This window comes from Malaclemys terrapin, chromosome 6 (genome assembly GCF_027887155.1).
Source record: "Malaclemys terrapin pileata isolate rMalTer1 chromosome 6, rMalTer1.hap1, whole genome shotgun sequence".
Taxonomy (NCBI): domain Eukaryota; kingdom Metazoa; phylum Chordata; order Testudines; family Emydidae; genus Malaclemys; species Malaclemys terrapin.
In genome coordinates, this window is record NC_071510.1 from 132583179 (window position 1) to 132708016 (window position 124838).

At 56.6% G+C, this 124838-nt stretch overlaps 2 protein-coding genes across 2 annotated transcripts; both read left to right on the forward strand.

The window, feature by feature from the left end:
• Nucleotides 1-16532: 16532 nt before the first annotated feature.
• On the forward strand, nucleotides 16533-55671 carry LOC128838816 (uncharacterized). Its single transcript, XM_054031241.1, has 8 exons — nucleotides 16533-16691; nucleotides 38985-39173; nucleotides 39849-40028; nucleotides 40707-40886; nucleotides 52860-53048; nucleotides 54146-54325; nucleotides 54731-54913; nucleotides 55334-55671. The coding sequence occupies exons 1-8, from the start codon at nucleotides 16589-16591 to the stop codon at nucleotides 55669-55671; spliced, it is 1542 nt and encodes a 513-aa protein (XP_053887216.1). The 5' UTR covers nucleotides 16533-16588.
• Nucleotides 55672-71655: 15984 nt separating this feature from the next.
• LOC128838883 (receptor-type tyrosine-protein phosphatase epsilon-like) lies at nucleotides 71656-121255 on the forward strand. The gene is made up of 26 exons (XM_054031342.1): nucleotides 71656-71816; nucleotides 80955-81137; nucleotides 86112-86429; nucleotides 87390-87487; nucleotides 90522-90714; nucleotides 92198-92309; nucleotides 93773-94028; nucleotides 96660-96699; nucleotides 97632-97740; nucleotides 99421-99488; nucleotides 100026-100174; nucleotides 101975-102062; nucleotides 103301-103371; nucleotides 104065-104101; nucleotides 105410-105507; nucleotides 106249-106365; nucleotides 107503-107660; nucleotides 107743-107878; nucleotides 108654-108803; nucleotides 110287-110386; nucleotides 110892-110971; nucleotides 112360-112494; nucleotides 114554-114679; nucleotides 115951-116108; nucleotides 119469-119604; nucleotides 120388-121255. The coding sequence occupies exons 1-26, from the start codon at nucleotides 71756-71758 to the stop codon at nucleotides 120460-120462; spliced, it is 3252 nt and encodes a 1083-aa protein (XP_053887317.1). The 5' UTR covers nucleotides 71656-71755; the 3' UTR covers nucleotides 120463-121255.
• The last annotated feature ends 3583 nt before the right edge of the window (nucleotides 121256-124838 follow it).

The following is a 124838-nucleotide window of genomic DNA, read 5'->3' on the forward strand; positions in this document are numbered from 1 at the left end:
CGGCTGACAGCTGAGCTCCTCAGGCACCAGGGTAAAGCTCATCTGCGCACAGCGGGTCAGCCCCAGGATGTGGAACGAACTTTCACAGGAACTAAGGGCCACCACAGACATCACCACCTTCCACTGCACGTGCCATGTTCACGCCTGCCTCTGGTCTGCTCTGTAAACACACAGCAAAACCCCAAACCACCCCAGTGCACACACTCTCCCCAGGGGAGAGGCTGAGCGGCAGAACAAACCACACATAGCAGCTGTTTAACGCCCTCCTGGAAGGCGCTCGGCTACCTCAGTGACCGGGGTAGGGCAAGGCCCTTTCTAGGCCAGAATGCGCATGCAGCGCCGAGCACAATAGGGCCCTGAACTCAGCTGGCCTCAGGTGCTGCTTGTTGTTCAAAGGAGATCTGTGTGATGGGGAATATTGTACTGCTCACTCGAGTCCTTCCCGCGACCCCACCAGGCTGGCTCCAGTCTCCACTTCCATGGTGTGGAGTACTCTGTGAGGTACTAGCGCCCCTCCTTCCCCATCTGTACTGTGCCTCTGGATCAGCCCTGCCATGGGGGCAGCACTTCGGGGCCCGGGTTAGGAGGGGAAGGGAGTTTTAGCTGCACAGCCTTATCCGCAGAGAGCTGCCGGACACCGTGGGCAGCGTGCCAAGGCAAAGCATTTCAGGAGGGTGCGACCCAGACCCAGAGAGAACATATCCACCCCCCCAAAGACGAGCCCTCGGAGCTGGAGGTGTCCCCTCCCCCACCCCCTCCACCCACCTGTACGCTCTCGTCTCCGGGGTGATAGCCTGGGCCCTGGTGTGGAAGAGATTGTGGGGGTTCCCTCAGAGTCAGGGTTTCTCACATTGCAACACTGGTGCTGCCCTCAGCCACGTGCCACCTCTGTCTTGAGGGGATGAGGGGAGTCCCGTGGCTTGCTGGCATCCCACTTGGTTTTCAGTTTGAAGTTTAAGTTAAGTTTACAACTAGCAAAAGACTCAAAAACTAATAGCAAAAAAAAAATTAAGTACCTGTGACCGGTTTGCTCTACTCACCGGTGGATGGCGCTGCCTCCTGGCGGTTCCAGGCATTCGCTTGATCAGACCAGTGCCCCTTCCAGTGGTTACACCCCGTCAGTTTCTCCCCTGCAGCCCCTCAGGAGCCGCAGTGTCCTCTTCGGGACGCAGCCCTCCAGCCAGGTCACTCCTGTGATTTCCCCTTCTGGGGGAGCGTAACAAGGTTCCCGCTCTCCGGCGGTATCGGGCAGTCGTCTGCTTCACTGCCTCACGGTGCCGCTCCCACAGGGGAGCCTGGGCCACCCTCTACTCCGGGTTCCGGCTCAGGGACCCTCAACACAGCAGCCAAAGTCCTTTCCCTGAGCTGCTTCCTGTCACGGAATATTGGGGGACTCAGGGCCCTGCACCCCCGGCTTCCTGCGATTCACCATGACTCTCAGCCAGCCAGTAAAGCAGAAGGTTTATTTGGATGACAGGAACACAGTCCAAGACAGGTCTTGCAGGCACAGACAACAGGGCCCCCCTCAGTTAGGTCCAGCTTGGGGTCCCAGGGCATCCCAGCCCACCCCCCTTTGGGGGGTCAGAGCCATCTCTGCCTCCCAGCCATCTCTCCAGCCTGCTTCCAGCACTCTCCCTTCAGCGACCCCTCCCACAGCCTTTGTTCAGTTTCCCCGGGCCCCGGAGTCACCTGGCCTCCAACCCCTCTGGGTTCTCATGTTACAAGCTCAGGTATGTTCCCTCGGGCAGATTCCCATCCCCCGATGCAGACCATCCTAGTCACACTCCCGTCAGCATTCACACACCCCAGCAAGAACAGTCCCAGTTCGTCACACTTCCGTACCTCCTGGCCTTCCCCGCCTCTTCCCTCCGTCCTCCCAGGGACTAACTTTAGGGAACTCATCTTTGCAGCCTCCAAACACTCCTCTCTTCCCAGGGAGTGACTGCAGCCTTTCCCACTGCCCCTTCCGCTGCCAGCCTCCTGGCTTGTGTAGAAGCCCCGCCCGTCCCTCGCAGGTGAGCCTCTATCTGATTAGCTGCCTCCAGCCTAAAGCTCCCCTGCTTGCAGCCAATTAGCTGATTGGGGCCCCCTGGCCTAATCCCGCTCTTGCAGGGCCAGTGTGGAGAGCACACCCCATCACAGGACAGCAGAAGCAGGAAGCTGCCAAACAATCTGTGAGGCCACTGGATGATCGAGATGCTAAAGGAGCACTCAAGGACAATAAGGCCATTGCAGAGCAGCTAAATCAATTCTTTGCATCGGTCGTCACGGCTGAGGATGGGAGGGAGATTTCCACACCTGAGCCCTTCCTTTTAGGTGACAGATCTGAGGAACTGTCCCAGATTGTCTCCAAAATCATGTCAATCAGTCCAGATGGTATCACCCAAGAGTTCTGAAGGAACTTATATGAAACTGGAGAACTACTAGGTGTGATGTGTAAACCGCCTCTGTACCAAATGACGAGGATAGCTAATGGGACACCAATTTTTAAAAAAGGTTCCAGAGGCGATCCCAGCAAATACAAGCCAGGAAGCCTAACTTCAGTATCAGGCAAATTGGTTGAAATTATGGTAAACAACAGAATTATCCAACACATAGATGAACACGATATATTGGGGAAGAGTCAACCCAGCTTTTGTAAAGGGAAATCATGCCTCACCAATCTACTAGAATTCTTTGATGGTGTCAGCAGACATATGGACACTGGGGATCCAGTGGATATAGGGTACTTAGATTTTCAGAAAGACTTTGACAAGGTCCCTCACCAAAGGCTCTTAAGCAAAGTAAGCGGTCATGGGAGAAGAGGGAAGGTCTTCTCAGGAATCAGTAACTGGTTAAAAAAGACAGGAAACAAAGGGTAGGAATAAATGGTCAGTTTTCATAATGGAGAGACGTAAATAGTGGTGTCTCACAGATATCTGTTCTGGGACCAGTCCTATTCAACATATTCATCAATGAGCTGAAAAGGGGGTAAACAGTCAGATGGCAAAATTTTCAGACAATACAAAATTACTCAGGGTAGTTAAGTCCAAAGGAGACTGCAGTGAGTTACAAAGGAATTTCACAAAACTGGGTGACTGGGCAACAAACTGGCAGATGAATTTCAATGCCAATAAATGCAAAGTAATGCACATTGGAAAACATAATCCCAACTATACATATAAAATGATGGGGTCTAAATTAGCTGTTACCACTCAAGAGAGAGATCTTGGAGTCATTGTGGATAGTTCTCTGAAAACATCCACTCAATGTGCAGCAGCCATTAAAAAAGTGAACAGAATGTTAGGAACCATTAGGAAAAGGAGAGCTAAGAAGACAGTAAATATCCTAATGACACTATATGAATCCATGGTCACCGACATCTTGAACACTGTGTGCAGAGATGGTCGCCCCATCTCAGAAAAGATATATTGGAATTGGCAAAGGTTCAGAATAGGGCAAAAAAAATTAGGGGGATGGAACAGCTTCTGTATGAGGAGAGATTAATAAGATTGGGACTTTTCAGCTTGGAAAAGAGATGGCTAAGGGATACGATAGAGATCTATAAAATCATGACTGGTGTGGAGAAAGTAAATAAGGAAATGTTATTTACTCCTCATAACACAAGAACTAGGGGTCACCCAATGAAGTTAACAGGCAGCAGGTATAAAACAAACAAAAGGAAGTCTTTCTTCACACAGCGCACAGTGAACCTGAGGAAATCGTTGCCAGGGGATACTGTGAAGTCCACAAGTATAACAGGGTTCAAAAAAGAACTAGATACGTTCATGGAGGATAAGTCCATCAATGGCTATTAGCCAGGATGGTCAGGGATGCACCCCATGCTCTGGGTGTCACTAGCTTCTGACTGCCAGAAGCTGGGAATGGGCAACAGGGGATGGATCACTCGATAATTGCCCTGTTCTGTTCATTCCCTCTGGGGCACCTGGCATTGGCCACTGTCGGAAGACAGGACACTGGGCTAGATGGACCTTTGGTCTGACCCAGCATGGCCGTTTTTATGTTCTTAATTAACAGCCCAAACATCTATGCATCATTATATGTGTAGGGACAAAGAATGGAGGCCACACTTCCAGGGTGGGGGACTGTATCCTGGAAAGCAGGGACTGAACAGACTGAGGGATCATAGAATATCAGGGTTGGAAGGGACCTCAAGAGGTCATCTAGTCCAACCCCCTGCTCAAAGCAGGACCAATCCCCAACTAAATCATCCCAGCCAGGGCTTTGTCAAGCCGGGCCTTAAAAACCTCCAAGGAAGGAGACTCCACCACCTCCCTAGGTAACGCATTCCAGTGTTTCACCACCCTCCTAGTGAAATAGTTTTTCCTGATATCCAACCTGGACCTCCCCCACTGCAACTTGAGACCATTGCTCCTTGTTCTGTCATCTGCTCCACTGAGAACAGCCGAGCTCCATCCTCTTTGGAACCCCCCTTCAGGTAGTTGAAGGCGGCTATCAAGTCCCCCCTCATTCTTCTCTTCTGGAGACTAAACAATCCCAGTTCCCTCAGCCTCTCCTCATAAGTCATGTGCTCCAGACCCCTAATCATTTTTGTTGCCCTCCGTTGGACTCTTTCCAATTTTTCCACATCCTTCTTGTAGTGTGGGGCCCAAAACTGGACACACTACTCCAGATGAGGCCTCACCAATGTCGAATAATCATGGTGGAACCCAAATGAACATGAGCTGCCAGTGGGCTGGTGCCCAAGAGAGCTAATGTGATCATTGGGTGTGTAAACGAAGGAACATTAAGCAGGAGTAGGGAGGTGACATCACCTCTCTACGTGGCAGTAGTGAGACTGCTCCTGGAATAGAGTGTCTCCTTCTGGCGTCCACACTTCAAAAGGACGTTGACAAATTGAAAAGGGTTCAGAAGAGAGTGACACAAAGGTCTGGAAACCTGCCTTCCAGTGATAGGCCTAGGAAGTTCCATCGATTTGGCTTCTCCAAGAGAAGGTTCTCGGTGGGTTTCCAGCCCAGTGCTGAGCAGAGACTGTGGGAATGAGTTGTTGGAGAGTGAGCCTACCCCACAGCGGCAGCTCTTGGACTGAGGCCAGGCCCCGTTCCCTGCTCCAGACATGGTGAGCTGGCGCATGGGGTTGCAGCACTGCTCAGGTTTGGTCTGGCTACTCCTCTGCCATGACAGGAGGCGGCTGAGCCAAATTTGAGGGAGTGGCGTTGGAACCTGGTGCATGGGTGGCAGTGCCACTCACTCAAGTTTGGCCTGGCCATCCCCTTTTCTCCACACCCATCCAGACAGAGGAGCGGCCGGGTCAAACCGTGCCGTGACCCCCAGCATCAAGTCACAATGCCGGAACGGGGAGCCAGGCCCAGCCCCACGGACAGGGGCCCCCGCTGTGGAGTGAGCTCGCTCTCCAGCACTTGTCCTTCTTGAACCTCATCAGATTTCTTTTGGCCCAATCCTCCAATTTGTCTAGGTCACTCTGGAACCCTATTCCTACCCTCCAGCGTGTCTACCTCTCCCGCCAGTTTAGTGTCATCCACAAACTTGCTGAGGGTGCAATCCATCCCATCATCCAGATCATTAATGAAGATGTAGAACAAAACCAGCCCCAGGACCAACCCCTGGGGCACTCTGCTTGTTACCAGCTGCCAACTAGACATCGAGCCTTTGATCACTACCTGTTGAGCCCAACGATCTAACCAGCTTTCTATCTACCTTATAGTCCATTCATCCAGCCCATACTTCTTTAACTTGCCGGCAAGAATACTGCAGGAGACCGTATCAAAAGTTTTGCTAATGTCAAGGAATAACACATCCACTGCTTTCCCCGCATCCACAGAGCCAGTTATCTCATCATAGAAGGCAATTAGGTTAGTCAGGCACGACTTCCCCTTCGTGAATCCATGCTGACTGTTCCGGATCACCTTCCTCTCCTCCAGGTGCTTCAAAATGGATTCCTTGAGGACCTGCTCCATGATTTTTCCAGGGACTGAGGTGAGGCTGACCAGTCTGTAGTTCCCCAGAATCTCCTTCTTCTCTTTTATAAAGATGGGCACTATATTCAGTACCGGGTTTACCATGGCGCCGGGCCCAGACTCAGAAAGCTGACCCCACCCCTGCTCTGCCCCTGCCCCACCTCTTCCCCAAAACCCCCACCCGTGCTCCACCCCAGCTCCACCCCTGCTCACCAGGAACCGCCCTGCACCTCATAGGCTGGTGGCCATGGCATCCACCTGTAGGTTTCAGGCTCCACTCCGGCCACAGCAGCCATCAGGTGACGCAAGTGAGCCCAGCTAGCCTAGGGCTGGTGGGTGCAGTGGCGGTTTAGGGGGAGGAGAAGCCCTGACCTGGCAGCAGCTGCGCTGGGGGTGGACAGGAGGAGGAGGAGGAGGAGGAGGAGAAGCCCTGACCCAGCAGGAGATGCAGCGCTGAAGCCCCCAGCTGCCCTAGTGGCAGAAGCTGCAGGACTGAAGCCCTGACCCCCCTCTGTGCAGAGCTGGCCTGAGCCCCTCTCTCCCATTCCCCCCCATGGGGAGCTGGCCTGAGCCCCTCTCTCCCATTCCCCCCATGGGGAGCTGGCCTGAGCCCCTCTCTCCCATTCCCCCCCACGGGGAGCTGGCTCATTCTCAGGCTGTGGAGAAATTCAGCCCAAATCTACCAACCTGGGTATGTTCATTTCCCCCATCATGACACAGCCATGAATGGATTTAGCCTAGGGGGCAGGGTCAGTATTAGCCCCATTTGGCATCTAGAGCACACAGAGGTGAAGTGATTTTCCCAAGGCTAAGCAGGGAGTCTGTGGCAGAGCAGAGAACCAAACCCAGAACACCTGGCCCCCAGGCCTGTGCCTAACCACTAGGCCACCCTTCCTACCCCAAGGAGGGGGTGCCTCCTCTGCGCTCTGAGTGCATGGGTGGGCCAGCCCCTAGCCTGAGTCACCCGGAGGGGAGAGTAGAGAGAGATGGGAAAAGGGACATGAGTGGGAAGAAGAAGGTGACCCACCCCGAGGCAGGTCCTAAACAACCACTGGCCAGCAGGGGAACTATAAACACGAGATCTGCAATTCCATAAGAGACAGTGGCTCTGATTACTCAACTCTGACTCAGCAGGGCCCACCAGGACATGCCTGGGCCAGGATCTCTCCAGGAGCCGGGACACTGGCATCCCGAGAACATTGTCCTCCTCTCCCACCTCTGCTGAAGGCAACAAGAACGCTGCAAGACAGACTCGAACTGAGGAGGAAATTCAGCCTGCGCATTAAGAGCGGTCACCTACCTGTAACGTCCAGTGGGGTGAGAAAAACTGTTTGATTCAACACTTGCCTGTCTAAAAGTTTAGGATTTAGCGTATGTGTTTACGTTTTACTTTAAGGTAACGATCTCTGACCCTTATGCCTACCACATACAATCACTTAAAATCCATCCTTCTGCAGTTAAACTTATTTGAATGTTTTATCTTTACCAGTGAGTTTGTCCTAAGTGCGTGGGGAATCTGCTCCGGTTACAAAGGCTGGTGCTCGTCCGCTGTCCTTTGATGAAGTGGGGAGCCACTTACTAAGCTCGCACTGTTCACCAGAAGGTTTTGAGCCGTGTAAGACAGTATATTACTGGGGTGCAAGGCTGGGGCTTGGGAGATTTGCTGGGGTTCACCTGTGTATAGTTCACAGAATCATAGGAGTGGAAGGGACCATCTAGTCCAGTCCCATGGGTTGCTCGGAGAGTATTCATACAACTTAGCTGGGTGTGCTTCTGCCTGCTGGTGGCGGAGTGATCACAGCGCCTGCAGCGGTTTGCTGCTTATTGCTGGCCTAGCTTTCTGAGAGTTAGGGGCACAGGTTGTACCCCAGGGATCCCATCAGAGTGGCCCAGCGAGCAGGGTTGCACAGCTGTTGTACTGAGTGAGATTTACACTTTATGCACTGGTGTAATGATTTTAAGTGTGGTGGCTGAGAATAGTCAAAGAGAAGGTGTCATGGAGTCCCCGGGCAATGCTCTGGGTACAGTACATCCCACCACTACCACCAGTTGTCACGGAGTCCCCGGGCGATGCTCTGGAACTGCTCCCCACAAAGCCAGTCAGGACTCTGGGGAGTCTCCTCTCCCTTGGAGCAGACTGTCTCCAGGGCAAGAAGCTCACACGGCTTCACCTCCTGGGTCTGACCTTGGAGCATTCAGGATATGCCCCTCCGTGTGCTTCCCACAGCAAGTCCGCCTTGGCGGGGTCCTGGGGAAGCCAGAGGGTCCTGCACCCCCCACTTCACAGTCAGACGTGACTCTCAGCCAGCCAGTAAAACAGAGGTTTTATTGGATGACAGGGACACGGTCTAAAACAGAGCTTGTAGGTACCGAGAACAGGACCCCTAGGCCGGGTCCATTCTGGGGTCCTGTGAGCCAGACATCCACGTCTGCACTCATTTCCCATCCCCAGCCAGCTCCAAACTGAACTTCTCCAGCCCCTCCTCTCTGGCCTTTGTCTCTTTCCCGGGCCAGGAGGTCACCTGATCTCTTTGTTCACCTTTAGCTATTCCCTTGTAGGAGGGGAAGGGCGCTGGCCATTTGTTGCCACGGAGACAGAGTGTCAGTGATTTATGCACACTGATCTTTATCCCACCACCTAGAGACTTAAGAAATGCATACGGGAAACTGAGGCACCCCTACAGTATTCAGAGGAAACATTAAGAACAGTCCCATTTCGTCACATCTCTCCCCCCTTTGAGACTGAACTGAGCGACGTCACTTTAGCCAGTGACCTGGGGAAGTTCGAACCCACCAACGTTCCCATGGATGCCCCCGCATCCCTCCCATTCCTTGGTGGGAGTTACACCAGGACATTCCAGTTTCACACCCTCGCATGGGTCTGTTGTGCTTGATGGTGCTTGCAGGCTGTGTGTAGGAAGGTTTATGTGGCCTGTGCCCTTTTTCCATCCCAATACCCCTGGGGTTTAAACTGGGATTAGGTCTTTTCCCAGCGCTCCAGTTTGGAGGGCTGCAATTTGGGCTCTCTGGGTTAAGAGCCCCCATCTGGACCTTGGCCATCCTCTGAACAGGTGTCTCTGTCCCCAGCAGCTCGGCCTCAGCCCCTTGCATGTGACGCCGCCACGTTGGAGGAGAGTGGTCAGTATACACAGTAAAGATACAGCTGCAGCTTTCTAAGGGCCTGCACCATGGCCAGGCATTTCTTCTCTGAGGCCGCATAGTTCTGCTCCCGGGGCAGCAGTTTTTTGCTCCAGTACCCGATGGGGTGTTCCCCCCCCTCAACATCGGTTTGCATCAGCACCATGCCCAGCCCTGTGTCTGAGGCATCGGTGAACACTGCAAAAGGCTTGGCAAAGTCTGGGTTTACCAGATTTACCGGGCCCTGGATTAGAATCTCCTTCAGTCTACAGAGAGCCCTCTGGCCCTCCTCGGTCCAGACCACCTCGTCTGGCTTACCCCTCTCACATTGCTCAGGGATGGGGCAGCTCGGGGGCTAACCTGGGGTACAAACCTCCAGTAGCACCCCACCATCCTGATAAAGGCCTGGACTTGTTTCTTGGTCTGGGGAATGGGCCAATCTCTGATCATCTCCACCTTGCACTTTTCGGCTTTTACCGTCAGTCCTGCCTCCTTCAGGCAGCCGAGCCCCCTCTTCACCTGGGACACGTGTTCCTCCCAGGTCTGGCTAAAGACACATGTCATTGATGTACGCCAGGGCCAAGTTCTCCACCCCCCTCAGCTTGTCTAGAATCTCCCCAGGCCTAGGCATGGGGTAGGCATCGGACACGGTGACGGCTTTAAGCTTCCAATAGGGTTACCATATTTTGAGTGTCCAAAAAGGACACTCCACAGGGCCCCAGCCCCGCCCCTATGCGGAACTGGCAGCCCGGGGTCTATCCCCACTCACCCCTGGGGAGCCCCCTATGCCTCTCCGCTCCACCAGCGCCAGTCCATGCTGCCGCTGCTTCTCCTGCAGCTTTTCCTCGGGCTCTTGCTCTCTCTCACGGTCCTCTCGCTTTCGTACTCAGCTCCAATCCCATCCATCTCCGATCCCCTGATGGGGAACCCAATCATGAAGACCCTTGTCCGGTCGGGGACCAGACTCTTGGGGATGCCTGGCTACTGCTCCAGCTGGTCCCAGATCCTCTTATAGCCCCGTCTGGGTCAGGAATCTGCTCCTTAGAGTGGTCCTCGTCCTCCAGCTGCTCGATTCACTGGGCCTTGGTGAACTTCCCAATGCGTAACCCTCTCTTTTTGCACAGGATTACAATGTCCTTCTTATGGAGATGGTGATGGGCCATCACTCCACTGTTCCCAAGTTGCTTTGGACTCACAAGTCCGTGTGCTCTCAGCTCCCCCACGGTTTCCAGGAAGAACCCCTAGTGTGCCAGCCCTTCTCGTGGTCACCACCTCTTTACCAGGGTTGAGCCACACTGGCCTTTATCCCACCACCTAGAGACTTAAGAAATGCATAGGGGAAACTGAGGCACCCACGCAGTATTCAGAGGAAACATTAAGAACAGTCCCACTTTGTCACAGAAGGTTACGAGTTTGTTATTTTCTATTTGCTTATTTCGGGGAAAGGCAATAGGAATAGAAAGGCATAAAGATGAGCCAGAGTGAAACCGCTGCAAAGTTAGAGATGTGCCGATTACAGGCAGCAGAAAAAGAGAGACCCCATGAGTGTCAGCTGGACATTAAAGTACTGGAGCTAAAGGCTGAAGAGGCCGAGGCCGCAGATCAGAGGGTCCTAGAGGTGAAAGCCAGAGAAGCTGAGAGAGAGCAAAACCACCAACTGGCCGTGCTAGAGAAGGAGAACCAGAAACCACCGAGCCCAGCGGTTCCCATCCACACTTGGGGCCAGTTACATACAAGGAAACAGACCAGATCACAGAATATTTTACTGCTGTCATGTACGGCACACACAGCTTCTTGAAATTCCTGCTAACAGGAGAGTCCCTGGTTGCAAAGTAAAACTCTAAATTTATTCAGTGAAATGGCAATTCAGGCTGCTTTAAACCACGGTACATTTAAAATACTGTTTTTGCAAAGATTTCAAATTACCTCTGAGACATAGAGGGTGAAATTTAGAAATCTTAAGCGGGGTGCTGGTCTGAGTAATGGGACTATGTAAACAGACTGAATGACCGGATAAGAAAGTGGGTGAGGGGAAAAGACATTGAAAATCTTGAGCCCCTGACTGATCTCATTGGTCAAGTACGTTTCTTAAGCACATGTAAAGATGATGTAAAACAGTGTTGGTGGGATAAAAATGTGAAGACTGGAGGAGATGACATCTCTAGCTGGTGGCTTTGAGCAGACCCTGGCATCTATTGAAAGTAAACCACAGACAGGAGTTTAAGCCTGGGGGAAGGGAGGTTCCCGTTTTACTCCTGGGAGAAAGGAGGGTGGGTGGGAAACTCACCTCCACAGAGCCATTCGTCCAATTCCCATCCGGTGCTATCGCTAATTCCTCTGATCACCTGGGGGAATAAATGCTCTGTGCAGAAAGGAAGCAGGCAACAAGTAACCCATGTTAATGCTGCTGCCCTCAGCACAGAAGCCCCTGAGGCCCCTGAAATGTACATTGGTTTTTGTAGGATTGGATTCCACAGAACCAAACATGGAGCAAATAAAGGTTGTCAAATTAATGGCTGGGAATACTTCGGATGGCAAGATAAAGGTGCAGGGATCTCTGTGGTTAAGCAGAGTGTAATTCAAGAAGGTGACATATTGCCAGGACAAAGGGCAGAGCTTTTATTAGTAGGTGGGTGTAACGATCCTGCCTTTGGTGGGACACTTCTGAGAGTGCCAGTTCAGGACAAATTGCTCAGAGCAGGGCAGTTACAGCGCAAGGCTGAGGTTTCTCCACTTCTAAGGCACCAAACAAGCCAGACAGGACTTTGGTCTCACCCCACTGGCTAACCACAAGTCACACAAGCAATTCCCTTAGACACTCCAGTTTCCCAGTATCACCACCAGCACCACTCCTTATGGGGACAAATGGTTATGAAACCAATACCCCAGTCAAAGAAAAAAGGTTCTTCCGATCCCAAAGGACCAAGCCCCAGGCCAATATACAAGTCAGATCTTACCCACAAATCACGCTGTTGACAATCCTTTAGAATCTAAAGGTTTATTCATAAAAAGAAATATAGATGAGAGCTAGAATTGGTTAAATGGAATCAATTACATACAGTAATGGCAAAGTTCTTGGTTCAGGCTTGTAGCAGCGATGGAATAAACTGCAGGTTCAAATCAAGTCTCTGGAACATCCCCAGCTGGGATGGGTCATCAGTCCTTTGTTCAGAGCTTCAGTTTGTAGCAAAGTCCCTCCAGAAGTAAGAAGCAGGATTGAAGAGCTGCAGCTGCCTTTCATAGTCTCTTGCCATGTGGCCTCTGCTCTCTTTGTTCCAACTACAAGCTGCCCAGCACATGGCCTGGAAAACCGCAGAGTTCTGTCCATAGGCCTGTCCCTGCCTTGCTGAGTCACAAGGTGTATCTGCCGTCTCTCAATGGGTCAATTGTATTAGCTGATGGTCCTTAATGGGCCATCAAGCAGGCCAGGCAGAGCTGATGCCAAATTGTCTGGGGTGTCACCCAGAAGCACAGCGCAAGTTTGAAATACAGACAGTATAGAGTCAATACTTATAACTTTAAATACAAAAATGATACATGCACCCAGACAGCATCATCATAACCAGCAAACCAGAACCTTGTCATAACGCTGGTCCTGTCTCTTTAAGTCAAGATGCAGGAAGTTGAGTCCCAGAGGCTTCCAGGAAGCAGTTGTCTGTCAGCATGCAAATAACCCAGCTGGCAGAGGGGAAGGGGACTTCCCCCAGGCTGGTACGACACAGAAAGCTGCTGGGAACAGAAGCTTCCCGGAACAGAGCGAGCACTCAACCCAGAGACCACCGATCCCAACGCTCTAGGAAAAGGGGCAGGGAAGGACCCAGTGCTGGGAGTGGGGAACACAGGGTAACCCCGGGAGAGGAGATGGAGTTATTGCATATGTACAGTCCTGGCGTTGGGAGACAGCTCCACAAAGTGCCAGCCAATATGCAGGATCCCCTTTATCTCACCAGACCCTGAGGGACCAGAATCCCAGAGACAGGAATAGATTAGGAACCCACACAGAAGGGGACACTAGTGAAAGGGAAGCCAATAAGGTATTACATGCAAAGGTTCAAGAAGAAGGAAGAGACACAATGGGTATTGACCTGTAGCAAAGCAAGGCTTACCGGTACTCCTGCTGGCGGTCTTGGAATTAGCTCTTTTCCAGCATACGGACCGCCCTCTGCAGGCTGGGGTCTCACCTGCCGCTGGCCCATGCCCCTCCTGGACCCCGGTGCCCTTTTACCTCAGGGTTCTGCCCCAGCAGTACCCCCACCCTCTGGGTCTCCTCTCCCAGGGGAACCCCCAACCCTCTAAATCCACCTTGCCTCAGTGGCTACTGCCAGTCACCATCTAGTCCCTGTGCCCTGGGGCAGACGGCAGTGTAAAGGCCACTCATCATGGGCAATGGGATAGGACCTGCTGCCTTTGCCTATCCCCTCTGTAGCCCCAGTATCTCTGTAGGCCTTCAACAAGGCCTACAGCCTGGGGGTTTACCAGGCTGGAGCTCTCCAGCACTGCTCCGCTTCAGGTATCTTCCGCGCAGGCCGGCCAGCTGGCCTTCTTCTTCCAGGCCTGGAGAGAGACTCTTCCAGCTTCTGGCCCACAGCCCTCTTACCAGGGCCAGCTGGGCCCAAATTGAGCTGGCCACAGCTGTGGCTGCTTCCCCAATCAGCCTGGCTTGGCTGCTTTTAACCCCTGCCTCTCGGAGTGGGGCAGTTGCCCCACTACGTGACCAAAGCGACCTCAAAACCAAACTGCCTGAACAGAAGGTGTGGGATGATAAAGATACTTGTAAAATGCCAATCTGTTATAAAACATTGGTATTAATGTTAAACCTTGTGAGAAGACACATTATGTACAATTTCTGGAAAAAGTCTGTGGACATGCTCTGAAGGTAACTGGAAACACATGTCAAGAAGCCTTATGGTAATACTGCTTCTCAGCTATCACCTGTAAACAGACTTAAAGCTTGTCACAGCCGAGCAATCATAATAAATGTGATATGCTGTGTGGAAGGAGAAACTGAGGCACGCCACCTCATTGCTTGATAGCTGGATGCCAAGATACTGGAAAACATTACTATCTACGTTGAGTTTATACCAGTAGGGAGAGCAGAAGTGTTAACCGTAATGCAGAGGTACAGAGAGATGCTTTCTAGGAACCCAGATAAAACACACTTTTTAACTGATAAGAGTGATGGGATCCCCAGGGGGCAGCCTGGGACTGTGGAATCACTGTGCCCCCTTAACTCTCCAGCCTGGGCTCTCTCACACAAAGCTATGCCAGCGACAAGCAGCAAACCCCTCCAGGTGCTGTGATCACTCAGCCACCAGCATGCAGAGGCTGCTGGCGGAGCTGGCATGCAGGTGGAGGCAGCCTGTGCAGCTGGGAGGGGAGTTCCTGTCGCCCTTCCAGGGAGCCCTCCTGCAGGTAAGCACTGCCCCCCAGTCCTGAGTCCCCCCACACCCAAACTCCTGCTGCTGGGGGGTGGGGGGCCCGAGTCTGCCCCAGCAGCTGCCGGTGCGATGGCCCAGGGGCTGCCCAAGCTGCTCAGGTGGCTCCCAGGCCAGCCGCATGGGCTGCTGCAGAAGTCCGTGACCTCCGTGACAAACACGGAGCCTTAATCATGGGACACGTAATATGACTAGGGAGCCCAGCCTATGGAGAAGCATGTGCTATGCAGGAGGTCAGACTAGATGATCACAATGGTCCTTTCGGGCCTTGGAATCCATGAATCTATGAGAACAACTCCCATGAGGCATTGTGGCAGCATGTCCCAATAAAACGATTTTTGTTCAATTTTTTTATGGAGAAGTTGAGTGTGTCCCGTCCCGTGTCTCCCCCCCTCGCCCCCCGGTCTGGATCATACGGAGGCAGGTGCAGGTCAGGAAATGCACAGTGGAGAGGACTGGCTGAATCAGCAGAAAGCGAGCTCAGGCTCCAGGCTGGGGAGTCCCAGGCCAGTCCCCAATGGCACCGAAAAGAGGAAGCTGAGCGCAAGGCGCAGGGAATGGCAGGGAGACAATTCAGGGCTCCAGATGCTGAAGAGTTTCACTTCCTCCCCGAGCCCAGCTGCACATTGCAGCGCCACGTGAGCGGGAGGGAGTGCACGACAGGCTCGGACCCCCGCCCGGAGTCAGACACAGGACGAGTTACTCCACCTCTGCCATAGGTGGGCTCTGAGGGGTCAGCTTTGCCAGTGCTTCCAGACCTCACCTGCCTGAGAGAGAAAAGGGTTGGGGGAATCCCACATTCCCCTCTGCTCCGCAGCCACTCTGCGGCCTTCATCCTGAGGCCTTCTCCTCCTGGGCACGCTGGGCTTGTGCCTCCTTTCTTGAGCGCTTCCTCAAGCCTCTGGACACTGGGCATGGCAGGGGGCGCTGAGGAGTCCCCCCGAGGCCTCCACATGACCCCATAGACCCCTTGGTAGCAGGTGCTTGGCAAAGCTCTCTCTCCAAAGCCCCGTGCGTTAAGCACACCCCTTGTTCATCCCCACGCCCGGGAAATCGCTGGGGCCGATCCAATTCAGTAGAACTGTGCTCCAGGGACTCCTGCTCCCCACAACTCTCTGGCCAGTTTTTTCCTGGTTCTTGCCAATTGCTCTCAGAAGTCTCAGCCAATGATGGCGTTCAGCATCAGATGTCCTGTGACTGTCCTCTCGGTCATGCCAATATCTGCTTGTACTTTAACTTTTCCTAGCCCGGTCCGGTGGGGGACAGGCTCTGACTTCACTGGCTGATGAAGACCATCATCCATACAAGGGGGAAGGAGTATCTTCGGCCCAGCATTTCGTGGCAGTAAAAAGGTGGGGAACTTTGTTCCTGAGTTTGGAGGGCCTTACGCCCCTAAATCATGGGGTTCTCTCTGTGAACTCTAGGGCAGGAGGGAGACACTTTACTCCGGGGGCACCACAACATCCGAGCAGCAACTCCATGGGGCTCTCCAGAGCACCCATCCTAAACCAACACCCTAGCACAACCCTAGCACAACCTAGCCATCTTGTCTGATGAGGGGAGGGTTCATAAACCCTTGTCAGTCCTGCCCTAGGGACCCCAGGATTCACGAGCTGTACCATGACCTGGCAGCCGCTGGCACCCTGGAAGCCCACATCCTTCCTGGAACTCTGGTCCATGGCTTGAGTTATAACACTAAGGCCCAGCTGCTCTCAAGTTCCCTGACTGCCTGCCTCCGCGAGCTGGGCATGGGCCAAAGGGACCCAGGAGTCCTGGCCCAGTGATGAGGGGAAGCAGCAGATTGTGTGTTCCCCTCAGAAGTCTGACAGCTCCCAGAGCAGCGAGGTTACAGGACAGGTCTGGAGGCACGCGGTGCCCCAGCACACCCGGAGAGGAACAAGAGCAGCTCTGACAGGAGTTTCTGTCTCCAAGGAGGAAGCTCTTGCACCACATGCAATTTCTGTGTGTTTGGCTGTTTCCTTTCTTCGCTGGTCTCTGTCGCGCTGAGCTCACACAGGAGCTGAGCTGAGAGGCAGAGCGCGTGGGGCTGAGCTCTGCCCTGGGACTGTCTGGAACATGGCCCCGCAGGTGTCGGCTCTGGCCCTTCTCCTGGCCCTTCCGCCCCTGCTGTCTGCCCAGAGAGCGACACCGGCCAGGCCCAGCAGCCCCAAGACATCAGGTAGGAGCCGCCTCAGGCTTTGCTGCTCCCCTGTCTGCAGGTGGCTGCTGCGCTTTGCCCCGTCAGTCTTGCTGCAGTTGCCCCGGGAGGGGGCTGCCCTCCGCGTCCGTGCCAGAGCCTGCGGGGCTCCGCACCAAGCGCCGCTCAGAGAGCTGGGGTGAAAGGCAGCTGGGGGTGACGCCGGGGCAGGAAACGTTCTTCCCCTGGGGGGGCCCAAGAGAGAGCTGCAGCCATGTGCCCCTCTGGGAAGCAGGTCCCTCCCCTGCAGGGTTGGCACTTCCACTAGGCGACCCTAGGCGGTCGCCTAGGGCGGCAGGATTTGGGGGGCGGCATTTTGCCGTCCTTGGCAGAAATTCGGCGGCGGGGGTCCTTCTGCTCCTGATCTTCGGCGGAAATTCAGCGGCGGGTCCTTCACTCGCTCCGGGACCCGCTGCCAAAGTGCCCCGAAGACGTGGAGCAGAAGGACCCCCCCCCCGCCGAATGCTCACAGGAGGAGCGCTGCTGCCTAGGGCGGCAAAAACCCTGGCGCCAGCAGACAGGTTAGCGTCTGGCTCTGGACTGGGGAGAAGAAGCCCGGGGAATTGGCCTTTATGCTACCCTACAAATAGTATCACCCGTTCCCTGGGGGGGGGCAGGTGTGAGTCCCACATGTGGGGGTGGGAACCTGTGGGGTTCTGTTTCTATTCCGCGAACAACTCTGGTACCAGGAGCAGGAGTCCAGCCAGCCCCCCTGCGCTCCCTGCTCCCTCTGAGCCATGCAGACTCCCGTGGAGCCCCCAGCACCGTGGGCTCATTCCTGTAACGAGTTCATTGCGTTCTCAGTGCCCACTGGGGGGGGGAGGGGTACCGGGTATGAGCGATGGGACCATGCAGCAGGGATTCGTTTCCATGGCAGAGGCACGTTGGCTGTACTGTGGGGCTGGCAGCTTTCTGCACAGAGCGCCAGTAACCCCCCCTCTCTGCCGGGGGAGCCTGAGCTCCGAGTCACTGTCTGTGGTGGGAAATGTGGTACAGAAGTGTCTTGCCATAACAATTCCCCTGCGTCACATGGCCTGCGATACCCATCTCTGTTCACGGCGGGGACCCTCCCCTTCTGCCGAGGTGCAGATTTCATCCTCCCCTCCGCAGGGCAGAGCGACTGCAGGCATGAACCCGGGCAGGGAGCGTGGCTCACGCCAGCCTGGGCAGGAGCCCGGCTTGTGTCCTGCATTGTTGTGCCAGCCCAGTCACTGGTCAGTGGAAACATGGCTCTGAGAGGGCGTTTGGGTTGGAGCAGAGTGGGACTGCCTCAACCTCTGTTTGTTAGCTGCTGCGGTTTGTTTCCATGGAGGCTGTAGCACCCGACCCTGCAGATCAACGGCTTTTGACAAGATCTTTCTTAAATCAGTTGTTTCTTGAAATGGGTCTGTCTGGAAAGAGTGAGAAGCATGGTAAATTAGGAGCAGTTTGCATGGTAGTCACGGCTAGCAGAGCTGGCTCTGGGCTGGGCCCGTTTAAAAGCGCTGGTGCTTTAAGGGCCCGGAAGGTTGGCTCAAGAGAATGGAGACGGGCCTGTGGCCCGCACGCAGGCTGCTGGCTTTCATTCAGCCCAGGAGGAGGCACAGTCCTGACCTGACAGCTGTCCGGGCTCGTGTGAAACGTCTCAGTCGGGTTCGTAGTGCACAGGTGTCCACACTACAGCACACAGCCATGGAGGCTCAGCTCCCCTCCCCCACTGTAGCTTCCTCTAGCTCAGGGCAGGCCAGGCAGCGTTCGTTCGGGGAAGCTGGCGCTGCCTGGGTTCGAGCTGCCCCGAGGAGAAACGGAGGCTTCCTGTCCCTGGGGCCTCAGGCTGGCAGCGCTGTATTGAGTAAAACCACTTGCGCAGCCTGTGAGACGGCTCCCGGTCGGGGCATGGTACCCACGGTGGCACCAACTCCCTCACACAGGGCAGCAGACGCATGCCAGTGAGCGGAAAAGGAGCCCGGCACCCCAGCAGTCAGGACCATCTCCCCTTGGGTGTGGCATGAGGGACTGCTGGCATGAACGGTGCCCAGGTAGAAGCGGGAGGGGTCGCCCTGCTCGCTCTCGCTGAGGCTGAGCTGAAAGTTGTGCTGTGTGTGAAAAGAGGAACCGTGCAGAAACAACCCCAGCCCCACCCAGCAACGCGACAGGGCCAAGCTAGGCCGAGGGGAGTGGCCAGCCCCAGGCGGAGATGTGAACTAGGGTTACCATACGTCTGGTTTTTCACGGACATGTCTGGCTTTTCGGCAATCAAACCCCCGTCCGGGGGGAATTGCCAAAAAGCCGAACATGTCCGGGAAAATGCCGGCCGGGCACTTCCCCTCCCGCGGCGGCTCTGCTCCTCCCCGACTCTTCGGCTCTGTTTAAGAGCCGAGCTGCCCGAGCGCTATGGGCTTCAGGCAGCCCCCTTGCCTCCGGACCCCAGTCGCCGGCCGGGCACTTCCCCTCCTGGGCTCCGGTGGCGCAGGGTCCGGAGGCATGGGGACTGCCCGAAGCCGGTAGCACTCGGGCAGCCCGGCTCTTAAACAGAGCTGAAGAGTCAGGGGAGGAGCAGAGCCTCCGGCTGCGGCAGCTCTGCTCCTCCCCGACTCTTCGGCTCTGTTTAAGAGCCAAGCGCTACGGGCTTTGGGCAGCCCCCATACCTCCGGACCCTGTGCCGCCGGAGCCCAGGAGGGGAAGTGCCCGGCTGGGGGCGCAGGGTCCGGAGGCATAGGGGCTGCCCAAAGCCCGAGCGCTTCCGGCTTCACGGTTTGCCGGGCAGCCTCCAGACCCTGCGTCCCCGGCTGGGCACTTCCCCTCCCGGGCTCCAGCTGCGCTGGGGAAGCGCCGGCCGGGGGCACAGGGTCTGGGGGCTGCCCGGCAAACCCTGAAGCCCGTAGGGCTCGGGAAGCCCTTTCCGCGTGGCTGGGAGTGGGAGGGAGGAGGGGGCGGAGTTAGGGCGGGGAAGGGGCGGAGTTGGGGCGGGGCTGGGGGTGGGGAAATGGACGGGGGCCAGGGCCCCGTGGAGGGTTCTCTTTTTTTATTTGTTAAATATGGTAACCCTATGTGAACCGTCTCCCCCAGGGCCCAGCTGAGAGACGTGGCCGGCCCAGCCCTCCTCGGAGACACGAACCATCTCCCCCAAGGGCCTAGTCAAGAGATGTGGTCAGCCCCCCTCAGAGATACGAACCATCTCCCCAAACCCGGCCGAGGGACGTGGCCCAGCCCAGCCCCCTTAGAGACATGTACCATCTCCCCCAAGCCCGGCCGAGGGACGTGGCCCAGCCCAGCCCCCTTAGAGACATGTACCATCTCCCCCAAGCCCGGCCGAGGGACGTGGCCCAGCCCAGCCCCCTTAGAGACATGTACCATCTCCCCCAAGCCCGGCCGAGGGACGTGGCCCAGCCCAGCCCCCTTAGAGACATGTACCATCTCCCCCAAGCCCGGCCGAGGGACGTGGCCCAGCCCAGCCCCCTTAGAGACATGTACCATCTCCCCAAGCCCGGCCGAGGGACGTGGCCGGGCCCCCCTCGGAAACATGAACCATCTCCCCAGGGCCCGGCCAAGCCCACAACAGGAGCTGCCCAGGGCAGCCCCACTCCGGAGCCAGTGGGGCAGGGGGATTCTGGGGTCAGAAGGCTCCATGGCAGTTGGGCTCCAACTGTCACCCCATAGAATGCTGGGCCCTGTAAGTCCCGCCCCCTTGGTGCAGGAGGAATCTAATTGGTGGCGAGGCCAACGCAGGATCCTGCTCCTCCAATAGGGCCTCAAGGAGGGAAGGCTCTACGCTGAGGGCAATTTTAAATGGGGTTTCTCCTGAGGAGAAACGGGGACCCCCCAGAAGGATGGGAGAGCAGACAGGGTCCCCCTGCTCAGAGGGGTGGGAGAATGGACAGGGAGATCCCCCACCCAGAGGGGCGAGAGAGCGGACAGGGCCCCGTTGCCCACACACACTTGCAGCACCGCCAACCTCAAAGGTTAAAAAATCACAAGCCAGACCCCAAAATCATGAGACATTTTAAGGATGAAGTGGTTGTTTTGTTCGGACTCGTGACTCCCCGTTCCCCAGTGTGTGGGTGGCAAGTAGTGTCACCAGCGCTCCCAAGTGTATAGAGTGAGGCTTTCCTCTCCCAGCGGCTTGATCCCAAACCGTTGTTACACCCATGTACTTGTTATTCGAGGAAGCTCACTCCTGCAGAACTAGACTGGGACTCCTGGCGACACAAACCGCCTTTGCAGAATGGCAGCAGTACCTGGAAGGAGCTCGCGACCCAGTCCAGGTATTCGCTGATCATAAAAACCTGGAATACCGATGTAGGGAAAAAGCCTTCGATCAACGGCAGCTTCAGTGGGCCCTGTTCTTCTGATGATTCGATTTCATTATCACATACCCCCCTGGATCCAAAAATGGCAAGGCCAACGCCCTGCCCCAAAGCCACAATATCAACTCTTGAGGCCTCAGCCAGGAACAACCCGCATTCTCCAATCCCATAACTTTCTCAGTGCCATTCATCACCAGGATTTTCTTAGATTGATACACTCAGCCTCAGGAATTCCACCTGATGAGCAAGCTATTATCCACAAGCAACCGCATGACTCCCAGGAAGGGATCACATACGTGATCTCTGTTCCCCCTGGACCCACAAGAGTTGCAGTCTTGCATCTATGCCATGATTTTCCCCTAGCAGGACACTTGGAGTGCTTCAAGACCCAATGAATAATATCCTGCTCCTTTTGGTGGCCCGGGATGTGACCAATGATGCAGTCATTCATTGTCTCCTGTGATGTTTGTGCCTGTACCAAGACACCACGCCACAAGTCCTGCGGTCTCCTCCAGCCCTTGGACACCCCATCTTGACCCGGGGGGCCATCACATAGACCTTAGTGTAGAATTACCAGCGTCCAACAAATTTACAACAGTTTTGACGGTAGCAGACCACTGAATAAAATGGCCTACTTCATCCCTTGCACAGGCCTCCCCTCAGCTGAAGAGACAGCCCTGCTATGGATTAGCCATACAGACCAGCTCCATGGCCTTCCGGAATGCATCACCTCCAAGCGAGGGTTTCAGTTCACGGCCTGGTTCTGCTGGGGGTCCGCACATGTCTTTCCTCTGCTGGCCATCCCCAGTCCAAAAGCCAGACGGAGAGGGCCAACCAAATTCTTGAGCAGTATCTGCAATGCTACATCAGTCATCACCAGGATGATTTCCCTTTTACACACAGTTTGCCTACCCATCATCACAGACCATACATCTACAGGTCAAAGCCCCTTTTTTACCACCTATGGGCACCACCCCTGACTCACCTGCAATTACCCACGTCCTTTCCCAATCTGGCCGCCTCAGACCCAGTGCAGCAGGTTTGTCTGGCCCAGGAAGAAGTGAATAAGCGCCAGGGAAAAGCAAGAGCAGACTATAAGTGGCATGCAGCCAAGCATCAACAGCGAGGTCCCACCTACTCTGTGGGACAAAAGGTATGACTCTCTACGGAGCATCTCCATACCAACAGACCCACTCACAAGCTGGACCTTCAGTTCTTGGCTCTTTGAAGATCCTGCGACAGGTTAATCCAGTCAGGTTTGAACTTCAGCGATCCCGCTCTCTGAAGATACACCCAGTATTTCACATATCGCTTTTGAAGCCCTACACAAAAAACCTTTTCCCTCACGTGACCCAACCGCCTCTTCCTCCAGTACAGGGACAGGGCCATGAGGGGTACGTGGTTTGCAATAAACATAACTGTGGCAGGCTTTGGTATCTTATTGACTGGGAGGGGTACGGTCCTACGGAGCACACCTGGGAGCCTGCAGAAAATATACACCTGCCCACACTTGTGCAAGCACTCAGCCGAACAGCCTGGCCCCCCATCACCCTGAGGGACGGGGAGGTGATATCAGGGACTCTGGGTCTTGAGTCCTAGTCTATGTAGCTCTTAAGAGCTAAGCAGCCCAGCCTGCCGCCGCTGATCTGCTAACACATGCTAGAATAGCAGCTGAACTCTAACAGAGGACGCCGGTCTGGGACCTGATTGGTGAAACCCTGCGGGTCGGGGCTGGTCCCCAGCCTCGATTTAAAGCAAGCACAGGACCAGGAAGTTGATGATGCAACTGAGTTCTCCCTGCTCAGGCCTGCTTCCCCTGCACTAGGTGTGCCTGCTCTCCTTGTAACCTGACCCTGCCTGACACCTGACTCTCCGTTTGCCCTCTGGCCTGTCTTGGGCTCTGCTCTCCTGGTATCTGACCTGGCCTGGCTCTTGCTCTGTCCACTAGGTCAGACTGCTCAAGACCCAGTTGTGACAGTGGGGAGGGGAGGAACAGAGGAGCTGTCCCTAGTGCTCATGGGGCAGAGGGGGTAGTGGAGCCATCCTGAGCTGCTGGGCTCTTTCTGCTCCTCCCACCGCTCCTATGAGAACAGTGCTGCCTCCTAGGGGAAGTGTGGGCAGCTCTGCCTGCCTCCTGCAGCAGCCCTGATTGGCTGCCCTTCCTCGGGAGGCGGGGCAGTGACGTATCTCCCAACATTTCAGGTGGCCACCGCGGGATGCAGTGCAATCAACTCCATACAGTGATGACATTCCTGGGGAAGGTTTGGTGTAACAATGACAGGTTCAAAATAATGAAAGAAACTAAGACAGGCAAACGTTTCTCTATCTGTCTTCACGACTGACAGACAAATTTTGAAAAGACTGTGAGCTATCGAATTTTTTTTCATTTTTACTGCTGGTTTTGGCTAGAACAAAAGTAAGTATTTATGTACATAAAAGAGCCTGCTTCCGTTACTCTGCAGAGTGTTTCCTTTTGTCTGAACAAACTGGTACACGTGGCAGACTTTGCCTTTTCGCACAGTTCAGGTGAAGGCTGCCACTGGTGACATCTCATGTGGGAAAAGAGATTGATTTTTGCTGCCAGCATAATATGTAGTGTGTCCCACCCTTGCCTCTTCCTACACATTGGGCCCAGGTTGCTGGGTGAGTTGTGTTTCTCCCCTCCCGCCCCCAAGGAACTTCTCATGCTGGTTAGTGTTGCTGAACTATGCTGAATAGTCTTTCCATGAAGTGCTGCGGTGGGAGATTAAACATTTGATGTTACAAGTTTTCCAAGCACAGAGACTCTTGCCTCTCCACTTGTATGCCAAAACCCATCAGTTCTCATAGGGCTGTCATTTCAGGAAGTGCCTCGCAGACTTGATAATCCCTACATTTGGAAAGCAGAGGATCCATTTCTTGCATGCTGATCACATCAGGTCCAGGAAATCAATCGGCAACTCCATATCTCAGAAAGATACTGATAAACAACTGGTTGGGTTAACAAAATCAGACTCTTAAGTACAGGGTCTTCTAGATGCAGTGCCTTCTTCATGTAACCAGTGCTTTTTGCAAAAAAAAGAGAAAAAAAGAACAAACCCCACAGCTTCAGCCAAGACTGTTGTTACATGACTTTGTATTAATCATGTTTTCCTTTCTTGCACAGTTACGTATCTCAAAGCCTACAAATAGTTCAGGTGCTAGTAACCGCACAGAAGAGTCTTTGACATTTAGTTCCATAACATTTTCACTTGTGGCTAGCACAGAGGACAGCACAAATCTCAAAATAATAACTCTGTGTAGCGTCATCACTGCTGAGTTCAAAAGGAGAATCACTGGTGCTTCGGTTTGGAGAACGTTTAACTTGTTAAATGTGGGCAGCACTGCATGCAAAAGCCCTAAATACACCTTTATCAAAGTATTCTTAGTTCCTGTGGTCCAACAGCAGCTCTTTGCTCTTCCTTGTCCAAAGCACTGACAAAGTAGGAGTAGAGCCCATCGCGAGTAGCCAAGGTGTGTTCAGTAGATCCCTCCAAAGACAGCCAGCACTTTTTCATATGCTTCAATTTTCTTCACACTAGTATTGCAAAATGCCCCGTGTTCAGTCAGTGAGGCCGCTCTTTTGACACGTCTCTGAAAGTGGTAGTAAATGTCAGTATCAAATGCTCACCATTCATCTGCAGTGATGTTGAGGCATGCTTGGCCATTAGGTGCACAGGGTGGCAGAGGCACCCCCCTGCATACACACTCCCTCGTTCGTTGTTTGCTTGGCTTTAATTTGAGACAATATACTGGTGTGCTTACCCTGCATGCTTGCAGCATTATCCGCTGAATATGTAGCACATTTAATCCAGTCAGCGTTGTGTTTTGGTAGCACATTGGTTGCATCAAACAATTCCTGAGAGTTATTCAGTGTGCAATAAAGGATTGGGCCAAAAGAAATCTGGTGAGATGTGTGACGAAGTGGGGCTGTTCTTAATGTTTCCTCTGAATACTGTGTGGGTGCCTCAGTTTTCCCTATGCATCTCTTAAGTCTCTAGAGGGTGAGATTGTTGCAGAGCAAAGGGCCAGTGCACATAAATGGCCGACACTCTGTCTCCTGGCAACTAATGGATGGGAACTTTTCCCACTGCAAGGGGATGCTAAAGGTGTTGGAGAACAAAGAGATCAGGTGACCTCCTGGCCCGGGAAAGGAACAAAGCACAGAGGAAGAGGGGCTGGAGGGGGAGTTAGTTTTGGAGCTAGCTGGGGACCAGGAGTGAGTGCAGACGTGGGTGTCTGGCTCGCTGCCCCCCAGGATGGATCCGGCTGAGGGGTCCTGTTCTCTGTACCTACAAGCTCTGTTTTAGTCCCTGTTCCTGTCATCTAATAAACCTCTGATGAGAGTCATATCTGACTGCGAAGTGGGGGTGCAGGACCCCGCCAGGGCGGACTCGCTGTGGGAAGTGCACAGAGGGGCATATGCTGAATGCTCCAAGGTCAGACCCAGGATGGTGGAAGCCATGTGAACTCCTTGCCCTGAAGACAGTCTGCTCACAGAGAGGAGACTTCATCTGAGTCCTGACTGGCTTTGTAGGGAGCAGCTCCAGAGCATCGCCCAGGGACTCTGTGACAAAATTCAACAAGGACAAGTGAATTGGGCCAAAAGAAACCTGATGAGGTTCAACAAAGACAAGTGCAGAGTCCTGCACTTAGGAAGGAAGAATCCCATGCACCACTACAGGCTGGGGACTGATTGGCTAAGCAGCAGGTCTGCAGAAAAGGACCTGGGGATTACAGTGGACGAGAAGCTGGATATGAGTCAGCAGTGTGCCCTCGTTGCCAAGAAGGCTAATGGCATATTGGGCTGTATTAGTAGGAACATTGCCAGCAGATCGAGGGAAGTGATTATTCCCCTCTATTCTGCACTGGTAGGGCCACATCTGGACTATTTCATCCAGTTTTGGGCCCCACACTACAAGAAGGATGTGGACAGATTGGAGAGAGTCCACCGGAGGGCAATAAAAATGATTAGTGGGCTGGGGCACATGACTTACGAGGAGGGGCTGAGGGAACTAGGGTTATTTAGTCTGAAGAAAAGAAGAGTGAGGGGGGATTTGATAGTTGCTTTCAACTACCTGAAGGGGGGGTTTCAAAGAGGATGGAGCTCAGCTGTTCTCAGTGGTACCAGATGACAGAACAAGGAGTAATGGTCTCAAGTTGCAGTGGGGGAGGTCTAGGTTGGATATTAGGAAACACTATTTCACTAGGAGGGTGGTGAAGCACTGCAATGGGTTCCCTAGGGAGGTGGTGGAATCTCCATCCTTAGAAGTTTTTAAGGCCTGGCTTGACAAAACCGTGGCTGGGATGATTTAGTTGGTGTTGGTCCTGCTTTGAACAGAGGGTTGGACTAGATACCTCCTGAGGTCTTTTCCAACCCTGATATTCTATGATTCTAAGAAACCATAGCTAAAAACTCTGTCACTGTACAGCTGATTTCTGGGTGTTCATATGTAACCAAGACTGGAAAATGCTTCTCAGACTCGTCTAAACTAGCATCCTGTGCCAAACCGTCGTTCATGGCCTTCAGTCCCACATTGTCCATTTTCAGGTGTTAGGTGCGATTTCCCCTTGTGTAACATGGGTTGCTTTGGGGGACGCATGCTCATAGCTCTTCGCAATTTGGAGTCTGGGAACATTTTCTTGACTGCTAGCACAAGGGATGTTATACTCCCGAAGAAACCTCTCAAACTTCAGCTTTGGTTTCACCATCACGCAGGTTTGACCCGGCAGGTGGGGGAAAAGCTGCTGCTGATTTTGACTGTGGGAGCCGTGGCACAGCTTGCACGTTTCTCCGTAGGAATATGGTGTGAAATATCCTCGTATCCACCAGGACTGCCAGTGTTAGCCCTCGCCTTGATTTCTGTAGGAAACGGTCTTGTGCCTGCCACGAGTCTTTAAACTGATAAAGTATCAGGGGGTAGCCGTGTTAGTCTGTATCCACAAAAACAACAAGGAGTCCGGTGTCACCTTAAAGACTAACAGATTTATTTGAGTATAAGCTGCAGATGCTGAAGAAGTGGGTTTTTTACCCACGAAAGCTTATGCCCAAATAAATCTGTTAGTCTTTAAGGTGCCACCGACTCCTTGTTGTTAAACTGATAAAGACTTTTCATGTTTTTCTTTGGTGGAGCCTGGGTGTCGTCATCCACCATTACTGCCGTTGAGTCTTTGCTTTTCTTTGTAATCTTTCAATTTCTCAACTATCTGCAACTTGAATGTTTAGTTATTGGAGACTGCACTACCACTACGATAGGCCTGTCCCTACTGTTCCTTGTTTAACACTCGGGTGTTGTGGCTTTCTGAACTACTTCTTGGGTTACAACTCTCACACAATTACTGCTGGACATGATGTTCAAGCTGGGTGTGGGGTTTTTAATAACACTGAGGGTGAGAGTCATTTAAACAAACAGTGAGAGTAATCACCCGAGAGAGAGAAATACAGAGTTGTGACTCTGCACAAGAAATGAAATACAATTTTGTGGCTATATGTGCACACTCAGTTGTAACGGTATTTGCGTTCACCCATGGTAATTGATTCGCCTTTAAGGTAGCAAGGTTAATGTGGGAAATGTTCTACTTCAACCAAGCCAGGAGGTTTGGGGGCCAAGCAGGACAGTCCCACAAAACTCGGGCCTGTTGTGAGGTATGCAGTGGGGCAGGCAGCTGGGGCAGGCAGAGAGGGTTTTCCCCCAGGCCAGACTGACGTTGGCAAGAGGGCTGGACCCATGTAGGGCAGTGGGAGAGCAGATGAGCACCATCCGCACCCACCCAGGCATGATGGGTCCCATGTGGGACATGGCTTCAGAGGGCATTGGGCAGGACCTCTGGCAGCGTGATGGTGGAATGAGAGTCTCGCAGCCTTTCTGTAATGGGTGTTGGGCAGCCTGGGGCCAGGCCCTTTTCAGCACTGGTGAAGCAGGGGCTGGCCAAGGTCAGCCATAGATTCATAGATTCTAGGGCTGGAAGGGACCTCGAGAGGTCATCGAGTCCAGTCCCCTGCCCTCATGGCAGGACCAAATACTGTCTAGACCATCCCTGACAGACATTTATTTAACCTACTCTTAAAATCTCCAGAGATGGAGATTCCACAACCTCCCTAGCAGGGCCGGCTCTAACTTTTTTGCCGCCCCAGGCAAAAAAGAAGAGCACCGCCCCGCCGTAACACCCCCCCACACAGCGCCGCACCGCCCAACCCCCCGAGCGCCGAGCGCCGGGCCGGGCCGCCAACCCCTCCCCCCCCGAAGCGGTGCGCCGGGCCGCTGAAACCCCCTTCCCCCGAGCGCCTCACCGGGCCGGCCAAACCCCTGGAGCGCCGCGCTGGGCCGCCACCCCCACCCCCCGAGCACCGCGCCGCCAAAACCCCCGGAGCGCCAGGCCGCGCTGCCGAAGACCCGCCCCAAATAACGCAGTTCCCTTAAAGTACCCAGCCTTAGGCCTCCATTCAGACACACCTGTCAGATATGATGATGATTACTGAAAATCTTATCTCATCATATAAAAGAAAAGGTTCTTCCAACCCCAAAGGGTCAGCCACACACCCAGGTTCAATTATAACTTAGATCTTACCCAGAATACATGCTTATAGCCAACTCTTTTTAACTAAGCTAAAATTTATTAAAAAAGAAAAGAGAGAGAGTGTTGGTTAAAAGATCAATTTACAGACAGACTGGAATTCAATTCTTGAGGTCCAGATACATAGCAGAGATGGTGAGTTTGTAGTTGCCAAAAGTCCTTTTAGAAATAGTCCATAGGTTATAGTCCAATGTCCATATTCAGGGTCACTCCAGTCAGTGATTGGAGATCTCAATCCTTATGGCTTAAGGTTTCCTCCACTTGAAACCCAAAGCAGATCTGAGATGAAGTAGGATCGTGTCCCAGGGTTCTTATACATTTCCAGCAGCCTTTCGGCCTGAGAAAACAATAGGCTTAACTCTCCTTCTCCCAAACATCCTGGCAATTAGCACAGGGTAATTTATCCATTAAACAGTTCAGATACAGGTTACCACAACCTTCAAAGAGACATAGAGACAATAATACTATTTCCCTCAAGTGTCTTCCTAAATGTTAATATTCCTTTTTTTGATCTTTGAATCAAAGCCATAGTAATAGACAAGACTTGTTTGCTGACATCACAAGCCCTGAGCAAACACCTCCCCTTCTACCTCTAACAATGCAGACTTGCATTTCAAAGCTGTATTCATTTACAGATCTTTCTAACCAGTTTCTAAAGTTCGGCCATGGGTCAGGTCAGTCTGTGAGTTAATTAACTCTTTCTGGCCCTGTCATCTTTCAATGAGATATTATATTACTCTCATAACGTCACACCAGCACAGAGTAGAGCAGAAGAATGACTTCTCGTGTCTTGCTCACAACACACCTGTTAATACATCCCAGAATCACGTTTGCTTTTTTTGCAACAGCATCACACTGTTGACTCATATTTAGCTTGTGGTCCACTATAACCCCTAGATCCCTTTCTGCCGTACTCCTTCCTAGACAGTCTCTTCCCATTCTGTATGTGTGAAACTGATTGTTCCTTCCTGAGTGGAGCACTTTGCATTTGTCTTTGTTAAACTTCATCCTGTTTAACTCAGACCATTTCTCCAAATCATTTTGAATTATGACCCTGTCCTCCAAAGCAGTTGCAATCCCTCCCAGTTTGGTATCATCCGCAAACGTAATAAGCGTACTTTCTATGCCAATATCTGCCATGGCAGATGCCGTTTCTCAATCAAGGGGCATTTCCTGAGTGTGGCTGCTGCCTTAGTCTTTCTTAAAGCAAACTGTGCCTGGGATCCCTTGGGGGAAACCCTCCCCTGGCTTTGGGAGGGGAGTGGGGGGGCTTGTATTCACACAGGTCTTTCATCTCAGTCCTGGTTGTTATCAATATTGATTCTTGAAAAGCAATTCAGGTCACTGTGTCCCCTGGGGGTGAGGCTCTGGGGCAGCGTAGCTGGGGCCAGAGGAGCTCTGCTCTCCCTGAAAAGCACAAGGTGCAGCACAGTGTGACATCTGCACAGCGCTGGGGGCACCGTGTGCTGCATATGCCAAGGGCGGGGAGGGGTTTTGCTCCGCGGGTGAGGTCGCCAGAGAGTGAAGAGCAGCTGCAGGGACAGGATGTGGTCTCTGTGCATGATGCATTTGTGAACTGCAGCAGCACTTCTCTCTTCACACTGCCCGGGGTGAGTGCATGTGCTCCAGGGGAGGGAAGTACAGGGCACTGCACTTTAGCGACAGGGATTGTGCCATGCCTGAAGGGAGCGCAGCGCTTACCTCGACCTGATCCCTTGGGTTAAAGCTACAAATTGCCTTGTCTTCACTAGCATTTTCCCTCATGTCAGTTACCATGTGTCAGCTAACACCAGGTAAGAACACGCCTCTTTTCCTCTTGAGGACAGGGCCCAAGACACTCAGGCACCTAAGATGAGTAGCAGGACATATGATTTCTGTTACTCTTCCTTGCCTCCAGGTCCTAGGCTAGGTTAGAGACTGACTAAGCCCATCATTTAGACTGTAAGTTCTTGGGGGCAGGGCCCAAAGCTCCATACGTTTTCTGTAGAATTCTTAGCCCAGCTGAGAGTGCCACAAAATAATAATAATAAAATAATAAGGGAAAGTATAACGATCTCTGATTGCATCTGGCAAATGGATGAATCTCTTATCAATACGTTTTACAATAATCCCTGGCTAGGAATATGTAGCATTCAGCCTTTTCCGTTTACCTCCCCTACTTACATGTTATAAAATCTGCCTGTTTCATCATAGCTAAAACCTGTTTTCAGTGCTGAAACGCCCTGGGGTCTGACAACCACTCTCCACAGCTGGTTGTGGGGGGCTTGGCACGTGCTGCTGAGGATGGGAGGGGCTTCTGCTGTGGTGCAGGGGTAACCGAAAGAGAGCTGGGGGCAGTTTTCTCCCTCCCCAGCTCCTGTTAGTCACTGCTGTGCCCAGCCCTGCTGAATGCCTCCTTGTGACTTGCCCCGTTCTGACTGAGCACAGTTCCTGCTCCAGTTACAACGACACTTGGAGACTCAGGGGAGTCCATCTCCTTTTGCATGACTGGTGAATTCCAGACGGCTGACACTGAGTGTGACGAAGTGGGACTGTTCTTAATGTTTTCCTCAGTTTCCCCTATGCAGTTCTTAAGTATCTAGGTGGTGGGATAAGGGTGTCTGGTTGCTGCAGAGCAAAGGGCCAGGGTACATAAATGCCGGACACTCTGTCTCCTAGCAACTGATGGCCTGGGCCCCTCTGCAAAGGTGCCAACTGAAGGTGTTGGAGACAAAGGGATCAGGTGACCTCCTGGCCTGGGAAAGAGACAAAGCCCAGAGAAGGAGGGGCTGGACCGGAGTTTGAAGCTAGCTGGGGACTGGAAGGGAGGGCAGACAGGGATCTGCCTCGCTGGGCCCCAGAATGGACCCGGCGGAGGGGTCCCGTTCGCTGGACCTGCAAGTTCTGTTTTAGACCATGTTCCTGTCATCTAATAAACCTCTGTGTTACTGGCTGGCTGAGAGTCACGTCTGACTGCGAAGTGGGGGTGCAGGACCCTCTGGCTTCCCCAGGACCCGCCGGGGCGGACTCGCTGTGGGAAGCGCACGGAGGGGCATATGCTGAATGCTCCCAGGAGAGACCCAGGAGGTGAAGCCGTGTGAGCTTCCTGCCCTGGAGACGGTCTGCTCCGAGGGAGAGGAGGCTCCCCAGAGTCCTGACTGGCTTTGTGGGGAGCAGTTCCAGAGCATCGCCCGGGGACTCCGTGACACTGAGATGACTCTGCCAGTTACAGTCTAACTAACGTAGACCCAGTGTGCACATTTCCCGGCAGTTTACATTGAGTAATCTCATCTGCAAACACAGATTCAGCTACCATCTCTATGCTGACAACTCACAGATCTACCTCTGTGCTCCAGACCTGTCTCCTTCTCTCCAACCTAGAACCTCAACCTGTCCCTCTGGCATCTCCTCCTGGAGGTCTAGCCAGTAGTCTGACCTCAGCATGGCTAAAACCCAGCTCCTAATCTGCCCTCCCTGCTGCCTCTCTTTTCTATCATTGTGGAAAACACCACCATCATGCCTCTCACTCAGGCCTATAACCGGGACGTCATCATTGACTCAGCCTGGATGTGAGGATCTAGGGCCCAGGGCAAAAACTTGCCAATTCTTTCTGAATAGCATCTCTAAGATACGTCTTTGCTATCCATCCACACTTCTACAGCTCTCGTCCGGGCCTTTGCTATCCATCCACACTGCTACCGCTCTCCTCCGGGCCTTTGCTATCCATCCACACTGCTACCGCTCTCCTCCGGGCCTTTGCTATCCATCCACACTGCTACCGCTCTCCTCCGGGCCTTTGCTATCCATCCACACTGCTACCGCTCTCCTCCGGGCCTTTGCTATCCATGTCATTGTATATCAACAACCCATTAGCAATTATCAAAAGAACATTTAACACATTTAACATTCCACATCTACTTCTTAATACCATACATAACAATAGTCATTAAAACACTACATAGAACCAATAACATACTTATCTCTAAGTCTAACAGGAAGTACACCCTTATTAGCCCTCTGGGACCTTCTTAAGACTGGCGGTTCGTTACCCATATTTTCTATTTTCCTGTCCTCGGGTAATACTGGGTCAGTTTGAAGGATCTGGCCATTCTCGTTAGGGTTTGGGTTTGCCCCACTCTGTCCCCCTCTGTATTCGGTTTGTGGGACTAGAACCATTTCCCAATTGGTTTCAGCCTCCTCAGGGCGTACTGATCTACGCCTCCTATGGTCCCTGTCTGGACTAAGAGTGCAATGTTTCAACTGGTCCCTATGTACTACTATCCCAGGACCTCCTCGTTCTGGCTGGTTAGCATACACTGGCAGTTTGGGATTGTTGTGGGTGATCGCAGTGGGGGGATTTGGCTTCCATTTGTCCTGTATTTTATTACATCTCCGGCGTCTACGGCTACGAACTGGTACACAGTCACCAGATCTGATGAGAGCCCCACTGGACTTGCTATCATAAGTCCTTTTCCTACTTTGGGCTCTGTCTTTAGTTGTACTGAGAGCAACTTTCCAGGCTGTCTTCAGCCTGTCATGGTGACCTTTGACCTGGTCATTATAATTGGTCACCTCATCCTTAGAAAAGATTTTTTGATGCTTTTTTGGCACGCCCTTATGTTAGCCACATGTGCAGGAATCAGCCCTTGACGTGCCGCTTGAACTGGAACTGGCAGTCTCCCATCACATCTTTCTTGAAGAAAGGTAACTCGTCCTCCCATCTCTCTCGTCACCTGCAGCTCATTTCCTGGGACACAGCTGTGTTCGTCAAGGATCTTCCCTCCCCAAGGAGGAATAATGGTCTTCCGTTTTCTGCCCACTTTAACATTTCCAATATGCCGTGTGGGGCCCAGGGAAAGACTCTGCCTCTCCTCTCGAGCCAGTACTGTACTCAGCACAGCATTCTTCGTAGAGTGCTCGTAACAGTTCATCCTCCTGGTTCCTTCTCCTGGTAAGAGTAGCTCCTTCAGCTCACTAATGATGTTCATTCCTAGAATCCCTGGGACTCCTTCTCCAATATGGCTCCCTTTTGAGGCTTTGTCTTTCAGGATGAAGATGCATTTTCCTGGCAGAGTCTGGCCCATATACTCTATGTCTGCTTCAAGGCACCCCACCACTGGGATTGCCAGTCCATTAACAGCTGTTAGACGTACAAATCATGTGCTGTGCATGGTCAGGACCTTGTCCTTCAAATATTTTTGAAAATGCGACTCAGTAATGGTGGTGACTTCTGAGCCAGTATCTAACAAACATCTGGTCTTCACCCCTCCTATACATACTTCAGCTGTTAGACAGTCTCCAAATGCTCGCTGTGACGAACTGGGACCGTTCTTACTGTGGTCTGTGAATGCTGACAGGGGAGTGTGGCTAGGATAGTCTGCAATGGGGGATGGGAGACTGCCCGAAGGAGAATACCTGAGCATGTAACATGAGAACGCAGGAAGGGGTTGGAGGCCAGGTGACACCTTGGCCTCGGGATACTGAACAAAGGCTGTGGGAGGGGTCGCTGAAGGCAGAGTGCTGGAAGCAGGCTGGAGAGATGGCTGGGAGGCAGAGATGGCTCTGACCTCCCAGGGGGGCTGGGCTAGGGTGCCTGGGGACCCCAAGATGGACCTAACTGAGGGGTATCCTGTTGTCTGTGCCTGCAAGACCTGTCTTGGACTGTATTCCTGTCATCTAAATAAACCTTCTGCTTTACTGGCTGGCTGAGAGTCATGGTGGATCGCAGGAAGCCGGGGGTGCAGGGCCCTGAGTCCCCCAATACTCTGTGACACTCGCTTACAGAAGTTGCTAGATATGCTGGCACTGCCCACGTTCCCCTCAACACTGTATGCAGAGGGATTTTCCACAAAGGACAGGCCTAGGAATCCTTCTGCCACCGCTTGGCCTTCTACTGTACATGGACCACTTGCTCCTGGTGCCCCATTGGTTTCGAGTGCCTGGGACTCTGTTCTCCTTCTCAGTGGACATTTTCGGCTAGTATGTCCTGGCCTTTCACAAGTGTAACAAACGTATCTTCCCAGCTCGTCCTTCAGTGGGGCTCTTCGGGATCCCGGTGCCCTTGGATACTTTGGCATACTAATGGGATTCTTTTCTTTCATCAGCTCGGTCATCACTTTCAGCATCTCCCCCCGTTGGACCGCCAGTTTTTGGACAGCTTCACTTAAGCTTTCCAATGTTAGCTCTGTTTGGGGCAGGACCTTTTCCCCAGCAGCTGCATTCACTAGGCCTCCACTTCGTGTATGGGGATTAGGCTTGGCCGCCTCTGCCACAGGAACTTCCTCTTCTTCTGACCACATAATGGCAGCCTGCATGAGTTCATGGAACCTCTTACTGGGCTCTTCTTTAAACCTCCTTTTCATTTCACGTCGGAGGGAGTCATCACGGAGCCCCAGCACCAACTGCTCTTTCAGAACCGTATCTGGGTCTGGAACTCGCTGAGGGTCCCCTTTGCTCATTCTCTCCTGGAGGTCATATGCGTATGCCCGGACAGTTTCACCAGGCTCCTGCTTTCTCTCAAAAAACTCCTTTAGTCGGGTTCCAATAGGTACCTTGTCTCCATACACTTTTAGGAGGAGTTCAAATACCTTTTCCACATCTTTCTTGTCTGCCACTGCCATGAACTTTACTGTGGCCTTGGCCTGGCCCTTGAGGTGCTCCTCTATGAAGTCCACATGATCTTCTTCAGGTACTCTTAGCACATGCAGAACCGCCTTCACAGACTTGACCCACTCCTCTACTGTAATGTCTCCTGGTCTAGTCGGGAAGCCACCAAACTCCGTGACCTTCCGCTCCCGTGGGACATAAATAGTGGGGGGGTTCTTAGCTTCTGCTGTCTGTTGGTCTATTACTGCCTGGGCCAGCGATAAGGCTTCTCTCTGTTCAGTTCTAGCTTGTTGTAATGCCTCCGCTTGGTCTGATAATCTGCGCTGAAGTTCAGCAAACTGGGTTCGTAGTTCTTCAATTCCAGCCATGGTAGGGTGCTCAACCAGGCTCGGACCGTGCTACTAGAACTTAACCAGAAAACCAATGGGGTGGACCCTGTGGATAGGATCCTGTTCGTGACGCCAATTATGTAAGCAGGGGAATGGTCCTGCTATTGTGAGGAACTTTCCTGGCTTCTGCACGACCCCGGTGAAGTGGGCTAGCGAAAGGATCTGAGTCCTCGCTCCCACTTCCTTTACCCAGAGGCCTCCCTGCCCTTGAGGACTCCCCTTCCACTCTCCTGTCTGGCAGAATCCTTGTAACCCCGACAAGGCTGGGCCCAGGATTCCTGGGGGGGCTCAACCCCCAACCCTGCTGTGGTCACCTAGGACAGGGGCTAGGGTGTCCCCACTCTGGGGTACTCTCTCTGCACTGGGCACCTCCCTGACCCACTGATCATTTCATACAATTTAAAGCAAATACAAGTTGTTTAATTAACAATTAATTTTAAAAAAGAATAAGAAAAAATGGGAAAGGTTAAAGGAAACACATCACCCCGCTCTGTGGCCGGGAACATCACAACCAGTGTCTCTGGGACGTCAGGGCAGGTCACAGTCTGTTCCTTGTAGGTCCCAGGCTCCTTCTCAGGCCCTGTCTGTGCTGCAGAGACGCTGCGGGTTGGACACTTGCTCGGGCCACACGCTCTCAGGCTCTAGGTGGCAGGACCCGTCTTCCCAGCGTCGCCCCTGCCCGGTCGGGGTTATGATCCCCCTCCAAGTCTGGCCTGCAAGGCCTCTTGGCTGAGGCGTCTCCCTGCGCTGGGCCCACTGCCCAGGGTCCCCCTCGCTCTCCCCAGCTACTCACCACACCCAGCTCCGGACGGCTCCAGCCCCAGCCCCAGCTCCAGCTCCGGCTCCAGCTCCACTCTGCCTCAGCCCCACTCGGCCTCAGCACGGCTGATGCTGCTGCTCTGCCTCCAGCTCCCTGGGCTGCTTGTCTGGCCCCTCTGGCTCTGGTTGCTGCAGCTCTGCCCCCAGGGCAGCTCTGCTCTCTCTGGGCCGTGATCTGGCTCTGGGGCTGCAGCTCTGCCCCCAGCTCAGCTCAGCTCGGGCCCCTGCTCTCTCCTTAGCTCTGCCCCACTCTGTCTGACTCAGGCCATTCCAGCTCCCACAGAAGGTGGGACCCCTCTGGCCTCCTGACTCCCTGATTAGCTGCCCGCCCTGTCAATCAGACTGATCTGGAGCATTGGCCTCTCCCCATTGCCCCTGGGGACTGTCAGTCTCAGGCTCCTGATTTGCCACCGACCCCGCCCCTTTCAGTGCTGGGAGCAGCCAACCAAACCCCCCCACTGAGTGTTAGTACGGGGGCAACAGTCCCCTTACACATGGCAGACTTGCCTTGTGTAACCCACACACCTCCTGGGGGTGGTGTCTGTCCCAGCTAGTGGCACTGAGACCACTTAGAGAGCGAGAGATTAATGAGTTTGCTCCACAGCCAGTTGGCTTTTAGCTCACGCAGTAGAGGCTCATGCACTAAGCTTTAAAGGTCCCCGGTTCGATCCTGCCGACTGGGGTTTGTCGGCATTACACTTGGACTCTGCCATGTTATTTTTGTGTGTGAAGTTTTAGGATCACTTGTTGCTGCCAATTTTCCCCAGCTCTGGGGCCCACCACACCTCTCCTGCCACTGCCACCCCCACTGGTTTGCTCAGTGTGCGCGCGGCGTTAGGAGAGAAAGCCCTGCCCCCTGGCCTAGTGTGACTGACAGCAGGCCCTGAGCCAGCCCTGGGGCTCCCTTCTCCTGCCTGGCAGCACAGCTCCAAGGACCCACACGACTCGGACCTCCCTTGGGCACGGCAGCCCCCAGCTCCTCCTAGCACAGCTGGCAACGCAGCTAGTGATACACTCCTCAGGGCTGGTGGGGGGTACTGTGCACCCACCCTGCCCCTGGGCTGTCCCCACCCAGGACAGGCCCAGCCACTCTCTGCTCCCTGCCCACCCAGATCTCACACCTCCTCCCAGGGACCCTTCTGCATGGTCCAGGGCGGGGAGGGTCCCTCCTCTCCTGTGCAGGGCAGGGAGCTCTGTGCATGGAGACCTCTGAGACAGAGAGATGCAGAAAGGGCTGAATCCCGTCTGATTTACCCCCTGCAGCCTTGAGAAGGCAATGAGGGTGCTCTGGGTTTGCCCCTGGCAGCTAACGGAGGGGGGCCCTTGATAGGAACAAAGTCCCACTGAACTGGGTGCTGTTGTCTGCTCTACGCACTCACCTGGCTTGGGTGGATTCCCATCCTCTCCCCTCCCTGTCTGGGTGGCAGCTCGTGGGGCAGGGACCTGTGGGTGCAGCGCCTCTCCCTGCTGGAGCCGGGCGGGTCGACGAGAGGGAGGAATCCAGCCCTGTTCAGGACCAATCTGGGGCCAGGGAACAACCTGCCCCCAGAGCTCCCATAGGGAACTGCTGAGGATGCCCCCCGTTGGGCTTTGTCGCCTCTGGGTGCAGGGGCCTTTCTCTAGGGTTACCATATCTAATAAATAAAAAAAGAGGACCCTCCACGGGCCCTGGCCCCGCCCATTTCCCCACCCTTAGCCCCACCCCAACTCCGCCCCTTCCCCGACCCAACTCCGCCCCCTCCTCCCTTCCACTCCCAGCCACGGAGAAAGGGCTGACCCAGAGCTACTGGCTTCACGGTTTGCCGGGCAGCCCCCAGACCCTGCGCCCCTGGCCGGCACTTCCCCAGCGCAGCTGGAGCCCGGGAGGGGAAGCGCCCAGCCAGGGGCGCAGGGTCTGGAGGCTGCCCGGCAAACCGTGAAGCCGGTAGCGCTTGGGCTTCGGGCAGCCCCCATGCCTCCGGACCCTGCGCCCCCAGCTGGGCACTTCCCCTCCTGGGCTCCGGCGGCGCAGGGTCCGGAGGCACGGGGGCTGCCCGAAGCCGGTAGCGCTTGGCTCTTAAACAGAGCCGAGCTGCCCGAGCCAGCGCTACCGGCTTCGGGCAGCACACCCTGCTGCCTCCGGACCCCGAGCCGCCGGCCAGGCACTTCCCTTCCCTGGCTCCAGCTGCTCTGCTCCGGCGGCTCGGGGTCTGGAGGCAAGGGGGGCTGCCCGAAGCCAGTAGCGCTGGCTCGGGCAGCTCGGCTCTTAAAGTCTGAGAGGGGAGGAGTGGAGCAGAGCAGCCGCAGGAGGGGAAGTGCCTGGCCGGCATTTTCCCGGACATGTTTGGCTTTTCGGCAATTCCCCCCGGACGGGGGTTTGATTGCCGAAAAGCAGGACATGTCCGGGAAAAAACGGACGTATGGTAACCCTACTTTCTCTGACCTGACTGGTGCCCCTAACCTGCCCCATCTGCCACTCTGGGGGCACTGGGAGCAGGTGCTGCTGCTTGGGCCCTTCCCAGGACGGTTCCTAGGGCTCCGGGCAGGCCGGCCACGGCGGCACTAAGGTGGTGACCAGGCTCCATCTCCAGCCAGGCCTCAGCCTCTCGTTCCCCCTGTCACAGACACGTGCAGGAAGGAGGGAGCCTGGACCACAAAGGTGACGTTTCCCTCTGAGACGACGGTGGTTCGCATGAATGACACGGTGCTGGTGACGTGCCCCGAGGAGCCTGAATCCGGCCCGTTCCCTGCAAAGTGCACAGAGCTGAAGGACCGCAGGGCAGTCTGGGATATCAGTGGAGTCAAGTGTCTCAGTGAGTGTGCGGAGACTGATACAACCCCCGCGCCCACCCCCCGGCATGGGGCCAAACCTCCCCAGCCAGCCCAGGCATGGGGCTGCAGCCAGTAACGGGCAGGAAATGGCCAGGGAAACCGGGCCGGTGATAACCAGCCACTGGAGCCAGTGACGTGATGCCGGGGGTGGGAGACCTGGGGATGGGAGTTCTGGGAGGCCGTGACAATGGGCAGAAAAAGGGGGACCCCCCTCCCTGAGCCTGCCGAGAATCCCTCACAGGGCTGTCACCGAGGGTCCTCCCCACAAACATAGCCCCCCCCCCAGGGCACACGGCTCCTCACCAGGCTCTGAGGCGGCTGCTGGCGGCTGTGGCCGCGGCCTGGCAGGAGTCTCAGCCGGGCACTGCTGGGCAGCTCGCGAGGAGCGAAGCTCTGAGGCCTGGGAACTGATCCAGCATTTCTCAGGGTGCTTCTTCCAGCACCACTTCTGAGAGCGGCCAGGCACGGGCCTCCCGGACACGCGGTCCCCTCCCTGCCCCAGACTCACTCCCCGAGCCTTCCCCGTGGTCACAGGGCCGTTCATGCCGGGCCGGCCCCAGCACCTGTGCGACCCTGGGGCCGGCTCCCCAGAGCCAGGGGCTGTCAGACCGCAGGGCAGACGCGCCCCCACGGCCGCTCTCCTGTTCCTTTCGCAGGGATGTGCAATGACTGGGTGAGGCAGGTGGATTTTGACCCTGCACAGATGGAGTTCGGCGTCGGGGCCGAGGGTCGGGTGACCTGTCGTCAGCAGTTCCAGCAGAACTCGTTCAATGTGACGTGCAGAGAGATGGAGTCGGGACGCTTTGAGTGGGATTTGGGTGCACACAAGTGTGTCAGTGAGTGTGGGGAGCCGGCCCTGGGGCTGGCCGGGCGCCGTCTGGCTGGGGAGGGCTCCAGCCAGGCTGCTGAGAGGCCGTGGGGAAAGTCCTGCTGCAATGAACAGCTTCCCACCCACGGTGTCCCCGGGGGGGCAGGCGAGTGGCTCTGATCCCGGCTCCTGGCCCTGCTCCCCGTGCAGGAGCAGCAGAGACCAGGAACACCGTTCTCCCCACGGCCCAGTGGGGCTGACTGGTCTGCACTCGCCCTCCCCACAGCGGCCCTGAGCGTGTGAGTGGAGTAAATGTACCTGAGCTGGAAGGGACCCTGAAAGGTCATTGAGTCCAGCCCCCTGCCTTCACTAGCAGGACCAAGTACTGATTTTGCCCCAAAATCCCAAAGTGGCCCCCTCAAGGATTGAACTCACAATCCTGGGTTTAGCAGGCCAATGCTCAAACCACTGAGCTATCCCTCCCAGTGTGTATCAGTGTGTGGGTTCATGGGTAAGGCCTGTTGTGATTATTTATTTGTATCACCGATAGCCCTTAGGAACCCCAGCCATGGCCCCTGACCCCCTGGCGCTAGGCACCGTACAAATGCTGGACAGACAGACAGCTCCTGGGGGCAGGGACTGACAGTCTAATGGGGGGAATCTCGCCCTTTTCTAATGGCCCCAAACGTGATTGTTCTCCCAACAGAAAAGTGCCGCAAACCCAGCTGGGCCTCAGCTCTGCAGTTCGAACCGGACAAGACGTATTATAGCAGGGAGGAGCCAGTGACCCTGAGCTGCCCGGAGGGGTTCGAACCCTCGCAGCCTGTGATCAGATGTACCGGACAGGGGAACCAGAGTGTCTGGAATCAGACTGCTACCTGCCTGGGTAAGTGTGAGCTCCCCACGTGGGTCACTGTGATCCCAGGGGCCTGGCCTGGTGCCGGATGCTCCGTGACCCTTCGATACTGTAGGGAGGAAGGAATTGCCGTCACAGATCTGAGCAATGGTCCAGCTCAGGCACTGGGGGACGTGCCGTGCAGGGCCCTAGGCAGAGAGACAGAGCTCGGGGGCTGGGGGACGTCCCGTCCAGGGCCCTAGGCAGAGAGACAGAGCTCGGGCGCTGGGGGACGTGCCGTGCAGGGCCCTAGGCAGAGAGACAGAGCTCGGGGGCTGGGGGACGTCCCGTCCAGGGCCCTAGGCAGAGAGACAGAGCTCGGGCACTGGGGGACGTGCCGTGCAGGGCCCTAGGCAGAGAGACAGAGCTCGGGGGCTGGGGGAGCTGAGGCTCTGTTCTACTGCCTAGCTCCGGCTAGCAGGATGCAAGCCCCGCACAGTCCCTGCTGGGTGTATATAACCTGTACAGCAGCCCCTTCTCCTGGACTCAGCCCCAGACTGAGCACGCCGCCCCTTCCCAGGCTCATCTCCCGTGTCTGGGGCACCGTAGCCGCAATAGCCGTCCGCAGGCTCCTGCCCCTTAGGCTGCCAGCTGGCTGTGTCCAGAGAATTCCTCTGGGCCTGTCAGGGTTCCCTCCTCCAGGGCCGGCTCCAGGCACCAACTTGGCAAGCAGGTGCTTGGGGCGGCCACTCCGGAGAGGGGCGGCAGATCCAACTATTCGGCGGCAATTCGGCGGAGGGTCCCTCACTCCCGCTCGGAGCGAAGGACCTTCCACCGAATTGCTGCCGCAGATCGCAATCGCGGCTTTTGGGGGGGCTGCTTGGGGCGGCAAAAACCCTGGAGCTGGCCCTGCCCTCCTCACTCTGAACTCTGGGGTACAGATGTGGGGACCTGCATGAAAGACCCCCTCAGCTTATTTCTACCAGCTTAGGTTAAAAACTTCCCCAAGGCACAAATCCTTCCTTGTCCTTGGATGCGTACTGCTGCCACCACCAAGTGAGTTAGACAAAGATTCAGGAAAAGAAACACTTGGAGTTCCTGTTTCCCCAAAATATCCCCCAAGTCCCTTCACCCCCTTTCCTGGGAAGGCTTGAGAGTGACCAAGGTGAGCACAGACCAGACCCTTGGATTTTTAGGACACTAAAAACCCAATCAGATTCTTAAAAAATAGAACTTTATTATAAAGAAAAAGTAAAAGAAACACCTCATAGAATCATAGAATCATAGAATATCAGAGTTGGAAGGGACCTCAAGAGGTCATCTAGTCCAACCCCCTGCTCAAAGCAGGACCAATTCCCAACTAAATCATCCCAGCCAGGGCTTTGTCAAGCCGGGCCTTAAAAACCTCCAAGGAAGGAGACTCCACCACCTCCCTAGGTAACGCATTCCAGTGCTTCACCACCCTCCTAGTGAAATAGTTTTTCCTGATATCCAACCTGGACCTCCCCCACTGCAACTTGAGACCATTACTGCTTGTTCTGTCATCTGCTCCACTGAGAACAGCCGAGCTCCATCCTCTTTGGAACCCCCCTTCAGGTAGTTGAAGGCTGCTATCAAATCCCCCCTCATTCTTCTCTTCTGGAGACTAAACAATCCCAGTTCCCTCAGCCTCTCCTCATAAGTCATGTGCTCCAGACCCCTAATCATTTTTGTTGCCCTCCGCTGGACTCTTTCCAATTTTTCCACATCCTTCTTGTAGTGTGGGGCCCAAAACTGGACACAGTATTCCAGATGAGGCCTCACCAGTGTCGAATAAAGGGGAACGATCACGTCCCTCGATCTGCTGGCAATGCCCCTACTTATACAGCCCAAAATGCCGTTAGCCTTCTTGGCAACAAGAGCACACTGTTGACTCATATCCAGCTTCTCGTCCACTGTGACCCCTAGGTCCTTTTCTGCAGAACTGCTACCTAGCCATTCGGTCCCTAGTCTGTAGCAGTGCATGGGATTCTTCCGTCCTAAGTGCAGGACTCTGCACTTGTCCTTGTTGAACCTCATCAGGTTTTTTTCGTCCCAATCTTCTAATTTGTCTAGGTCCCTCTGTATCCGATCCCTACCCTCTAGTGTATCTACCACGCCTCCTAGTTTAGTGTCATCTGCAAACTTGCTGAGAGTGCAGTCCACACCATCCTCCAGATCATTAATAAAGATATTAAACAAAACCGGCCCCAGGACCAACCCTTGGGGCACTCCGCTTGAAACCGGCTGCCAACTAGACATGGAGCCATTGATCACTACCCGTTGAGCCCGACGATCTAGCCAGCTTTCTATCCACCTTACAGTCCATTCATCCAGCCCATACTTCTTTAACTTGGCGGCAAGAATACTGTGGGAGACCGTATCAAAAGCTTTGCTAAAGTCAAGGAATAACACATCCACTGCTTTCCCCTCATCCACAGACCCAGTTATCTCATCATAGAAGGCAATTAGGTTAGTCAGGCACGACTTCCCCTTCGTGAATCCATGCTGACTGTTCCTGATCACTTTTCTCTCCTCTAAATGTTTCATAATTGATTCCTTGAGGACCTGCTCCATGATTTTTCCAGGGACTGAGGTGAGGCTGACTGGCCTGTAGTTCCCCGGATCCTCCTTCTTCCCTTTTTTAAAGATGGGCACTACATTAGCCTTTTTCCAGTCATCCGGGACCTCCCCCAATCGCCATGAGTTTTCAAAAATAATGGCTAATGGCTCTGCAATCTCACCCGCCAACTCCTTTAGCACCCTCGGATGCAGCGCATCCGGCCCCATGGACTTGTGCACGTCCAGTTTTTCTAAATAGTCCCGAACCACTTCTTTCTCCACAGAGGGCTGGTCACCTTCTCCCCATGCTGTACTGCCCAGTGCAGCAGTCTGGGAGCTGACCTTGTTCGTGAAGACAGAGGCAAAAAAATCATTGAGTACATTAGCTTTTTCCACATCCTCGGTCACTAGGTTGCCTCCCTCATTCAGTAAGGGGCCCACACTTTCCTTGATTTTCTTCTTGTTGCTAACATACCTGAAGAAACCCTTCTTGTTACTCTTAACATCTCTTGCTAACTGCAACTCCAAGTGTGATTTGGCCTTCCTGATTTCACTCCTGCATGCCTGAGCAATATTTTTATACTCCTCCCTGGTCATTTGTCCAATCTTCCACTTCTTGTAAGCTTCTTTTTTGCGTTTAAGATCAGCAAGGATTTCACTGTTTAGCCAAGCTGGTCGCCTGCCATATTTACTATTCTTTCTACACATCGGGATGGTTTGTTCCTGCAACCTCAATAAGGATTCTTTAAAATACAGCCAGCTCTTCTGGACCCCTTTGCTCTTCATGTTATTCTCCCAGGGGATCCTGCCCATCTGTTCCCTGAGGGAGTCAAAGTCTGCTTTTCTGAAGTCCAGGGTCCGTATTCTGCTGCTCTCCTTTCTTCCTTGTGTCAGGATCCTGAACTTGACCATCTCATGGTCACTGCCTCCCAGGTTCCCATCCACTTTTGCTTCCCCTACTAGTTCTTCTCTGTTTGTGAGTAGCAGGTCAAGAAAAGCTTTGCCCCTAGTTGGTTCCTCCAGCACTTGCACCAGGAAATTGTCCCCTACACTATCCAAAAATTTCCTGGATTGCCTGTGCACCGCTGTATTGCTCTCCCAGCAGATATCAGGGTGATTAAAGTCTCCCATGAGAACCAGGGCCTGCGATCTAGCAACTTCTGCTAGTTGCCAGAAGAAAGCCTCGTCCACCTCATCCCCCTGGTCTGGTGGTCTATAGCAGACTCCAACCACGACATCACCCTTGTTGCTCACACTTCTCAACTTTATCCAGAGACTCTCAGGTTTTTCTGCAGTTTCATACCGGAGCTCTGAGCAGTCATACTCCTCTCTTACATACAACGCAACTCCCCCACCTTTTCTGCCCTGCCTGTCCTTCCTGAACAGTTTATATCCATCCATGACAGTACTCCAGTCATGTGAGTTATCCCACCAAGTCTCTGTTATTCCAATCACATCATAGTTCCCTGACTGTGCCAGGACTTCCAGTTCTCCCTGCTTGTTTCCCAGGCTTCTTGCATTTGTGTATAGGCACTTAAGATAACTCATCGATCGTCCCTCTTTCTCAGCATGAGACAGGAGTCCTCCCCTCTTGCACTCTCCTGCTTGTGCTTCCTCCCAGGATCCCATTTCCCCACTTACCTCAGGGCTTTGGTCTCCTTCCCCCGGTGAACCTAGTTTAAAGCCCTCCTCACTAGGTTAGCCAGCCTGCTGGCGAAGATGCTCTTCCCTCTCTTCGTTAGGTGGAGCCCGTCTCTGCCTAGCACTCCTTCTTCTTGGAACACCATCCCATGGTCGAAGAATCCAAAGCCACCTCTGTAAAATCAGGATGGAAGGTAATTTACAGGGTAATCAGATTCAAAACACAGAGGATTTCCCCTCTAGGCAAAACTTTAAAGTTACAAAAACAGGGATAAACCGCCCTCTTAGCACAGGGAAAATTCACAAGCTACAACAAAAGATAACCTAACGCAATTCTTTGCTATTACTTACTATTTCTGTAATATTAGATGCTTAGTTCAGATATGGCTTAGGGAGATGTATTTTCCCTGCCCTGGTTCCTCCCTGACCTGGAGAATGTTGTGTATTTGGTTGTCGTGGTAATAGAATCCACCTTGTTATATCCTTGGGGGCAACAGTTTTAGGAAGAAATCACTGGAGACACAGAGAGCTGTAAACCTTGAAGCAGCCATTTATTGCCACACACAGAACTAACCAACAACCAGCCAAAACTGGCTGGGCTATCCCCTAATAATCTAACTCAGTTGCCATAGCAACACAAGATTCTATTACCACAACAACCAAATACACAACAGAGAGAACAAAGGAACACAAAACAAAAACCTTCTCCCACAGATTTGAAAGTATCTTCTCCCTTTATTGGTCCTTCCAGCTGAGGTCACTCAATCAGGGTGAACTGCAAACAAAACGGGGCAGACAAACCCCAAACGCTGGTGGATATTCCAATACTTAGATTTACCAACCAGCCCAAAACAGCTTCTATAGAACCTCACTGGTTACTCAGAAGTCCAAACAACGCAGTTCCCTTAAAGTGCCCAGCCTCAGGCCTCCATCCAGACACACCTGTCAGATATGATGATGATTACTGAAAATCTTATCTCATCATATAAAAGAAAAGGTTCTTCCAACCCCAAAGGGTCAGCCACACACCCAGGTTCAATTATAACTTAGATCTTACCCAAAATACACGCTATAGCCAATTCTTATTAACTAAGCTAAAATGTATTAAAAAAGAAAAGAGAGAGAGTGTTGGTTAAAAGATCAATATACAGACAGACTTGAATTCAATTCTTGAGGTTCAGATACATAGCAGAGATGAGCTTGTAGTTGCCAAAAGTCCTTTTAGAAAAAGTCCAGAGGTTATAGTCCAATGTCCATATTCAGGGTGACTCCAGTCAGTGACTGGGGATCTCAATCCTTGTGGCTTAAGGTTTCCCCCTCTTGAAACCCAAAGCAGATCTGAGATGAAGTAGGATCATGTCCCAGGGTTCTTATACATTTCCAGCAGCCTTTTGGCCTGAGAAAACAATAGGCCTAACTCTCCTTCTCCCAAACATCCTGGCAATTAGCACAGGGTAATTTATCCATTAAACAGTTCAGATACAGGTTACCACAACCTTCAAAGAGACATAGAGACAATAATACTATTTCCCTCAAGTGTCTTCCTAAATGTTAATATTCCTTTTTTGATCTTTGAATGAAAGCTATAGCAATAGACAAGACTTGTTTGCTTACATCACAAGCCCTGAGCAAACATCTACCCTTGAGATGACTGGAAAAAGGCTAATGTAGTGCCCATCTTTAAAAAAGGGAAGAAGGAGGATCCGGGGAACTACAGGCCAGTCAGCCTCACCTCAGTCCCTGGAAAAATCATGGAGCAGGTCCTCAAGGAATCAATTCTGAAACATTTAGAGGAGAGGAAAGTGATCAGGAACAGTCAGCATGGATTCACGAAGGGGAAGTCGTGCCTGACTAACCTAATTGCCTTCTATGATGAGATAACTGGCTCTGTGGATGAGGGGAAAGCAGTGGATGTGTTATTCCTTGACTTTAGCAAAGCTTTTGATACGGTCTCCCACAGTATTCTTGCCGCCAAGTTAAAGAAGTATGGGCTGGATGAATGGACTGTAAGGTGGATAGAAAGCTGGCTAGATCATCGGGCTCAACGGGTAGTGATCAATGGCTCCATGTCTAGTTGGCAGCCGGTTTCAAGCGGAGTGCCCCAAGGGTCGGTCCTGGGGCCGGTTTTGTTTAATATCTTTATTAATGATCTGGAGGATGGTGTGGACTGCACTCTCAGCAAGTTTGCAGATGACACTAAACTAGGAGGCGTGGTAGATACACTGGAGGGTAGGGATCGGATACAGAGGGACCTAGACAAATTAGAAGATTGGGCTGAAAAAAACCTGATGAGGTTCAACAAGGACAAGTGCAGAGTCCTGCACTTAGGACGGAAGAATCCCATGCACTGCTACAGACTAGGGACCGAATGGCTAGGTAGCAGTTCTGCAGAAAAGGACCTAGGGGTCACAGTGGACGAGAAGCTGGATATGAGTCAACAGTGTGCTCTTGTTGCCAAGAAGGCTAACGGCATTTTGGGCTGTATAAGTAGGGGCATTGCCAGCAGATTGAGGGACGTGATCGTTCCCCTTTATTCAACATTGGTGAGGCTTCATCTGGAATACTGTGTCCAGTTTTGGGCCCCACACTACAAGAAGGATGTGGAAAAATTGGAAAGAGTCCAGCGGAGGGCAACAAAAATGATTAGGGGTCTGGAGCACATGACTTATGAGGAGAGGCTGAGGGAACTGGGATTGTTTAGTCTCCAGAAGAGAAGAATGAGGGGGGATTTGATAGCAGCCTTCAACTACCTGAAGGGGGGTTCCAAAGAGGATGGAGCTCGGCTGTTCTCAGTGGTGGCAGATGACAGAACAAGGAGCAATGGTCTCAAGTTGCAGTGGGGGAGGTCCAGGTTGGATATCAGGAAAAACTATTTCACTAGGAGGGTGGTGAAACACTGGAATGCGTTACCTAGGGAGGTGGTGGAGTCTCCTTCCTTGGAGGTTTTTAAGGCCCGGCTTGACAAAGCCCTGGCTGGGATGATTTAGCTGGGAATTGGTCCTGCTTTGAGCAGGGGGTTGGACTAGATGACCTCTTGAGGTCCCTTCCAACTCTGATATTCTATGATTCTATGATTCTATGATTCTGTGATCTCTAACAATGCAGACTTGCATTTCAAAGCTCTATGCATTTACAGATCTTCCTAACCAGTCTCTAAAGTTGGGCCATGGGTCAGGTCAGTCTGGGAGTTAATTAACTCTTTCTGGCCCTGTCATCTTCCAATGAGATATTATATCACACTCATAACGTCACAAAGGGATTAACCCTTAACAGGGTAAGGAGAGATTTTATGCTCCCCTTAGCTGTATGTTTATGACAGGGCCCCTCTCTGTTCAGTCCCCTGCTGGGTCTCTTCAGCATCCCACCAGCTCTGCACAGCCCTAAAGAGCACCGGTTCAACACCCCAATGAACCACATGGCTCAGAGAAATGAGAAAGCCGAGGGCTGAGATCTGAACACACCTGCATTACCGTAGCAGTGGTGTCAGAAGAGATTCTCTCTGCCTTTTTTCTATAGCACCCATCACTATACTAGCTCCTGCTGGCAGACCTCCCCAAAGTCCTAGGGCCGTAATATCACCCCCCAAAGCCCTGTTCAAATATCAGAAAACAGAGACCCTGCACTCCGGGCACCACTAGCCGAGGCAAGGACAGCGCCAGTCCTGCTAGCTTCATTAGCGAAGGCAGTTGCAGATTCCTCGGGGGCTGGCACAGAGCAGGCTGGAGAAGAAGGAAGATGAAGCCAGTAGAAATGAAGGCGCCATTTCAAAAATTCCATAAAGTTACACGACCACGTTCAGAACAGCCTGTGCCCAGCAGTGTATGAAAATAGACGTGTGCATGATTTGTAACATGCTTGTTACAACTGCCCGCACCATTCAGTCACTGTGCCCCCAGCTGACAGCTCACGGGACCTGGACCTGGACACCTCTGTCTGTGAGGGGGTGGGGCTTAGCACCCCCTCCTCCCTCGCTGTTTGGCTTCGCCACTGGCTGGCTTTAGCGGCTCACTGCGGCTCGTGCTAGCTTTGTGGCTCGCAGTCGCGGGCGCCCGTCTCTGCCCAGTCCCTGTACAGGGAGTCCAGGTGCTGAACTGTGCTCTGTGGATCCCAGGGTGTTCCTGTGATTTTCTAGGCACCGAAAAGTTAAGTGCGGTGACGCTCAGCGTTGCAATGCCTACGTCCCCTCGTGATTCCCCGCGCTCAGCAGAGCAGAGGCGAGGGTCAGAAAGAGGCAGGGGATCTGCTAACATGGCCGACTTGCTTTGTGTAACCCACACACCTCCTGGGTGTGGTGTCTGTCCCATCTAGTGGCACCGAGATCACTTAGTGACAGAGAGATTAATGAGTTTGCTCCACAGCCAGTTGGCTTTTAGCTCACGCAGTGGAGGCTCATACACTAAGCTTTAGAGGTCCCCGGTTCCATCCTGCCGGCTGGCGACTGGGGTTTGTCGGCATTACACTTGGACACTGCCACGTTATTTTTTTGTGTGAAGTTTTAGGATCTCTTGTTGCTGCCAATTTTCCCCAGCTCTGGGGCCCCCCACACCCCTCCTGTTACTGCCACCTTCACTGGTTTGCTCAGTGTGCACCGTGGTGGTAGGAGAGAAAGCCCTGCCCCCTGGCCTAGTGTGACTGACAGCAGGTCCTGTGCCAGCCCTGGGGCTCCCTTCTCCTGCCTGGCAGCACAGCTCCAAGGACCCACTTGTGACGAAATGGGACTGTTCTTAATGTTTCCTCTGAAGAGTGTGTGTGCCTCAGTTTCCCCTATGCATTTCTTAAGTCTCCAGTGTGCATAAATGGCCGACACTCTGTATCCTGGCAACAAATGGCCGGGGCCCTTTCCCCCTGCCAGGGCATGCTAAAGGTGTTGGAGAACAAAGAGATCAGGTGACCTCCTGGCCCGGGAAAGGAACAAAGGCCAGAAAGGAGGGGCTGGAGGGGGTTTCAGTTGGAGCTGGCTGGGGACAGGAAGTGAGGGCAGACGGGGTTCCTGTCATCTAATAAACCTCTGTTTTACTGGCTGGCTGAGAGTCATGTATGACTGGGAAGTGGGGGTGCGTGCAGGTCCTCTGGCTTCCCCAGGACCCTGCCTGGGCGGACTCACTGTGGGAAGCGCACGGAGGGGCATATGCTGAATGCTCCCAGGAGAGACCCAGGAGGTGAAGCCGTGTGAGCTTCTTGCCCTGGAGACAGTCTGCTCCAAGGGAGAGGAGGCTCCCCGAAGTCCTGACTGGCTTTGTGGGGAGCAGTTCCAGAGCATCGGCCGGGGACTCCGTGACACCACGTGACTCAGACCTCCCTTGGGCACAGCAGCCCCCAGCTCCTTCTGAAAGGAGGTCAATGGTAATTGGGACAAAATACAACATGGTTTTACAAAAGGTAGATCATGCCAAACCAACCTGATCTTCTTTGAGAAGGTAACAGATTTTTTAGACAAAGGAAATGCAGTGGATCTAATTTACTTCAATTTCAGTAAGGCATTTGATACGGTTCCACATGGGGAATTATTAGCTAAATTGGAAAAGATGGGGATCAGTATGAAAATTGAAAGATGGACAAGGAACCGGTTAAAGGGGAGACTACAACTGGTCGTACTGAAAGGTGAATTGTCAGGCTGGAGGGAGGTTACTAGTGGAGTTCCTCAGGGATTGGTTTTGGGACCAATCTTATTTAATCTTTTTATTACTGACCTTGGCACAAAAAGTGGGAATGTGCTAATAAAGTTTGCAGATGACACAAAGCTGGGAGGTATTGCTAATACAGAGAAGGACCGGGATATCGTACAGGAAGATCTGGATGATCTCGTAAACTGGAGTAATAGTAATAGGATGAAATTTAATAGTGAAAAGTGCAAGGTCATGCATTTAGGGATTATTAACAAGAACTATTGTTATAAGCTGGGGAGGCATCAGTTGGAAGTAACAGAGGAGGAGGAGAAGGACCTCAGAGTATTCGTTGATCACAGGATGACTATGAGCCGCCAATGGGATATGGCCGTGAAAAAATCTAATGCGGTTTTGGGATGCATCAGGCGAGGTATTTCCAGTAAAGATAAGGAGGTGTTAGTATCGTTATACAAGGCACTGGTGAGACCTCATCTGGAATACTGTGTGCAGTTCTGGTCTCCCATGTTTAAGAAGGATGAATTCATACCGGAATAGGTACAGAGAAGGGCTACTAGGATGATCCGAGGAATGGAAAACCTGTCTTATGAAAGGAGACTCAAAGAGCTTGGCTTGTTTAGCCTAACCAAAAGAAGGCTGAGGGGAGATATGATTGCTCTCTATAAATATATCAGAGGGATAAATACCAGGGAGGGAGAGGAATTATTTAAGCTTAGTACCAATGTGGACACAAGAACAAATGGATATAAACTGGACATTAGGAAGTTTAGACTTGAAATTAGACAAAGGTTTCTAACCATCAGAGGAGTGAAGTTCTGGAACAGCCTTCCAAGGGGAGTCGTGGGGGCAAAAGACGTATCTGGCTTCAAGACTAAGCTTGATAACTTTATGGAGGGGATGATATGATGTGATAGCCTCATTTTGGCAATTAATTGATCTTTGACTACTAGCGGTAAATATGCCCAATGGCTTGTGATGGGATGTTAGATGGGATGGGATCTGAGTTACTACAGCGAATTCTTTCCTGGGTATCTGGCTGGTGAGTCTTGCCCACATGCTCAGGGTTTAACCGATCGCCATATTTGGGGTCGGGAAGGAATTTTCCTCCAGGGCAGATTGGCAGAGGCCCTGGAGGTTTTTCACCTTCCTCTGCAGCGTGGGGCACGGGCCACTTGCTGGAAGATTCTCTGCACCTTGAAGTCTTTAAACCATGATTTGAGGACTTCAATGGCTCAGACACAGGTTTGTTACAGGAGTGGGTGGGTGAGATTCTGTGGCCTGTGTTGTGCAGGAGGTCAGACTAGATGATCATAATGGTCCCAGACTAGATGGTCCTAGCACAGCTGGCAACGCAGCTAGTGATACACTCCTCAGGGCTGGTGTGGAGTGCTGTGCACCCACCCTGCCCCTGGGCTGTCCCCACCCAGGGCAGGCCCAGCCACTCTCTGCCCACCCAGATCTCACTCCTCCTCCCAGGGACCTTCTGTATGGTCCAGGGCGGGGAGGGTCCCTCCTCTCCTGTGCAGGGCAGGGAGCTCTGTGCACAGAGACCCCCCTGCATACACACGTCCAGGGGGTGCTCTGGGCCAGAGAGCTGCAGTTAGAGAGGGCTGAATCCTGTTCTGATTTACCCCCCGCAGCCTCGAGAAGGCAATGGGGGTGCTCTGGGTTTGCCCCTGGCAGCTAACGGAGGGGGGCCCTTGATAGGAACAAGGTCCCACTGAACTGGGTGCTGCTGTCTGCTCCATGCACTCACCTGGCTTGGGTGGATTCCCATCCTCTCCCCTCTCTGTCTGGGTGGCAGCTCGTGGGGCAGGGACCTGCGGGTGCAGCGCCTCTCCCTGCTGGAGCCGGGCGGGTCGACGAGAGGGAGGAATCCAGCCCTGTTCAGGACCAATCTGGGGCCAGGGAACAACCTGCCCCCAGAGCTCCCACCGGGAACTGCTGAGGACACCCCCTGCTGGGCTCTGTCGCCACTGGGTGCTGGGGCCATTCTCTGACCTGACCGGTGCCCCTAACATGCCACCCTCTGCACCCCTGGGGGCACTGGGAGCAGGTGCTGCTGCTTGGGCCCTTCCCGGGACGGTTCCTCGGGCTCCGGGCAGGCCGCGGAGGTGCTAAGGTGGTGACCAGGCTCCGTCTCCAGCCAGGCCTCAGCCTCTCGTTCCCCCCGTCACAGACACGTGCAGGAAGGAGGGAGCCTGGACCACGAAGGTGACGTTTCCCTCTGAGCAGACAGTGTTTCGGGTGAATGACACGGTGCTGGTGACGTGCGCCGCGGAGCCCGAATCTGGCCCGTTCTCTGCAAACTGCACAGAGCTGAAGGACCGCGGGGCAGTCTGGGATATCAGTGGAGTCAAGTGTCTCAGTGAGTGTGCGGAGACTGATACAACCCCCGCGCCCACCCCCCTGGGCATGGGGCCAAACCTCCCCAGGCAGCCCAGGCATGGGGCTGCAGCCAGTTACGGGCAGGAAATGGCCAGGGAAACCGGGCCGGTGATAACTGGGACATTGGAGACCAGTGACATGATGCCGGGGGTGGGAGACCTGGGGGTGGGAGTTCTGGGAGGCCGTGACAATGGGCAGAGAAAGGGGGACCCCCCTCCCTGAGCCTGCCGAGAAACCCCTCACAGGGCTGTCACCGTGGGCCCTCCCCACAAACACAGCCCCCCCCCCCCCCCCCCCCCGGGCACACGGCTCCGCACCAGGCCCTGAGGCGGCTGCTGGCATCAGGGCTGGCTCCAGCTTTTTTGCCGCCCCAAGCGGCAGAAAAAAAAAAAGAAAGAAAAAGCCGATCGGCGGTACTTCGGTGGTGGGTCCTTCACTCCCTCTCTTCGGTGGCAGCTCAAAGATAAGGAGAGGGACTGAGGAATCCACCGCCAAATTGCTGCCGAATACCTGTACGTGCCGCTCCAATAACAGACAGAGTGCCGCCCTTTTCTATTGGCCGTCCCAAGCACCTGCTTCCTTAGCTGGTGCCTGGAGCCGGCACTTGCTGGCGGCTGTGGCCGCGGCCTGGCAGGAGTCTCAGCCGGGCACTGCTGGGCAGCTCGCGAGGAGCAAAGCTCTGAGGCCTGGGAACTGATCCAGCATTTCTCAGGGTGCTTCTTCCAGCACCGCTTCTGAGAGCGGCCAGGCACGGGCCTCCTGGACACGCGGTCCCCTCCCTGCCCCACACTCGCTCCCTGGGAACTTCTCCGTATTCATGAGAATGGCCATCCTGGGTCAGACCAATGCTCCGTCCAGCCCAGTATCCTGTCTGCCAACAGTGGCCAATGCCAGCTGCCCCAGAGGTCCCCTCCCTGCCCCAGACTCGCTCCCCGAGCCTTCCCCGTGGTCACAGGGCCGTTCATGCCGGGCCGGCCCCAGAACCTGTGCAACCCTGGGGCCGGCTCCCCAGAGCCAGGGGCTGTCAGACCGCAGGGCAGACGCGCCCCCATGGCCGCTCTCCTGTTCCTTTTGCAGGGATGTGCAATGACTGGGTGAGGCAGGTGGATTTTGACCCTGCACAGATGGAGTTCGGCGTCGGGGCCGAGAGTCGGGTGACCTGTCGTCACCAGTTCCAGCAGAACTCGTTCAGTGTGACGTGCAGAGAGACGGAGCCGGGACGCTTCGAGTGGGATTTGGGTGCACACAAGTGTGTCAGTGAGTGTGGGGAGCCGGCCCTGGGGCTGGCCGGGCGCCGTCTGGCTGGGGAGGGCTCCAGCCAGGCTGCTGAGAGGCCGTGGGGAGAGTCCTGCTGCAATGAACAGCTTCCCACCCACGGTGTCCCTGGGGGGGCAGGCGAGTGGCTCTGATCCCGGCTCCTGGCCCTGCTCCCTGTGCAGGAACAGCAGAGACCAGGAACACCGTCCAGTAGGTCTGACTGGTCTGCACTCGCCCTCCCCACGGCGGCCCTGAGCGTGTGAACGGAGTAAATGTACCTGAGCACGTGGGGCCTGATCCTGAGAGGGGCTGATCCTTGCAGCCCCTCCCCCCCCCGCCCATAATACTCAGTGGCGTCTGCCTGGTTCCAGTGACCCCCAATACTCTGCTCTCCTTTATCCACAGGAAAATGTAAAATACCCAGAACCTGGGACCCCAAATTGCAGTTTGCCTCCAAGGGGCCGTTCTACGCCCCGGGTGACTCGGTGACACTGAACTGCCCTGAGGGGTATCAGCCATCACCGCCTGTGATCGAATGTGTCAGAAATGGGAGCCAGCCTGTCTGGAGTGAGACACCCACCTGCCAGGGTAAGTGTGAGCCCCCCCAAGTCACCACGGGCACAGGGGCCGGGCCGGCAGCCAGACTCCGTGACACTTTGGTATCTCCGGAGCCAGGTGGATTCTCGCCCCATAAACCCTCTGGTTCGTTTTGGCTGAGGCCTCTCGTATGTGGACCTAAACCCTGCTTCAGTTGCAGGGGCCCTGAGCCAGACCCCAACTCCCCCTCCCAGGCCTTGGGCCCAGGGGCCAATAAGGAAGGGCAGGACCAGCCCAGAGTCTCCCTGTCACCAGCGTGTCCGTGTTCCTCGCCTTTCCCCAGCCCTTTGCTGTGCTGGTTTCTCCCGCGCTCCCTTTGGCTCAGCTCTGCCCCAGGATCACCCGGGGGCGGCCAGCGGCACCTTTCACCAGAACAGGATTTGCAGAGACTGGACATTTCTTTCCCTCCAGGGGTTTGTACGACGGCAGGAAACTGGCCCCCGTCGGTCTCTGCTGCCTCCACACAGACAGAGTTTGCCGTTGGCGAGTGGGTTGAGGTGACCTGTCGCCCAGAGCAGTACGAGGGGCGCCCGGCTTGGATGCGATGTACGGAGATGGCTGGGCGCGTGGAGTGGGACACGAGCCGTGTGAGCTGTGTGGGTGAGTTCTGCACAGACGGGCGGCCGGACGGGCTGGGGGCGGGATCCAAACCCTGGGACACCGAGAGCCTCCAAGGGGCCCCACGACTTCCTGGGGGCGTCTTTATGTCTTGCGTGTTCAGCTCGGACTTGCTGAAGGGCGTGAAGTGACAGCGACAGCGAGTGTGTGGGGCAAAGCAGCCTGTGTGGGGGGGAGGGTGGTGAGGTTCTAGGCTGTGGTGGAGGGGTGTGAGGGGATGTCGGCGCCTGTACATAACGGGGTGTATCAGTGTGTGGGTTCATGGGTAAGGCCTGTTGTGATTATTTATTTGTATCACCGATAGATCTTAGGAACCCCAGCCATGGCCCCCGACCCCCTGGCGCTAGGCGCTGTACAAATGCTGGACAGACAGACAGCTCCTGGGGGCAGGGACTGACAGTCTAATGTGGGGACTGGAATCTCGCCCTTTTCTAATGGCCCCAAACCTGATTGTTCTCCCAACAGAAAAGTGCCACAAACCCAGCTGGGCCTCAGCTCTGCGGTTCGAACCGGACAAGAAATATTATAGCAGGGAGGAGCCAGTGACCCTGAGCTGCCCGGAGGGGTTCGAACCCTCGCAGCCTGTGATCAGATGTACCGGACAGGGGAACCAGAGTGACTGGAATCAGACTGCTGCCTGCCTGGGTAAGTGTGAGCCCCCTACGTGGGTCACTGTGATCCCAGGGGCCTGGCCTGGTACCAGATGCTCCGTGACCCTTCGATACTGTAGGGAGGAAGGAATTGCTGTCCCAGATCAGAGCAATGGCCCAGCTCAGGCGCTGGGGGACGTGCCGTCCAGGGCCCTAGGCAGAGAGACAGAGCTCGGGGGCAGGGGGAGCTGAGGCTCTGTTCTACTGAGACTCCCAGAGCCGCCCCTGGAGCCGAAGTTGCAGCCGCTGTCGCTGTGCCAGTCCCTCGGACACTGTGGGGGTGGGGCCATTTATGGTGCAACTTTTTAACAGTGGGGGTCATTCCCCAGGGGAACAGCCCCCCCGGGACAGGGTAGGGTCTCTGACACATGGAGCGTTTACATTGAGAGTGGCTGCTGCCTTTCCAAAGATTCGCTCTAAGGGCCTGGCTACACTGGCAGATGTAGAGCGCTGTGAGTTAAACCAGCCCTCGGAGAGCGCAGCAGGGAAAGCGCTGCCGTGTGTTCACACTGACAGCTGCAAGCGCGCTGGCGCGGCCACATTTGTGGCACTGGAGCATTATGGGCAGCTATCCCACAGAGCACCTCTTCCCAGTCTGGCGCTGTGGCTTGTGGGAAGGGGGCGGGAAGGTGCAGGGCATTCTGGGTCCTGTCCCAATGCCCTATGATGCATCGCTTCACATCCCAGCAATCTCTGTGCTTCCATCCACACTTGGCACCATCTTGCAACGTTTTTTGTACTGCGCGCTCTGTCTGCCCTTTCGGTCTGCGGGAATGGATCCTGAACTTGTGAGGAATATGCTGATGGGTCTTGCCAGCATGTCACAAATTGCAGTCGAGTTACTCCTTAAGCTACAAACTGACAGTGAAGAGTCTGACGATGATGTCGACTTGCATAACGCTTATGATACGAAATTGCTTGTGGCATTCACTGACATGCTCAGAACCGTGGAACGCCGCTTTTGGGCTCAGGAAACAAGCACCGAGTCGTGGGGTCACATCGTCATGCAAGTCTGGGATGACGAGCAGCGGCTGCAGAACTTTCGGATGAGAAAAGCCACTTTCATGGGACTTTGTGAGGAGCTCGCCCCCACCCTGCGGCGCAAAGACACGAGATTGAGAGCTGCCCTGCCGGTGGAGAAGCGGATGCCTATTGCAGCCTGGAAGCTGGCAACTCCAGACAGATACTGATCGGTCGCTAACCAGTTTGGAGTGGGAAAGTCAACCATTGGAATCGTGTTGATGCAAGTTTGCAGGGCCATTAATCGCATCCTGCTCAGAAGAACCGTGACTCTGGGTAACGTGCAGGACATTGTGGATGGCTTTGCACAAATGGGTTTCTCTAATGGCGGAGGGGTGATAGATGGGACGCATATTCCAATTCTGGCACCAGCTCACCTAGCCTCCGAGTACATTAACTGGAAGGGGTATTTCTCTATGGTTCTCCAGGCGCTTGTGGATCACCGTGGGCGTTTCATTGACATTAACGCAGGCTGGCCCGGAAAGGTGCATGGCACATGCATTTTTCGGAACACAGGCCTGTTCAGGAAGCTGCAGGCCGGGACTTTTTTCCCAGACCAGAAGATCATGGTAGGGAAAGTTGAAAATGCCCATTGTGATCCTTGGAAACCCTGCTTACCCGTTAATGCCGTGGCTCATGAAACCCTACACAGGGAGCCTTGACAGCAGCAAGGAGCGGTTCAACAACAGGCTGAGCCGGTGCACAATGACTGTGGAGTGTGCTTTTGGCTGTTTAAAGGGCTGCTGGTGCTATCTGTATGGGAAGCTGGACCTGGCCGATGACAGAATCCCCAGGGTTATAGCCGCGTGCTGTACCCTTGTCACAGAGTAGGGGGGAGTCAGGGCCCTGCACCCCTCTTCCTGAGATTCACCGTGACTCTCAGTCAGCCAGTAAAGCAGAAGGTTTATTAGATGACAGGGACACAGTCTAAACCAGAGCTTGTAGGTACAACCAGGACCCGTCAGCCAGGTCCCTCTGGGGGAGCAAGGATCTTAGACTTGGGGTTCCCTGTGTCTTCCCAGCCAGCCCAAAACTGAAACCAAAACCCCCTCCTGCAGGCTCTCTCCCCTCCTTTCCTCCCCCTCTCCCTTTGTCCAGTTTCCCAGACAAAGGTGTCACCTGGCCCCACCCCTTTCCTGGCTCAGGTTACAGGCTCAGGTTCCCATCCCTCAATTAAAGTCATCCCCTGCTCTCCCATCCCCCATGCAGACAGTCCCAGTAAAACTAGACGACATTCCCAGGTCAATCCGTCCCGCTCCCTAGTGTGTCACATCTCTCCCCCCTTGGAGACTGAACTGAGCGGGGTCACTCTGACCAGTGACCGGGGGAAGTTCAGGGCCCCCTCTCTGGGACAATGCGTCCGCTATCAGGTTGTCACTTCCCTTCCCATGGACCACGTCCATGTCATAATCCTGCAGGAGCAGGCTCCATCTCAGAAGCTTGGCGTTGGCTCCTTTCATCTGGTGCAGCCAGGTCAGGGGAGAGTGGTCGGTGTGCACGGTGAAGTGTCGCCCAAAGAGATATGGCTCTAGTTTCTTGAGGGCCCACACCATGGCCAGGCATTCCTTCTCGATGGCCGCGTAGTTCTGCTCCCGGGGTAGCAACTTCTTACTCAGGTACACGATGGGGTGTCTCTCCCCTTTTCATCCTCCTGCATTAACACTGCCCCCAGTCCTGTGTCTGAGGCGTCGGTGAACACCATAAAGGGCTTGTCAAAGTCTGGGTTTGCCAGAACTGGGCCACTGACCAGAGCCTCCTTCAGCGCCCGGAGAGCCTCCTGGCACTCCTCGGTCCAGACCACCTTGTCTGGCTTCCCCTTCTTGCACAGCTCAGTGATGGGGGCGGCTATGGAGCTAAAGCGGGGCACAAACCTTCGATAGTACCCTGCCATCCCAATAAAGGCTTGGACCTGCTTTTTGGTTTGCGGAGCAGGCCAGTCTCTGATCACCTCCACTTTGGCTGGTTCCGGCTTTAGGCAGCCGCTTCCCACCCGGTGGCCTAGGTAGGATACTTCAGCCATCCCCACCTTGCACTTCTCCGGTTTTACGGTCAGCCCAGCCTCCTGGAGTCGGTCCAGCACTTGTCTAACCTGGGACATGTGGTCCTCCCAGGTCTGGCTAAAGACACAGATGTCATCAATGTGCGGCACGGCAAAACTCTCCATCCCCCTCAGTAGCTGATCCACGAGGCGCTGGGAGGTGGCCGGCGCTCCCTTGAGGCCGAAGGGCAGGGTCAGGAACTCATAGAGCCCCAGCGGGGTGATAAAGGCCGATTTCAGCCTGCCATCTGCATCCACCTCTGCCGAATCCCACATTTCTTCCACAAGCACCGGAGCAGGGCTGACATGAAGTTGGACCTTGGTCTGTCAGGACTTCCTTGGGGAACCCCACTCGGCTGAAAATGGTCAGCAGCGCATCTGCCACAGTGTCTACTTCGATGGACGATAAGGGCACTTGTCACAGAGTATTGGGGGACTCAGGGCACTGCACCCCCAGCTTCCTGCGATTCACCATGACTCTCAGCCAGCCAGTAAAGCAGAAGGTTTATTTGGATGACAGGAATACAGTCCAAGGCAGGTCTTGCAGGCACAGACAACAGGGCCCCCCTCAGTTAGGTCCAGCTTGGGGTCCCAGGGCATGCCAGCCCACCCCCCTTTGGGGGGGGGGGTGTCAGAGCCATCTCTGCCTCCCAGCCATCTCTCCAGCCTGCTTCCAGCACTCTGCTTTCAGCGACCCCTCCCACAGCCTTTGTCCAGTTTCCCGGGCCCCGGAGTCACCTGACCTCCAACCCCCTCCTGGGTTCTCATGTTACAAGCTCAGGTATGTTCCCTCGGGCCGACTCCCATCCTCCGATGCAGACCATCCTAGTCACACTCCCCTGTCAGCATTCCCACACCCCAGCAAGAACAGTCCCAGTTCGTCACATCTCTCCCCCCTTCGAGACCGAACTGAGCGGGGTCACTTTAGCCAGTGACCTGGGGAAGTTCGAACCTACCCCCGTTCCCATGGATGCCCCCGCATCCCTCCAGTTCCTTGGTGAGAATTACACCAGGCCCCTTCAGTTTCATGCCCCCCCTTAGGTCGGGGTGCTTGATGGCACTCGCAGTTTGCATGTGGGAAGGTTTATGCGGCCTGTGCCCTTTTCCCACCCCCATACCTCTGGGGTTCCAACTGGGCTGTGGTCTTCTCCCAGCGCTCCAGTCTGGAGGTCTGTGCTTTGGGCTCTCTTGGTTTAGAGACGCCCTTTTAACCTTGGCCACCCTCTGGAAAGGATCCTTTATGCTGGGCAAGGGTCCTAAAGCTGTTTTCCCCTTGTCCCAGGCCTTCCTCCCCCTCTGACAGGGGTCACAGGATCCGCAGTACTGTCGGACAGTAACAAAGACCCCCCGCCAGTAAAAGCTCCGTAGCAGCCTCTGCTGGGTACGCCAGGTTCCCTGGTGCCCTGAGAGGGGAATGTCATGGGCCTGGTACAGCAGCTGGCGGCGATACTTCTGGGGTACCACCAGCTGCCTCCTGATCCCCCCGACTCCATTTTCCCTGGGGGAGCCCATTCTCGGTACAGGAACCCCTTCTCCCACAGGAACCTTTTCCGGCCACCTCGTCCCATGGTCTGTACCGCATTGAGGTCGGCCAGGTCCCTTATCTTCCGCAAGGAGGGATCTCTCTGCAACTCGGCCTGGAACTCAGCAGCTGGGACAGGGATGGCCGCCTGCTCTTTCCCGCCCGCTGGGTCTGAAGCTGCAGCCTCCCTGAGCCGTGTCTCTGGGCGTTCCCTCCCCACCAGGTTAGGGTCCTGCGTAGGGTTACCATATTTCAGCAAGCAAAAAAGAGGACGGGAGGAGCCCCGCCCTAGCCCCGCCCACTTCCCGCCCCCCCAGAACCCCCAACCCTCCCCCCGTTCCTTGTCCCCTGACTGCCCCCTCCTGGGACCCCTGCCCCTAACTGCCCCCCAGGACTCCACTCCCTATCTAAGCCTCCCTGCCTCTTGTCCCCTGACTGCCCCAACCCTTATCCACACCCCCACCCCCAGACAGACCCCTGGGACTCCCACGCCCCATCCAACCACTCCCCACCCCCTGACAGCCCCCCCCCGAACTCCCAACCCATCTAAACCCCTCTGCTCCCTGTCCCCTGACTGCTCCGATCCCTCTCCCCACTCCTGCCCCCAGAACTCCCAGCCCATCTAAACCCCTCTGCTCCCTGTCCCCTGACTGCTCCGATCCCTCTCCGCACTCCTGCCCCCTGACAGCCCCCCCCCAGAACTCCCAACCCATCTAAACCCCTCTGCTCCCTGTCCCCTGACTGCTCCGATCCCTCTCCCCACTCCTGCCCCCTGACAGCCCCCCCCCAGAACTCCCAACCCATCTAAACCCCTCTGCTCCCTGTCCCCTGACTGCTCCGATCCCTCTCCGCACTCCTGCCCCCTGACAGCCCCCCCCCAGAACTCCCAACCCATCTAAACCCCTCTGCTCCCTGTCCCCTGACTGCTCCGATCCCTCTCCCCACCCCTGCCCCCTGACAGCTCCCCCCAGAACTCCCAACCCATCTAAACCCCTCTGCTCCCTGTCCCCTGACTGCTCCGATCCCTCTCCCCACTCCTGCCCCCTGACAGCCCCCCCCAGAACTCCCAACCCATCTAAACCCCTCTGCTCCCTGTCCCCTGACTGCTCCGATCCCTCTCCCCACTCCTGCCCCCTGACAGCCCCCCCCAGAACTCCCAGCTCCCCACCCCCCTGCTCCTTGTCCCCTGACTGCCCCTTCCTGGGACCCCTGCTCCTAACTGCCCTCCAGAACCCCACCCCTAAGCCTCCCTGTTCCTTGTCCCCTAACTGCCCCCTCCTAAGACCCCCCCCAACTGCCCCCCAGGACCCTACCCCCTACCTGTACCCTGACTGCCCAAAACTTTCTCCACCCCCCCCAAAAGCCCCCCCGTTTCTTGACTGCCCCCTCCAGAAACTTCCTGCCCCTTCTCCTGCCCCCCCTTACCCTGCTGCTCAGAACAGGGTGTTGGGCTCTGTGCGAGCCGGACACGTGGCTGAGCTCCCCAGCACAACAAAACCCGGTCCCTGGCCCTGCACAACAAAACCCGGTCTGGCCCTGCACAGTGCTGCCGGACCGGGTTGCAGGAGAGGCCAACTCAGAATGCAGGGCGGCTCCGGCTCCTCTACAGCTGCTCAGGAGTCCAGCCCGGGATTTTTCTGCAGCCCTCCCAGCCGCTCGCTCTGCTAATCCCGGACATTGTGAGTGCTTTACAAATTCCCCCCGGACGCTATTTTTAGCGCAAAAAGGAGGACATGTCCGGGTAAATCCGGACGAATGGTAACCCTAGTCCTGCGCCTCAGGCAAGGCGCCCCCCCCCCCAAGGCCAGGGCGCAGGGCCCCTCGCCGGCTCTGACTGCGGGTCACAACCAGTGCCTTTTGGGGGTTGCTTGGCCAGTTCTCCAGGTCCCCCCCCATCAATACCTCAGTGGGCAAATACGGGTGTATCCCCACATCCTTGGGGCCCTCCTTGGCCCCCCACTTCAGGTGTACCCTTGCCACGGGCACTTTGACTGGTGTTCCGCCCACCCCCGTCAGGGTCAGGTAGGAGTTGGGCACCACCTGTTCTGGGGCCACCACCTCGGGCCGGGCCAGCGTCACCTCTGCGCCCGTATCCCAGTATCCACTGACCTTCCTCCCATCCACCTCCAGGGGAACAAGGTACTCTCTCCGGAGGGACAGCCCCGCGCCCACCGTATAAACCAAAAACCCTGAGTCTGGGGCATCCAGCCCCCTAGAGGAGCTGGCCTGGGGCCCTTCTCTCTCTTGAGCAGTTGATAAGCTGCCAGCCCCTCTTGCGTGGGAAGCCTGCCCCTCGTCCGTCTGGGCCTCTACCAAGTTAACCCAGTGCGGGTTCGGTCTGCTCAGTCTGTCCTTGAGCTTGGGGTACTGGGCCCGAACGTGGCCTCTTCGGCCGCAGTAATAGCAGCTCAGGTCCCGTGGGTCCCCTCGAGCCGGTCGGTTGTCCCTGATGCTGGGCATTCCCCGTGGGAGGGGATTCCCCATATTCCCCCTTTGGGAGGTCCCAGGGTGACTCTCTCTCTGCATCGCGGCGGGCCTGTTCCTTTGGGGCTCCTCCCTGCCACCCCCTGACCGGCTCTTTACAAACTCATCAGCCAGCTGCCCTGCGTGTCGCGGGTTCTCTGGCTTTCTGTCCACCAACCACAGCCTCAGGTCGGATGGGCACCGCTCATACAGTTGCTCCAGTACCAGCAGTTTAATCAGGTCCTCCTTCGTCTGGGCCCCACCAGCCCACTTGCTGGCGTATCTTTCCATGCGGACGGCTAGTTGCAGATATGAGATCTCAGGGGTTTTATCTTGACTCCGGAACCTTTCCCGGTACATCTCAGGAGTCAGCCCAAACTCACGTAGCAGGGCCTTTTTGAATAGTTCGTAGTCCCCTTTCTCTGCCTCTCCCAGTTGGCGGTACAATGCCACGGCTTTGGGGTCCAGTAAGGGGGTAAGGACCCGGAGTCTGTCCGCGGGATCAACCCGGTGCAGCTCGCAGGCCGTCTCAAAGGCCTCCAGGAAGTCATCCATGTCCTCCCCCTCCTTGTATGGGGCCATGATGCACTTATCAAAGCTCCGTGCAGTCCTGGGTCCCCCCTCACTCACCGCAGCCGGGGGTTCGCTGCCCTTCAATCTCGCCAGTTCCAGGTCATGCTGACGCTGTCGCTCATTCTCCTGTCTCTGTCTCTCTTCATGCTGTCTCTGTCTCTCTTTCTCCTCCCGTTCACGCTGATGCTGTCTCTCTTTCTCCTCCCGTTCATGCTGTCTCTGTCGTTCACGATCCTCCAGCTCTCTCAGTTTTAGCTCTTTCTCCCATTCCAGCCAATTCCGCTCTACGGATGCCGAACGTCGCCGGGAGGATCCTCTGCTGGCCGGGGGGGTCACGGCGCCTTCGGTATTTGCTGGGCTCCTCCCCACCCTTCCCCTAGGCATAGGAAGGAGGGGTCTCGGGAAGCCCTCAGCAGCCGGCTGACCACTCCCAGCTGGGACAGACACTGGTGCCTGCGCTGCATTTGCCAGGCTGCTTCCCTGAGACACAGGGATCAGTTCATTCACGCGATCTTCCGCCTCCAGCTGGGCAATGAGCTGTTCTTTGGTGAGCCTCCCAATGCGCAGCCGCCTCTGCTTGCACAGCTCCACCAGGTCGCTCTTAAGCCGCTTGGCATACATCTTCCTGCTGGCCACTCACCGGCCTGTGTGCTCACAGCTCCTCACAGTTCCCAGGGGGACCCCTAGTGTGCCAGCCCTTCTCGAGGTCACCGCCTCTCTGCCAGGGTCGAGCTGCAGACTCCTCCGCCCCTGGGACCACTCACTGCGATCCCCCCGGGGGACCCTGTTACTGCAAAAGTCCTTCTCGCTGGTCACACACTCCCAGGGGTAATAACCGTCTCTCTCCCACTCTTCAGCAGGCCTGGTCCCCGTCAATCCCCCTTCGTTTTACTGCTCCCCAGTCACTTACTGCAGGAAGCGCCGTCCACGGGGTGCAGTAGATCCCGCCGCTGCCACCAGTTGTCACAGAGTATTGGGGGACTCAGGGCCCTGCACCCCCAGCTTCCTGCGATTCACCATGACTCTCAGCCAGCCAGTAAAGCAGAAGGTTTATTTGGATGACAGGAATACAGTCCAAGGCAAGTCTTGCAGGCACAGACAACAGGGCCCCCCTCAGTTAGGTCCAGCTTGGGGTCCCAGGGCATGCCAGCCCACCCCCCTTTTGGGGGGGGGGGTCAGAGCCATCTCTGCCTCCCAGCCATCTCTCCAGCCTGCTTCCAGCACTCTGCTTTCAGCGACCCCTCCCACAGCCTTTGTCCAGTTTCCCGGGCCCCGGAGTCACCTGACCTCCAACCCCCTCCTGGGTTCTCATGTTACAAGCTCAGGTATGTTCCCTCGGGCCGACTCCCATCCTCCGATGCAGACCATCCTAGTCACACTCCCCTGTCAGCATTCCCACACCCCAGCAAGAACAGTCCCAGTTCGTCACAGCACTGCCTCGGGGTAGCGGGTGGCGAAATCTACCACCACCAAAATGTATTTCTTCCCCGACCGGGTCGTCTTGCTGAGAGGCCCCACTATGTCCATGGCCACCTTCTGGAAAGGCTCCTCTATGATGGGCAAAGGTCTCAAAGCCGCTTTCCCCTTGTCCCAGGCCTTCCCCACCCTCTGACAGGGGTCACAGGATCGGCAGTACTGCCGGACATTGGTAAAGACCCCAGGCCAGTAAAAGCTCCGTAGCAGCCTCTGCTGGGTACGCCAGGTTCCCTGGTGCCCTGAGAGAGGAATGTCATGGGCCCGGCACAGCAGCTGGCGGCGATACTTCTGGGGTATCACCAGCTGCCTCCTGATCCCCCCTGACTCCATTTTCCCTGGGGGGGCCCATTCTCGGTACAGGAACCCCTTCTCCCACAGGAACCTTTTCCGGCCACCTCTCCCCATGGTCTGTACCGCATTGAGGTCGGCCAGGTCCCTTATCTTCCGCAAGGAGGGATCTTTCTGCACCTCGGCCTGGAACTCAGCAGCTGGGACAGGGATGGCCACCTGCTCTTTCTCGCCGGCTGGGTCTGAAGCCGCAGCCTCCTTGAGCCGTGCCCCTGGGCGTTCCCTCCCCACCAGGTTAGGGTCCTGCACCTCGGGCAAGGTACCCTCCCCGAGGTCAAGGCGCAGTGTCCCTTGCAGTCTTGGGCTACGAGTCACGACTAGGGCACCCTGGGGATTGCTTGGCCAGTCCTCCAGGTCCCCCCCCCCATTAACACCTCAGTGGGCAAATGATGATGCACCCCCACTTCCTTGGGGCCCTCCTTGGCCCCCCATTTCAGGTGTACCCTCGCCATGGGCACCTTAAATGGGGTCCCGCCTACCCCCGTCAGGGTTAGATAGGTGTTTGGCATCACCTGATCTGGAGCTACCACCTCGGGCCGGGCCAGTGTCACCTCAGCACCCGTGTCCCAGTATCCATAGACTTTCCTCCCATCCATCTCCAGGGGAACAAGGCACTCGCTCCACAGGGACAGCCCCACGCCCACCCTGTAAACCAAGAACCTTGAGTCCAGGGCATCCAGCCCTCCAGCGGAGCTGGCCTGGAGCCCTCCTCACTCCTGAGCAGTTGGTAAGCTGCCAGTCCCCCTTGCCTGGGAAGCCTGCCCCTCGTCCGGCTGGGTCTCTACCCAGTTAACCCTGTGTAATTGCCCCCTGAAACTGTCCCTCGCTGACTCTTCAGCACGCCTGGTCCCCATCAATCCCCCTTCGTTTTACTGCTCCCTAGTCACTTACTGCAGGAAGCGCCGTCCACGGGGTGCAGTAGATCCCACTTCTGCCACCAGTTGTCATTGAGTGTGCAGGAGTCAGCGCCCTGCACCCTCACTTCCTGTGATTCACCGTGACTCTCAGCCAGACAGTACAACAGAAGGTTTATTAGGTGACAGGAACACAGTCCCAAGCAGGGCTTGTAGGTACAACCAGGACCCCTCAGCCAGGTCCTTCCGGGGGGGCAAAGATCTTAGACCCCAGACTTGGGGTTCCCTGCGTCTTCGCTGCCAGCCCAAAACTGAAACCAAAACCCCTCCCGCAGGCTCTCTCCCCCTCCTTCTATCCCCCTCTCCCTTGTCCAGTTTCCCAGGCAAAGGTATCACCTGGCCCCACTCCCCTTCCTGGCTCAGGTTACAGGCTCAGGTTCTGTCCCTCACCTAAAGTCAGCCCTGCTCTCCCATCCCCTATGCAGACAGTCCCAGTAAAACTAGACGACATTCCCAGGTCAATCCGCCCCGCTCCCTACTGTGTCACAACCCTCCATAACATTTGTGAAGGGAAGGGTGAAAGCTTCACTCAGGCATGGACCACGGAGGTTTAACACCTGGAGGCTGAATTTGAACGGCCAGAGACCAGGGTTATTAGAGGGGCCCAGCGCAGGGCTGCAAGGATTAGGGATGCCTTGAGGGAGCAATTTGAGGCTGAAAGCCACCAGTAATGTTTGGTGCCCTGCACGGGAGCGAAGTGCAGTGGTTCCAATGCTACTAGGCATCTGTGTTTGCTACGTATGATGCACTGACTTGCAGTGCCTGTTGTTTTCCTGGGCTACGGGATCTTTTACGTTATGCAATAATAAAGAATGTTTTCAAAGCAAAAAAATCCATTTAATGAAAAGAAACACAACTGCTGGGGAAACAGAAAGGGCAGGACACATCTGTGTTGTGTGGGAGGAGGGAAGGGGGTGGGTAGGGAACGGGACAATCACAGATTTGCGTGTGTCCTGTTATCATACTCAGCCTTTCTGTCTGGAGTACCGTGCAATGAGTGCTGCACTTCAGGCTGGCGAAAATGCATGGTGATGGGGGTTGAGTCAGTGGGTAAGGGTTGTAGTTTGCAGGGCTGGGTGGTGAAGCTACAGGTGTTGGAGGCAGCTGGTGTCGGTAAGAAACCGGATGTTGGAGGAAGTGAGTTGGTGGTGACATGGGGACACAAGGGAAAGAGTTTTGGGACAAGGGCTGCGGGGGGGGGGCAGATCTGCTCCGTCTGCAGTGCCATGAGCACCTGTATCAAGTCTGCTTGGCGCTCCATAATGCTTACGAGCCGCTCCGTGGCTTGTTGCTGGTGATCCGCATTCTGCCGGAGGAGCCTCCTTTCAGTCTCCCGCCACTCCTGCACTTTTTGATTTTCTCTTTGGTTCTTCGCGGACGCTTCCTGATTCTTTGGAGTCTTTCAGCCATTGATAACAAGGACAGCTGGGATCTCAAGGTTGCATCTGTAAAGCCAAAATGCAACACTTAACAGAGGCAGCATTGTTCACACCAGACAGAGCAATGATTCGCCCGTACGTAAAGACAAGTACAGTGTACACAATAGCAGAATTTGCCCATCCCAAGCGAGCGCACATAACCCACGGGAGCCCCAAAATGGTGAGTAAGCACAGGGGCAAGGGGGACTGATTGTTTCAGGGCCATAGTGTCCTCTGGGGTTGGTTCTGTGCCTTGGGGAGAGCCAACAGCTGCAGGGGGCCCCTATACTGAGCACTGTCCCCACATTTTCCACAGGATGAGTGTGACAATGCCGTTCTGGCGGGACCCAACTGAGAGTGCCAGTTCAGGACAAATTACTAAAACCGGGCAGTTACAGCCCAAGGCTGGGGTTTTTCCACCTCTAAGGCACCAAACCAGCCAATCTAAGAGGACTTTGGTCTCACCCCACTGGCTAACCACAAGTCACACAAGCAATTCCCTTAGACACTCCAGTTTCCCAGTATCACCACCCGTGCCACTCGTTATGGGGACAAATGGTTATGAAAACCAATGCCCCAGTAAAAGAAAAAAGGTTCTCTCGATCCCAAAGGACCAAGCCCCATACCCAGGTCAATATACAACTCAGATCTTTCCCACAAATCACGCTGTTGCCAATCCTTTAGAATCTAAAATCTAAAGATTTATGCATAAAAGGAAAAAGATAGAGATGAGAGCTAGAATTGGTTAAATGGAATCAATTACATACAGTAACGGCAAAGTTCTTGGTTCAGGCTTGCAGCAGCGATAGATAAAACTGCAGGTTCAAATCAAGTCTCTGGAACATCCCCAGCTGGGATGGCTCATCAGTCCTTTGTGTAGAGCTTCAGTTTGTAGCAAAGTCCCTCCAGAGGTAAGAAGCAGGATTGAAGACCAGATGGAGATGAGGCATCAGCCTTTTATAGTCTTTTCCAGGTGTAAGAACCCCTCTTTGTTCTTACTGTGTAAAATTACAGCCAAATGGAGTCTGGAGTCACATGGGCCAGTCCCTGCATACTTTGCTGAGTTACAAGGCGTATTTGCCTTCTCTCAATGGGTCCATTGTATAGCTGATGGTCCTTAATGGGCCATCAAGCAGGCTGACACCAACTTGTCTGGGATGTCACCCAGCAGCGTAGCATAAGTTTGAAATACAGACAGTCTAGAGCCAATATTCATAACTTCAACTACAAAACTGATACACACATATAGACAGCATAATCATAACCAGCAAACCATAACCTTGTCTTAGACACCTCATTTGACCCCCTTTATACAAGATTTGGTGCCACTACAGGACTTTGGTTGCAACAATGTTCTATATGGTTCCAGTTCAAGTCAATAACGTGACATCCACACCGAACAATTTCCTTCCCAAAATAAAAGCCGCTTACCAGGCACCTCCTCCGCTGTTTGTTCTTCCCCAAGCACCATCCGCTGCGACTAGCTACCTTCCTCCTGGCTTGAGAACAGCTTCTGGCTGCATGCATCTATGGATGCTGGGCTGTCCTCTGGGTCTCCCTCCTCCTCAGCACGCTCACTCCTGCTTTCCTCCTCCCGCCTTGTGGAACTCTGTACTGCTTACGGCCCCTGAAGTGTCCATGGTGGTCTTCGGAGTGGAGGAGGGGTTGCCCCCAAGTATCGCGTCCAGCTCTTTGTAGAAATGGCAGGTTGCGGGGGCAGCACTGGAGTGGCGGTTTGCCTCGTGGGCTTTGTGGTAGGCACTCCGCAGCTCCTTCACTTTAACCCTGCACTGCTGTGCATCCCGGTCATGGCCCCTTTCCATCATGGCCCTTGATATCTGCCTGAAGGTATCTTAATTCCTGCAGCTGGAGCGCAGCTGGGACTGGACAGCTTCCTCCCCCCAAACATTGATGAGGTCCAGCACCTCGCCATTGCTCCATACTGGGGATCACCTGGCGCGTGGAGGCATGGTCACCTGGAAAGATGCGCTGAGAGCACTCCACACCTGGCTGAGCAAACAGGAAGGGGATTTTCAAAATTCCCAGAGAATTTAAAGGGCAGGTCTGACGGTTGGTCACCTGAGGGCAGGGCAGTAGAGTTCCAAGTGATGACCAGAGTGGCTAGAACAGGCGTTGTGGGACACTCCTGGAGGCCAATCAGAGCACATTAACAGACCAGGGCGTTCACACTGACGCTGGGACGTTTCAGCCAAGGCGCAGCAAGTGTTACGCTTCTCGTGGAGGTGGCTTACCAGGAGCGCTCCAGCCGGGGAGTCCGGGTGCTCTACGTGCCTTGCCAGTGTGGACACGTCGTGAGTTAGGGCGCCCGGGGCTGATTTAATGCGCTCTAACTTGCAAGTTTAGACAAGACCTAATTCAACCACCAGTTACTGAGGGCTAGTCTACACTACCCACCGGATCGGCGGGTAGTGATCTATCTATCGGGGATCGATTTATCGCGTGTAGTGTAGATGCGATAAATTGATCCCCGATCGCTCTCCCATCGACTGCTGAACTCCAGCTCGGCGAGAGGCAGAAGCAAAGTCGACGGGGGAGCCGCGGCCGTCGATCCCGCGCCGCGAGGACGCGAAGTTAGTAATTCTAAGTCGATCTAAGATACGTCGACTTCAGCTATGCTATTCTCGTTGCTGATGTTGGATATCTTAGATTGATCCCCCCCTAGTGTAGACCAGGCGTGAGAGCAACAGAGTCGCTGGCAGACGGGGAGAAGGTCCCCCCTGCAGGTGGGTCTCTGGCCTGGGCTAGGCAATAGGTCAGACTGGATGGTCAGAATGGGCCCTTCTGGCCTGGACACTCAGGGAAATACGTCCTCCCCTTGCGACTCAGTGGGGCTGACTCGCCTGCCCTCACCCCACCCTCTGAGGCCCTGAGCACGTGTGAATCCTGTAGAGAGAAACGGGGGAGATAGACCTGATCACGGCAACCCCTACTGTAGTGTGGGTGCCCAGCGTGGCTCGGGATCGGGCCCATACTGGCTGGGGGAAGCCGCAGGATTCAATAACCCTCAAGAGTCTCCCCTTATTTCTTTGATACACAGAAAAATGTGAAATACCAAAACCCTGGGACACCAGATTGCAGTTTGCCCCCAAGAGGCAGTTCTACGCCCCGGGTGACTCGGTGACACTGAGCTGCTCTGAGGGGTATCGGCCGTCACCGCCTGTGATCAAATGTGTCAGAAATGGGAACCAGTCTGTCTGGAGTAAGACACCCACCTGCCGGGGTAAGTGTAAGACCCCCGAGTCACCGCGGGCACAGGGACTGGGCCGACAGCCAGACCCCGTGACACTTTGGTATCTCCGGAGCCAGGTGGATTCTCGCCCCGTAAACCCTCTGGTTCGTTTTGGCCTCTCAGCCTCTCGTATGGGGACCTAAACCCTGCTGGAATTGCAGGGGCCCTGAGCCAGACCCCAACTCCCCACCCCTCCCAGGCCCTGGCCCAGGGGCCAATAAGGAAGGGCAGGACCAGCCCAGAGACTCCCTGTCACCAGCGTGTCCGTGTTCCTCGCCTTTCCCCAGCTCTTTGCAGTGCCGGTTTCTCCCGCGCTCCCTTTGGCTCAGCTCTGCCCCAGGATCACCCGGGGGCTGCCAGCAGCACCTTTCACCAGAACAGGATTTGCAGAGACTGGACATTTCTGTCCCTCCAGGGGTTTGTACGACGGCAGGAAACTGGCCCCCGTCGGTCTCTGCTGCCTCCACACGGACAGAGTTTGCCATTGGCGAGTGGGTTTGGGTGACCTGTCGCCCAGAGCAGTACGAGGGGCGCCCGGCTTGGATGCGATGTACGGAGACAGCTGGGCGCGTGGAGTGGGACACGAGCCGTGTGAGCTGTGTGGGTGAGTTCTGCACAGACGGGCGGCCGGACGGGCTGGGGGCAGGATCCAAACCCTGGGACACCGAGAGCCGCCAAGGGGCCCCACGACTTCCTGGGGGCGTCTTTATGTCTTGAGTGTTCAGCTCGGACCTGCTGAAGGGCGTGAAGTGACAGCGACAGCGAGTGTGTGGGGCAAAGCAGCCTGCGTGGGGGGGAGTGTGGTGAGGTTCTAGGCTGTGTTGGAGGGGTGTGAGGGGATGTCTGTGGGGTGTGTGTGTGTGTGTGTGTGTAGGGGGTTATGTGGCTAAGTATTATAGGGGTGTGTACATGGGGTTGTGTGTAGGGTATCGGGGGGTGTTCTTGTGTGACTAGGGGCTTGAGGATATACCAGGTGTCTGTAAGGGGGTGGGAGATGTGTGTTAGCTTGTAATGGTGTGTATTGCTGTGCGTGTGCGATGTAGGAGGTGTTAGGGTGTGTCATTGTGTAGCAGGGCATAGGCTCCAACTTCCTCAGTTCTGGGGGGGTGCGCAACCCCCACTCCTCCCCAGGCCCCACCCCTGCCCCACCCTTTTCCCCATGCCCCCACCCCTGCCCCACCCTTTTCCCCCATGCCCCCATCCCTGCCCCACCTCTTCCCAACCTCTTCCTGCCCCACTCCACCCGTCCCCCGCAGCGCGTCCTGCACACGCTGAACAGCTGATAGCGGCGGGGGGGAGGTGCTGTGGGGGAGGGAGAGGCGCTGATCCGTGGGGCTTTCAGTGGGTGCTGAGCAGCCCCAGAGCACCCACGGAGTCGGCGCCTGTACATGAGGGTGTGTGTCAGTGTGTGGGGATGTCGGCGCTTGTACATAATAATAAATAAAACATGGAGATATATCTATCTCATAGAGCTGGAAGGGACCCTGAAAGGTCATTGAGTCCAACCCCCTGCCTTCACTAGCAGGACCAAGTACTGATTTTGTCCCAGATCCCTAAGTGGCCCCCTCAAGTATTGAACTCATATCCCTGGGTTTAGCAGGCCAATGCTCAAACCACTGAGCTATCCCTCCCAGCGTGGATCAGTGTGTGAGTTCATGGGTAAGGCCTGTTGTGATTATTTATTTTTATCACCGATAGCCGTTAGGAACCCCAGCCATGGCCCCCGATTCCCTGGCGCCAGGCGCTGTACAAACACTGGACAGACAGACAGCTCCTGGGGGCAGGGACTGACAGTCTAATGTGGGGACTGGAATCTCGCCCTTTTCTAATGGCCCCAAACCTGATTGTTCTCCCAACAGAAAAGTGCCGCAAACCCAGCTGGGCCTCAGCTCTGCGGTTCGAACCGGACAAGAAATATTATAGCAGGGAGGAGCCAGTGACCCTGAGCTGCCCGGAGGGGTTCGAACCCTCGCAGCCCATGATCAGATGTACCAGGCAGGGGAACTGGAGTGTCTGGAATCAGACTGCTGCCTGCCTGGGTTAGTGGGAGCTCCCCACGTGGGTCACCGTGATCCCAGGGGCCTGGCCTGGTGCCGGATGCTCCGTGACCCTTCGATACTGTAGGGAGGAAGGAATTGCTGTCCCAGATCAGAGCAATGGTCCAGTTCAGGCACTACAGGGATGTGCTGTTGTCACAGTGTTATCCGGGGTTCTTTCCACCCAAAGCTCCTGGTAACTTTTACTCTGTGTGAGGAGGTGTCAGGAAATGAATCAGGGGAGACACGGCCGTCCGACCGATAGATGGCTGGCACAAACAGGACAACACAAGAGTGCTTTCACTTAAAGCTAAACTTTACTTAGACTCAAGCACTTACACACATCCGCAACAAGATTAGTAAAACATCCCCAACCCTTGATAATTACCAAAGCTGAATGTGGCTCTCGAGTGACACAGCGGCAGGCTTCTGGTGGCCAAATCTTCCGTCTGCCGGTGGGGACCGCAAGATGTATCCAGAGGGAGAGTCCAAAAAGAGTCCAAAAGAGTCCCCAAACGAGTCCCACTATCTCAAGCTTTTCCCCCTTATTTATACATTAGTAATAGAATTACATGTCCCTTAAAGAAACCTTGTTAAGTAAGCAGTTTCAATGATCAAGCAAGAGGTTCTTTCTGATTATTGATTAACCAAGTGTGGGTTTTTCCAGAGTTTGGAGCCTTGAGATCCCAATAGACATTCCTTGGGCACATCCTGCTCTTCTAAAACGCAGGTGTCAGCAACTTCAACTCAATTCTTATCAGGAAGGACGCAGAGTCAAGCTGCCCTTTCTGAGGCACCCAAAAACCCCCTCCCCTCCTGCCTTGATCAAGCTGAGACTTGTTTTTAACAGTTTGCTTTTAACAATAAGCCATAGTGGTTTTGGGCACTTTACTGGTTTGCCAAAGTCTCCCCATACAATGGAGTCCCTGAGCGATGCTCTGGAACTGCTCCCCTCAAAGCCAGTCAGGACTCTGGGGAGCCTCCTCTCCCTCGGAGCAGACTGTCTTCAGGGCAGGAAGCTCACACGGCTTCACCTCCTGGGTCTCTCCTGGGAGCATTCAGCATATGCCCCTCCGTGCGCTTCCCACAGCGAGTCCGCCCCGGCGGGGTCCTGGGGAAGCCAGAGGTCCTGTACGCACCCCCACTTCGCAGTCAGACGTGACTCTTAGCCAGCCAGTAACACAGAGGTTTATTAGATGACAGGAACACGGTCTAAATCAGAGCCTGTAGGTACAGAGAACAGGACCCCTCAGCCGGGTCCATTCTGGGGCCCAGCGAGCCAGACAACCCCATCTGCACTCACTCCCCGTCCTCAGCCAGCTCCAAACTGAAACCCCCTCCAGCCCGTCCTTTCTGGCTTTTGTCTCTTTCCCGGGCCAGGAGGTCACCTGATTTCTTTATTCTCCAACACCTTTAGCATTCCCTTGCAGGGGGGAAGGGCCCCAGCCATTAGTTGCCAGGAGACAGAGTGTCGGCCATTTATGTGCACTGGCCCTTTGCTCTGCAACAATCTCACCCCCTAGAGACTTAAGAAATGCATGGGGGAAACTGAGGCACCCCTACACTGTTCAGAGGAAACATTAAGAACAGTCCCACTTCGTCACAGCCGTACAGGGCCTTAGGCAGATATGCAGAGCTCGGGGGCAGGGGGAGCTGAGGCTCTGCTCTACTGAGACTCCCAGAGCCGCCCCTGGAGCCGGAGCTACAGCCTCTGTCACTGTGCCAGTCCCGCGGACACTGTGGGGTGGGGCTCCATAATGTGCAACTTTTTAACAGTGGGGGTGATTCCCCAGGGGAACAGCCGCCCCAGGGACGGGGTGGGGTCTCTGACACATGGGGCGTTTACATCGAGGGTGGCTGCTGTCTTTCTAAAGATTCGCTCTAATTCCACCACCAGTTACTGAGCGCAGCAGAGTCGCTGGCAGACGGGGAGAAGATCCTCCCTGCAGGGACCCCGGGGCGGGTCTCTGGCCTGGGCTAGGCAATAGGTCAGACTGGATGGTCTGAATGGGCCCTTCTGGCCTTGATACCTATGAATCTGTAACTACCTACAGAGAGACCCCTGCAGCCGCAGCTCAGACCAGCACTGACTTCTCTATCATGGCATCAGAGAAATGTGGGGCTGGAAGGGACCTCAAGAGGCCGCCTAGTCCAGCCCCCTGTGCTGAGGCAGGGCCAAGTAACCCTCGACCAGCCCTGACAGGGGTTTGTCCAACCTGGTCTTAAAAACCTCCAGTGACGGTGATCCCACAACCTCCCTGGGAAGCCTGTTCCAGAGCTGAACTACCCTGAGAGTTAGAACGTTTTTCCTGATAGCTAACGAAATCTTCCTTCCTGCCGATTACGTCCATCACTTCCTGTCCTACCTCCAGTGGCCATGGAGAACACTTGATCACTGTCCTCTTATAACAGCCCTTCGCATATCTGAAGACTCTTATCAGGTCCCCCTCAGTCCCCTTTTCTCAAGCGTAGCCATGCCCAGTACTTTAACCCTCCTCACCGGTCAGGTTTTCTAAACCTTTTATCGTTTGTTGCTCCCCTCTGGACTCTCTCCAACTTGCGTACATCTTTCCTGAAAAGAAACTGCAAACTTTGCCACCTCACTGTTTACTCCTTTTTCCAGATCATTTATGACTATGTTGACTAGGACGGGGCCCAGTACAGCCCCCTGGGGGACACCACTATTTACCTCTCTCCATTTTGACCATTTATTCTTACCCTTTGTTTCCTGTCTTTTAACTGGACTGCCTGGGAATGCTTTCAGGATCATCTCACAATCTTTAATTTAATTTAATTTAATTTAATTTAATTTAATGACAAGCCTTTCGTTATGTTAATCACTCTCCCTCTGTTAGGAGTTTTTAAGGCCCGGCTTGACAAAGCCCTGGCTGGGATGATTTAGTTGGGAATTGGTCCTGCTTTGAGCAGGGGCTGGGACTAGATGACCTCCTGAGGTCCCTTCCAACCCTGATATTCTATGATTCTCTGTTTATACACAAGCTCCCTGCCCCAAGGACAGAAGTTGTTAGCAGCACAGAACTCATCACATTCTACACTCGAGTTCTGGCTCTTCGGTGCTGAGCACCCCCTATATTTTTGCCCTGGGTGCTTGAGCCCTGGAGCACCCCCAGAGTCGGTGCCTATGGACACAGGGCACATTCTGCCACAAGCACGTTGTTGTCTCATATGGAATTTGTGATCCACTCTAACCCCTAGGTCCGTTTTAGCAGCACTGCCCCTAGCCAGTTATTCCCCTGTGTGTAGCTCTGCATTTGATTTTTCCTTCCTCTTTGAAATATTTTGCCTTGTCTTTACTGAATTTCATCTTGTTGGATTCAGAGCAGTTCTCCAATTTGTCAAGCTTGTTTTGAATTTTAACCCTGTCCTCCAAGTGCTTCCAACCCCTCCCGGCCTGGTGTCATTTACAAACTTTATAAATGTACTTTCCACTCCATTATCCAAGTCATTTATGAAAATATTGAGTAGTACCAGACCCAGGACCAGTGGGACCCCACTAGATACACCTTCCCAGTTTGACAGTGAACCATTCATAGAATCATAGAATATCAGGGTTGGAAGGGACCTCAGGAGGTATCTAGTCCAACCCCCTGCTCAAAGCAGGACCAACCCCAACTAAATCATCCCAGCCAGGGCTTTGTCAAGCCTGACCTTAAAAACCTCTAAGGAAGGAGATTCCGCCACCTCCCTAGGGAACCCATTCCAGTGCTTCACCACCCGCCTAGTGAAATAGTGTTTCCTAATATCCAACCTAGACCTCCCCCACTGCAACTTGAGACCATTGCTCCTTGTTCTGTCATCTGCCACCACTGAGAACAGCCGAGCTCCATCCTCTTTGGGACCCCCCCCTTCAGGTAGTTGAAGGCTGCTATCAAACCCCTCATTCTTCTCTTCTGCAGACTAAACAATCCCAGTTCCCTCAGCCTCTCCTCATAAGTCATGTGCTCCAGCCCCCTAATCATTTTGTTGCCCTCCGCTGGACTCTTTCCAATTTTTCCACATCCTTCTTGTAGTGTGGGGCCCAAAACTGGACACAGTACTCCAGATGAGGCCTCACCAATGTCGAATAGAGGGGAATGATCACATCCCTTGATTTGCTGGCAATGCCCCTATTTATACAGACTAAAATGCCGCTGGCCTTCTTGGCAACGAGGGCACACTGCTGACTCATATCCAGCTTCTCGTCCACTGTAATCCCCAGGTCCTTCTCTGCAGAATTGCCGCTTAGCCAGTAGGTCCCCAGTCTGTAACAATGCATGGGATTCTGCCGTCCTAAGTGCAGGACTCTGCACTTGTCCTTGTTGAACCTCATCAGGTTTCTTTTGGCCCAATCCTCTAATTTGTCTAGGTCCCTCTGTACCCTATCCCTACCCTCCAGCGTATCTACCACTCCTCCCAGTTTAGTGTCATCTGCAAACTTGCTGAGGGTGCAATCCACGCTATCCTCCAGATCATGAATGAAGATATTGAACAAAATCAACCCCAGGACCGACCCTGGGGGCACTCCGCTTGATAACTCCTCTTTGAGTATGCTCTTTCAACCTGTTCTGCACCCACCATGTAATAATTTCATGGAGACCACATTTCCCTAGTTTGCATATGAGAATGGCAGGTGGGACTGTATCAAAGCCTTACTAAGTCCAAGATATATCAAGTCTACTGCTTCCCCCAGCTGTAGTAGGAAGAGAGCCTTTATATCAGAGGCCTGAGCTAAAGTAGTGGCCAAGCTTTGCTGATATAAAGCAAAGTTAGCAAAAGTCAGGCTGTGAGCAAACGTCAGGCTCTGCCTGCTTGCAGGTTCACAGAATCTGGCAAGAACAGGGCTGATATTGCAGAAACACATATTCCTAAAGAGTGCTAGGCACAGAGCCCTCACGCCAACACGTTCCTGAAGAGTGGTACCAGAACATCCCAGTATCAAGGATGGTACAAAAACATTCCCCAAGGAGAACAGGAACACACTGAAGATAAGGTCAGGATGACAGGGTGATGGATAGAGATTGTGACGGGTTGGATCACAGAAACCCCCTTGGGAGCTGCCATCCGATGTGCCAAGACTACCCCTATTCCTGTTTTCCCTGCCAGCTCAGGACTCCAGCACCCTGTCTTGCTGAGCCAGACACTCCCGTCTGCCCCAACACAGACCCAGGGTCTGAATCACTTGTCCCAAAGCTGCAAGTTTACCTGAAAACAGCTCACAGAAGTGTGCTTGTCCTTAGCACTCAGCTGCCCAACTCCCAATGGGGTCTAAACCCAGATAAATCCGTTTTACCCTGCATAAAGCTTATGCAGGGCAAACTCATAAATTGTTCACCCTCTAGAACACTGATAGAGAGATATGCACAGTTGTTTGCTCCCCCAGGTATTAATACATACTCTGAGTGAATTACTAAATAAAAAGTGATTTTATTAAATACAGACAGTAGGATTTAAGTGGTTCCAAGTAGTAACAGACAGAACAAAGTAAGTCACCAAGTAAAATAAAATAAAATGCGCAAATTATACCTAATCAAACTGAATACAGATAATTTCCTCACCAGTTCCAGAATGCTCCCTTTTACAGGCTAATCTCCTTTTAGCCTGGGTCCAGCAATCACTCACACCCCTTTGTGTGTTTCACTGTCCTTTGTTACTGTCCTTTGTTTCAGTTCCCTTCAAGTATCCTGGGGGGTGGTGGAGAGGCTCCTTCTTTAGCCAGCTGAAGACCAAATGGAGGGGTCTCCCATGGGTTTAAATAGACTCTCTCTTGTGGGTGGAGACCCCCCTCCTCCCTCCTATGCAAAGTCCAGCTCCAAGATGGAGTTCTGGAGTCACCTGGGCAAGTCACATGCCCCTGCATGACTCAGTCTTTACAGGCCGAAGCCATTGTCCACATGGTATCTTGCATGTCTCCAGGAAGACTTCTCATGTGGATTGGAGCATTCCAAGATGCATTGTTCTCCAAGTGTTTCCTGATCAGGTACTTAACCTGGCGAATTCCTTCCTAAAGAAGCTGACCAAATGCCTCCCAAAGCTTACTTAGAAACCAAGCCAGCATACAGCCCATATTCTTAACCTCGAGTAGAAAATGATATATATGTACAAATAGGATGAACAGATATAGTAGACCATAACCTTTACGGAGATATGTTACATGGCACAGGCAGCACAAAACATATTCCAGGTATGTCATACATACATTTATAAGCACCCCCTCCCCATAAAGCCTTATGGGGTACACTGTCACAGAGATGTTTTAATTGAACCAACATGTACAAGGAGCTGGGTGATAACTACCCACGTCAGGGAGCAGTAATTATGTCAGAGGGGTACTACGTAACTTGTTTGTATCGGGGTATGAAGAGGTATCTCTGCGACAGTGTCTTGGTCCAGCCGAGAGGGGAACAGAAAGTCCCGCCATTCACTGAGCTGGTCCATTGTCACGGGGATACATGTATTAAGTGTACCTGTAGAGTCCTCCAGGTGCTATTACCATGCTTTGTCGACAATAAACCTGGCCGGGTGCCTTTGCCCCTTAACGGGTCTTGTGGTCATTGGGCGGTTTGCTCTAGGTCTGCTGTGCCACCTGTCTGCGCAGAGCTGGGGCAACACACAGAGGGAACACACACACAACGAAACATCTAACAACACCATCCGCTAGGCTAGTGACCCTGTTAAGGAAGGAATTTAGGTTGGTTTGGCATGATTTGTTCTTGACAAATCCATGCTGACTGTTCCTTACAACCCCATCATTCTCTAGGTGCTTTAATGGTTTAATAATTTGTTCCAGTGTCTTTCCGGGGACAAAGTCAGGCTGACCAGTCTATAATTCTCAGAGTCCTCTTTGCTCCCCCTTTTAAAGACAGGCCCTGTCTGCCCTTCTCTAGACCTCTGGGACCTCGCCCGTCCTCCTGGAGTTCTGTGAGATAATTGCTAATGGTTCTGAGACTGCTTCAGCCAGTTCCTTAGCTACCCCAGGGTGAATCATGCTGAGGTCCTAGGGGCTGTTGCCAAGAAGAAGCCCCCCCTGCTCCCCCCACGGGTAGCTGCACTTGGCTGCTGGCTGACGTGGTCCCTGTGTGTAGCTGGGGTAGAACCTGGGATCCTTGGGGTGAAGCTCTACAGAATTACAGAGACCAGGTGGGTGAGGTCCTATATTTTACTGGGCCAATAAGAGGATTGCCTCACGCACCTCGTCTCTCTAATCTCCTGGGACCAACTCGGCTACAGCAACACTGCAAACAGAACGAGAGAAATATTAACTCCGTTATTTGTCTAACTCCCTTCCTGCCTCCCAATCCTCCGCCCCCGGCCCCCAGGGTGAGGTTAGATCAGGAGCTGGAGCCACATTCAAAGTTAATGCGCGGCCAGGCCATGAAGTGTTTCCTCTGCCCAGCAGGGAAATTGTGTGTAAGGGCTGAAGACAACACAGTGGGAGCCTGTCAGCCTCCCCCCCGCACTGAGTTCCCAGCCCAGCGCCCGGCGTTGAGTCCTGGGGTGGGTGGGTGATAAACGCACTAGTCATGATAATAACGGCCCATGGGTGTGAAATCTGTCGGAGACCAGACAGCCCAGTCCAGGCCCTGCGGAGGTGACAGCCGGCAGCCTGTGGTGTGGTAACAACACACGTGGCTCCGCCAAGGTGCCCGAGAGGCCCCTGTTCAAAGCGTGTCTCAGCCCCCTCACCCCCGTCTCACTCCTGTGTACAGAAAAGTGTAAAGCTCCAGACACCCGGGACGCCAGGGTCCGGTTCGCCCTCGAGCAGCAGTTTTACAGCCCAGGGGACGTGGTGACATGGAGCTGCCCTGCGGGGCACCGGCCCTCGCAGCCTGACATCAGATGCACTAGACGGGGGAGCCAGAGTGTCTGGAGTGGGACAGCCGCCTGCATTGGTGAGTGTGAGCCCCGGAGTCACCGCGATCACAGGGCTCCGGCGTCCCCCCCCCAGCACCTCACAGCTCCCGAGTGACCGGCCTTCGCGCCCCCTGCCGCTCTCCCGGCCCAGCCCCTGGTGTCCATGTTGGGGCATCTCAGCCTGTGTCCTAGTGAGGGGTGTCCCCTTGTCTCTGGCCCTGGCAGCCTGATACGAGCCTCCCTCTGCCAACACCCTGCGGTGTAAACCCCGGGCCAGACCCAGCGAGGGGTGAGCGCAGGGGCCGGGGGAGTCAGTGGGGGAGGAGGGAGGCAGGGAGATTGGCCAGACCCAGCGAGGGTGAGTTCAGGGTGCGGCGGGGGAGAGGGTGTCACTGGTGGAGGAGGGTGTAACGGTAGGGTTACCATATTTCAGCAAGAAAAAAAGAGGACGGGAGGAGCCCCGCCCCTGCCCCTCCCACTTCCCGCCCCCCCAGAACCCCCAACCCTCCCCCCGTTCCTTGTCCCCTGACTGCCCCCTCCTGGGACCCCTGCCTCTAACTGCCCCCCAGGACTCCACTCCCTATCTAAGCCTCCCTGCCTCTTGTCCCCTGACTGCCCCAACCCTTATCCACACCCCCACCCCCAGACAGACCCCTGGGACTCCCACGCCCCATCCAACCACTCCCCACCCCCTGACAGCCCCCCCCCAGAACTCCCAACCCATCTAAACCCCTCTGCTCCCTGTCCCCTGACTGCTCCGATCCCTCTCCGCACTCCTGCCCCCTGACAGCCCCCCCCCAGAACTCGCAACCCATCTAAACCCCTCTGCTCCCTGTCCCCTGACTGCTCCGATCCATCTCCCCACCTCTTGTCCCCTGACTGCCCCAACCCTTATCCACACCCCCACCCCCAGACAGACCCCTGGGACTCCCACGCCCCATCCAACCACTCCCCACCCCCTGACAGCCCCCCCCCCAGAACTCCCAACCCATCTAAACCCCTCTGCTCCCTGTCCCCTGACTGCTCCGATCCCTCTCCGCACTCCTGCCCCCTGACAGCCCCCCGCAGAACTCCCAACCCATCTAAACCCCTCTGCTCCCTGTCCCCTGACTGCTCCGATCCCTCTCCGCACTCCTGCCCCCTGACAGCCCCCCCCCAGAACTCGCAACCCATCTAAACCCCTCTGCTCCCTGTCCCCTGACTGCTCCGATCCATCTCCCCACCTCTTGTCCCCTGACTGCCCCAACCCTTATCCACACCCCCACCCCCAGACAGACCCCTGGGACTCCCACGCCCCATCCAACCACTCCCCACCCCCTGACAGCCCCCCCCGAACTCCCAACCCATCTAAACCCCTCTGCTCCCTGTCCCCTGACTGCTCCGATCCCTCTCCCCACTCCTGCCCCCTGACAGCGCCCCCCAGAACTCCCAACCCATCTAAACCCCTCTGCTCCCTGTCCCCTGACTGCTCCGATCCCTCTCCCCACTCCTGCCCCCTGACAGCTCCCCCCCAGAACTCCCAGCTCCCCACCCCCCTGCTCCTTGTCCCCTGACTGCCCCTTCCTGGGACCCCTGCTCCTAACTGCCCTCCAGAACCCCACCCCTAAGCCTCCCTGTTCCTTGTCCCCTAACTGCCCCCTCCTAAGACCCCCCCCAACTGCCCCCCAGGACCGTACCCCCTACCTGTACCCTGACTGCCCAAAACTTTCTCCACCCCCGCCAAAAGCCCCCCCCCCCGTTTCTTGACTGCCCCCTCCAGAACCTTCCTGCCCCCGGTCCCCCTTACCCTGCTGCTCAGAACAGAGTGTTGGGCTCTGTGCAGCCGAGCCGGACACGTGGCTGCGCTCCCCAGCACAACAAAACCCGGTCCCTGGCCCTGCACAACAAAACCCGGTCTGGCCCTGCACAGTGCTGCCGGACTGGGCTGCAAGGGAGCTGCCGGCTCAGAATGCAGGGCGGATCCGGCTCCTCTACAGCTGCTCCTGAGTCCAGCCCGGGACTTCCCTGCAGCCCTCCCAGCTGCTCGCTCTGCTAATCCCGGACATTGTGAGTGCTTTACAAATTCCCCCCGGACGCTATTTTTAGCGCAAAAAGGAGGACATGTCCGGGTAAATCCGGACGAATGGTAACCCTATGTAACGGTGCAGGGAGCAGGGCAGATTTGACCTGGGAATGTTGCAGGGGGGTTGCAGTGGGGATGTGGGACTTCCCTTGAAGGAAGCTACCTGAGCTGTAACCTGAGCCAGGAACGGGGGTGGGAGAAGTGACACCTTCTGCCCGGGAGACTGGACAAAGGAGAGAAGGAACAGAGGGGAGGGGGGAGAGAGCTGCTGGAGGGTTTTGGTTTCAGTTTGGGCTGGGTGGTGCAACGCAGGGAACCCCGAGGCTGGGGTCTAAGCTCCCTGCCCCCCAGAAGGACTTGACTGAGGGGTCCTGGTTGTACTTACAAGCCATTGGCCGCGGTTCCCTGTTCCCAGCCAATGGGAGCTGCTGGGGGCGGTGCCTGAAGCAAGAGCCACACACAGATGCCAGTGCCCCGCCTCCCCCAGGTTCCGGCCGCGCCCTGCCCCCAGTGCGCGCCAGGCCAGAGCCGCCCCCCGAGCCCCTCCTGCAGCCGAACCCCCTGCCACACCCTGCACCCCGACCCCCAACTTCCTGCCCTGAGCCCCCTGCCACACCCTGCACCCCGACCCCCTGCCCTGAGCCCCCTGCCACACCCCGCACCCCTCCTGCACCCCAACCCACTGCCACACCCCGCACCCTTCCTGCACCCCGACCAACTGCTCTGAGCCCCCGCCACACCCTGCACCCCAACCCCCAACTCCCTGCCCTGAGCCCCCTGCTGCACCCTGCACCCCGACCCCCTGCCCTGAGCCCCCTGCCACACCCCGCACCCCTCCTGCACCCCAACCCACTGCCACACCCCGCACCCTTCCTGCACCCCGACCAACTGCCCTGAGCCCCCTGCCACACCCTGCACCCCGACCCCCAACTCCCTGCCCTGAGCCCCCTGCTGCACCCTGCACCCCGACCCCCTGCCCTGCAACATCCCTCCTGCACCCTGACCCCCTGCCCTAAGTCCCCTGCCGCACCCCTCCTGCACCCCACACCCCCTGCCCTGAGCCCTCTGTCGCACTCCACACCACCTCCTGCACCCCATCCCCCTGTCATGAGCCCCCTGCCACACCCCTCCTGCACCCCATCCCCCTGCCCTGAGCCCCGCCGCACTCCACACCCCCTCCTGCACCCCAACCCCGTCCTGAGCCCCCTGCCACACCCCTCCTGCACCCCAACCGCTTGCCCTGAGCCCCCTGCCGGACCCCTCCTGTGCCCCTTGGGGGCAGGGAGGGGGCAGAGTTGGGGTGGGGACTTTGGGGAAGGGGTTGGAATGGGGGCGGGGAAGGGGTGGGAAGAGGCGGGGGCAGGGGCGGTGCCTCATGGAAGGGGTGGAGAGGGGGCGGGGCTGAGGGCAGGGGGGAGGTGTCAGTGATGCGGCCCTCGGGCCAATGTACTAGTCCTCATGTGGCCCGCGTGGTCATTTGAGTTTGAGACCCCTGGTCTAGAGGCTGTCTGCAGGCTCAGGCAGACATCACCGCATCACTCACACTCAGGGCACGTTTTCAAGTTCTTCTTTGCAACCCACAGGGCTAGAAGCAGTGTTTTTAATGAGCGTTGGGATTGTCGTCACCCCGTGACAGGACCTTGGGCACATGCCTGAGGTGCCTGGGCCTTAAACCAACCCTGCCCCAGGGCATGTCTGGCCCCTCTGACAGAGACCCACGCCCTGGGAGCCTAGCAGCACCCCCTGTTTTCATCAGCCCCTCAATCCACTGTGAGTGGCTCTAGGGTAATATTTAAAACCGGACCCTCCAGCAGGAGTGCTGGAACCACCCCCGCTCTGTCCCTTCCCCCAAGACGCAGACGCCACCCCCATTCGCTCACTGCTGTTCCCCTGCCCGGGTGGGGAGGGACTCGCCAGCGGAGCCACTGCTGGGAGCTGCAGCCGCCCGACGCAGGTACGAGGCAGCCCCAGCTGAGGAGGGGCTGGCGCGGGTGCTGACTCAGAACCTCCCTGCTGCTCCCACCCACAGTCACTGGACTTTGGGTGTCCGGTCAGTGGATATGACTTTCCGGTTGAAAACCAGGTCCCTGGCCACCCTAGTGGTCTCTGAAGTGAGTGGAGCTTGGTTTGTGGGTGGAGCTTAGAGAATTTTTCACTTGACCAGAGCTCAAAGAGCCGGGAAGCGGTTCCCAGCTGCAGTCCCAACCCTCGGAGCTGAACCAGTTTGATCCCTGGACGGAATCGCCTGTGTGCGGCCAGCCAGGGGCCGGGCCCAGCGCCTGGGGTCAGTTGCACTAACAGGTCCCATGCAGCCCAGAGGGGAGTCACCGGGTCCCTAGCGGGACACACGGGGCTTAGACCCGGAACCCCTCACTGTGCGGCTGGCGCCCCGAGGGATGTTACTGTCGTGTGGGCAGCAGGGGAGCCGTGTGGTTGGCATCCTCTGTGGCCTTCACGCCAGCACCCCCTCCCCTGCACTCTCAGACCTGGCCCAGCCAGGGCACGGTGGGGGCTGGCTGGAAACCCGGGGCCTGCACCTAATTCACAGCAACTAGAGATGAAATAGAAATAAAATGCGTGAATTAAATGCGCCCTGATTATTAACAGAGAGGCACGGCCCAGGGAGACTCCAATGCTGGCACCTGTAGTCTCCATGGGCTGCGTCCCTGTCTCACTGCAGCCTGCATGTCCCCTGGGGCAGGGAGCTCCAGATCCCAGCTCCCTCAAAGGGTTGTGTCCTGCTTGGCTGCCGAGCGATGGAGGTACCCACGGGAGCACGGGGGGTGTTTGCAAAGGGGGTAAGTTTGCCTGGAAGAAAAGGGTTGATGGGTTTGGCCTCTCACCCCGCTGTGTGTGGGGAGCAGGGGCTGTTTGACTGGAAGCCTTTGCAGAGCTCTGTGCGTCCGGAAGGGGCAGGAAAGTAACCCTCATGCTGGTGCTTATTCTCTAGAGATCCCCCGGATCATCCCAGGGGCCCTGGAGGTTTCACCCACCACCATCAAACTGCGCTGGACTTGTGAGCCCCCCGAATCCTGCCAGGGCAGCTGGAAGATACGGGCCCAATGCCGGCTGGATGGACCCTGGTCGGGCCCCTGCTGGAGACAAGGGCTCACCAGCGAGCAGCCGTTACAGGGACGGGACGGAACAGTAACGTGCAACTCCCTGCACCCCTTCACCTCCTACAGAGTCACCATCTCTGGGGGCTACCCAGCGACCAGACCACCCAGCACTGTCCTTTATACCCAGCGGGTCACCACGAGTGAAACAGGTAGGGGAGGGGGGAGTCACCCCGTGGCTGTGACTCCTGGGCTCGGTGCTGAGCATGGGGGCAGACGGGCCCCTGTCGCTCTGCAACTCAACCCGCCTGTCCGAACAAGTGACCAGGCTTAGCTGGTGATCGGGGCCCTGCCTGGGGGTGGAAAGGGGGGCTCAGGAGAAAGGGGTGTGGGGCTCCCCAGAGCAAACAGAGTCCCCCAACCCATCTCCCTCCCCATCTCCCCAGACAGGCCTGTGGGGTGTGCCTGGAACCTGAGGCTCGGGGGGTGGATCCCACGGGGAGTTCGGGGCTCTGAAGGCCCAGGAATGGGACGGTTGGGAGAGGACCCACCAGCTGTCCTAGCCCAGCTAGTCGGCTGCCCACCTTCCCAGCAATCCGTCCATCCAGTCCAGTCCCGGTACAAGACTCATAGACTCATAGACTTTAAGGTCAGAAGGGACCATTATGATCATCTAGTCTGACCTCCCGCATGATGCAGGCCACAAAACCTGACCCACCCACTCCTGGAATAATTCTCTCCCTTGACTCAGCTGTTGAAGTCCCCAAATCATGATTTAAAGACTTCAAGTCGCAGAGAATCCTCCAGCAAGCGACCCCTGCCCCATGCTGCGGAGGAAGGCGAAAAACCTCCAGGGCCTCTGCCAATCTACCCTGGAGGAAAATTCCTTCCCTCATGGTGGTGTCTGAGCCCGTCGTGCAGCCGGAGCAGGGACAGGAGCTCTGTGTCTCTGCTGCCAGGGGCTGCCGGGGAGGAGCTGTAGGACGCTGCCAGCTCCTCGTGCCCAGCCAGGCAGCACCACCCAAGAGAGGTGGCAGGGCCTAGCCCTCGCCCTCCTGCTGCAGGGACCGCCCAGAGCGCTGACCCCTGTGCCGGGAGCCCCCTCCCAGTGCTCTGCACACGGGGGCTCGTCCCCGGGTCCGGTCAGTGACCTGCGATTCCTTCACTTTCAGCCCCAGACCAACCCGAGATCGAGCCGCTGGATCCCAGCACCAAAACCCTCAGGTGGAAGCCGCTGCTGCCCTGCAAAGGGGCGATCGTCGGGTACCAGGTACCGGGGCAAGCGACTCGCTGGGCAGCCTCTGGAGGGCGTCTCAGCCCGAGGCACGGTCTGAGTGGGCAGGGACAGCGAGAGAGGGAGGGAGCATCAGGGGGCATCATCCAGGTGTCATTATCCATCTCTGCTGCCCCTCCCGGAGTGCCGAGCCCTGCCCCAGAGCAAGGGGCACCTCACCCCGACTTTCCAGCTCCTCCCTGGCCCTCCCTGAGCTTTCCTTCTTTATGGCCAGTTGGGAGTTTAAAACTACCCAATCCCTCCTGTCTGCAGCATTGCATACATCTTGCTGCGTGCCCCTGTGCTGCGGGCTCTGACCCAGTTCCTGCCCGGCGCAGCATGTGGCTCCTGTCACGGAGTGTGGGGGGACACAAGGCCCTGCACCCCCGGCTTCCTGCGATTCACCAGGACTCTCAGCCAGCCAGTAAAGCAGAAGGTTTATTTAGACGACAGGAACACAGTCCAAGACAGGTCTTGCAGGCACAGACAACAGGGCCCCCCTCAGTTAGGTCCAGCTTGGGGTCCCAGGGCACCACAGCCCCCTTGGGAGGTCAGAGCCCCGTCTGCCTCCCAGCCATTCCACCAGCCAGCTCCTGCAACCCTCTCCGCAGGGTCTCCTCCCCCAGCCTTTGTTCAGTTTCCTGGGCAAAGGTGTCACCTGGCCTCTAATCCCTTCCTGGGTTCTCATGTTACACGCTCAGGTATTCTCCAGTCAGTCTCCCATCCCCCAATGCAGACCATCCTAGCCACACTCCCCTCCCTGCCTTCCCAGCCAACACTCCCCACTCAGCATTCAAAGACCACATTAAGAACAGTCCCAGTTCGTCACATCTCCGTGCCCCTGTGCTGCGGGCTCTGACCCCGTGTGACAGGTTGGGTCACAGAAACCCCTTTGGGAACTGCCGCCCGATGTGCCTAGATTACCTCTGAGCCTTGCCAGTTCGGGACTTCAGTCCCTTGCCTGGTTTGAGCCACACACGCTTGCTTGCTACAAACACAGTCCCAGGTCTGAACCACGTCCCCCACAAGTTGCAGGCTTAACTGAAAACAGCTTAAGAAGTGTTCCTGTCTCCGGCACCCAGATGCCCAACTCCCAGTGGGGTCCAAACCCCAAATAAACCCGTTTTACCCTGTATAAAACACATACAGGTAAACTCATAAATTGTTCGCCCTCTATAACACTGATAGAGAGATATGCACAGTTGTTTGCCCTCCTCCACCCCATATTAATACATACTCTGGGTTAACTGATAAGTAAAAAGTGATTTTATTAAATATAAAAAGTAGGATTTAAGTGGTTCCAAGTAATAACAGACAGAAAGAAACACAGAAGTCTAAGGCTAATACAATAAGAAAACTGAATACAGGTAAATCTCACCCTCAGAGATGTTCTAATAAGCTTCTATCACAGACTGGACGCCTTCCTAGTCTGGCCCAATCCTTTCCCCAGTACAGCCCTTGTTCCAGCTCAGGTGGTAGCTAGGAGATTTCTGATAACTGCAGCCCCCTTTGTTCTGTTCCACCCCCTTATATATCTTTTGCATAAGGTGGGAATCCTTTGTCCCACTCTGGGTTCCCACCCCTCCTTCTGAATGGAAAAGCACCAGGTTAAAGATGGATTCCAGTTCAGGTGACATGATCACATGTCACTGCAAGACTTCATTACCCACTTGCCAGCACATGCGTATACAGGAAGACTTACAGGTAAAACAGAGCCATCTACAGACAATTGTCCTGGTTGATGGAAGCCTTCAAGATTCCAAACCACCATTAATGGCCCACACTTTGCGTAAGTACAATAGGCCCTCAGAGTTATATTTCATATTTCTAGTTTCTGATACAAGAGTGGTACATTTATACAAATAGGATGATCACACTCAGTAGATTATGAGCTTTGTAATGATACCTTACAAGACACCTTTTGCATGAAGCATATTTTAGTTACATTATATTCACACTCATTAGCATATTTTTATAAAACCATATAGACTGCAACGTCACACCCGGCTCCTGCCTGGCGCAGCAATTGGCTCCGTGCCCCTGTGCTTCGGGCTCTCACCTGTTAGTCTTTGCTGCGATCCAGGGAGTTGCTTTTCACCTGTAATCCCTGTCTGGGTTAGGCCTCGGTCGCTGCCAAGGGGCCGTCTCTCCCAGGAGACCCTGGGGTAAATGGCTCGTAGCCCAGGGGCACTCGGGTGCGGTTCCCTGCCTGCCTCCCCGGGAGGCGGGTGGGGGCGAGGGAGCAGCAGCCTGCAGGTGACGCTCGGCTCTGGGTTTTCATCTCCACTGACCGGCCGAGCTAGAGCCCCTGGGGTAACAGCAGGCGGTGCTGGTAGGATGTTCTCTGGCAGGGCCCTCTGGCTCTGGGATCCCCTCCCACCTCCGGTCCGCAACAGTCCCGGCTCCTTTCTTCCCCTGGGCTGGGTACAGCCGGGGCTGGGCTGTGGGCGTTCATTACGTGCCGCTGGCTGGCCGGGCGAGCTCGGGACCTGGGTCGGGCACTGTATTCTGAATGGAAAGACAAGCACCCGTTCAGCAGCGCTTTGTTTGCACTCGGCCCCATCAGCACCTGTGGGGCTGTGGCCGGCTCCTCGGGGGCTGGGCCTGGGGTGCTGGGGGGGCCCAGCTAAACACAGCGAAAGCGATAACAGCCCCGAGCCAGTGCCGGTGCGGGAGGGTTCCGGGCCAGCGGCTCCTGGGTAACATTGACCCCGGTCCAGCCCAACACTTCCTCGGGGGACACTGACAAATGGGGGACGCCTGTGACGGGGAGAGGCCCTGGGCATTCACCCTACCTGAGCAGTGCTCGTCCTGCTGCTCAGGTGCCGTGCCGACTGCCGCAGAGGAAGGAGAAACTCCCCGGTGCTGCTGGGCTGGGCAGCTTTGCTGTGCTGGGGGAGGAGGGGAGTGAAGTCCCTGCTGGCACAGGGGGGCTCAGACAATGCCCAGCAGCGTGGGGCTTGTGCCCTGTGTATCAGGTGGGGCTGGGGGTCAGAACGGCTCCTCTCCAAAGCCGCGTTCCTTTCTCTAGCTGAACATCACGGCCAGGAGAGAGTACGACAGCGATTTCCTTGAGGTCGAGGAGCTGCGGGTGAATCAGTCGGTCACCAAGTACCTGCTGCAGCCCTGGAGACACGGGACCAACTACTCGGTGACAATCCAGGGCCTCACGGCTGCCGGCCTTGGGCAGGCGTCGCGCTGGGACTTTGAAACCAACATCTCTGGTAAGGGCCTCTGTGATGTTATTGACATGAACTGTGACCGTATAGATCACTGTTGCAACCAAGGTCATATAGTGGCACCGAATCTTGTACAAAGAAAGTCAAGTACGGTGTCTATGAGGAGGTTATGATTTGCTGGGTATGATTATGCTGTCTGGATGCATGTATCATTTTTGTAGTTGAAGTTATAAGTGTTGGCTCTATCCTGTCTGTATTTCAAACTTGTGCTGTGCTTCTGGGGGACTGTAGCAAAAGCACCTAATTACCCCTGCTCAGCCAGCTCCAGTCAAGAGAAATAGATCGGGGCTGGTGAGACAGTCCTGATGCCTGGCCTGGAGCTTGGCTTCACCTGCGGGCCTGACAAGCCAGCAGTTACAAGGGCTGGAGCCAGGAGAAAAGCCCAGCCAGGGAAAGGTCAGTCTCTGAGCTGTGGGCTGACTGCTTGGAAAGAGGGAACTAACCCTGCACGCCTTGTATATAGCTCAACGCTGGTGGTGGGAGAACCCCGGGTGTGTAAATAAAGCCACAGGTGCTGCATAGCTGGCAACCTCTCTGCACTTTATTGGGACAGCCAGCGGGCTCTGGAAGAGGGGCCGGGCAGAGAACCTGTCACAGTGACACCCCAGACAATTTGGCATCAGCACTGCTAGCCTGCTTGATGGCCCATTGGGGACCATTATCAGCTACACAACTGACCCATTGAGAGAAGGCAGATACACCTTGTGACTCAGCAAGGCAGGGACAGGCCTATGGACAGAACGGTGAGGTTTTTCCAGGCCATGTGCTGGGCAGCTTGTCTTTGGAACAGAGGAAGCACAAGCCACATGGCAAAAGGACTAGAAAAGGCAGCTGTATCTCCTTCATCTTGTCTTCACTCCTGCTTCTTACTTCTGGAGTGTCTTAGGGAATTGCTTGGGTGACTTCTGGTTAGCCAGTGGGGTGAGACCGAAGTCTTCGCTGGCTGGTTTGGTGCCTTAGAGGTGGAAAACCACCAGCCTGGGCCTGTGACTATCCTGCTCTGAGCGATTTGTCCTGAATTGATCCTCTCAGTTGTGTCCCACCAGAGGCAGCATCGTTACAACCTCCCTGCTCTAGGATGAGTCTGAGGGGGCCAAGGACCAGGGCACGGACCAAAAGCCACTCCCAGATCTCTCTGGCCTGGCTCCCGGCCCCTCTCCTTTCCCCCGGTGCTGTGTCCCAGGAGAGCACAGGCCCAGCGCGCCCAGCTGAGCCGGGTGCGGCGTGGCGCTCACCTCCATGCTGTGCACTCCCTTCACCCCAGGGCAGGCACAGCACGGCAGGAGCAGGGGGGTTTATGCCCAGACAGCCTGGCAGTGTTCCTGAGCCAGGCTTGGCAGCACCCCCAAAAGGGGCCGGTGCAGACAGGGCAGTTTTGTGCCTCTGGCTGTCAGAGGGGCCCTTCCTGTCTCCCAGACAGCGTGCGATGCTGCCCGCTGACGCTTTGCCCTTTGATTAATCCCTGCAGAGCCGGCCATCCCCGCCAACATCACCGCCCTGAGCGTCTACAGCATCTCCCTGTCGAGCGGGACGGCTCTGCTCCCCCTGCAGCCCTTCCCTGAGCTCCATGGACCCATCAGGTACGCACAGCTCAGCAGGGAGTATTGCTGCTACCCGCAGGAAAACACCCCCTAGAATCAGCCATAGGCCTCAGCCGCGCACAGCACGACACCATGCCCGGGGGTGTGCTTAGCTCACCCCGCCCCGGCCTGGGCGCCAGCCCCCCCGGCTGCGGTCACCTGGCTGGAAGGTGTCAGGAGGTGCTGCCGGTCATTATTAGTATGTGAGTATCGTATAGCTCCCAAAGGGGTGTGGGGCACTTCCCAGAGGGAATGGGACGCCCGGGCCCCTTCCCCATGGAGCTTTCACCGAAACCTCCGAGCAGCCCCCGCGGGTGGGGTGACTAGCAGTAGGGGGATGGGCTGGGGAGGTTTGTTCTCCACGGCTTTGTCCAGTCTGGTGATAAACACCAGCGATGGGCTCCCCCGTTCCCGGAGGGTTCCCCAGCCTGGCCCAGCCTGTGGCAGGAATTTTCCCTGACAGTCACCCTGCGTTTCCCCCATCACTCCTCAGCCCCCATCCGGCTAACCCCTCCCCTGTCCCATTCAGTTCCCGTCATCCCTCAGCCCCCATCCAGCTAACCTCTCCCCTGCCCCATTCAGTTCCCCCATCACCCCTCAGCCCCCATCCGGCTAACCCCTCCCCTGCCCCGTTCAGTTCCCCTGTTCCCCCTCAGTCCCCATCCGGCTAACCCCTCCCCTGTCCCGTTCAGTTCCCCTGTTCCCCGTCTGGCTAACCCCTTGTCACGGAGTCCCCGGGCGATGCTCTGGAACTGCTCCCCACAAAGCCAGTCAGGACTTTGGGGAGCCTCCTCTCCCTTGGAGCAGACTGTCTCCAGGGCAAGAAGCTCACACGGCTTCACCTCCTGGGTCTGACCTTGGAGCATTCAGCATATGCCCCTCCGTGCGCTTCCCACAGCAAGACCGCCCCGGCGGGGTCCTGGGGAAGCCAGAAGACCTGCATGCACCCCCACTTTGCAGTCAGACGTGACTCTCAGCCAGCCAGTAACACAGAGGTTTATTAGATGACAGGAACACGGTCTAAAACAGAGTTTGTAGGTACAGCGGCGAACGAGACCCCTCCGCTGGGTCCATTCTGGGGTTCAGAGAGCCAGACAACCCCGTCTGCCCTCACTCCTTGTCCCCAGCCAGCTCCAACTCTCAAACCCCCTCCAGCCCCTCCTTCTCTGGGCTTTGTCTCTTTCCTGGGCCAGGAGCTCACCTGATCTCTTTGTTCACCTTTAGCCATTTCCTTGCAGGGGGGGAAGGGGCCCTGGCCATTGTTGCCAGGGAGACAGAGTGTCAGTGATATATGCACACTGGCCTTTCCCCACCACCTAGAGACTTAAGAAATTCATAGGGGAAACTGAGGCACCCACGCAGTATTCAGAGGAAACATTAAGAACAGTCCCACTTCGTCACACCCCTCCCCTGCCCCATTCAGTTCCCCATCACCCCCCGTCTGGCTATCTCCTCCCTTGCAGCGAGTATCAGATCATTGTATCTGCGCTGCAGAACGACAGTGAAGCAGACGCCTGCCGCTCACCGGGTCTGCAGCCGTTCAACTCCAGCCTGGAGCGCGACGTGTACCTGGCTGCCGTGCTCCCCGCGCACAACCTCACAGGCCCGACTGACTTTGTGCTGGGCGACGGGACCCGTCACTACGGGTACTACAATGCTCCCCTCCGCCCCCACAGGAACTACACGGCCTTCGTCCGCATCGTCAGCCGCTGGAACCAGGTAGCTCTCCATTCCCCTGGCACGCTGACCGCTCCCCTGGGCTTCAGCTCCTCCCAGGCCAGGAACGGCTTCACTCAGGGCTGCCCATGCTGCAGCGGGCAAGCTGGGCGGTGGCAGCCGAGGCTGGGGTATCAGAGACGGGGAGGACATGGCTGCCCACCCCATCCCCGTCTCCAAGCAGTGCGGCGGGATGGCCCCTGTGGGTGGGATACTGCTCCCGCCCCTTCGCACTGTGGAGGCTGAGAACGGCCTGTTGGGCCACATCTGGTCCATGCTTCGCCCACCCCGCAAGCTCCACTGGTCCGTTTTGTTAGGATTTGTCCAGCCCAAAGCTAATTCCTGGGATGGGGCTTCCAACACTTGCCCTTGGGAGCCCATCCACAGGCCGAGACAGTGCGGGGAGTGTGTCTAATGGTTAGAGCAAGAGGCTGGCAGCCAGGACACCTGGGTTCTCTTTCAGGCCATGCTGATGGTTTGCTGTGTGGCCTGGGCAAAGCTGAAGTAATAGAATTTATTCTCTCTAATTTGAGCTAAGCTTTAGGCTTTTAGGGCACCAACCCCCGTAATATCCAGGTGCAAAGTCACTGAGCCTGGCTCTGCCTCGGTTTCCCCATCCATAAAGTCAGGACAATATCTTACAGGGAGATGATTAAGGCTGTTGATTAATCGCAGTTAACTCATGTGATTAACTCAAAAAATTAATTATGATTAATCGCAGTTTTAATTGCACTGTTAAACAATAGAATACTAATTGAAAGTTATTAAATAGTTTTGGATGTTTTTCTACATTTTCAAATATATTGATTTCAATTACAACACAGAATACAAAAAGAACAGGGGTACTTGTGGCACCTTAGAGACTAACACATTTATTTCAGCATAAGCTTTCGTGGGCCACAGCATAAGCTTTTGTGGGCTTTAGATGCATCTGATGCAGTGGGTTTTAGCCCACGAAAGCTTATGCTGAAATCAATGTGTTCGTCTCTAAGGTGCCACAAGTACTCCTGTTCTTTTTGCAGATACAGACTAACACGGCTGCTACTTTGAAACAGAATACAAAGTGTACACTGCTCACTTTATATTATTATTTTTGATTAGAAATATTTGCACTGTAAAAAGATAAACAAAAGAAATAGTATTTTTCAGTTCACCTCATACAAGTACCATAGTGCAATCTCTTTATCGTGAACTTACAAATGTAGAATTCTGTACAAAAAACCTGCATTCAAGAACAAAACAATGCAAAACTCTAGAGCCTACAAGTCCACTCAGTCCTATTACTTGTTCAGCCAGTCGCTAAGACAAATAAGTTTGTTTACATTTACGGGAAATAATGCTGCCCGCTTCTTGTTTACAATGTCACCAGAACGTGAGAACAGGCGTTTGCATGGCACTTTTGTAGCTGGCATTGCAAGTGTTTACCTGCCAGATATGCTAAACATTTGGATGCCCTGCATGCTTCGGCCACCATTCCAGAGGACATGCTTCCCTGCGGATGATGCTTGTTTAAAAAAAAAATGTGTTAATTAAATTTGTGACTGAACTCCTTGCAGGAGAATTGTATGTCTCCGGCTCTTTTACCCGCATTCTGCCACATATTTCATGTTATAGCAGTCTCGGATGATGACCCAGCACATGTTGTTCATTTTAAGAACAATTTCACTGCAGATTTGACAAAACACAAAGAAGGTACCAATGTGAGATTTCTAAAGATAGCTACAGCACTCGACTCAAGGTTTAAGAATCTGAAGTGCCTTCCAAAATCTAAGAGGGACGAGGTGTGGAGTGTGCTTTCAGAAGTCTTAAAAGAGCAACACTCTGATGCAGAAACTCCAGAACCCGAACCACCAAAAAGGAAAATCAACCTCCTGCTGGTGGCATCTGACTCTGATGATGAAAATGAACACGTGTTGGTCCGCACTGCTTTGGATCGTTATCGTGCAGAACCCATCATCAGCATGGACGCATGTCCCCTGGAATGGTGGTTGAAGCATGAAGGGGCACACGACTCTTTAGCGCATCTGGCACGTAAATATCTTGCAACGCCGGCTGCAACAGTGCCATGAGGATGCCTGTTCCCACTTTCAGGTGACATTGTAAACAAGAAGCAGGCAGCATTGTCTCCTGTAAATGTAAACAAACTTGTTTGTCTGAGCAATTGGCTGAACAAGTAATAGGACTGAGTGGACTTGTAGGCTCTAGAGTTTTACATTGTTTTGTTTTTGAGTGCAGGTTTTTTTGTATGTAATGATTCTACATTAGTAAGTTTAACTCTCATGATAAAGAGATTGCATTATGGTACTTGTATGTGGTGAATTGAAAAATACTATTTCTTTTGTTTTTTTATGTGCAAATATTTGTAATAAAAATAAATATGAAGTGAGCACTGTACACTGTGTATTCTGTGTTGTAATTGATATCAATTGTATTTGAAAATGTAGAAAACATCCAAAAATATTTAAATAAATGGTATTCTGTTATTGTTTAACTAGTGCGATTAATGGCTTGACAGCCTAGAAGTGATGTTTGTGACGCACACAGCGATCCGTGCCTGGAGCCCTTAGCTCAGGGATCACAAGGCATTGATAGAAATGGCTACTTTGGACTCATCCCTCTCTGTCTCTTCCATAGATGGAGAAATCCAGCTGTGTGCGCTATGACTTCTCCGTTGGTAAGCAGCCTGTTGTGGCCTGGCTTTGACCCAGTGCCAGGGAGAAATCCCCTCCACCCCCTTCCTTTTACTAGGAACTCTCGTTTACCGCAGAGTAGAACCAGCTTGGACCCCGACAAACGGGCTCTGCCATGCTGGGGGCAGGCGGCTCACCCCCGAACCTGGCAGACGAGGTCAGGGCCCCGGGGTGGGTAGAGCCAGCCCCACCGTGGCACTTAGCCTGGGCACCCAGCAGTGCAGAAATCACCTGGAACCCAGGGCCACTCAGCTGGGCACAAGGGGCAGATTGCAGCCCCCTTCGCCTCGAACATGGAGCTGCTGCCCGCAGGGACCAGCCGTCCCAGCATGCTGTGCTCAGGCTTGGTCTGACGGTCGTGCCACAGAGACCACCCGTCCCAGCACTGGCTTCAGCCCGGCGGTGTGGGCCAAGGTGACGCATTGCATGCTGGGTCGCATGGTGCTGGGTGGTCCAGAGGACAGGGGGCTGCACCGGCACACAGATTGAGCTGGGTTTAGGCCCAGCTCTGCCACGGACCGTCTGTGTGACCTCGGGCAAATCACTTCACTTCTCTCCCGCTCCCCCTCGTCGTCCTTGTCTATGCCAGTGCAAACGCTTCGGGGCAGGGGCTGCCTCCCTGCATGTGTGCGTGCAGCACCTAGCGCAGCGGGGCCCGGAGCCTGGCTGGGGCCTCTGGGCACCACCGTAAAATGACACGGACCCAGTCTCACAGGGCTGGGAGTGGCCCTATGGGTCACACCTGGGTCCCTACCCTAGCTAGGGCAACGGCAGGTGCCAGTGTCTGTCCTGGGCGATTGGCTGAAGTCCCATGGCAGCTGTGCACTGTGCGTGCCGTGGGTCTGCCAGGGGCCCGGCTCAGCGACTAGGCAGGAGTCTGTCACGTGCCCACTGGTTCTGGTTCTGTTGCTTGCAGGAGAGGCCCAGACGCCCCAGCCCGGGGGCCTGGCGCTAGCCGTGGCAGTGCTGGTGGTGCTGGTGCTGCTGGCCGCAGGGGCCCTGCTGCTGTGGTTCGTGGTCGCCAGGTCAGTGTGACTGAGTGGGCCCTGGGGTCACATCCTGCACCGGCTCCGCAGGCTGTAGGGCTGGTAGTGCCAGGCGGCGAATGCCACGGGGTGTGACGGACAGCGCCTGGGGTAGCGTGTCCCTGAGTCCCTCGACCCTCTCGCTCACCAGAAAGCTGCTAAGGGGCATCGGTGTCCGGACGTTTCTTTTCACCTGGCCCATGGCTGAGCCAGACACGCCTGCTGGTGGCGCCCCGTGTCATTGGCCTGGTAACAGGCCTTGATGTGCCTGAGGCCAGAGCACCCGTCACTGCTGGCTGGGCAGTGGGACAGAGCCTCTGATATTGAATAAACTCCAGCTCCAGGCGGAAGTGACTGAGTCACCGGTGTCCCCGGCCCTTCAGTGACCTCCCCGCGGCGTGGGAAACTCACTGGGGGTGGCAGCAGCCCACTTCCTAGCACCAGCGTTTAATTTGTAATGAAACCGATGCCAGGCTCAAGCAACATTTTACACTCATAACTGATGGGGCTCGGCCCTGCCAGGCCCGGAGGGGCCGGGCTCGGCCCTGGCACAAATGAAGCACTGCCTAATGCACAGAGAGCGACATCCCAAACCCGCCGTCCCGGAGAACATGGTGTTGCGGATTGTGGGGGAGTTAGGGCCCTGCACCCCTCTTCCCGAGATTCACTGCGACTCTCAACCAGCCAGTAAAGCAGAAGGTTTATTTAAGGACAGGAACACAGTCTCAAGCAGAGCGTGTAGGTACGACCAGACCCCCTCAATTAGGTCCCTCTGGGAGGTTCAGGGAGCTTAGACCCCAGCTTGGGGTTCCCTGCGTTGCACCACCCAGCCCCAACCGAAACTAAAACTCCCAGCCCCTCCCGCTGCTCCTCTCCTTTGTTCAGTCTCCCGGGCAGAAGGTGTTAATTCTCCCCACCCCCGTTCCTGGCTCAGGTTACAGCTCAGGTAGCTTCCTTCAAGGGAAGTCCCACATCCCCACTGCAACCCCCCTGCAACATTCCCAGGTCAAATCTGCCCTGCTCCCTGCTCCCTCACACATGGGTCTGCCCCTTGCTGGCCCTCTCAGTGCAGTGCCCCAGGGCTGAACAGCCATGCAATCCGACTGCCCCGTTCGCCCCTAAGGGTGGCCCCGGTGGGCACATTGGCAGGGGCTGTGGGGGACGGGTGTCTTGCGGGGCTGGGCATGAACAAGGCTGCCAGGTTGGCTGCAGGGCTGCGAGCTGGCTGCTTTCAGTAGCACCAGAGCGACTGTAACTCACAAAGTACAGCCCCTCCCTGGGCACGGCTCCGCAGGCGGCCTGGCCTGCCCGCCGGAACGGCCTCCAGCCCTGCACAGCGTGCCCCTGCCTGGGCAGCAGAGCCACAGTCACCCGAAGGCCCAGGCAACTCCGGGGCGTCTGGCCTAGCCCCGTACCCTGCATAGCGCGGGCCTGGGGGTGAGGCTTGGGCACTGGGGGCCAGGCTCTTCGGAGCGAGGCAGAGCGCTGCATGCCGGGGGCTGAGGCGTCTCTCCATGGACAGGCCAGGCTGATCGAAGGCGGTGACAGTAGGGGCTGGTACATGGGCTGCCTTTGGCCCCCTGCAGCCAGCTGGGGGGCATTCCCGGGGCATCGGGGGACATGCTTTCCCCTCTCCGGCTCTCCTCCACTCATCCCGGGTCTCACCTTGCTCATCCGCAGGAAGAAGCGGAACGACTCAAAGGACCACAAGAGCAACGGGGCAATCCCCCTGAAGAGGAACCGAGGAGGTGTGGGCGGAGCGAGGCCAACCCTGGCCTTGTCTGGATGTGCTGGCGTCTCAGTGCACAGGCCGAGGGCTCCTAATGCCCTCCCTGGGACGGGGCCTGGCCGGCGGGGAGGGTGATGCCCTTACAGGGGCTGGGGGGCCCTGGCTGGCAGGGGATGGTCATGCCCTCCCTGGAACCAGGGGCTGCCCTGGCTAGCGGGAGGAGGGATACCCTCACAGGGACGGGGGGCCCTGGCCAGAAGGCGGAGCTGACACCCTCACAGGGACTGGGGGCCCTGGCCAGAATGGGGTGCTGACACCCTCAGAGGGACGGTGGGCCCTGGCCAGAAGGGGGTGCTGACACCCTCAGAGGGACGGGGGCCCTGGCCAGCGGGGGGAGGGATACCCTCACAGGGACGGGGGGCCCTGGCCAGAAGGGGGCGCTGACACCCTCACAGGGACAGGGGGCCCTGGCCAGAAGGGTTGGTGACCCCAGCCCAGTTTGAATGGCAGCAGCCGGGCCCCAGGGACAGGCTAACCCCTGGTTCCCGGATCCCAGCAGGTGCAAGCAGGCTGCGCACGCAGATCCCGGTGGCTGAACTGCTGGAGTCTCTGAAGCGGTTTAAGAAAGCGGAACTGGAGGAGGAGGGGGCCGAGGACGACGCAAATCCCGAACGGCCCCCAGTGGGGCGCAATGCGGAGTACCAGGTCGGTGCCAGAACTCACTGCACATTTCAGTCTCACTACGCTGCAGCGGAGCTGTAGGGCATGTCTACATGGGGAAATGCTCTCCTTTGGGACACTCTGATTCCAGAGTGGCCACTTGGTTAGACCCGCAGCAGGGGCCTTTTTACGGGATGGGGGAGCAGGCACATACCGGGCACAGTGTCGGTATATAATACTTTAAGAGCTTTTTATTGCTTACAAAATAAACCTTACTTAGTTTACATTTATACCCCAAGCATTCTACCCCAGAGTTCGTAGTTAGAAGTTCCGATGGTTAGTTGAGGTTTTATTAATTACAAGGTGCGGGGAGTTTGCAAATACCACACCATATTTAAACTGGGCTTTGGATTAATAAATGACTTTAAATGGCCAATGTGTGAAACCTTCATTTATAATTTACTTTGGGACGTTAGTTTTTTTATTTTGTTGTTAACACGTAATGCACCTACTTCAGTAAGTATACTTCATTTACACTAGGCCTTAATAGCCTATAACACATTACATGGAGATATATACAGGAACTCCTCACTTAACGGTGTCGTTATGTTCCTGAAAAATGCGACTTTAAGCGAAATGATGTTAAGTGAAGCCAATTTCCCCATAAGAATTAATGTAAATGAGGGGGTTAGGGTCCAGGGACATATTTTTTACCAGACAAAAGGACTATATATATAATATACATACACACACACACACACTACAAGTTTTAAAAAAACAATGTAATACTGGTACACAGTGATGATGATTGTGAAGCTTGGTTGAGGTGGAGGAGTCAGAGGGTGGGATATTTCCCTTACTGCTAAATGATGAACTAGCAATTGGCTGAGCCCTCAAGGGTTAACTCTCTCACTCTGCAAGGCAGCAGGACTGGAGGGAGGGGATATGTGTTAGAGGGAGAGATGCGCATTCCCCTTTAAGTACGCTGCCTTGTTAATTAGATCAGGTTGCTGAGACCGCAGCTGCTGCCAGCTCCCTCCATCCTGAGCCCTGGTGGCACCCCCCCCCCGCTCTATGGAAGATGGGGTGAGCGGGGTGCAGGAGCAGGGGGAAAGGGGACACCCTGACATTAGCCCCCCTCTTCCTCCCTCCCTGCCCCCCGCACAGCAAGCAAGAGGCTCCCAGGAGCGGCTCCAAGGCAGAGGGCAGGAGCAGCACATGGCAGTGGGGGGGGAGGGACAGTTGCAATTGCTAGCCTGCTGGGCAGCTGCTGCACAGGGAACTTAGGGGAGCGGGGAGCTGATAGGGGGAGCTTATAGGGGGCTGCTGGTCCACCCTGGTTCCAAGCCCCCACCAGCTCGCTGCAACGGGCTGCTCTTCCTGCAAGCAGTAGACAAAGCAGGCGGCTGCCAAACAACGTTAGAAGGGAGCATTGCGCAACTTTAAACGAGCATGTTCCCTAATTGATCAGCAACGTAACAATGCAACGTTAACCGGGACGACTTTAAGTGAGGCGTTACTGTCTATATAAATATATATATACAGATCCCAACAACATGGGGCGCTGTTCCAGACTGGCCTCACGGGGCGCGGTTCCAGACTGGCCTCACGGGGCGCGGTTCCAGACTAGCTGGAGCTACACAGCTGTAGCGCTTGACCCTATTCTGGAATGACTGCGCTGTGTAGACAAGCCTCTATCAGCCGTGCTGGCTGAGCCGTGCTGGCCACCTTGGTCGCGCTCTGGTCCCAGCGCCCTGGCGGGTGTGGTGCCCTCAGGCTGGCCCCTGTGCCGATAGGGCTGGCAACTGGGCGTGCCTAACCTAAGTCCCTTCTCTTCCCCCGCAGAAACTGGTCTCGGGTTTGCTGCACCCAGGCCATGCTGGCAAGGAGCCCTGCAACCAGGCCAAGAACCGCTACAAGAGCGTCATCCCATGTGAGCAGAGCCTCTTCTCGCATCTTTGCTGAGCACTGTGTAAACGCTTCAGCCAGGCCACCTGGGCTGGGATCCCAGCAGAGCACAGAAGCCAGGCAATGCTGGGCCTGGGTGCTGCTGCAGAGGGGAGACTGCCACGGAAACCTAGGTGCAGCGGGGAGCGGGGCGGGGGACTCAGTAGGGTGCTCTCCGTTAGGAGTGAGCGCTGGGTGCAGTGCCCCGGCTTGGCACTAGGGGGCGCTGTGCAGCGGGGAGCGGGGCGGGGGACTCAGTAGGGTGCTCTCCGTTAGGAGTGAGTGCTGAGTGCAGTGCCCTGGCTTGGCACTAGGGGGCGCTGTGCAGCGGGGAGCGGGGCGGGTGACTCAGTAGGGTGCTCTCCGTTAGGAGTGAGCGCTGGGTGCAGTGCCCTGGCTTGGCACTAGGGGGCGCTGTGCAGCGGGGAGTGGGGCGGGTGACTCAGTAGGGTGCTCTCTGTTAGGAGTGAGCGCTGGGTGCAGTGCCACGGCTTGGCACTAGGAGGCGCTGTGCAGCGGGGAGCGGGGCGGGTGACTCAGTAGGGTGCTCTCCGTTAGGAGTGAGCGCTGGGTGCAGTGCCCCAGCTTGGCACTAGGGGGCGCTGTGCAGCGGGGAGCGGGGCGGGGGACTCAGTCGCTGTCCCCTCCAAGTCCATGCTGACCCCATGCGGTGCTGAGGGCCCTGTGTTGCTGGAGGTGCCGTCATTTGGCTGCTGCGTAACATGGAGCCCCTCACCTCTCGTGGTCGTTCTAGATCTCACGGCACATTTCCTCAGAGTCAGGGGGTCGACCTGCTGTCCCGATCAAATATTGACTCAGATAATTCTGTTCTGCCTCCCGACATTCACCCGCCGGCACCTTTCCTTGCACGTCTGAGTCTCTCCTCATTCTTGCCCTACGTAGATTTGCAATGTAGCTAAGCAGCTGCCACCCCCCTGCCAGAGGTGGCTGCCCTGTGTGGTGGGGCAGGGCTGCTGTCCCATGTGCAGGTGGGGAATTGAGGCACAGAGAGGCTACGGGACTTGCCCAAGATCACACAGGGAGTCGAAGCAGGGCTGTCCTGAGAACTCCAGGGTCATGGCGAAGCTGAGCCCGGTGCTGCCAGAGGCCCTGGCTCCGGGCTGTGGGCCTGGCAATGTCTGTCTGTCTGGAGGGAGCATGGGCAGGAGCCTACTCCTCGACTGGGCTTGTCTGGTCAGTGATCGGCCCCCCTTTGTCTTTCAGACGATCACTGCCGGGTGGTGCTGCAGTCCGCTAGCCCGGGAGCTGATTACATCAATGCCAGCTACGTCGATGTAGGTACCCAGGCAGCGAGGGGCGCGCTGCTGCTGCTCCGTGCGGGGAGAGGGGGCAGGGGAGGCTCTGGGGCACACGGGCAGCCCCACCTTCCTGGCACCACAGGAACAAACACCCCCCTGCTCTGAGCGACAGCTGCCCTCCCTCAGCCCTGCTCCAGTCACATGGGTACTGGGCAGCGGCTGCACAACGGGGCCCTCCAGGGTGCACCGGGGCTGGGCAGCGTCTCTCACAGAGAGTGACCTGGTAGCAGGGGGAAAAATGGGGATTTTTTTCCCTGGGGATGGGGGGGCGGGTATAGCGGCATATGTAAGACAAAGCCCCTGCTATTGGGACGGCCGGTCACCCTGCTCACACACTGGAGACATTCCCCCCCCGAGGATGCCAGATACGGCAGGCGCTGGATAGTCTCATGCTCCACGTGAGCCCCTGCGTGCGACTCGAGGGGCCCCCGAGCAGTGATCTCCTTGTCAAAGTGACGCGCACGTGGGCCCAGAGAGCCGGGCGTAGCTCCCAGCGGGCAGAGGGTTTGGCTACCGTGTAGTGGGTGGGGGCTGTGGGAACTGGCCCTGCCCTGTGACCCAGGCACATGGCCCAGCTCAGGGCTGGCCCTGGGTATTTCATCTCATACTCCTGATTGGTTAAGTGTTGAGATCATGTGACTAACACTTGCTGTCTCCCCTCCCTCTCAGAGTTACAGGAGCCCCCGCTTCTTCATCGCTGCTCAGGGTGAGTGCTCCCGGCTGGGACAATGGCGGGGGGGTTGGGGGGAGGGGGGTTGCTTAGTCCAGTGCGTAGCCCTGTCCAGGCCCAGGGCAGTCAGTCCCGGCTCTGGGGCGCGCCCAGTCCAGCCATTCCCAAGAGGTGTGGAGCTGACACACGGTCTGCCAGCCAGCCTAGCCCAGGGCCCATCTAGCCTGGGCTCCTACCTCTTGCAGTGGCCAGTGCCTAGTGGCCAGCCACAGGAGACGTCTCTTCCTAACCTGCATCCACTGGGGGCTGGCTCATGCCCAAGGCAGCAGGTGTGAGACCCTGCTATGGCGTTATCCCCTCGGCGGTTCTCACCCTCCACGCCGCTCTGAGCCCTGGCTGACTGCTGCGCTCAATGATCCCTTGTAGCAGTGAGTTCCACATGCTCCTTACGTGTCGTGCACAAAAAGGGTTTCCTTTGATCGGTTTCAAACATGCAGCCGCTCACTTCCAGGGGCCGTGGCCCTGCTCCTGGGTTCTGAGACGGGCGAATAGGGGCCTCTGTCTGAGCCCCTCTGTCCCAGTCATGGTCTGCTCAGCGGGGCGACCGCAGCTGGAAGGCTCCGGAGGAGTTTGGAGGAGAGGGAGGGCGATGCACTAAGCAACAGAGACTGAACTGCTCCTGCCCTGACTGTGCGGCCAGAGCCCTGATCCCTTCTAACAGCAGACAGGCGCAGACGGCTCCCACGTGCCCAGGGGCTCACGGGGCTCGTCACTGAAAGTGCTGGGAGCTTCCCACTCCAGATGCCACCCCCTGATCCCCCCAGCCTCCTGGCTCTGTGCAGCGCCCGGGTCCGGATCTCCAGGCTCCTGTGCAGATAGGAGACGCCCCAGCGTGAGGCCCCCCGGCCCATGGGATCAGCCTGGCACTGAGCTCCAAGGCAAATCACGTGCTACGGCAGAGAAGGTGCTTACCCCTTCGGTCACTGGACTGTGGGAAACACCTGAGAGCAGCACCTGCCTTGACCCCCGCCCGGTGCCTGGCTCATCCTCACCCCCACCCTGCCCTGCTTGTGCCCAGCAGCTGGGCGGCCCCCACACTGGGCTCTGGCACCTCTGACCTCAGCCACTGCGCTCTCTGGGCTGCCCCGCTGCTGGGCATTGCTCTGAGCGGGAGTCCTCAGGGGACAGGCCATGGGCAGAGTAACTGGGCTTCCCGGTCCATTAGCACGGCAGCTTCCAGGCTACCCGGTGGTGCACCCACGCAGTCCCTCCCTGAGCCCTAGGACGGGCGTGGCGCTGGGTCAGGAGCATGCGGATACTGACGTGCTATGTTCCTCTCCCCAGGCCCGCTGCCTGGCACCGTGGTGGATTTCTGGCAGATGATCTGGCAGGAGAAGACCTCGGCCATTGTGATGTTAACGGGCCTGGTGGAGCAGAACAAGGTAGAGAACCCAGCTTCCTTTGGGGCCCAGGTCCCCAAACAGCCCAGCCCCTCCCAGCCGGGCTCCACACTCAGCCGGGGCCTCAGCCAGCCCGGCCAGGCCACATGGGACCTAGGCTGCTGCTTTCCCTTCTGCCTAGCTGTGCCCACGCGGGAGGGGAAGGCGAGCCCCGCGCTCTGGGAGGGAGCCCTGTCCTGGGGCACCAAGGGGGAACTGAGCAGAGACACGAGAGGTGGAGAGTCCTACACGGACCAGCAACAAAGGGGAGGCTGAGGGAATAGTGCACTGAGAGGAACCCAGGTCCTGGGCGGAGAGATGGAGCCGGGGGTGGAGAAAGTCAGTGCCCCCGGCAGCTGCGGGGAGAAGAAATTCCAGACCAACTTCCCAGCGCCAGTCAGGGGCCAGCGATCCTTGGACCTGGCCTGGGGTGATCCCTGCGCCAGTGGATGGGAAGGGGACGGGGCCATTCCCCTCCCCACTCTCCGCAGGGCCGGGGAGCTGTGCGGAGGCTGGCCTGGACGCTGGGAGGAGGATGGTGGGATCGCAGGCGTGTGCCGTGTAGGGAGCACCGGTAACACCGTGGTGATGCCAGACATTTCCCATGGCCGGTGTCCTGGCCATGCCCAGCCCCAGAGGCCAGGCCAGGGTCGTTCCCTGCCAGGGGCTCCCCTCCCCATCACCAGCGCAGCCCTAGAGGAGGGTGGGGGTGCAGAGTTCTCAGGTGTCGCCCGCTGTTAACAGACCAAGTGTGAGCAGTACTGGCCGGAGGGCGAGCAGGTGTACGGGGACTTCACGGTGACACTCAGCAACACCTGGATAACCATGGGCCTGGTCACACGCACCTTCCGCCTGCAGAGGGTAAGGTGGGGGGCAGAGCCTCCTTGGGCTTCACCGACAGCCTGGCAGCTCTGCCCCTCCAGGGCCCCAGGGACTCCCCAGAGCTGTGGGGGGGGAGCAATGCGGGTGGGGGGGGGAGGGTTGGAGGTTCCAGGGGCTCGGAGCGCCCTCTGCAGTCCCATGATACACTCACAAGCAAACCTAACCCGGAGCAGCTGTTGCAGCATGTATAAACTCTCAGTGCTGGGGCGTGGGCGTTTCCTGGTGCGGGCGTTTCCTGGGTGCGGGCGTTTCCCAGGGCCCAGCAGCCGGCTGGGAGGAGCTGCTGAGCCGTCACTCGCCTGGGGACCTGGCCCCCCTGGATGCGGGACATGCCCCGTGTTGCTGTTGTGCCCGGGAGATGCCGGCAGCCCCTGGAGAACACCACCCTGCGCGTTAGCCCGTCCAGCAGTCAGCTCCAGCCATTGCCCTGTCTCTAGCGTGTGCAGACGGGAGAGCTGCTTGTGGGCAGATCCCAAAGGCGAGGGCATCAGCACCTGCAGCACAGCTGGGCAAGGGAGGCTGTCTCGGCCCGTGCAGCGTGGCTGGGCCCTGGTGGCTCTAGTGCAGGGGTAGGCAACCTATGGCACGTGTGCTGAAGGCGGCACGCGAGCTGATTTTCAGTGGCACTCACACTGACCGGGTCCTGCCCACCAGTCCGGGGGGCTCTGCATTTTAATTTAATTTTAAATGAAGCTTCTTAAACATTTTAAAAATCTTATTTACTTTACATACAACAGTTTGGTTATATATTATAGACTTATAGAAAGAGACCTTCTAAAAACGTTAAAATGTATGACTGGCACACGAAACCTTAACTCGGAGTGAATAAATGAAGACTCGGCACACCACTTCTGAGAGGCTGCCGACCCCTGCTCTAGATCCAAACAGTCTGTGTAGCGTAGCCTGGCTGGGCCCTGAAACTGGCCTGTACCTGCCAGCCAGCCCCACTCCATCGCCCCAGCCCTCCTCGTGCGGGCAGTCTCCTGCAGCTCCATGTTCTCAGGGCGCTGGGGCTCCCGACAGCCTGGCCACAGGCGATGCTAGTGCCGGAGGGAGCTCTGAGTGCTGGGATCCCCTGCTCAATTCCCCCACGTCTCCTGTCTGCCCTCTCCTCAGGCCGGTTCTCCTCTCCCGAGACACATACAGCAGTTTCACTACCTGCTGTGGCCAGACCACGGGGTCCCCAGCAACGCGGCCCGGCTCCTGCAGCTGGTGGAGATGGTGAACGAGAGGGTGTCGGAGGCGCCTGCCGGCCCCGTGCTCGTGCACTGCAGGTACTGGGCAGAAAGGGCTGGGGGGTGGGGGGAGACAGACCCAGGGCCCCGCGAGCGCCTCACTCCCTTCCCATGTCCCCAGTGCAGGGATCGGCCGCACAGGCACCTTCATCGCCCTGGACTTCCTCCTGAAGATGGCGCGGGCTGAGGGCAGCGTGGATGTCTTCCGCTGCGTGCAGAGGCTGCGGGAGCAGCGGGTCAGCATGGTGCAAACAAAGGTGAGGAGCTGAGCTGGGTGCCCAGGGCCGCCGATGGGGCCACCTGAGCAGGTGTTTGCTGCCCACCCAGCCCGTAGTGCCCAGTTCAAAGGGCGGGTACTTTCAGGGTACCACTCCCTGGCTGCTGACCTCAGCCCCCGGGTCCTGGGGTCAGGCCAGTTACTTCCCCCCCCAATCCCTCCCAGGTACCCTCCGCATGGATTTGGCCCTGCAAAGCCAGCCCGGCCACGCGCCATGTGGCCCAGCTGCAGGGAGCCAGCGCTGAAGCTGCCCAGAGACTAGATTTTGGGATGCTGTCTCTGAGGGGAGGTCTGAGTCCCGGGGGTGCTGGCAGAACCCCCATGCTGGGATCTGAGAGCACCTGGACAGGTCCCCGGCTCCCACAGGTGCTCCTGGGATGGGAACCCTCACACATGTGCCTGCAGGGAACTGATCACCCGGCTGAGGCTAGGGGGGTGGGGGATTGTCTCCTTCCTCTGGAGCATGAGATGAGCTTGTCCCACAGGTCACAGGGGGCTCAGCTTTGCTGGTTCGGCTCCCTGGAGGGGGTGTGGCTGCGGATGGGGCTCCCCCCCAAGAGAAATGTGCCAGGAGTCTGTTCCTTGGTGCGAGAGTGCCTGATGTAGGGGTGGGTCTCCAGCCTGCCCTCAGGGTGCAGTTGATAGCACGTGGTATCTGGGCTCCCCCCAGCACGTGGCATCACCGTTTGGCCCCATGTGCCGGCCCCCTGCTGCGGGCTGGGCTCTGGGGCCAACGCCTGTGTTCCCCTCCCCAGGAGCAGTACATCTTCCTCTACGAGGTGCTGCTGGAGGGGCTGCTGTGCGGGAACACCGGGGTCCTGGCGGAGAGCGCCCCCAGCCACGTCAGCCGCCTACGCCAGCCCGACGCCCAGACGCAGATCAACGGGTTCTCGCGGGAGTTCAAGGTACCTGTGGGAGGAACCACAGGCCGGGCCGAGGGGTGGGACTCTGCCTTCTCCCCTGGGCCAGGAAAGCAGGGGGCTCGGAGCCAGGGCTTCTGGGTCCTACTCCCTGGACTGCCCTAAACTTGCTTTGTGACATTGGACAAGTCACCACCCATTTGTGCCTTAGTGCTCGGTGTCGTCTAGGAGCAGCATTTCCCAGGCTGTGGGGACGTGTCAGGTGCTCCGTGTCGTCTGGGTGCAGCGTTTCCCGGGCCGTGGAGATGTGTCAGGTCCTTGGTGTTGTCTGGGAGCAGCGTTTTACCGGGACATGGGGACATGTCAGGTGCTTGGTGTTGTCTGGGAGCAGCGTTTTACCGGGACATGGGGACGCGTCAGGTGCTCGGTGTTGTCTGGGAGCAGCGTTTCCTGGCCCATGGGGACGTGTCAGGTGCTCCATGTCATCTGGGAGCAGTGTTTCCCAGGCTGTGGGGACGTGTCAGGTCCTCGGTGTCGTCTGGGAGCAGCGTTTCTCGGGACGTGAGGATGTATCAGGTTCTCGGTGTTGTCTGGGAGCAGCATTTCCCGGGACGTGGGGATGTGTCAGGTGCTCCGTGTCGTCTGGGAGCAACGTTTCCCAGGCCGTGGGGACGTGTCAGGTGCTCCATGTCGTCTAGGAGCAGCGTTTTACTGGGACGTAGGGACGTGTCAGGTGCTCGGTGTCATCTGGGAGCAGCATTTTAGGGACCGTAGGGATGTGTCAGGTGCTCGGTATCATCTGGGAGCAGCGTTTCCCGGGCCGTGGGGACATGTCAGGTGCTCCGTGTTGTGTGGGAGCAGCATTTGTCAGGACGTAGGGATGTGTCAGGTACTCGGTGTCATCTGGGAGCAGCGTTTTATCGGGACGTAGGGAGGTGTCAAGTGCTCTGTGTCATCTGGAAGCAGCGTTTCCTGGGCTGTGGGGACACGTCAGGTGCTCGGAGTTGTCTGGGAGCAGCGTTTCCTGGGCCGTGGGGACATGGCAGGTGCTCAGTGTCGTGTGGGAGCAGCGTTTCCTGGGCCGTGGGGACATGGCAGGTGCTCAGTGTCGTGTGGGAGCAGCGTTTTACCGGGTCGTGGGGACGTGTCAGGTGCTCAGGGTCCCAAGCTGTTGTTTATTACAAGGATCCTGCAGTGGGATTGGCGCTGACGCAGTAGAATCCAGTTCTGCCCGAGATGGACCCACCCTGCACTTCTCTGGGCTGCCTGGGGGCAGCTGTGTGCAGTGCGGAGGGGCCACTCTGGCAGCCCCTCTCCTGACGTGTTGAACAGCAGAGTCCCTCTCACGCTTGCTGTCGCACGGGGCCCGGCCCCTGGAGACGTGGGTGGGATCCGCTCCATGGCATGAGCCCAGGGGTGGCTGAGGTGCGGCGTGGAGGCGGGCTGTGGGCATGGCGCTATCGGGTCTGGGGTGGGAGCAGGGAGCCGCGGCTGGGACCTGACTCTGCTCCACCCTCCCGCCCTGCAGGCCTTGCAGAAGTTTTCCGAACTCTCCGCGCTCTCCCCATGCAAGGAGGCCCAGCAGCCCTGCAACCAGCCCAAGAACCGCAAGCCGGCGATCCTGCCAGGTAACACGGCGGGGCCGGGCCTAGCCTGGGGCAACTGGGTGGGCACCGTGCCCCGGGACGCCTCAGGGACCTGGCTTTCCCGGGGCCCTGGCAGGGGTCTGTGGAGACTCGCTGCCGAGGGAGTGCCCTGCCTCTCAGCCCTCCCCGCCCCTGTCGCCGGCTGGAGAGCTCCCAGCCAGTGCTGCGCCAAGGGCCCCGGCCCAGGAGGGTTTTATTCTCTGTCCAAATCCCTCTGTCCTGCGTTCATGGCCCAGCCCCGCCCGGCATCCACCACTGGTACCCCCGCCCCGTGCCGCCAGCACCCCCCGAGCGCCGAGGGCCGGGACACTGGAAACGGAAGGGGTCTGCTCCCCCGCTGGGCCAGGCGCCAGGCACAGCTCTGGGGGGCTGGGCGCAGCTGCACGTGGCGCTTGTCGGCCCAGGCCGGGGGCTCGCGCCCGTGTGAGGGGCTTGGGTACAGACAGCCTGGCTCAGACACGACCTCTCTCCTTCCATCCCCTCCCAGCGGATTGCAGCCGCCCCATCCTGATGTCCTCCCTGAAAGCGGACGGCTCGCCTGGCTACATCAACGCCGTCTTTGTCAGCGTAAGGCTGCGTCTGTCCCGAGCGTGGGCGCGAGCAGCGAGCCCAGGAGCTCCCCAGCCCTTGTGTCTGTTTGCCAGGGCGTGGTCTGCTCCCGCTGGCAGTGCCCAGCGAGGGGGCTTCCGAGCACCAGTCTGCCCTGGGGACTCCCCCAGACACCGGCCTCAGACCAGGAGATGGTCCCCGAGGATCAGCCTCGGTACCCTGTGCCGCATCCCCTCCCCCACTCCCCCCCAGACCAGCTGTGCCACGTCCCCTCCCCCACTCTCCCATAGCCCAGCTCTGCCACGTCCCCTCCCCCACTCCCCCAAAGCCCAGCTGTGCCGCATCCCCTCCCCCACTCCCCCCGACCAGCTGTGCCGCGTCCCCTCCCCCACTCCCCCCGACCAGCTGTGCCGCGTCCCGTCCCCCCTCCTCCTCCACAGCTCAGGTGTGCTGCGTCCCCTCCCCCACTCTCCCACAGCCCAGGTGTGCTGCGTCCCGTCCCCCCTCCTCCCCCACAGCCCAGCTGTGCTGCGTCCCCTCCCCCACTCTCCCATAGCCCAGCTCAGCTGCGTCCCCTCCCCCACTCCCCCCCCGACCAGCTCTGCCACGTCCCCTCCCCCACTCCCCCAAAGCCCAGCTGTGCCGCGTCCCCTCCCCTACTCCCCCACAGCCTAGGTGTGCCGCGTCCCCTCCCCCACTCCCCCACAGCCTAGGTGTGCTGCGTCCCCTCCCCCTCCGCCAGACACCCAGCTGTGCCGCCTCCCCTCCCCCACAGCCCAGCTGTGCCGCCTCCCCTCCCCCACTCTCCCATAGCTCAGCTCTGCTGCATCCCCTCCCCCAGTCCCCCATAACCCAGCTGTGCCACGTTCCCCTCCCACCCTCCCCTACAGCCCAGGTGTGCTGCATCCCCTCCCCCCGTCCCCCATAGCCCACCTGTGCTGCGTCCCCTCCCCCTCCCCCAGACACCCAGCTGTGCCGCATCCCCTCCCCCACAGCCCAGCTGTGCCACATCCCCTCCCCTTCCCTCCCCCACAGCCCAGCTGTGCTGCGTCCCCTCCCCCCAGCCCAGCTGTGCCATGTCCCCTTCCCCCTCCTCCTCCACAGCCCAGCTGTGCTGCATCCCCCCCTTTGCCCTTGGCTTGCTGGAGCGGCCCTGCCCCGCAGGGTGAGCCCTGTCGCTGTGTCGGGGCTGGGGACCCTGGCGGCTCCGGCTGGGGGCAGGAGGGACCCAGAGCCTGAAGCTGGGCTGGGGGGAGATGGTTCCGGGGCAGTATCTCAGCCTGTGTGTGGGCCACGCTTCCGCTCGGCAGAGCCCCGGCTGCTCCCCTCCATGGCAGGGCTGGCGGGTGAAGGCTCTGGGTGGTGCCCGATGGCTGGTGCTCCCACTGGCTCCGTCTGTCTTGCAGACGTACGTGGAAGAAGACAACATCATCGTCACCCAGCTGCCGCTCAGGGAGACGCTGGTGGATTTCTGGGCCTTGCTCTGGGACTACACCTGCACCGCACTGGTCATGCTGAACCGCCTCGAGGAGCTGGACCAGGTGAGCCCTGCGCCATCTCCCCTGCCCACACGGGGCCTCCCCAGGCTCTGCCAGCCCTGGGGCATGAGCAGCTCGCAGCAGGGCCCTGGCACACCCTGCTGAGGCTCGGGGTGGCCAGCTGCGGGCTCGTAGCACAAACGGGGGGTGGAGGAGAACCCCCACCTCCCCTCCTCACCACAGTGACGGGGTTTCCGTCCCAGCCATGGGGCTGTCTGCCCACGCTGTAACCCCCAGAGCTGCCTTTCTCACTCCCGGGGGGACAGAGCCTCCGGCGGAGCCGCCCGGCCAGGCCAGGCAGCGGCGGGTACTAGGGAGGCCTGGGTGCCTCCAGGGGGGTGGGTGCATTCGTGTGTGGAGTGGGGTTGGGGGTGGTGTCTGTCTGTCTGTGGGGCTTTGCAGCTTACTCCTCTCACCATCACACACTGGCACCCTCTGCAGAGAGACTGGGGCTACGCCGTGTGTCCGTGTGCCGGGCGGCTGCAGCCTCCCACTTCAGGGGGATGCTGTGCCACCTCCCGCTCTGCTCCCCCCGCGGCAGGGTGCCTGGCATGAGTGTGGGGGGACACAAGGCCCTGCACCCCCGGCTTCCTGCGATTCACCAGGACTCTCAGCCAGCCAGTCAAGCAGAAGGTTTATTTGGATGACAGGAATACAGTCCAAGACAGGTCTTGCAGGCACAGACAACAGGATCCCCCACAGTTAGGTGCATCTTGGGGTCCCAGGGGCACCACAGCCCCATTGGGGTGTCAGAGCCCCGTCTGGGCTCCCTCTATTACCAGCCAGCTCCTGACCAACCTCAACTCCCTCCAGTGTCTCTCACCCCTCCTCCCCCGGCTCCTCCCCCAGCCTTTGTCCAGTTTCCCGGGCAGAGGTGTCACCTGGCCCCAGCCCCGTCCTGGGTTCTCATGTTACATGCTCAGGTATCCTCCCTCCCGGCCAGTCTCCCATCCCCCAATAAAAAGAACTTTTTTGCGGATACAGACTAACACGGCTGCTACTCTGAAACCTGTCATCCCCCAGTGCAGACCGTCCCAGCCGAACTCCCCTGCAACCTTCCCTGGCCAACACTCCCCACTCAGCATTCAAAGACCACATTAAGAACAGTCCCAGTTCGTCACAGCCTGGCATGGAGCTGCAGACCGGGCACCCCTGTCCTAGCTGCGGCAGCCCAGGCTCCCCCACCCCGTCCATCGCCTGTTCTGCAGCTCCCTGGTACTGCTTCCCCGCTGCCCTGCGTAACCCGAGCCCCTCCCGGCTCGCCCAGGGCGTCTGCCAGGTGCAGTCCCAGCCGGTGGAGTGGGACCCAGGGGCTGGCTGAGAGACAGGAGATGCAGGCCTGGGGGTGCTCATCTTGGCCGGATTGCTGGGGGCGCAGTTGCACTCGTGGACCCTGGCGCCAGTGGTTCCCGTAGCGGTATGAGTGTACATGCATGAGGACAATAGGTGCGTGTGCCCTGTCTCTGGCTGGGCTGGTGTGTGGGCACGCGAGGGGGTGGCGGATGCTTTGTGCATCAGAACACTGCTATGGACGCTTCCCGTGTGCTGGCGTTAGGCCTGTGTCTGTGCGTGTGCATGGCTCTGTGTGTGCCCTGTGAGCACAAGTCTGTGAGCAGCCCTGTGTGCATGCGTGTGCAGGGTCTGAGTGTTTCCCCTGCTTGCTGGTGTTAGGTGTGTGACTGCGTGTGCACGGTTCCGTGTGTGCCCTGTGAGCACACGTCTGTGAGCAGGTCCGTGTGTGGGGTCTGAGCGGTTCCCGTGCATGCCGGCGTTAGGCATGTGACTGCGTGTGCACGGTTCCATGTGTGCCCTGTGAGCACACGTCTGTGAGCAGGTCCGTGTGTGGGGTCTGAGCGGTTCCCCTGCGTGCCGGTGTTAGGCGTGTGACTGCGTATGCATGGTTCCATGTGTGCCCTGTGAGCACACGTCTGTGAGCAGGTCCGTGTGTGGGGTCTGAGCGGTTCCCCTGCGTGCCGGCGTTAGGCGTGTGACTGCGTGTGCCAGTTCCGTACGTGCCCTGTGAGCACATGTCTGTGAGCAGGTCCGTGTGTTCACTCCCCAGACATACCTGGCGTTCTGGCCTGCGCACGGAGAGGCCTCTTACGGCCGTTTCCACGTCAAGCTGATCTCGGAGGAGCCGGGAGCCGGCTTCACCATCCGCACACTTGCTGTAACCAACAGGCAACAGGTAGGCCCTGCCCCAGAGTGGGGTGCCTGGGATGGTCCTGGGTCTTCCTCTGAGGTCAGCCCTCAGGGCCCTGCCCCCCAGGAAAGCCGTGGGTGGCCCTGCAGGGCTCCCAGTTCAACAGAGACCCAGCTCAGAGCTGAGAGTCAGGGCTAACTACTGATCCGACCACAGAGATCAGAGCCGCTATCGCTGCCCTGAGAGGGTGACCCTCGCCTGGCCAGGGCCCTGGGGGACTCCAGGTGGGACCCTTGGAGCAGGGCTGAGCCCTCGCCCGCCTAGAGGGCGATTACTCTCCCCCAGAGGATGGGTCTGTGCGGGGAAGGTGTTGGTGAGTCCGGCTGCCTTTCAGAACCGTCCTCTGCGAAAGGCAGCCCAGCAGCCAGGCTGGAGAGAAGGCAGGGCCCACACGGTGTCCTGACTTCCATCTGTCCTGCTCTACTCAGCCGCGTGAGGCCTCGGCTGCCGTCCTGTGCCCAAGCCTGGGTGCCCCACACTGGAAAAGGGGGCAAGCTGGCGAGAGGCCAGAGGAGAGCAACACAAAGGAGAACCGGTTGAGAAAACCTGGCTGGTGGGGGAAGGTTCAAAGAACAGGGCACGTTCAGGGTTGGGGAAAGAAGACGGCCTGGGGGGACCTGAGAACAGTTTTCAGATGCTAAGGGCTGTTCTACAGAGGATGGGGATCAAGTGTTCTCTGTGGCCATGGAGGTAGGACAGGAAGTGGTGGGCGTAATCTGCAGCAAGGGAGCTGTCCGTTAGCGATTAGGAAAAACTTTCTGACTCTCAGGGTAGTTCAGCTCTGGAAGAGGCTCCCGGGCAGGTTGTGGGATCCCCGTCACTGGAGGGTCCTAGGCCAGGTTGGACAAACCCCTGTCAGGGCTGGTGTAGGGTTCCTTGGCCCTGCCTCCACGCAGGGGGCTGGACTTGGTCTCTCGAGGTCCCTTCCAGCCCCACATTTCCCGGAGTCGGGTTTGTGGCTCTGGGGGGCCGGAGCCAGGCTGTTCGGAGACGCAGGCTGTCACCATTGGGACGGTCGCTCCCCCAGGTTTGCGTGAGGGTCGGATACAACCTAGGCCTGTCCCTGTCCCATAGCTCGTCCTCGGGCTGGGAGCCAATGGCTGAGCTTGTGGAAGGGTCTGATGGCAAGTAGCCCCCCCACGCCCCGGGGCTGCCCCCTTTCTGCCATGAGCCTTCCCTGAATCTCCCCCCGGCCTCGCGCGAGGGTTTCTTCTCTGCCCGAGGCTGACTGCTGCGGTTCCTCCCCTCCTCACTAGCCTAAGAAGGCCGCGCTGGAGATCAGGTTGTGGCAAGTAGATGACTGGCCCATGCAGCAGCAGCTCCCCCCACACCCTGCCACCATCATCAGCCTGCTGGGGGAGGTGGAGCGGAGCCAGCGGACAAGCCAGGACAGCCACGTGCTCGTCACTTGCTGGTGAGTGAGGGCTCTGGGCCGGGCAGCTCTGGCGCGATAGCCGGCCCGTGGTCCCGGCTCCAGCAGCACCCGGCGCGACAGGCTGTCTCTGCCCGGTGCGGAGCTGGAGCTCACTCCCATCCCTGCAGCAGAAGGTGGCTCAGCGCAGCGGGCGCTTGGCACAGACTCTCCCGGGTGGAGGCTGGCGTAGACTGGGACCGTCGATGGCTGTGGAACCAGCAGCAACTGCAGGCAGGGCCGGGTTCAATATCTGGGGGTCCCTTTCCATCGATACAACACAGAGCCGGCTCAAGCCCCCACCCAGTGACCCAGGAAAATTACACCCCCCACCCTGGGCACCTCTGAGAGGCCAAACTCCCCCTCTCGCAAGCACAGAGTCCGAGTGTAGAAAGAAACTTGTAAAGAAAGGAGGGAAGTCACCCTGCATTAATTAGGGAAAATGCCACAAGCAGGATTCATAAACAAACTGTGAGCAGGACGCCCACCCAGAGTGCGTGGGGCAGAGCTTCCACCTCGTGTTCTTCCGTTCTACAACCGACTGTTCCTTTTCTGTGCCCCCCTCTGCTCCCCCCACCGCACCCCACTCACAGGGGCTGTACTGGGTCAGTGAGGACCCAGGGCTCAGAGGCGCAGCTGGGTGAGTTCCCCTCCCACCCGGGGGAGAAGGCACCTGGCTTGCTCCGGCCGGCCGCCCCGCCAGCCGCGTTTCCTCTCTGCTGGCTGCCCTGCCAGCCACTCGTTCTGCTCACCGCAGCACCAGCCACTCGGTCACCAGCCGACTGTCTGTCGCCTTCTGCTGCCACCTGCCGCTCTGCTGTGACCTTGGCACATCCGTCTCTCAGTGATTGTCAGCTCTTAGCAGGCAGGGCAGGAACCCAGTCCTACCACAACCGGTGCCAGCTCTGATTGGGCATTTAACATAACAAAAAGACTCCTAATGAAGACTAGTTAGCTCTTTCTTTGAACAGTGGAGGGAACAGGTTAAACCAGTCTAGGGACCTTCAGGGAGAATCCACACCCCCTGGCGGGGACACCTGTCCCCACCCCTCTTCCTGTCACGGGGCTCTGGCATTCGAGCCCCTGGCTTAATGAGGCCCTTTCAGCTGAGGGCGGCCCCTCATTTGGGGCAGGTTAAGCACAGCCCTGCCCCCCTAGACTCCTACAATAAAGACAACAACATGGATAACGACGTTTCACTTTAGTCAGTACTAAAGTGATTTGTAACCCAACACCAGCCAAAGGTGATCACTTTGAGCACCACCACTCTGTCTGCTGGTGTAACGATGCGGCCTCTGGCGGGACACTACTGAGAGTATCAATTCAGGACAAATTGCTCAGAGCAGGGCAGTCACAGCCCAAGGCTGGGGTCCTTTGCACACCAAGGCACCAAACCAGCCAGAGAGGACTTCGGTCTCACCCCACTGGCTAACCACAAGTCACACAAGCAATTCCCTTAGACACTCCAGTTTCCCAGTATCACCACCAGTGCCACTTGTTATGGGGATGAATGGTTATGAAAACCAATACCCCAGTAAAAGAAAAAAGGTTCTCCTAATCCCATAGGACCAAGTTCCAGACCCAGGTCAATATACAAATCAGATCTTACCCACAAATCACGCTGTTGCCAACCCTTTAGAATCTAAAATCTAAAGGTTTATTCATAAAAAGAAAGAAATAGAGATGAGAGTTAGAATTGGTTAAATGGAATCAATTACCTACAGTAATGGCAAAGTTCTTGGTTCAGGCTTGTAGCAGTGATGGAATAAACTGTAGGTTTAAATCAAGTCTCTGGAACATCCCCAGCTGGGATGTGTCACGGAGTGTGGGGGGGACACAAGGCCCTGCACCCCCGGCTTCCTGTGATTCACCATGACTCTCAGCCAGCCAGTAAAGCAGAAGGTTTATTTAGACGACAGGAACACAGTCCAAGACAGGTCTTGCAGGCACAGACAACAGGATCCCCCCGAGTTAGGTCCATCTTGGGGTCCCAGAACCCCACAGCCCCCTTGGGGGGTCAGAGCCCCGTCTGCCTCCCAGCCATTCCACCAGCCAGCTCCTGAAACTCTCCCTTCAGCGACCCCTCCCACAGCCTTTGTTCAGTTTCCCGGGCAGAGGTGTCACCTGGCCTCTAACCCCTTCCTGGGTTCTCATGTTACATGCTCAGATATCCTCCCTCTGCCAGTCTCCCATCCCCCAATGCAGACTATCCTAGCCACACTCCCCTGTCAGCATTCACAGACCACTTTAAGAACAGTCGCAGTTCGTCACAGGATGGTTCATTCAATCCTTTGTTCAGAGCTTCAGGTTGTAGCAAGGTTCCTCCAGAGATCAGCAGCAGGATTGAAGACAGGATGGACGGGATGCAGCAGCCTTTTATAGTCTCTCGCCATGTGGCCTCTGCTTTCTTTGTTCCCACTACAAGCTGCCCAGCACATGGCCTGGAAAAACCTCAGAGTTCTGTCCATAGGCCTGTCCCTGCCTTGCTGAGTTACAAGGTGTATCTGCCGTCTCTCAATGGGTCAATTGTATTAGCTGATGGTCCTTAATGGGCCATCAAGCAGGCCAGGCAGAGCTGATGCCAAATTGTCTGGGGTGTCACCCAGAAACACAGCGCAAGTTTGAAATACAGACAGGATAGAGCCAATACTTATAACTTTAAATACAAAAATGATACATGCATCCAGACGGCATCATCATAACCAGCAAACCACAACATTGTCTTAGACACCTTATTTGACCCCCTTTATACAAGATTTGGTGCCACTACAGGACCTTGGTTGCAACAATGATCTATATGGTCACCGTTCATGTCAATACATCACAGCTGGGTACCTAGGCAGAGCAGGTGTGTTCATGTAAATACAGTCTGGTCCTGAAGTCTGCCCCCCCCCCTCCCCGCCCACCGAGCTGTCAGGGGAGAACTCATTCAGATCCTGCTTAGTTGATAGACCCTTGAGCCTCCAGGTCCTCGTCAGCTGGAACGGCCTCACTACAGCAGAGCCATCTCTGCTCCCTCCCCTGGGACTCGCACCCAAACCGCCCAGCGCAGTGCCCCGGGCTGCCTTCTGCGAGCTGGCTGGCGGGAGCAGGCAGTTGCGAGCCCCCCCACGACTGACCGGCTGGCGGGAGCAGGCGGCTGCGAGCACCCCCCTCCCCCAACTGACTGGCTGGCGGGAGCGTGCAGACCGGACACCCCTGTCCGAGCTGCAGCAGCCCAGGCTGCCCCCCCCAGCCATAGCCCGGCTGCAGCTCCCTGGCGCACCAGCCCCGTAGAACAGCCCCGGGTCTGGGCGCTTGCAGCTCGGTGCCATTGGGCGACCCCTGGCCTGCGCCAATCTGCTCTTCCCTTCTCCCCCGCAGGGACGGTGCCAGCCGCTGCGGGCTCTTCTGTGCCGCCAGCTTCGTGTGCGAGCAGATCCGCAGCGAGGCGCTGCTGGACGTCTCGCAGGCGGTGAGAATGCTGAAGCGCCGGCGCCGGCAGATGATCAAGGACGTGGTAAGTGCCCCAGACAGGCCGGTGCTCCTGCTGCCAGCCCCAAGGCCAGAAGCCACATCTCAGGCAGCGCCGGTGACTGCCCCAATCGCCCCGGGGACAGTCACACGATCAAAGGTCCCGGCGTCCCGGCGTCCCGTCCGCTGCTCTCAGTCCCTCCCTCCCTCCCCCGCTCCTTGGGCCCAGGCTGATTCCAGACCCCCAGAGAGGGAAACAAGCCCCAGCCCCAGCTGCCTCGGGGTGGTGGGGGGAGTGAGACCTGCGGCCTCTGGGGATTGGGCTTCACGTCAGAGGCTACGGTGATGGGCTCCGCTAGAGCCAAGACAGCATGGCAGGAGTGGGAGCTCCTGCTGGGACCGGCTCGGGGGGCCTGCGGCCGGGATCCAGCTCCTGCCATGTCCAGCTCGGGGGGGCTGCAGCCGGGGGCCGGGCTCCTGCTGGGACCGGCTCAGGGGGGCTGCGGCCGGGGGCCGGGCTCCTGCTGGGACCGGCTCAGGGGGGCTGCGGCCGGGGGCCGGGCTCCTGCCATGTCCGGCTCGGGGGGGCTGCGGCCGGGGGCCGGGCTCCTGCCATGTCCGGCTCGGGGGGGCTGCGGCCGGGGGCCGGGCTCCTGATGGAGGCTGGGTTTCTGACCCTAGATCTGGCTGGGAGGACACACTCGCCCATGGCTCACTCAGGAGCTGCGAGACCCACAGCCGGCCCTGCACGCCGAGGGGCGAGAGCAGGGCATGTGCGGGTGGGTCAGGGCCTGTCACCCAGGGGCTCACGTGCGGCTTCTCTCCCCAGGTGCAGTACACGTTCTGCTACGAGTTAGCCCTGAGCTACCTGGACTCAGTCAAAATCTATGGGAATTTCAAATAGAGGCGAGCAAGGGACCGTCTCGAGTCAGGACCTGCCACTGCTCCTGCTTCTCGTGGCACCTCCGTGCTGCTCTGTGCCCGGGCAGACGCCCTGTCCTGGGGAGCGAGCCGGGGCCACGGAACCTGGCAGAGACGAGGAGGGTCCTGGTGATGCCGGCTGGGTCGCTCTGGACTCCTGACACTCCGTACCCTGGAGCCCACACAGCTGGCTGAAGCAGACGATATCCTCTGGGATCATTTCCGGGGCGTGGGTTGATCCCAGACTTTGCCCAGCCAGGGACTTGGGCGGTAACTTACCTGGAGCCAGAGCGAGTGTGCACTGTGACGTCTCAGGGTTAGCCGAGGTGTCCGGGGGGAGTTGCTACCGCCGCTCACAGCGGGAGGGAGCCCTGGCCATGCCCACCAGGAAAACTCTCCCAGAGTCCCGGCTGCCGGCAACACAAGCTCTCCACTCCGGGCTCCACCAGCCCTGTGCCTTCCCTCTGCAGGCTGGTCATTTACACGCCCTGCCCATTTCCACTCCCGGGCCTGATCCTGCGTCTCCTGGACCCCAGCAACACACACCGATCTGCTGCCCTGTGGAAACGGTGCCTCAGTGTACCAGCTTCACCTCGGTTCAACCCACATTTTAGGTGCAGCCCATCCTGTCATCTTGTGAGCAAGGAGCACGGCCCAGTGCTGGGGCAGCACCTGTACCAAGAAAAACCCAATCCCCAGATTCCTGTTTGTCGCCTTATCATCATTAGAACAGGAGTCCTGGTGGCACCTTAGAGACGAACACATTGATTTGGGCATAAGCTTTCGTGGGCTACAGCCCACTTCATGGGATGCATGGAATGGAACATATAGTAAGGAGATATATATACATACAGAACAGGGAAAGGTGGAAGTAGCCATACCGACTGTAAAAGGCAGGTCAGTCCTCGCTTACAGACAGCCCCCCAACCTGAAGCAAATACTCACCAGCAATCACACACCACACCACAGAAACACCAACCCAGGAACCAAACCCTGCTACAAACCCCTGTGCCAACTCTGTCCACATATCTATTCAAGCGACACCATCATAGGACCTAATCACATCAGTCACGCCATCAGGGGCTCGTTCACCTGCACATCTACCAATGTGATCTATGCCATCATGTGCCAGCAATGCCCCTCTGCCATGGACATTGGCCAAACCGGACAGTCTCTACGTAAAAGAATAAATTGACACAAATCGGACATCTGGAATCATAACATTCAAAAGCCAGTAGGAGAACACTTCAACCTCCCTGGTCACTCAGTGACAGACTTAAAGGTGGCAATTTTGCAACAGAAAAGCTTCAAAAACAGACTCCAACGAGAAACTGCTGAACTGGAATTAATTTGCAAACTAGATACCATTAACTTGGGCTTGACTAGAGACTGGGAGTTGTTGGGTCATTACACAGATTGAATCTATTTCCCCATGTTAAGTATCCTCACACCTTCTTGTCAACTTCTGGAATAGGCCATCTTGATTATCACCACAAATGGTTTTTTTCTCCTGCTCATCTTAATTAATAAGCCTCTTACAGTTGTTATGGCAACTTCCACCTTTTCATGTTCTCTGTATGTGTATAAATATCTCCGCACTATATGTTCCATTCTATGCCTTCAATGAAGTGGGCTGTAGCCCACGAAAGCTTATGCCCAAATCAATGTGTTCGTCTCTAAGGTGCCAGAAGGACTCCTGTTCTTTTTGCGGATACAGACTAACACGGCTGCGACTCTGAAACTTCTCGTCATTAGTTATGGATTCTGGCAAAGCTCAGACACATGAACACGGTTCCAGGCTGCGCCGGGGACGACGGTTCCCTTGTCTCCGAGGCCCTGCCCAGAGGGTGGCGCTGCCATTGAACAACTTGCTGTAAATGGGACAAGTTTAAACATCAAAAGCAGCCGATTAAAGCGCAGTTTGAAGCTCTCTTGGGCCACGTTGCCTGGGCTCACCGGGCGAGCACACCCCCGGCTTGAGTTCAGATCCGACCTGGGTCTCGCCTGCACACGTGAACCTTCAGTTATTGCTGGGAACAAGCCGGAGAAACCCGAGCTCTGACCTGAAATCTCACCGCTCCTCCTTTGGCCTGTGACCAGGGGGAGGGGAGGGCTGGGCACGGGGCTGGGCCGAGCATGTCCCCTTAGTCCTGTGACCCGGGGGGAGGGGAGGTCTGGGCACGGGGCTGGGCCGAGCGTGTCCCCTTAGTCCTGTGACCCAGGGAGGAGGGGAGGGCCGGGCACGGGCCTGGGCCGAGCATGTCCCCTTAGTCCTGTGACCCGGGGGAGGGGAGGGCATCAGCAAAGCTCACAGATCTGCACAGTGCCAGCGGGGCCCTAGCCTGTCTGGGTCCGTGGGAGGAGGCAGCTCCGTGCTGGGCACTGACCAGCCGGCGTGCAGCTCTCAGCGCGCTGGTTCTCTGCTGCTCCGCTTGGGTCCAGTGGAAGGGGTCGGTGGGTAACAAATCTCCTCACCGCGTCGTCTAGCCGGGAGGGTGAGTTCGTTCCCTGGGCTGTGGGTGAGAATTTGCCCAGCCCAGCACCGGGACCCCCCTTTCCAGCAATGTCTCGTAATGCTCCCAAGTTACACGCTGGGTCGCTGCTGAGATTCTTCGATGCTCAGTGAGCCAGGAGGTCCCTTCTAGAGCCAGGGAATCGTCTTTTCCCCTCCGGTGCAGAACAATTCCTGCCTCCTCTATTGTGCACCGGTCGCTGCGCGAGACACCAAACCCAGATCCCCTCTAGTTCCTACCCCTATTACATCCAGTCCCTTTAATGTCATCCCCCCAGGGGCACACGGGCCGGGGGAGGCCCAAGAGCCGAGCCAGAGGGAGCGCTGGAGCGCTGGTTCACAAGCCAGCCCGACGGAGGGGCTGTGTGAATGGGGGAGGGTTGGATTTCTTGGGGGAAGGGGCATTTGCCCCATTTGACCTTCACTTTTCTGGGTCTCACTGCAAGCGATTGGCAGGTGGTTTAACGCCCATAGCCCCATACTCAGCCCTGGCCCTGCGTTCGCACACGGGAGACAACAGGGCACCGGGCGTTTCCTCTCTCTACTCAGACGTGTTCCTCGGTGCCCGGCTTGGCGTGAGGAAGCGCCAGCACTGAGCTGTGGGCCCTTTAGGGCGAGCAGAACTTCCCATCCCCCCGGGGCTCAGGGGCTCTGTTCATCTGCCGATCCCCGGGGTGGGCCCTGGCTGCTCTGCCAACGGGGCCGAGGGGAGGGGGTCCTGGTGCTGCTCTGCAATGGGCAGCCGTGCTGGGGGCCGCGTGTAGAGACAGGTCTGGGTGTCACGGAGTCACAGCGGGAACGGCTCTGGATGAAGTCAGCCAGGACTCTGGGGCAGCGTCTCCCCTCAGGGCACCTTCACCAGGGCAAGGAGCCTGCTCTGCGTCGGCACCTCTTGGGTCTGACCTCAGAGCGCTCAGCCCCCCGCTCACCCCGGGAGCTCCCCGCAGTGAGTCCCCCTGGACGGGACCCCTGGGGACCCTCACGCCCCCCACAGGGCCCTGCCCCCACTCCACAGCCAGCAGTGACCCAGCCAGTGTGTGACACAGACGCGTTATTAGTCGTCGGGACCCCAGCGTAGAGCAGAGCTTGTTAGTTCAGAAACATTCAGCAAAGTCCATCTTGGGGGGGGACCCAGGGCTCCCTCCCCCCATCCCCACCTCCGAGTCCCAAAACAGGAGACTGACCAGACCAGCCTCTGTCAGGTCCTGCTGCCCCCCTCTGGGGTTTGTCTCTTTCCCGGGCAAACAGGTCGCCTGGTCTCTTTGTTCTCCAACACCTCCGGCTGGTTCCGTGCAAAGGACGGGCTCCCACCATCTGCTGCCAGGACAGGTTGTCAGCCATTCTCTGTGCCCAGGCAGCCAGTCGCACTCACACCTGCCCTCTAGGGGTGGCTGCAACGATCACACACCCTTATCCCACCACCTCGATACTTGAGAAACACACCGGGGAAACCGAGGCACACACAGTATTCAGAGACAATATTAAGAACATTCCCACTTCGTCACACTGGGGCAGACCAGAGTCCTGGCTCGCATCCCCCACGGAGCCCTGCCTCATTCACCCCGCTCCGTACATGGCACTGTGCACCCGGCTTCCTTAAAGAGCTGTCGCTTGGGAGCTGCTGCGTGTGAGTTACGTCACTCCAGCCCCTTTGCCAGCCCCACACAGTCCCCCCCGCGGAGGCCTAGGGCCCCCACACAGCCTGTGTAGGGCACCAAAATGGTTAGGGACGGCCCTGCCTGGAGGGAAATTGTGGCCACGTCTCTGCCACATGTGGGGCAGCAGGGGGTGTTCTGGGACCTGGGGCACCCAGTGGGACCAGCAGAATCAGGGTCGGTGCCCATCCC

What these genes read in the sequence shown, in the direction of transcription:
- LOC128838816 (XM_054031241.1), top strand. Translation starts at nt 16,589, where the DNA reads ATGGCCCCGCAGGTGTCGGCTCTGGCCCTTCTCCTGGCCCTTCCGCCC. An exon ending in CAGTGGAGTCAAGTGTCTCA is followed by an intron (nt 39,174 to 39,848) that starts GTGAGTGTGCGG and finishes TTCCTTTCGCAG; the next exon opens with GGATGTGCAATGACTGGGTG. An exon ending in GGGTGCACACAAGTGTGTCA is followed by an intron (nt 54,326 to 54,730) that starts GTGAGTGTGGGG and finishes CTTTATCCACAG; the next exon opens with GAAAATGTAAAATACCCAGA.
- LOC128838883 (XM_054031342.1), top strand. Translation starts at nt 71,756, where the DNA reads ATGCGATGTACGGAGACAGCTGGGCGCGTGGAGTGGGACACGAGCCGT. An exon ending in GCACCTTCCGCCTGCAGAGG is followed by an intron (nt 106,366 to 107,502) that starts GTAAGGTGGGGG and finishes CCCTCTCCTCAG; the next exon opens with GCCGGTTCTCCTCTCCCGAG. An exon ending in GGCAGATGATCAAGGACGTG is followed by an intron (nt 119,605 to 120,387) that starts GTAAGTGCCCCA and finishes TTCTCTCCCCAG; the next exon opens with GTGCAGTACACGTTCTGCTA.